Source organism: Rhizopus microsporus (genome assembly GCF_002708625.1).
Source record: "Rhizopus microsporus ATCC 52813 unplaced genomic scaffold scaffold_29, whole genome shotgun sequence".
NCBI lineage: Eukaryota > Fungi > Mucoromycota > Mucoromycetes > Mucorales > Rhizopodaceae > Rhizopus > Rhizopus microsporus.
In genome coordinates this window covers 1-114,727 of record NW_019671944.1, presented here as the reverse complement: position 1 = coordinate 114,727, position 114,727 = coordinate 1, and the positions used below count along the sequence as shown (strand labels likewise).

Below are 114,727 nucleotides of genomic sequence, written 5' to 3'. Positions count from 1 at the left end.
TACAGTATCTCCATGGATGTCAAGGCTGATACTACGAAAATATTCTTGACGACGACGAATTTACATTTCGCACAGCATGAATTTTATTCTCACCAATGGGTATATTTATTTTCGATCACAGGCGAATTTACTTTCCGGAAAGAGTGTATAGCGCTGCTGAGTGGCATGGAAAAGCATCAACTTAGTTTTTTTTTTTTTTCATGAGTGGGATAAAGGAACTTATTAATTGTTTCAAGTATTATCCATTCATCATCTTCATAATGTAGCGTTTGAGCTTCTTCTCCATTGTAGACATGGTGATCTCCCTCCAAGTCTGAAAGCATTGCTGCGGGAATTGCTATGAGTTCACCCTCTTTGTTCTCAACCTACTCGGTTCGAAAGTGAATTGCGAACTTGTTGGTAGAGCAGTTCTAACTGCTTGGGCGATAAGTCAAATTCTGTATTAACATTTCTATTATATGTGGTATGCTCCATAACAGCATCCCCAGTGCACAGATTAGAAAAGGATAAAGAAGTATGATGTTTGTATTTGTACTATTTCGAATAAATAAAGCGCGGCTCGAAGAGTTAGTACTACATCTGGAGTCCGACTTGAGTCAACTGGAATTGATTTATGCACGATCAACAATTTAATTCTATGCAGTGAATTCGCAATATTTATATAAACACCACCTTTTTACTCTTTTCTCTTTTCTCTTTAATATTTACATAATGTTGATGGAAGCTAATAATCAATTCGTTTTGGATCGTAGACAAGTCATTAGAAGAAAAGTTCTTGCTATTGGTAGAATGTCTAGAGCCTATCAAGTCTTGAAGACAAATCCTGACCTCGTCGATCAATTGAAGTCGGTGTCTATCGATGGTAAGCTGCCTTCTGGTATATTGTCAGGAGGAGAACAAGCAATGAAAGAAGGTATAGTACTGATATCTTGTGGACTCATTGTTTCTTAATTGACAATATTATATGTATATATAGCCATCTTGACATCCTCAACTACGAATCACAAGAAAGAAAAGGAACAAAAAGATCACCCTATAACATTCTATAACTGTCCTACTCCCAATTATAAAATCACATCGTCTAATAGACAAGGACATGTTTAAGCTTAATTTATTTATGTTTGAATAAAAAAAAAGAATATATCTTTGTTTGTTTATGTAAATCACGCATTATGGAAGCTGCCCTGTTTTCCAAAATAAACACTCCGACATCCCTTGAGCAAAAAAAAGCATGGCACACGGCAAATCAGCCGGAGTGAAGAATTCTCTATGGAATATTCCTAAGCAACGCCTGCTTAGCTCATGGTAACTATGATGAAACAGTGAATTCAGATGATTATGGTATGTAAACCCCTCTTTCTCTTACTAAATGGTAGATAGGTTGGCTGTCACAGGTACGTAATTCATACTATCGTCATCAGCAAAATTACTAGACCATTGATCTCTGTATTGACTATAATGAATGAAATATACCTTATGATTAATTGCTATCAAGCTGAAACATCGGCTATCAATGAAGCCTTTCCTAAAGTAAATGCTCCTAAGTCACTAGTACATTAAGTGTAGTGATTATCTGTAAGTAATACAGTTGAGATACCAATCTTGTCTTTCACTTTAAATATTTTGGTTGAACGACGATCTCAATGTGTTATGTTTGCTTTGGCCTTAATACTATTTGTATTTGTTTTATTTTAATAAAGGCAAGTTAATCTCAAGCCATATTGTCCAGAGCAGAGATACGTTACTTAATTATTTCCTTTCCGGTCTTCAGATCCTACAAAGAATATGTTCAAATGACTTTTAGCATAAACAATCTTTAAGGGTTATAGACTGAAGGAGACAAATGTTGGTCATCTGCCTTCCCCCTCCTGTAACTTGTTTTCTTTAGTTTCTTTTTAACGAATTATATGATGACACTAGTACTTTTTGTACATGTAACTGAACAAGATCAATAAGAGAAAGGATATCATCCCACTTTACTCTTGCTATATATTTTGAACTATATATCTTTAAATGTACTGTAGATTGTGTCATTAACTGAATACATGCAGCAGATCTTTCAAATCTTAAAATAACACATGTGTTACATGAATGCTTGCTACCATTGCTAATTCTTTTAATTTTATTAGTAAAATACATTTAGTTACATTTGGCTATTTCATACTTGGAAATTGGATGAAATGATATAATTCGGTTTTTTCCGTATAACTGCAGTGAGAGAGGAAGGAGAGAAAGAGGGAATGGCTTAATTTTTATATATTTTTGATCTCCTGCTACTGTCCTTCAAGTGTCAGAATTTCCTTGTACTACATTATATTTTTTCATTCCCAAATCAGAGGCAAACGAATCACTTACTATCAGATTAAAGTTGATCGTGATACTACCAACAGGTGGAAGCAGTTTATGGTCCAAAAGAATGCTTGACATGACCAATGCATTCGACGCTTGGGTTCCGATGACAAGCTTAGGTCCATCATTACGTGTCAAAGACACAGGCCAAACATCAGGATGTATAGTTTTGAGTGAAGGAGGAACCGACGTCGTATGGATCCCATCCTTGTGATTACCAAACGGTTCACGATACCCATCAACTATTTTCGTGCGACCGTACAATTCAACCGTATTTATCATGTCTGCTTAACTTTTATTTCTATTCTTTTGAATAGACTCGACCAGGATGATATTGTTCCTCAAATTTTGCGCTTCACGAGGAATGTTTTGAATTGTCAAACACATGATGCCAACGGGACACTGCGTACCTTTGTATGGTTGGAACCGGTCAACATTCGTAGTCAACATGAGATTGTAAACTGACTCCTTCACGAAAGAAAGAGCATCACCAACGTTGAGCTTGAATTCATTCCATACACGGCCATCGTAAACATCACGGAGAGAATAAGTAGAAGCACTTCTTGTTGTTCATTTTTTGATATTCTCCACAAAGCTCTTCCTCGAAAAGAAGCTCTTTAGGGTATTAATGACAGGGTTGTACATGTAAGTCTTGTGTGCAGTAGGAAATGCAGCAGTGAGATTCTTGTAAAGACTGACATTACATTCTCGACAGAAGGCAATGTTGGAAGAAGGCATTAAACTTCATACATGTCTGCAACCACTATTGTTGTAATTACTCCACAACTTAAAAGCTTTTCGCTGCTTTTACTCTTCAGCGGCAGAGGGAAAACTGAGCTAGACGCTCACGGAGATAAGGGTTTTGCTGCTGGAATCGAGCTATTTCAGCCTTGGCAGCAAAGAGTTTTGCTTGTAGTTGCTTCAACGTTGGTATAATATGGAAAGCGGAAAGAAAGGCATTATAGTTTTTTGTATTACGCGATATTACTTTTAGAAAAAACTGTAACATGCCTTATCAGCAGCCATAACATAAAGGGCTCATAAGAGATCTTATTTCTTTCATAAAAAATACAAAATCAGAGGGATATTCAAAATATTTACGCTAAATGAAAATGCTGTCAGCAATATTTGTCCATAATCTGTTAACATTGTTAATAATAGTGTTGCAAACACTATAGAGAATAAAATAGACAAAGTATCTTGTCTATGATTGACAGATAATAAAAAAAGAAAGACTGTGCTGACAATGAATTGTAAATGTTGATGAGTGCGGCATTGATTGATTCTTATGAAAGACAAGGATGGGGCAACTAACGATTGTTTATAAAACAAGTCTACTTTTCAACATGACTCATCCTTTTCAATATCAAAAGAACAAAGGGATCGACTGCGGATAATAGGTGTACAAGTGACGTTTATTTCCCGGTCATCAAAGTGATTGGTTCTGTTCAAAAAGTAAATTTTTTTTGACATTTTCAGGTCTCTCTTTCTCCTTTTTTTTCTTCTTTATTACAATGACTGAACAAGAGTGGCCAGTGAATAAAGTACGTTCGACCTTTATCAAGTTCTTTGAAGAGAACGGACATACGTTTGTGCCTTCTTCTTCTACCATTCCTCATGACGACCCTACTCTCTTGTTTGCTAATGCTGGTATGAACCAGGTAAGATATATATATATAAATATATATAAATATATACTTATTATTTAGTTTAAACCCATGTTCTTGGGAACACTCGATCCTAATTCACCCTTGGCCAACGTCAAACGCGCCTGTAACTCACAAAAATGTATTCGTGCAGGTAAATTATCTAAACAGACACTGTCAACAATAGAATAACATGATTTATACAAAAGGTGGTAAGCACAACGATTTAGATGATGTTGGTAAAGACACCTACCATCACACCTTTTTCGAAATGCTCGGTAATTGGTCGTTTGGTGATTATTTTAAGGTGAATAACAAACATAAAGATATATACAAAAAAAAATATTTATCAATTATTAAATAGAAAGAAGCCACCAAACTTGCCTGGGAATTTTTGACCAAGGTTATCAGTCTCCCTGAGGATCGCTTATATGTCACTTACTTTGGTGGTGATGAAAAGATGGGTCTTCCTGCTGACTTGGAAGCTAAGCAGCTATGGTTGGATCTTGGTGTTGACGAAAAGCGTCTGATTCCCGGTAATGTCAAGGATAACTTTTGGGGTAAGCTTAGATGTGTATTTATTCCAATAAAAAAACAAGCTGATAACACATGCTTTCAATTTAGAAATGGGTGAAACTGGTCCTTGTGGTCCATGCTCTGAGCTTCACTTTGACCGTATTGGTAACCGTGATGCTGCCAGTTTAGTCAATATGGATGATCCTAATGTGATCGAAATTTGGAACCTTGTGTTTATGCAGTTCAACAGAGAAGCCGACGGCACTCTTCGTCCTTTACCCAATCAACACATTGATACCGGTCTTGGTTTGGAACGTCTCGTCTCTATTCTTCAAAACAAATACTCCAACTATGATACAGATGTCTTCACACCCATGTTTGATAGAATCAAGGAATTCACAGGTGTTAGATCTTATACAGGCAAATTGGGCGACGAAGATGTCGACGGTATTGACACTGCTTACCGTGTGGTTGCCGATCATATCAGAACTTTGACCTTTGCCATCGCTGATGGCGGTGTGCCCAGTAATGAAGGTCGTGGTTACGTCTTGAGACGTATTCTCCGTCGTGGTGCTAGATATGTTCGCAAGTACTTTAATGCCCCCATCGGTTCCTTCTTTTCTTCTTTGGTCGATACCTTGATTGCTCAAATGCATGAAGGTTACCCTGAATTGGCCAAGAAGGCCAACGACATCAAGGCTATCCTTGATGAAGAAGAAGCTGCCTTCGCAAAGACATTGGATCGTGGTGAAAAATTATTCGAAGCATACATGAACAAGACGAAAGAGTCTGGATCCAACGTGATGTCTGGTGACGATGTCTGGCGTTTATACGATACCTATGGCTTCCCTGTCGATTTAACTCGCATCATGGCAGAAGAAAATGGATTGCAAGTAAACGAGGCTCAGTTTGAGGCTGCTCAGGAAGCTGCCAAGAACAAGTCTCGTAAGGCTAGAGGTGGTGCCCTTGGTCAAGACACTGTTGCCTTGGATGTCCATGATTTAGGTGCTTTGGATAATGACAGCAGTGTTCCCAAGACAGATGATAGTGCCAAATATTCACGAGGAAACATTCAAGCCAAAGTGAAGGCCATCTTCTTTGATCACAAGTTCCTCAAGAATACAAGCGAAATCCCCGATGAACGCAACTTTGGTCTCTTGCTCGACAAGACAAACTTTTATGCTGAATCAGGTGGACAAGAGTACGATATTGGTTCCATCATTACCTTGGATGGCAATACTGAATTCGTTGTCGAGGACTGCCAACTCTACGGTGGCTATGTCCTTCATGTAGGTCATCTCAAATATGGTCAATTATCTGTTGATGAGGATGTCGAAGTGTCCTATGACGAAGATCGTCGATCACCCCTAAGACACAACCACACAGCTACACACATCTTGAACTTTGCACTCCGTGAAGTGCTTAGTGAAGACATTGATCAAAAGGGTTCACTGGTTGCACCTGAAAAGTTCAGATTTGACTTTTCTTATAAATCACCTGTTAACGTGAAACAATTAGAACAGGTCGAAAACATTTGTAACGAATTTATTGCCAAGAATCAGCAAGTGTATTCCCAGGAAGTTCCATTGGCTGTTGCCAAGGCCATCCACGGTTTAAGAGCCGTATTTGGTGAAACTTACCCAGATCCCGTTCGCGTTGTGTCTATTGGTTTTGATATTGACGAAATTGTACAAGACGTGTCTAACCCTAGATGGAAAACATCCAGTGTCGAGTTCTGTGGTGGTACTCATGTTGCTAAAACAGGTGATATCAAACACTTTGTGATTATCGAAGAATCTGGTATTGCCAAGGGTATCCGTCGTATTGTTGCTCTTACGGGTGAAGCCGCTGTCCAGGCACAACGTGAAGCAGATACCTTTGTGACCAAGTTGGATAGATTAGAAAAATTAAGTGGTTCACAATTAGAAGCTGAGCTCAAGGTTGTTTCAAAGGAATTAGATATTGCCGTCATTTCTTCAGTCTCCAAGGCAGCCTTCCGTGAACGCTTTGCTCAAATCAAGAAAGCCTTTGATAACGCTGAAAAAGTACGCAAGGCAGAACAAGTGAAAGAAGCTACAGAAAAAGTCAAAAAGTACTTTGAAGAAAATCCTGATGCTCCTTATTATATTGCTGAATTGCACGTTGGCAATAACTCCAAGGCTTTGAGTGGTGCTATTAACTATGCCAAGACCAGTCTAAAAGATAAGGCTGTTTATGTGTTTAGTGCCGATAGAGATAGCGGTCGCGTTGCACACAACTGTATTGTGGGCAAAGTGTTTATCGAAAAGGGTCTCAAAGCTTCTGAATGGGCTAATATAGTATGCGAAAAGATTGGAGGCAAGAAGGGTGGTAAAGATGACGCTGCTCAAGGTTCAGGAGATAACATTGATGGATTACCTGATGCACTAAAGGCAGCTGAAGAATTTGCAAAGCTCAAGATTAATTAAATGGTTTAAGACTAAAAATAAAAATAATAATATTTGGCTAATAATGAAAAAGTCATTTCTTTTCGTAAAATGATGTGAATAAATTGTTCAATTGTTGAACAAATTCAGTCTTTGACTTTTCAATTATCGAAGCATATAGAATATCGACAAGATAGCACTTCTTTGCACTATAGAACAATTGTTGTCTCGTAATGGTTGAACAAATGACTTCTTGTGTAATATTTAGAAGTTATTCATACACTTTTAAACTTGAGTTAAGGGCAAAGAAGAAAGAGATAGAACGCCAACGAGACTCTTGTACCTATTTATTCAATCCAAAGACAATATACTGACAGCATTAATTATTTACAAATGTATGCGATAAAGTGTAGACTGGCTGCGATAAGTATAACGGAACAATCTTCACAATTTTTAACTTGCAAGGAAGGATAAATACGACAGCATGAATGTCAATCTTTTCATATTTATCGGCATTCTTTGCATTGAACGCATTCGCAGAAGCTGTGATCCGTTCGGGGCCATGCTTTGATCATCTTTTTTGTATTCCTAAATGCTTTTGCAGCAGCTGACGCGCTAAGTCAGTGTATGTGATGCATGTGCAGTGGACATCAGTATCGGTTAGCATATTGACATGCATAGCAAGATCTAAAATAGAGTGCATCTATCTTTATAATATATTAATGACGTATAGAAAAAAAAAAGATATATGGAGCGTAAGGCTATGATCAAGTTTATTGAAGTTTTATTATACTGACATTATAAACTTATTTAAGATGGTGGAGCTGGCTCTGTTGGACCTGCTGGACCTTCTGGTGCTTTTGGGCCTGTTGGAGCTGTTGGTGCTGGTGCTGGTCTTGGTCTTCTATAGGGCCTTCTAGAGGGTCTTCTAAAGGGCCTTCGCTTTTGAATTACTTCTGTGTCACCAGAATCATTAGCACCAGGAACAAGAAGACCTGTACCATTAGTGTCAGAAGCGAGGTTGCTGCCAGGAATAAGAGAATCCGGGTTTTGAGAAGCAGGAGAAGCAAAGCCAATAGCGGCAAGAGAAGCACAGATAGTAAGAATAACAATCTTGATTTGCATTTGAGTAAAAAAAATATAAATCCAAAAAACTGTTGTGTCCTCTTTTTTTTTTTTGCATAAAATATTGCCCTTCTTTTATATTAAACAGATTCATGTAGATACTACTGTCGTGGCAGTTTAGTATTGGGAATAAGCACATTTGACTGTTCTGGTTAGAAAGATGTGCCTGCCCCTCTTTATCTTGTTGATCATAAGCTGCAAGAAGTACGCTGGTTGTATACAAGGAACCTTTACTATTCTTGGTCAGATGGACGTATCTGTTTCTGTTCGTTTTGTTGATCATTTATTCGGAAATCCAAAAGATGCAGGAGGCATGTTCGCTGTATGCATATTTTTATTGACTTGGATTGACAAAACAGCTTTGGCTTAAGAGAGAAAAGTCTATGTAAACATGTTCTTGTACATTTTTTTTAAAACTTATTATTGTTCATTTCATTGATTAAATATTTATTTAATGATACAAATGAGCACAGAAAAAAAAAAAGATCAACCGTCTGTTCGAATCAGGGTAACTCTTTAGGAAGTTTATGCTAAAAACCCTCTCTAGGTTCAATAGTAGTGGAAGCGTATGCATAAGGAACAACAATCGACCTTTTACAGCTTCAGGCATAAACGGAAGTCGGTGCATATTATCGCAGCTAATAATATGGTTTATCGAAAGCGACCATGTGTAATGCTTACAGCATAGTCTACGTTTGATATTAAAGTCGATGTAAATCTTACAACTGTTGAAGTAAGTATGGTACCGGAAGACGTGACTATTGGAGATAAATCATCTGTCACTATAAGAAGGCTGAACTGCTTACGAGTCATCATATGGCAAGTGTTGTACAAGCAGTTTGGTCGCACTATGAGTGATCGGCGCTTAAGAACGTTCTTTCAGACATTACAGTAAAGAGACGCAAGCTTGTACTATAGTTTCTATTTTTTTTATGTCCTATTTCCCGCCTGCTACCGAACTATATTATGTCATTTATCAACTGCATTTTTTTCGATGGCCAATGATCGCCTACAGTGTTCTGGATACGCCAAATTCATGTTGAAGCTAGTCCCCTAATAAGCTACTTGCATTAAAAGTTGATGTAAAAATGCAGAAAAATTGAGATGTGTGACTTGATGGAACAGAAATTACATTGCGTTCACTTGCCAAAGGACATAAAGATGCTGTATTCAGCTCTTTTTTTATAATCTATAAAGCTATTATCCTTTGTAGAAGTTACAGTATGAAATTTGCTCACAATATGTATGTACTGCCGGGATTGAAGATGGTGAAGATTAAGATTACTTGTAAAATAAAACGCCCATCGGCACCGTTATGTCGCTACTTCAACAAAAAAATAGAAGGTGAAAGCGTGATGAATTTGCTACCAACATACGAAACAAATCCATCATGTATCAAACAGAAGTCGATGCACTTGTACGAGAATTAAGGAGCTTTAAGTTTCAGAGAGATGTTCATTTACTGACGATGACGCCTAAACGCACTTATTTCAAAGAGAGCTTCTACACTGAAGATTATAAGAAACTTCAACACCCAGGTAATATAATTTATGAACTTCAAAACGGCTTTCTAATGCACTTATATTTGTAGATTTTTGAATTGGAGAAGCATCTACCAACTGGACAGCCATAAATTATCTCATAAGACCTATCCAGTGCAATCCTGAAGCTGACAAAAGTAATGGAAACCGAAAGCTCACAGAAGATAGTAAACTTATCTTGAAGCATGTTATTCCGGGCGCTTTTGCCAATACTGCTATCAGCATGCTGATTAAAAATAAAGGGCCAACACTTCATGCACCAGAAAATAAGCTAATGCTAGCTTTGGTAAGAGGAGTCTTCGTAACAGCGGGCGTATTACGGATCGATCTATCATAAGTTGGTCTCATGTTGATATCAAACGCAGACTCATCAGTGAAAATGCAATTTCGCATATAGTCTATATCTGTGGTTGTCCATTTCAAAACCCACTCATATCTGATGTCAATTTGTGCTGCATCATTTCGAGCTACGAGCTGGCGAGAGAGCTTCTTCATTGAGAGATTACATTCATATAAAATAGAGTTGTTGACTGTGCTTCTCTTCAAGCTAAAGCTTTCAAGTGCTTTAGTTAAACTTTCGACAGCCTCGTCAGTTGTTACATAAGACTTTTCGTCATACAATTTAATAATGTGGCATTTTTGTTCCTCTTGAAGCTGGCTGCGAGGGTGATCAACCATACCTGTCTGCTTTTCGCAAATGCTCCATCCAATTTCAGTTTTTAGTTTTTTAGCCCAGGTTTGAGTAGTCCGTTCAGAAGTACCAGCCAGTCTTTATCTTCAAATTATATAAAAACAATGTCTTTTGGTCTTCCGTATAGTTTTTGTAGCTATTGTCTGCACGTATGTTTTCAGCCCTCACTTTTTCGACTCTTAAAATAACGACTGTTATTCTGTTTTCTAAGTTTTCATCTTCAGGGCCAGGCTCAATAGGGGTAGGATGAAGCTCCTTAATTCGTCAAATTGGTTAAGTTTTTCAAACTATATTCATTTTCTTCATCAACGATGTAATCCATAGCTTCATCAACATCCTCTGTGGTAATTTCTCCTCAACTGTTTTTCATTAAAAAGTGAATTTTGTTGCTCATGCTAAAAGTTAAAAGTCTAGAATCTAAAAGAAACACCAATTGACTAAATAAACCCGCTATTTGGCTTTTATAAAACCGCCAGTTGAATTTTTTGAGTGCGCTGATTGGTATTTTGCAGAGAGCTCTTGGTTTATGAAAGGTAAATCGCAATCCGCTATTTGGATTGTTTAAAGCCACCATTTGAGACCGTAAGTACTGTATGTGTGTGCGTACAACATTTAATTGACTCATAATTATATCATAGTAACGAACTTTATTTGGTAGCTAAAAATGACAGACATTTATTTTGTAAGAGTTTTAATGATATAATTGCTGTTCAAACAGGTATCAATCAAGGTTGCTATAGGAACGATCTCTCACGTCACATGGAATAACAAATCGGAAGAAGTAAAAGGGATTAGCAATACATTCATGAAATTCTGCCTATTTCCTTTTCTTGCTATTTTTCTGTTTTCTTCTTTTCAAACCAATCAAATACCCCTAAAAGTAAAAGTTACCACTGGCTTGGTTCGTCTGAGCTTTAAGCTATGGGCGACTTATGTACCATTGATGACGATCACGTCAATTAGATAACAACATCCCCCATGAGCGAACACGGTTGGGTCGATCACTTCATTAGGGGATTAATCTATCAATTTAACTTGTACTTTTTATTTTTATTTTTTCAAACAACGGGAGAAGTAACCGAATTAGAAGGATGCACAGAACTAGAGCAATGTAATACAATAAAACAATATTAAATGGCAAGATAGAGGTAAGGTTATATTCCATATACTTCTTCGCCAATTAAAGTTAGACTGAGTGTAATTGATTATAGTTCGAGCCCCATTTGATCTAATTATAATGTCTCGCAATGAGGTTTCTTACAGAATGGTTGCTGTGTCTCTGATTGATCTTTTTCTATTAAAGATAATGATCTGAAATAGAAGAAAAAAAGAATCTAATTATGGGTGTTATACAGCAATTTAAGTTAATGCCTAATGTCATCATGAAACTACTCGCATAAAACTGTTGAGTTTCCATTTTTAAAATAACCTTGATTTTTTAATCAGTTTTACTATAAAATAAAATAACGATTTGATATTTTCTTTTCTTTTTCTCTTTCTTCTGTTTTTGATGTTTAAAGGTAGCTGATTAAATAACAGAGACACCACGAGTTGTTCTTCTTATTTGCTGATGGACTTTAACACCTTAGATAGCAACTATACTGTCTTGACTCCTACAAGATTCCTAATGGATTCTACTACAGCACACGACTGGAATTTCTCAACAGCTTCAAATTTCTACATGAACACGCAAACCCCATTCCAAGATCCAAAGCAAGGCATATTGATTGCACCGCCTAGTCCAACCATGACTGATTTGTCTCCTATGAAAAGCTATGCACCAAATACTCCTCCCACTCCTCCCACACAAGCTAAATCACCTCCTCCACTTACTCCAAAGAAGACTGATATTAATGAAGAACGTAAACAATTATTAGAAAAGAATAGGCAAGCTGCTTACAGATGCAGACAAAAGAAAAAAAGATGGGTCCAAGAACTCGAAGAGAAATCAGAGATATCCGAAAAAAGAAACAGAGAGCTTCAAGAGCAAGTTGCTAGGCTTCGTGAGGAAAGCATATATTTGCGCAATTTACTGCTCACGCATGGTAACTGTGAGTGCAAAGTTGTTGTAAGTTGTTCATCATGTTTGTTACTCCAATTGAATTAATTTTCTCTTCTATATGTAGCAAGCTTATCTTCGTCGTACTTCAGCAAATCTCTCCAGTCGACCAAGCATGATCCCTTCTGATTCCTCATACAATCCTAATTGTCTATTCACTTCATCTTCTTCCCAAAAACACTATGTATAGCTAACTTATATGAGTCCAATATCCCCTCTTCCCCTTGTTATCTGTCTCTAATGGCAGTTGTGAATATTCTCTCGCTTTTCTTTATGTATTTATGTGTGACCTATGGATTATTCTTTTCTCTTTTTCTTTTCCCTAAGTACATACAAGCATTATAAATAAATTGTTGCTTTATCTTATTACCACGCTTTAAGTCAGATGATAAATGTGCAACACGTATCCCATTCACGCTAGATTTGAAGCAACTACGCATTCGTAAAGAATCCTTAGATATACAAGTGCTTATAGAATCAAAGTTGTATGGTTTGAAGACAAAGATAAAAGTCGTGTTTATTCAAATCCCCATGGGGGATGACAAATCAAATGTAAAATTTCATTCTATGGCTGCCAGTATCCCACGCGGAATACAGTCGCTGTATACAAATAATATTAAGCTGACTATTTGCCGAGGAGCCTAGATCATTCCTCATCTTATCTCCTTCTTTTCAAAGTTCACTGCTACTTTTCCTTGGTATACAACATAATCTTTCAATGTCTGAAGCCGCAATAGATTCTTTATCGTTCCTTTTAATATGCTGATCTTGACAATGACGGATTATACGTGCCATATTGTGCGATGAGGGTCAGTCACAGTACACCCTTATCAATTCCCACCATGTACCCGTCGTGGACAAAATTTCTTAAATGGGTTAATTAATTTCATTAGTTTTTCTTGGTGGTTTCACTTATTTCTTCCCTTTACGTGTTTGCTATTGCTTTCATAGGGGAGGTTTTCAAGAATTATATATGGACATGGGAGTTATCTCTGCGGTTATTTGCGTCGTGTAATAAAAAGTTACAACAGAACCCTGGATAAGGAATACTCGCATAACGAATAATTTCTAGTAAAGGGGGGCAACTGACGAGCCAGCCATTCGGCTTTATTTAAAACCAGCTTAAACAATACAAAAGAGGAAAGTGAAACTTTTGCAAAACCCTCGAATACATAGCAGTTCTTCCCAGCCAATTATTCTATTTTGGCCGTTGAAATAAAGAAAGAACTGGACGCATCAAGGTTATTTCAAGTGTTTATTTTTATCTACAAGAAAGGAGACACTACAGAAAAAGGTAATTAGGTCAAAAATCACTTATTTTAGATACCTATAATGAAGATATAAATAAATTGACAACATTTGATAAGATTGATTTGCATAAGTTGCTATTATTTTATTGTTTCGTATAAAAGTGTTGATTACACGTAATATGAAAAAAAAACACGTCGTTTTCACAAAAAGCACAAAGACATTTAGAATCCCATTAGTATTTATAGAGAAGCATCAATTTGTCTCTTTGTAGCTGATCAATTCATTCTTGATAACGCTATTCCGTTCTACTGCCATATCTTTAGTCAATAGTATCCAGCCACTGACTGATTACTTCTTAAGCTGTTTTCTTGTATATTATAAAATGTTGTGTTTTCAATAGATATTCAGTATTTCAGAACATCAAAAGAAGCTCAAATTGTTTGGCGATTAGAAGTAAATATCACAAGAATAAAACAAGAGGAAAAGATGCTTAAATATCACGTCGACTATGATATTGTTGGCCAACTTTTTGCGTCATATGGCCAACAAGGTGAAGTCTGCTACATATTTGGACACTTCTTATACAAGGGCCTACTACCAACGCAGTACTTGAGACTTATTCTCATAAGCGAGGTAATTGTTGCATGGACACATCTGCTGTTTGCCAGCGACTGTTTACTTAGTGTGTTACTTTTACAAGTTTGTTTGTATATCACAAATCGACGTCCAATGTTCATTTGGATAAAGTTGTACAAGTAATATTTTTGTAAAACCCGCTTTGTTTTCTCCCCTTTTCTTTCGCTTTGTTTTTTCTAAATATGCAGGTTGTTTATTGTGAGGATGAGTTGCTGCATAATCCACCTATGGAATTAACACGTGGTGAATGGAAACCTTACGTTGGTATAGTATTTCCTTTTTTGTTCAACTCATTTCTCATCGCTAGCCTTTAGAAAGTCCAAAAAGATTAGAGGCTATCAAACAAGTTATTGATCAGTATCCATCGGATTTTGAAGTCATTCAAGCCAATGATTATTCCTTAAAGCCAATCCTTGATGTTCATTCATCAGACTATATTCAGTTTTTAACAGACATTTATCACCAGTGGACACAGGCTGGTTATCCTCCCGATGCATGCGTAGCTGACACCTTTGCTTCGATCACAAGGACAGTCAATAGAGATGTTGTTAAGCAAACAGCGAATACGAGCCTAAGCGGAAAACTAGGATTTTATACTAGCGACCTATCTGTCATGTTTATGAAAGGTAAACGATTGATTATAAGAATTTTCATCTAATAACAATAACAGATACATGGAGAGCCGCTTATGCCTCTGCTCAAGTCGTCTTGACAGCTGTCCATCAGCTATTGCTTACCTCAGCTCCTGCTATATATGCTCTTTGTCGCCCACCAGGACATCATGCATCGGATTCGGTAGCTGCTGGCTATTGCTATATCAATAATGTTGCTGTTGCTGCACGTTTTATACAAAACAACACTCTTGAAGAAATGAACCAAATCAAAAAAATGTACAGTGACGATAATGATGTCAATCGAACCGAAAACACAAGCAAGAGCAATGGAAAGAAGAAAGTTCTCATTGTCGATATTGATTATCATCACGGTAATGGCACTCAAGAGATATTTTATGATGATCCAACCGTATTCTACATATCCCTTCATGGGTACCCTGATTACCCTTATTTCACTGGTTCAGCTCAAGAGACAGGTTCAGGACAAGGTCTCGGACACACCATGAATATTCCCCTTTTATCTACATCAACTACAGATACAATCTATTTGGATTCCTTAAATCGTGCGCTTCAGGATGAACAGGTAGTACGATTCAATGCAGATATAGTTATTGTCTCGCTGGGCTTAGATACGTGGCATGAGGATCCCGTTGGTGGCATGAAGGGCTTTCAAGATCCAAATACATATAAAGCAATCGGTGCACTGATCAAGTCATCGAATGGAACAAAGAATCGACCTGTTCTATTTGTTCAAGAAGGCGGATATACCATTGACAAACTAGGGCAGCTCGCAGTAAATGTATTAAAGGGCTTTATGGAACAATGATAATAAGCCCAGTGTTTTGCGGGTCATAAATGCTTCCAAAAAAAAAGTCATCCCATTCTTCTTTTTTTTTTTTTCATTCAATAATTAAACTCTCCTTTCCCTTACCTCTCTTTTTCTATTTCTATTACCATGACAATGTATAATACAATATTGCTACTTTTATTACTCATGGTTGGCTTGGTCTGTTTGGCAAAGCCAATCAATCTTACTAGCACAGTACGACAGTTTTATATCGCAGCAGAAGAACAGACTTGGGATTATACCCCTTTACACTGGAACAATTATCTCAATGAGTCCCTAGAAACATCAGCTCGATTTTTATTGCATACAGATACCCGAATCGGCAGTCTTTATCAAAAGGCGTTTTACCGTCAATACACTGATGACACATTCACCGTGCCCATTCCTCATGACGCTTCACTTGGCATACTAGGACCTATTCTTCGAGCAGAAGCAGGAGATAAGATACGCATTACATTTCTCAACCGTGCAAGATACACACACAGCCTATTTCCTCACACTACAATACCCAAAAACTCTCGACACAGACTACCAGGTCAGTTTGTGGCTACAGGCGAACGATACAATTATGAATGGAATATACCCGCTGATTACTCATTTCCACTTAATCAGTCCTCTGTTGTCTGGGCCTATTCATCCAAATCAGATCCTGTGAAGGATGTGAATGCAGGTCTCTTTGGACTTGTTGTCATTTACAAAAAGGGCATGCTTGAATGGCCATCGCCCGGTGCCATGTTTCAACATCCCAAAGGAATCGATCGAGAAGTATTTACGTTCATGTCCATTACAGATGAAAGTGAATCGAGATACTTTAAAGAATCAGCTGCACTGGCCGGTTTTAGTTGGGATCATGTCAAGAAGCTTCAAAGGACAGATTCCATGTTTAAGCATTCAACGCAAATGTTTCATATCAACGGATACCTTTTTAATAACAACAAGCCATTCACACTCGAATGGGGTACAACTGTGCGCTGGTATGTCGTCTCCTTTGGGGTCTCGTCTGAGGATCCACATACGGCACATTGGCATGGTGCTTCTGTCTTGTATCATGGTCACCGCGTTGACGTGGTCGATCTTACGCCAATCAGTTTTGAAGTAGCTGATATGGTGCCTGACAATGAAGGAACTTGGTTGTTCCACTGTCATGTTGCTTCTCACTTGAACATGGGAATGACATCTGTGTATAATGTAGAAAAAGTCATAATTACAGGCGATGAAGGCTGGGAATAAAAAAATAGTAATAATGCGATGTGTTTTTTTTCTGTTTTTTTTAAACAAGATTGACGATGAAGCGACAGGCAACTATAAGCTCCTATTTTCCTTTCAAGAAACCAAGACAGGAGGAAACAAGTAAAGAGAACCAAGCTCAGGTTGTAAACATGACAGAGAAGTCCACCGAGATGTCTACAGAGGACCGAAAGCGACTACACGAGCAGTTTGTCGAGCGTTTTGGCGCAATAGAAGAGAAGAGACAAAACAAACGTCAACGAGTCGGTGAACCGCCACAGCAAAAGCTGAGCCCTCTTGAAGTACAAGTGACAGAACTGAAGGCTCGATATCCTGACTGCCTCCTCCTAATCGAAGTAGGATACAAGTTTCGATTCTTTGGAGAGGATGCTAAAGTAAACAACGACGTAAAGTGGAAAAAGCATGAGACTAATCCCAATTTACTGATAGATTGCATCAAGAGTACTGCATATAGCAAACATGGTCGATCGTAACTTTTATGTGGCAAGTATACCTGTACATAGATTATCGGTGCATGTTCAAAAGTGAGTATGAACTATATGAAGCAGAACAGCTAATTGAGTACAGACAGACTAGTGGATGCAGGATATAAAGTGGGTATCGTCAGACAGACCGAGACAGCCGCCTTAAAGGCTATTGGATCCAACAAAAACCAAGTGTTTGAGCGCAAATTGACTCAGGTCGTAACAAAAGGAACCCTGGTAGACGAAATGTATGAGCCAGTAATGACCCATAGCTCAGGCTATTTGATGTGTCTAATTGAGGAAAAGCGAGGGGGTAGTGGTGCTGATGAGCTTGTACATATCGGCATGGTCGCCGTTCATCCATCGACAGGTGATATTGTCTATGACACCTTTGACGATGCCTTTATGCGGAACGAGCTCGAAACACGGTTGATCCATATTGAGCCTAGTGAAATCCTCGTACCTCAGATCATAAGTGTGCCTACTCAAAAACTGATTCGTCACTTCACAGTTGGCGAGGGTGCGGTGAGGATAGAAAAAATGCCGTCAAGTGACAATTTTTGCACAGACTATAATGCGGCAATGACATATGTCTCGGAATTCTATTCCGAAAGTGAGAGAGCTAAAGTGCTATCGACTGTCATGGAACTTCCTGGGATCATCATGTAAGACATGTTTACAATACAAGTACAACATTTAATATGAGCTTTCCTCATTAGTAAAGCACTTGCAGCCTTGATTCGTTACCTAAAAGAGTTTGGGCTATCCAGTATGTTCCACGTTGGTAAATACATTAAAAACTTTGTGTCTAGAAGTCATATGCTACTGAATGCCAACACCTTGGTCAACCTTGAAGTGTACCGCAACAGTACAAACTACAAAGAAGAAGGCTCTCTCTTTTCTGTTTTGAACCATACGCAAACAAAATTTGGTCAACGGTTGCTTAAAAGATGGGTGGGTCGTCCACTGATTGACGTTAAGTGAGTAAAGTGAGGTGCTACAGGGTGAAACGAACTAAACAGTCAACAGGAAATTGAATGAGCGAGTGGATACGATCGAAGAGTTAATGATGACAGATAATCCAAAGAAGAACAAGTTGGTAGGACTGTTAAAGAAATTACCCGATATAGAGAAGGGAGTCTGCCGCATTCATTATGGGAGGGTAAAGGATTAGTTACACGTTGGACAAAAAGAGGTTCTTATTCCTTCTATATAGTCATCTCCAACTGAGCTAGTACACGTATTGGACGCTTTGGGAGCTGTATCGACGCTTTTCAATAATGATATAGAACCTCGATTCCAATCCGAGATGCTGAACAGATTGTTTGATACATTATCAACTATTCGAGAAGACATTTTAGAGTATAAAGAGATGGTTCATCCTCAACATGCTTCTGACAAAACTAAGTTTTTGAAATCAGAGAAAAGATGGCCAGATATTCCTCGAGAAAAGAACAATATCAAGTTTGTGGAGAGCTTATTGCACGAACATCTTGAAGAGATGAAGGCTGCTACAGGCTTGAGTGATTTGCATTATGTTGAAGTGGCTGGAGTTGAGGTAATATCGAGAGATGTCTTAGTTTATAAAGACTAATAAGGTATAGTTTCTATTGGAAGTAGCCAATACAAAGACAAAGTATGTACCAGCAGATTGGATAAAGATAAGCGGTACAAAAGCAGTAAGCCGATTTCATTCACGTTATATCATTCAACAATTAAAGGAAAGAGAGCAACACAGGGAAAGGTTAGGTCTACTGGTAGATCAAGCCTATAAAGATCTTCTTGCGTATGTTTAAGGATATATATCATACAAGTGATTAACGCACTTTTTTTTTTGATTCCTGTAGAGATATTTCAGGAAAATATGAGTCATTTCGAGACGTTGTATCGTGTCTTGCTCAACTTGACTGCCTCTTGTCTTTATCTGTAGCATCCAGCCAGCCTGCTTATATTAAGCCTGTGTATAAAGAAGAGAAATCAATACATGTCAAGAATGGTCGACATCCTATTGTCGAAAAACTTACCACATATGTGCCCAATGACATTCATTTTGAAAATACCCAGACCACCATGATTTTGACAGGCCCAAACATGGGTGGCAAAAGCTCCTATATCCGCCAGGTTGCCCTTATCTGTATGATGGGCCAGATCGGCTTATATGTGCCTGCAGAGTCGGCTACTCTTTGCATGCTAGATGCAATCTATACCCGAATGGGCGCCTCTGACAATATGATAAAGGGTGAAAGCACCTTCATGGTTGAACTGCACGAGACGTCAGATATAATGAAGCATGCTACGTCAAGATCCTTGGTCATTTTGGACGAATTAGGTAGAGGCACGAGCACGCACGACGGACAGGCTATTGCCTATGCTACACTTCGATATTTTATAGAGCAGATACAATCGATTACCTTATTTGTCACGCATTATCCATCCATGAGCCAATTCGCTACCTTATATCCAAACCATGCAAATAATTACTATATGGACTATATCGAAGAAATGAACCAAGCTGGTACAGTTTATGATAAAGGATTGTAAGGGAGGGATATTAACCAATCCGTACAGATGATATTCCGAATATAGTGTTTTTATATAAACTGCGTCAAGGCGTCAACATGAAAAGTTACGGGTAAGATAGTATATTTAAGAAAAAAAAACGTTTGTAATGAAGGATGTATTAGGATGAATGTAGCTAAATTGGCGAATATACCAATTGACATAATCAAAAGAGCCAAAGAGATATCCAACAGTCTACAAGAGGATGTTGAACAGAGGCGACAAAGAAAAAGACACGTCAGTCTTTTGAAAAAACTCATGTCGAATGAAAACAGTTTTGCTATAAAATAAAACTTGTGTCTTTATATTTATTGTTTAGAAGAAAAATGAGTGTCAAAAGAAGGGAAAGGGAAAGGAGATGGGCATAAGGAGGGACATTAGATGAATAGACTTTCTTTTTTCATTATATTATGTAAAGTCATTTCTTGAGAATTGCTGTAATTGGTTGTTAAAATATACAATGGGGGGCATCCATAAACATATGACTGGATGTTCGTTCCCCCTTTGAGAAAAAAAAAATGAAAGAACAGCAAAAGCAAAGAAAATAATATACAAAAGAAAAGAAAGCGGATAAGGGAAGAAATATACAGTCGTGAATAAAGAAAGAGTGAGTGGATATAAACGTACTACCTTCACATTTTTAAAAGAGCTCGTAACTTGCTCTGTATTTCTGATAAATCAACATCAAATTCTCGAAGCGAAAATGATGGAGAAGCTGAAGCCGATAATATGCTTACAGGTTCTTGAACTATGGGTACAATAGGTGATGATGAAAAGGTGGGTATAGGTAATGTATCTGGTGCAGGAGAATTGCTAAACATTGGTCCAGCATACACTCTACCATCAATCGCATTGTTTGAATGATGACGCTTTCGTATAGTAGATGTGTCTTGTCTATATATTAAAAAATAGTAAGAATTTGAACTAAATGAGTCAATTCAAAACTGTATAGGTCCCACAAAAATAAAAGGAGTAAAGGGATATGAGTACCTCTTTGAGCCATTTATAAACATTGATATTCTGTTTGCTTTCTTTTTAGCAAGACTTGTATCAGAAGAGGATGAAGAGCTATCTAAGTCTGGAACTGGTTCTAATTCGGCATTTAATACTTCATATATCTCCTTTCTGCGTTCGTTTCGTTTAGTCTTTGAGGAAGTATATCTTCTCTGTAAGGGAGTGGTTGGTGCAGAAACAGAGGGTCTTCTTGCAATAGGCGTCTTTAATATTACACTATGTATTTGTTCCTCTCTCTTTTGTGGTTTTTTATCATTATTATTATTGTTATTATTACTCTTATAAAGTTTCTTGAGATGGGAAGGTTTATTATTGTTATTATTAGTGCCAGTATTAGTACTCTTGTTACTGTTACTACTACTACTACTGCTGTTGCTAATACTACTGCTAGTACTACTGCTGCTGTTACTACACCTACTGTTACTACTACTACTGCTGCTGCTGCTGCTGCTGCTATTATTATTATTGCTATTCCTGCCACGATGGCTAATGGGACTAATGTGAGACGAGCCACTTGTTTGAAGCTTGGATTGTTGTTGTTGTTGTTGTTGCTGTTCATGAGCAACAGCAGTGATCTTTATGGAAGGCCTATTTGTCATTGATATTTTATAGTGATAATATCATCAATTTAATATAGAAAGAAAAGAAAAAAAGAGTAATATAAATGCACAAGCGTTTTTTATGAAATTTCACAAATTTCAGCCCCCTTAGTCCAATTGTTATTAACCTGTATCACCTCTGCCTCCTTGCTACAGTTATAAGGGGAGCATACTCTTGCTTCCCATACATAGCAAAAGCAATAACAATGATGACAATGAACAAACTAAAATATAACTTATATTCTAAACCACAGTATACAAATACGAAGGGATAAAATACTATATGCTTTACTCGGTGAATACACTCCATTAAATCACAAAAATAGTTTGCAACTTGTTATGATACCAATTTTGTCACATGCATGACCAAAATGGCTGTGTTGGCTCCACTCCGATTCCTGATGTGATAGATGTTCTTTATTTGCATATAAAATACCGCCTTCTCTTTTTCTCATATCTTTTCAAGCTAGCAACGTGAATATTAAGACGGTTTTTTTAAAAAAAAATATCTCCAATACGACGCTGTCAGGGGCAGTGTATCTATCACATTATTCGTTCTTCGTTTGACTATTTGCTCCATCCAATTCCTAATCTGGTAGTGTTTTGCCGTTGAAAAGTTCAATTGTGACATAATCAGCTTGATCCAATCGGTGACTATGTTGAAACAGCCCCTATCTATTCTTTCCAATATACGCCAAGAACAACGTGTGGTTTACTGCTAATCTTGTTCGCAAATGTGTGAGTCTTGTTAATAAAAAGAATGTAATGTATCAACTGTATCTTCCATAGTACCCAATCATGACAGTCTTGACTTGAGTTTCTTTTGGCTTCCTGTCAGCGTATACTGTGATGTAGTCATAGCATCGCTGTCAAACACAGGGGTGTGAGGGTCTTTAGTTGTATAAGGATAGGCTTTTGGAACCGGTCCATCTTCGTTTTACAAAAGCTGTTATCGTGTCAGTTTCCCCAGGCTGAGCGTTATTGGCGAACGATTACTTTTTACGCCTAGATCTTGTCAGCCACTAATACCTACGTAATGCTCGAAATCGCCAAGTTAGAAATTCCCCAAATGCTTGGCGGGTTTACCAAATTTGATCATAAACACAGCAAGTTTATTATGGAGCTTGAACACATTCCATCGTATTTTGTGTGCAAAACCATCCCTCATTAATTTTTCGCAAAACATCATATATCAATCAAGTTGGTGCACTACAACAACATTTCCTCACTAACCGTTGGAAGTACAAACTCAAGAATGTGCTGCGATTTCAACATTATTCGCTCCAATACTTAAACGTCCTGAGACCCTCCACTGTACCAGTTTTCAGGATCATACACAAGGACAAAGAATCAATAGCAAATCAACAACTTATTAAAACACGTTAACAGCCAAGAAGAAATGTAAAGTCCAACTATCCTCTCAGCAAGGAACGTCCACTTGGGGTCTTGATACATTGTTGCAGTACTTTGTTATTTTCAACATAGTGACTCATTGTCCCTTAATCAACTACAAGACATATGTCGAAGAAAACTTTCATATTATGGCAGCTGAAGCAATGGTCACAATGGATAATAAGCTAATGAAAGAAAGGCCACTTCAAGAAGAGACACATTTGTATAATGAATGCAAGGTGCTTCTGCTACTTCGTATTGCAACAATGTTCCATCCACGCTTGGATATAGGCGCCTTACAACGTAGAGACACTTAATTTACTTTTGAAAATAACAGTAGCTCCAGCAATCAATCCGTGCTTTGTATGTTACTGTACGGTCAACAACCAAAGGAAGCCCAAACCAAGATAGAAAGGCTTGGACGATTAGACCTTGGATCAATGTGCCTCGTACGAACGACATGGCCTTTCATAGCCAAGACCGAACATCTTCGCTATGAACCCTCCGAGGACCATTCACTATTCCTGACAACTTGATGGAACCCGGAAATCTTCGGCCATCCAATCTAAATTCAGTAGCGAACATTGTTAAGAAGCAAATGAAAGCTGCAGGGATAAACACAATGGTGTATGGTCCCATGCTCAATATGTTCCGCAAAGCATCACAGTTTCCGTTAAAGTGAGCAACGAGATAAGATAAAGAAGCATACGAGTGGGAGTCTATCTCCTGATATATTCGAACGGCTCTACTGCAAAACATGCTGACAACAAGAAGGTGACAGATTCCATGTTTTCTTTTTGTTCTGAAAACCACATCATATTCGAAGTCCGACCAAAGTCAACTGGAATTGGGTTAGGCACGTTAAGCAATACTACTGTTGACAAAATGAGGATTGAGGATGTGGTCACTCCAGTCCAGATGGTATTTATATATCTTTAACTTATTCGTTCTTTTTAAAATAAAGAGAAGAAGAAAAATAAAATGATCAGGCAAAAGGGTTAAAGATAGAGAGAGTTTATTATTTTTCGTTTACAACAAAAGAGTTTATACCACGCCATCAATTGTCCATTTAGAAATAACAAAACGTCATTCTTTGTAACATACCTTTCATTGTTTTTTTCTCTCCAAGTCTACCAATTTAAACAAAGGGTACCTCTCTTTTTCTCACAAACTAAGCATCTGGGGCATCTATAAATTTCAAGCACAGAAACCAATCAACCCCTGACTGACTCTTTCTTATCAGCGCGATAATCAAAAAACAAAATTTATATACATGTATTTCTTTCCTCTTGAAATAACAAAGCATGAATTCAAATACAAGGGTATCTACTTATGACCTTTCCCCTCTTTTATTTGACAAACCTTATGAATTCCCGCGGCATTTATTGCCTACTGTCATGAAAGGTTTATATCAAATATCATCCTATCATTTGTCTAACCCCCTACCCCCATATATACAGACGACAGCAAGATTCCTCTTGTTCTCGTAGCTTGTGGTTCATTCTCTCCAATAACCTATCTTCACTTGAGAATGTTTGGTAAGTTGCTTAGATGACATTACACAAGGTTGATTAAACAATGGTAGAAATGGCACAAGATCACTTCAAAGAGAGGGATGAGTTTGAGTTACTAGCAGGATATTATTCCCCTGTATCTGATTACTATATGAAAGAAGGCTTAGCAAAGGCAGAACATCGTGTTAAAATGTGTCAATTGGCTGTTGAAACAACCTCAGACTGGTTAATGGTTGACTCTTGGGAAGCGCGCCAAACAACTTACCAGAGAACGGCTATTGTACTTGATCATTTTGAACATGAATTAAACAAAGTGGGTAATGGTATCTCTACAAGATCAGGTAACCCTTTAGTCATGCCTTAAAAAAAAGAAAAAGAAAGAAAGAGAAAGAGAGAGATTGACATATACATATTATTTAGGAGAGAGAAAGGAGATACGAATCATGTTATTGGCTGGTGGTGACCTGATTGCCTCTTTTGGTCATCCAGGGGTTTGGGCCACTAACGACGTAAGATGAAATACATACATGTGTAAAGGGGATATTTATGCAATATCGGTTATAGTTGCATCATATCGTAGGTCGATATGGCTGTGTGATCATTGAAAGGACAGGCACAGATGTGTATGGGTTTTTACTATCCCATGACATCCTTTATCAGCATAGAGTAAAATAATTACTGGAGCGTATTTACATGTTTCTTAACTCTCTTTATTATAGATGAATGTTACTGTTATTAAACAGTTAATTCATAATGATATCAGCTCAACAAAGATCAGGTATATCATCACTCGTATTACGTAATATACACAACCTAATCTTTTTATGAATGTATAGATTATTTGTCAAAAGAGGCATGTCTATCAAATATCTATTGCCAAATCCAGTGATTGATTACATTAAGCTTCATGGACTTTATCTGCCGCCCGCTGAAAACAAGGATCAAGTATAGAAATATACATCAAATACCATACATGTACAACACGACTGAATAATCACACACAAATACACACATACACCCACACACACACAATACAAAATCATGCACATATATTCATGCATTATTTAAAAAGAATTACGATAGACCCCAAAAATATATTTATATTTACAAAAAACTATATCATTTATTATGGTTTAAAGATGAGGTAAGGGCGTTCATTGGCGATCTTTAGTATGGCTTGCCCAAACAATCCATTGGCCCATGCAAACCATGATCTAGTGTATCCTGAATTGTTATCACCCCCTGAATTTGTATAAACATTTAGAGATTCATGTATTAATCCAGTATTGTCAGTTGAGGCTAAGATGGTATCCAATGCTTCTTTGATCTCATTATCATTACTTGATGTTAATATCTATGTTTCAAATACAAGTGAATAAGAAATTAAAGCATTTTAACTAAACATACTCGAACAATCTGTGACATAGGCCATGCATAGTTCAAACCAACCTAAAATAATGCATGTTAATCTCTCTGTTACTTTTGCTGTTGTTTGTCTTACATGTGGACCTCCGATGCCTGATCCTCTTGGACCTGAAAAGAAGTAGGGGTTATCCCTTGACCAGACCAATTTTCTAGTATTTTGATAAATTATGTCATTTTGGTCTAAAAATCCAATCAAGCTAAGGGATAACAAAGAGGGAACGTTGGCATCATCCATTATTAAACTTGATCCATAACCGTCTACTTCATCTAGAAACAAAATTAACACAAAAGGTTTATGGTTGGGCAAGAAGCAAAATAAAAAAATAAAAAACTTACATGCAAACACTTTTCCGTAGGTTGGATGATCTACAATCCCGTATTTATAGATAGCATCTCGGATCTGCTTCGATAGTCTGAGTGATTCACTAGTAAACTCTTGAATTTGACTGTTTGATCTTGAACTGCTACTGTTGAGTAGTTGTGCTAAGTGTCCTAGTTCAACCGAGAGCATAGCATTACCAGGTATAAAGAAAGGATATAGAGCTGCGTCATCTGAAGGTCGAAATAAACTTTTGACCATGCCTGTATATTTCACGGGTTGTCCACGGCCCAAGAGGAATTGCGTCTCTGTTGGCCTATCAGTTGTCTGAAAAAACCTGTAATCTGTCGGTAGGGGCTCTCCTTTTTTTATGAAAACAAAGTATTATTATTTCTAAATTTTGCTGTATAGATAAAATGATGTAGTTACCTGTTGTTTCATTAAAAGTAGGCTCTTGTTGTTTCTTTATGGTCGTCAAAATTGAATCGACTGCATCTATCCATACTGAATTGTTTACAAAGGAGTTATCGCCCGAGGCTTCCCAATAACGGTAAGATAAGTTGATGAATGATGCAAGTGAGTCTATCTCCCATTTTCTCTCGTACACTATGGAAATAATTAAGTATATATATATATATATATACATATATAAGGAGAGAACAACTTACCACCTTCACGCAATGGAACTTCTCTTTTAACAAGCGTCTTATTATACATAGAAGACGCAAGAACATCTATAGACGATGGCTCATTAAACGCATTGGCATAGTTATCTATATTAATAAAGTGGGCCTGCATATAAATGGCTCCCAAAAATAAGCGTTTAAGTTGAGAGTCATGCTTGATGTAGTCAATGTAGGGCATGATTTGATTAGCAGAATCTCTGAGCCACATGGCATTGATATCACCAGTAATAATAAATGAGAGTGGTAAGCAGTGGCTGGATGCCTTGAGGCAGGCAGTGCTCTGGATAGTGGTATCTAAAGTATTTGGATATGCATTTGTAAAGAGACGAGCGAGATCCAAATTGGACATCTATGTAACATGAGCTCAGATGATACTCAACCTATGCATGATGCTGATGATTGTTTTACCCTGGAAGTGACATTGCTGATGACAGATTCAATGACTTGACTTGTGAATTTTCTGCATGATTCAATGGGCCGCTGAAACGGCAGATTCAATAAACCACCACTTCCGGGACGATGAAATACTTTGGAATACCTGTAGAGCTCCAATATTTAGTAAGGTTATTCATTATATGTTATGATGAAAGTACTCTGAGTAGTCAGGACAAGAATTAGGCATAAGGATCAAATAGAAAAATAATAAAGAAAAGAAGAAGGAAAAAAAGAAGAAGGAAATAAGGAGAATGGTGGAAATTAAATACATGAAGGAAGAAAAAGAGAGGTACAACTTGCATATGATGATGTTATATATACGAATGACAGCTCACGTCGTCTTTCTTTCTCTTTTTGTCTCTTTGTCTCTCTCTCTCTTTTGCTCGCTCATTGTAAAGAATGCATCATATTACACACTAAAAAAAAACTAGGTTACCAAGTTTTTTAAGCACATAATGTCGCGTTTTTTCCTTTTTTGAAAGTACGGCACTCCATTTATTCTACTCTTGTCCAACGACAGCAAAAATATGCTCGAATTATAGCTATGCTTTCCTGCCTTCTTTTTCTTATTAGTTGCCAAGGAAATAGCAAGATATGTGTTGTGAAGGGGATGTATCGGGATAAGTTGTCGATATTGATTCTTTTTCTTTTTCTTTTTGCTTGTATCTGATGTTAACGTAATTTGAAGTAATTCTGTTTCCATGTCAAAAATGTGTAACGGTTGTACGTTCAGTAATTTCTGTCTCTTAGCACACAATTACGTAGTTAATAAACCTCAGGTTTAAAACAGTGGAGTATGGACGCTTTTCAAAGAAGACTCCCCTTAATTAAATACTAATGAGACAATTATATAACAAGATTATTTTTTTTTTGAAAAGGAAAAAGAAAGGAAAAAACAACCCCTATTTTTTTTTTTTTTTTTTTTTTTTTACCAGAAGGGCATACATCAGCTAGGTACACGGTCAAACCTTTTTTTTTTAGAAAGAAGGTCGGACATATTCTACTGTATTTTTTTCCATACACTTTCTTATTAACAAGATACAAAAAGTCATCAATTCTGTTGATATAAAGACAAAACCAAACCAAACAATGCATTGATTCAGTGATAAAATCATCTATGGTTCGGTAATCCATGTCATCATTTTATGATTATTATCAGCAGGTAGCCCAGATGCTCTTTCTTCTCCTTTTTTGTATACTATGACTTTAGCCAGTTTAAAGCCGGACACTTTCAAATACCTCACAACAAGTAGAGCTCATATCATGAAAGGCTAGGTTAGCATAAAATCTTTGGTTTAATAAAATGTATTTTCTTTTTCTGTAAACTCAGAATTTCTTGCATAAAAAAGGGCAGAGAACCCCATGACAAGTATCATCAAGTATTTTTTTAGAGTCATTCATCACGCAAAAAGTAACGATTAATACAGGAAATCATTGATTTTTAATGATCGATTCCCTTTGAGTTGTAAATAAGCCTTATAATCATTGGCAGTAATGGCGGAATCAAGACAGTTAATGATAGCCTTGCATTATCAATATTCTGCTGCTTATTAAAAAGTTAGACTTCACTAGCATTGAAGTTGTAAATGACTCTTCAAAATGAAAAAGTGTACATATCTCCTTTTTACTACCTCGAATAGAACACTGTGCTTAGTTATCTACCATAGTTGATCCCTAGGATAGCTTTAGTCATCAAAAGGGAAAAGAAATATCGCGTAGTCATACGTATTCCCACACGTAATGAATATATATACACATACTTTTGGCTGAACATTTAGCCTCTAAATAATATGATGATGATAATGATGAATATTTTTATTGTGTAAATATAAATATATATATCTTTATATTAAACAGTAACTTTCCAAAACACGACTCTGCGTACAACTTTGGTTACTATAGCATGAACAAAAGGCATGATGCGATCCAGAATCGCATAAGCAATAGGTGACTTTTTCTTCCAGAGAACAAGAAATAGCATAAACAAGATGGTAAAATCGGCTAGAGCATGTTTAAGCAAGGTCACGACTATCCTTTGCATTGTCCATCCTGCTTTCTGCTGATGTTGCCGATGTTGCTGTCGTAGTCTATCTATCTGCTCTGTCAATGCTGTTACCTCTGTCTGTAATTTCTCTAATGCGCGATTGCTTTCGTCCTTTTTCATTGTCTTTTTGCTTGAACGCTGACTACTACCACTGCTACTAATACTGGCACTGCCGGTCGAGCGATGGTGAGGTTGTTGGATGGCATAGGGGGAATGTTGTGGTGCCGTGATACTTAAACGAGCAGTGGCAGCAGCCACTTCACGATCCAGGGTATCTGCCTCTGACACTATATCGGACTGTTGTTTCAAATAGTCTGCGAGATATGTATAATTTTCATGTGATGAAGAGATGGCGCGTCCAGGAGAAGTAACAGGTGTCAATGGATAATCTTGGTCTGACGGTCGCCTATAGGGTTTGTGATAAAATGGTGGTGAGTCAATCTGGGTGACATATTGTGGGTCAATCTGGCTTAAAAAGTGATTTTTGGTTTCGAAGTCTGCAGGACCATAGGCGTCTTGAAATATCTCTAAGTGAATAGGGGGTTTGAGTTTTGATTCTTAAAAAAAATAATGATTTACCTTCTTCCTGTTGTTCTCCATCAATAGATTGTAAACTGTCCAATGACTTTTGAAGGAATTCATAATATTGATGATGAGGGTATCGATGCACAAGCTATGTGATAGTGATCAATCTATAACTCCTATTCTATCTTTTGTGTCGGTGTAACTTACTTCTGTTAGCAACTGTATAAGGGAATCAACGTACAATTTTTGGGCTTCAAGTGGACTCATTCCTTTCATTTTATACCATGCTTTCCTATAATACTCTTAATTGATGTTTTGTAAAGAATAATCTTTATTTACCATTTGGCGTATTCAACTGCTTGTTTTGATGATGGCCTTGGCATGTTAATATCCCCATGTACTGCTTGCTTATATAAACCATAAAACTGTAATTTATCAGCCACTGTCGGTTGTAGTTCAACCATCTCTGGTGGAATCGATCGTACAATCGATAAAGCACGAGAAAACTTTAATTGTATTGCAAATGTTGAAGAAGAGTTTATGGCAGACATGGATAATAATAAATAACAAAAAAAAGAGAAAAGAAATACGAAAAAAAGCTGAGTAAGACAATATTCCTATTTTTATTCAACTGTTACACACCCCGCATTTTATACATCAATTAAATCTTTTATTGCTTGTCTTCTGCTGTCTGCTTCAATTGCTTTATTGAACCCAGATTGACTTTGGGTGGTGTAGCAAAACCAAAGGCTTTGGCCACTTTTGCTAGATCCAAGTTGTTGATATCGAAAATCTTTTTTAAGCTGAATGAAGCATAAGCATGGAGATAGGATCGATAACCATCCTTGGCAGATTGGTTCAGATAATAATTCTTTTCTATCAGTTTTTCTAATTGTCCTTGTACATTGGCTATCTTGTTGGAAGGGAATTGGTACTCGTTTAATGGCACCTTGGCGTGTTTTAAATATCTTAAAAAGCCAAGTTCGCTTGGTAATAAAAATAATAAGCTCTTTCCCTGGCCTCCCGCACGGGCCGTACGACCTACACGATGAATGTAGTCACGAGGATCATCAGGTGGGTCAAACTGAATGATCCAGTCTACTGCTGGAATATCTAATCCTCTGGCTGCAACATCTGTACATAACAAAATACCCCTTTCCGCATTACAGAATTCAAAAAAGGTATTTGTTCGTTTCTGTTGCTTTTGCTTACCCTAAAGTGGAATGAGCATTTTTTTGTTGTTGTATAAAGAAAGAACTTACATGTAAAGCCAATACGGGCACATCAATGTAATTCAATAGTTCAGCATGATATTTCACAGAATTACAGCTTGAAAAGAACACAATCACTTTCTTCTTCAAATTCTTTCTTAAAAAGGTAAATAGCAGTAAAAATCGACGATCAGAATCACAGACAACGTATCCTTGCTCCAATCCATCGGCTGTTGAGGTATCTCGATTTTCATGGACGTTGATATACAATGGTCCCTTTTTTAATGAAATACGGGCCAAATCTTGAACCTTGGTTGTTTGAGTAGCAGAGAATAACATGGTCTGTCGTTCTGATGGCAATATATTGACAATCTGTCTCATTTCGTCTTCGAAACCAATTTCCAATATACGATCTGCTTCATCAATAATCAATGCCTTCAAATTCTTGTATACAAATCCACGGGTATTCTTTTGATATGTTAGATTTGATTATGTAACAACCTTATACCTTACTTGTAAATGATCTAACAGTCGACCTGGTGTAGCCACCAACAGGTTGACACCTTTTACCAACTTGTCTGCTTCTGCCTTTCTATTAGCACCACCAATGACAATACCAAAGGTCATTTGATGATACTTTAACAATTCCTTGGCAACACCAAAAATCTGCAATGCCAATTCTCTTGTGGGTGAAACGATGACTGCACCTGTACCGTTTCTAGGTTTGAACTTTAAACGATACAGGATCTCAACAGCTGGGATCAAGAATGCTAATGTCTTGCCTGATCCAGTCTTTGCAGCACCCAAGACGTCTCTACCTGCCATAAGAGGTGGAATAGTCCGTGCCTGAACTTCTGTCATCTTCTCGAATCCAAGATCTTTGATCCCGTTCTTTGTACGTTCACAGCAATCCAAGCTCTCAAAGTCATAGCTGACTGGTAATTCATCTTGCTTTGAAGATACTTCAATGTTGTCTTTTTGGTCCTTTTCTTGTTTTTGCTTCTTGGCTGTTGCGACTGAACGATCAGATGCTGCTTGTCTTTTTTCACCCATTATTTTTGATCTAGAAAAAAAAAAAAAAGGAAAAAAAAAGTTTCCATGTGTGTGACGATGTTTAAGCGGGTAAAAGTTTATTGGAATAAGAAATGACTGGGTTTTTGTGGTCGCTGTTGGTTCTCACAGAGAGCAAAAAGAAAAAAATAAAGATAACGGTGAATATCACTTGTAAGAATATGAATAAATGTCAAACTTTCATATACAAACATGGTTATAAGCGATTCCTTAGACAAGCCTTTTATCAGCGAACCCTGAGAAAGCCTCGGAGAATTGTTTATAGTGGTTACAAATCAATTGAAGTACAATTTTATTATGCAATAAAAAACGGAAGAGGGGGGAATGATTTGGGGGGTACTTGAAACGGGAGATCAATTTCTCTACAAAGATTCTTTGGGTTTATGAGCGGAAATAAAAGAAGAAGGCTTTTTCACAAGTGAAGCGCGAGGGGCGCGTAAAGGAAACGTCTTTTTTGGATTCTTCAAGTCGAGTAATAAGATACCTGAAGGAGACATGCTCGGTATCTCTTCTTTTACATTCTTTTGTTCCTTTTGTTGTTGAGTAGATCGTTGAAGTTTAGCTCTCAAGGCTTCAATGACCTTGTTGTGGTTCAAAGGTAGTGGCTCTTCTGGAGGAGTATCTTTATTGTTTTGCTGTTGTTCTTGTGGATGTACTTGAGATGAACGATTCTTTTTAGACAACACTTTTATCGATGGTTTCCTTGTTGATCTCGTTCTAGATAACGTTCTCTTACATGAAGCCCTTGCTTCTTGTTTCTCTTCATTTATCTCACACTTCTTTTCTTGCTGTAGTTGTTGTTGTTGTTCATCTTTATTGTTTTCATTAAAATTATTATTATTATTACTACTACTGCTATTATTATGAATGGTAGTCACCAGGCTTGAACTAGAGCTATTGTGTGGAAGTATATCTGGGGAAGAAGGAGCGGATAGATTCAAATCAGCAAATGGTACTTCAAACAGGGTATATGGTGACAATGGCTGTTGTAACTGAGGAGAAGGGGGCGTATTATTCAGAAAGGGTGATAGTAAATCGCTTTGAGGTGGATAAGATGACAGCCAATCATTTGATGATATACCTTGTGATCAAATGAATATTTATTATAAATATCTGAGTTTTCTCATGTTTACCTCCAAGTGAAGCATCATCAATAACAGATGATGCACGACGGTTTTGGTCCAACTGTAAATCAATAAACTTTGACTGTAGCCTGGCTTCCTCTGCTCTTCTCAGTTCTTCAGCACCTCTTCTCTATATATATTTAATCTATGTTAGTTTACTATTACTTGTATATACACACACATACTTTATCTTCTTCTGCTTTTGCTGTTAATATATGCTTTAATAAATCTGTATCATGTTTATATAATTCAAGTATCTCCCCAACTGTGATATCACCAATGGATTTTTTGGTTATTAAACCATTACTGTTATTATCAATCAACATTTATAAAAAAAAAAAAGATGATTTATTTTGACAGCTTTCAAGGGGAAAGAAGAGAGAGAAAGAAAGTAATAGAGAAAAGAAAAAATAGGGAAAAAAAGGATTCAAAGGACTCTTTATTTATACAAATCAAACTCCCCCTCTCATCTGTCTTTCTCTCTCTACCTTTCTGGAAAATCACCGCCCTTTAATGTGGAACATAACAAAGTCACTCTTTTTTTTTTTTTCTTTTTCATTAAGGGATCGGAATGACCAGTCAAGCATTAAGAGAACCATTAGCTTATCTGTCTCAATTGTTTGGTAGGATCACTCTCTTTTTTTACCTCTTTTTTTTGTTGATTATAAAAGAATAGAACAACATTTGAAAAATGACTCGGACGCAACTACATTTGATCCTTCAGCTTCATTTCTTGACATGTTGAATGAACATAAAGATCAAGTAAAGTTTTTTTATATCTTTACATATATAATTATCAGCTCATTCTTTGTTATTTTAAGATCATTTCTATAAATGATGTACCTGTGCAACAAGTACCTAAAAATACTTTGGTCCGCTTTCGTTGCATGATTCAAGATACGGGCCTAGGACAAGAGATGTTTCTTTCTGCGTACGAAGTAAGAAATCAAGATGGATCAACACGACTGGAATCTTCAAAGTATAATGATGAACCCATCTCTGTTGATGTAAGTTGTCATATTTAAATTACTTTGACCTTAATCATTTATACATTATTATAGATGAGTGAAGACCTTCTTTATAGTCAACATCTATCTGAGCGTACACTTGTCTATTGTGTCTCTCCCCCTGGTGAGACAGAGTGGTCAAGAGAAGCGCACGATATCTATAAAGGTAAGGATCATGTTTACTGAACACATGACCCCCCTTTTGTAATTCTTTGTTTTCTTTTAGGTTCTCTGGAAGATCAATTGAGCCGACTAGGTATCCATGAGAATAAGAGTAGCATAAAAGATAAATATCCTTTACCCGGAAAACAACATACATCAGCCATAGTCAAATTCTACAACGACATGAGCGAAACGTTACGCATCGGGCAGTTGGTCGAAGTCATTGGTATTCGAGGACAAAATATTCCAGAAATAGAGACAGACGAAAGTAGCTTTGGTCTTGCCTCTGTCCTGTCTGGATTTCCCAATACAGCTGTAATCCATGCCATTGCTTATAACAGCCTGGATCAAGCTACTCCTTTACATGAGGATCTGCCTGATGGATCAATTGAAACAATTCGTGCCGAACTGATAGACTATATCGCATCTGTCTTGGGTGGAGATAAACTAGCAGCTGAATTTGTCTTGCTTCAATTATTGTCTAGAGTGTAACACTAAATATTTATGTGACGCATTCATTACTTATATGTATATTACAATAGAACAATGAAGAACAGAGGATTAAAAATCGGCCATATCACGATCAACATCAATGGTCTACCATCTTATAGAACAATTCATGAGAATGAGTCACCTCTATTTGGTGTAAGCAATCCTGTGACTAAACCACTGTCAGATCTATTGAACAGCCTCAACATGCATTCAGTCACTTTACCCTTAACCATCGACGGACTCAATCAATCTAGATTCTCACCCAAGAGTATCAATGAAAACTTACAGTCTGGTGTACTCCAATTGGTTGATGGTACTGTGCTTTTGGTAGATGAAACCGTCTTGGACGAAGGTCAACTGAAGGATACAGGTGTTCGTAACTTCCAAGCCCTTCAGAATGTCATTCAAAATCAATTGTTGAGCTACGAGTTCCCTTACAGCCAATATAACTTTGATACAGATATTAGTCTGTTATCCATCTCTACAAACAATTCAATCTTATCTGTAAGTCAGCTTTATATATATATTTCTTGATTATTAACTCTATATAAATTTGTAGAACCATTGCTCTGTGCGAATCCAACCTCTTTATCCTCTAGAAGATTCTGAACAGAGTATGTTAAAGTTACCAAAGGACAAGCTGAACCAATTTAGGAAATTCATTCATTCTGCCAAATATGGTGACTATGATATTCCTGCTTCTGTATCTGAGGTAAGGAGTAGTAAAACAAAGTGTATATGAAAGCTAATAGAGAATGTAAGTATATTCAAAATGCATTTGTGGAAGAAAGAAAGAAGGCATCAGAAACAGGCGATGATATGCCCATGCAAGAAGATTTGATGCTACACATGAACTTGGCTAGACTTGTGACAGCCTCGTTTGGAGAGAATGAGCTTTCTAAGGAAAGATTTGAATATACTGTACAGTTGGATAAACAGCGTAAATCAAGAATGAAAAAGCAAGTCAATAAGGACACTATGTACATGAACAAGTAGATTATACATATCATTTTTATGTATTGCAATAAATATTAGAAATAAAATAATTACAAAAGAATCATTTTTAAAAAAGAGGAGGTTGATAAAGAAGAAGCGTAGTTATCCTTTAAATGAAAAAACCCAAGTTTTTGGGTTGTTGTTGTTGTTGTTGTTGTTGTCTGATTATACATGTATATAAATGATCCCCTTTATATGTATCTGCATGTTCCCTGTATTTATTACGCTGTTATTGTGCATGAATAAAAGTATAATGAAAACATAGTTATTTTTATCATTATTATTATTAAAATGAGAATATCAACCAACAGTTATCTTTTTCTTTTTCTTTTTCCTCTTTCTTTTTTATGAATCTATTGAAGCCTATAAAGACATTCAACAATACTTCTTCCACAAATGATATCAGCTATATTGAACGCGATGTAAACTATTTAAATCAACAGCAACGTATAATGAATCACTCTGGATTGATAAAGAAAAATAACAACCACCTTCTTGATAAACTCCTAAGTAAATAAATATTATTTATTTAAAGAAAATAAGAGTTGATATATGACTACGTAGAGCTTTTTAAAAACAAACAAAACAACGAGGACATGGTCATCTCTTGGCCATTTGATGCCATTCATAAAACACATTTTCATTTGGATACAGCCACAGGTGAACTATCTTTGGGAACAGCTGCTGATTGGAAAAGCAAGTGTTGGACCTTGCTTATGATAAATAATACTTACCTCCCCATTGCTTATATAGATAATCTTAATAGCGATCATTTGCTCTCAACATTCATAAAGCGAGCTTATGCCGAGTTTGAAAAGTGTAATGTGCTGATACCTCCTCCTATGCGACGTAAAAATTTGACAACTGCTGAAGCATCAGAGATACTCTGTAAGATCTGTAAACAAAAGGATCCATATCAATTATATAAAAGGATGGTCAAGATTGGTGAAGGGTACAACCTAAAAAGATCAATAATTATTTGCATCTAACATCTCATTATAAAGCGCATCTGGTAATGTCTATAAAGCAATATCAGTTCATGATGACCGTACAGTGGCAATAAAACATATCAAACTTCGACGTCAAGCCAGAAAGGACTTAATTATTGAGGAAGTGCGTATAGGTAAAGAAGAACCAACCCATGAAAACCTAGTGAAGCATATCGATACTTTCTTTTGGAGAAAGAATGTTTGGATTGTGATGGAATACATGGAAGGTGGCAGTCTGACAGATATAGTAACACACAACTATTTAACAGAGGCAGAAATTGCTGCCATCTGTCTTGAAGTGTTAAAAGCACTGGCATATTTACATTCAAAAGGTGTTATACACAGAGACATCAAGAGTGATAACATACTGATTGGCCTTCATGGCCAAGTGAAGCTTTGTAAGTTCCTCTTGTTTAGTGGTATATTTATTTATTTATTCTGTTAGCCGATTTTGGATATTGTGCTCATCTGGACAAGCCATATTCAAAACGAACAACGCTTGCTGGTACTTTATGCTGGGTAAGAGCCGCAGTTTGTGCTTTGGGCAGCTGATTCTTTTATATTAATAATGGCTTCTTCATAGATGGCACCCGAAATAGTTCAAAATAAAGAATATGGCCCTACAGTTGATATTTGGTCTTTGGGTATTACTGCTATTGAGATGATCGAGGGTTCTCCTCCTCATCTAGATGATCCTCAACAAGCCATCGAACTATTAAAAACAAAGAATGTTCCGCCTGCATTAAAGAATCCTGACCAGTTGTCTTCTACCTTTCGTGACTTTTTAAGCCAGTGTCTTCAGTTTAAAGCCGAGAATAGACCGACAGCTCATGATCTATTACAACATCCTTTCCTGTCAAAAGCCGCTCCTCTTGACTCGTTAAGGCCGCTCATAGAATCGACCAGAAAGCGTATTGTATCGAGTACTTTTTCTTTGTAACAAAGCATTAAAGTTTTTTTTCTTTTCTTTTAAATTTTCTCTCTTTTTCTTTGTCTTTATATTTATTTGACGCATATGCCAACTTCTAATGTTCAATCGGTAAATTAGTCTCTTTCTCTCTTTTTTCTCTCCCATTTAACAGATCTATATTTCTTTGTTTTACATAGTTTAACGATTTAGAACTTTCTCAAGGTTATCATCTCCTAACAGAATCTTCTCATCCCATCACTGTCAATACACCTACAGTATCACCTGATCGTACTCACCTTTACCCCAGGTTAGCAGGATCTAACTGGACAAGCTACTTGACACGATCAAGCGTCATCATTGGCCGTTCAGGCGCCAACGGAAAAACACGCCCAGATATTGATTTTGGTAATGCCACCAAGGCCGTATCGCGTAAACACTGTGAGATTCGATACAGCCACAGACGTGAGCGGTGGGAGCTTATCGTCTTTAGTCGGAATGGAGTAATTGTCAATCGATTGATGAAGAAACCAAAGGACAGACCGGTCGTTTTACAAACTGGCGCATTGATTGAGATAAACCATACACGATTTGTGTTTATTTTGCCAAATCAAGCATTGAAGCCTATTGATGAGAATACCCATAGTACACAAGAATCATCGCCTTCGATCAAGGCGGTCACACCGACAGCAGATGAGCTCTCAGAGGAAGGCGCAACGCCAGATGCAGCAGATGATACAGTAGCTGTACTAGACCAAGAACTGGAGTCTGCTGTGATTCAGCTATTTGAAAAATACAAGTCATTGTCGACAAAAGAAATTCTAAAAGAACTAGAATCTGTGTACACTAAAAAGCCCATAGAGAAGGTAGTTATGAACAATAAAAACCAAAAGTATAATAATAACCATACAATAGAATAATATCATGCATCTACTCGTACTCAGTCCTCGGTTTAGTCTAGCGCCGACATCCATCAATATGTCATCAAAGAATTCAGATTGTGCAAAGTGGGTACTTATACCTAATGATACCTCAACTACATCCACACCACCAACCCCTCATGCATGCATATCCAAATCTTTTGATGAAGACGATGATCATCTTGATTGGATGCCAAGCACTCCTCTTGACCATCAATCTCAACCAGAAATGATACAGTCAACACCGTCCATTGGAAGCGTTCCATTCAAGAGTATGCCTTTGGAACACATCTATTCCATCTGGACAAGGTCATCCTCTTTTCTACAAGAAGCTGAACATGAAGAAAGACCGAATAAACGACCCAAGAACAACCATGACCAAGGTATATATAAAAAAAAATAGTTCAAAGCTTGATATTTATTTTAAAATAATAGACATATTCAAGCAAGTTCGTACCAGCATCCTTTAATTTATTTATACATGTCCCATCACTACAGTAAATCTTAATGTTGATCCATTTTGACCATGATTGCTTGTTTTTTGAATATGAGTCGTGTTTATAGATTTGGTAGCCTTGATTTCAAATATACTGTTTTGTTGAGTTGAGGGTGACTGAGGTGGAGGTGGTACGAACGTTTTGCTGGTATCATTCAAATCTATCTCTGGAATATTTGACGAATCTTCTTCAGCGCATAATGTCGTACTTCTCCAACCCTAGCATAGAATCAATCACTGTGTCTGTAAAACGTTCTCAAACTTTACCCAACTTTGCAACACAGAAAAATTATCGGGACTACTTTGGAAAAGGGTGAGTGCGTGTTTTGGTCCTCTTGAAGGACAATAGATTTTGAACCAAGTCTTTACAACCTTTCTTTTATCAGAGTACCGAGAAAACGAGTAAGGCCCCTGTGGCTCTTCTTGGCTGGGTATAGACTGACGATGCAAATAAACACCGAGTTGAAGTACTCCTTTTCTTTGAGAGCGTGTCTTTTGAATGTACATGTTCCAATTAGACCTAACAAGTGGATTATTATTATTGTTATTATACGTTTTTTCTATCTTTTAATGACCATATCATTTTACCCAGCATAAAATATCGAGTCTGAATACACCCTCGTACCATGCTTTAAAGAGGTAACATCTGCAAATTCTACACTAAAGCGAAAAGGAGGATACATGGAATATTCTTGCTTGAGAGAAGTTGATTTTTTTGCAGTAGCAATTGCGCTAGGCTCACCGGTATAAGTTGTGGTATCATCAACGGGTATAGGGTAGTTGTTAATCGTTTGTTCTTCTTGATCCATGGTTGGAGACCGAGTCGTAATATTGATCCCAACATCTTTGTCATTAGCAGCCTCAATCTTTGAACGTAACTGAACTTGTAACCACAGAGCTTCCTTCAGGATGTGTTCATGCACGAGTGGATTTTTTGTGAATGGATGGATATCATGCCTTATAGCCTGAAGCTGCTCAAATGTCATGTGCATATAGTGGATTGATTTACGCAAGATATGGGATGGGTCATCAATGACAGTATCTGGATTCTTTTGTGATAATTCATATTGCGCTTGAATTATCTGTTGTATAAACTGGTATCTCTCGTACTCGCTGCATTACATCACATGAGGAAGGTACGATTAAATTATTGCATATATTAAAACTCACCTTGGGACCCAAAATGCATCACTCTCAACCACCTTCTCTAACCAATTTAACGGTAATATGGCTAGTATATGTCGATCCATATTGTAAGCTTCTCGACAAAGAAAAGTAAAAGCAGCATCAAAAATGCGATCAGCACCCTTGACCATGTGTTCATCTGCAAACAAGAGATAGTCGATCACATTTTGTTGATTCAAGATCTTTAATATGTACTCTACACAGAGATGACACACCTCCATCACCTGAAAATAAGAGCATGTCGCTAATATCTGCCGTACGTTGTCCTTGCTTATCTGTGGTTCTTCAATCTTTCCATACAAGTACTCGAGAACGAATTGAAATGACTGAGTATTAATAAAAGAATGCTCTTCAAGATACAATGTCACCTCGTTCGCATCAGATTCCCGAAACCCACCAGCCAGCAGCAGCTTAAAGTATGGATTTTGATCTAGAATAAGTCGATGAAGACGATAAGATCGGCCAAAAGCACGGATAGTCAAGTCACTGCCTATGCCCTCTTCCAGTCCTCGAGTGATGATATGTCGACATAGCAAAAGAGAATGTATACGCCAGTCGTATTTTGACATCTGCTTTGAGTACTCTGTGATCGTAGGTGCTGTAGTATCAAGCGAGGTATTTATGACTGACCAAGAGTGATCAGTTACCTTGGTTGTGGATCTAAAGGATCGCTCAAGCAAAATGTCATTTCGAAGTGAATCTCTTATAGGCAGCGACTGTACTATTCTTTCTTCATTTCTATCTTCCATATCTTTAGGATGACAAAGCAGAGAAAAAGAAAAACTGGAGAAAAGGTGATTAAAATCATGCTTAAAAATACACAGAGGGGCCACGTGATCGATATAGCATAGCAAAACAAAAGGGGGGAGATGATGAAACTTGTTGAATTTATTGCTTTTTCAATTCTTTCAATTCTTTTCTTAATTGTTCATTTTCTTTTAAAAGTTGTGCATTTTCACGTAATGTACATTGTATTAATTTCTCCAAGTGCTCCTATGATCAATAATGAGTCCCTTTAACGTAAAAATTCAGTAATAGCCCACAACTTACCACTGTTGAAGAAAGTTCTTCGGACATAGGCGTCTTTACATTACTGTTGCTGCTATAACTTTTTTGCACACAGTTAGTAAAGCATATACATGAGAATGTATAGATTTTTTACCTTGGCTCTGGTGCGATATTAATTGCTTTTCGATGCTGAAACGCTAAACTTAGATCTTGTAAAAGAGATCGCTGAGATTCATTGTATCGAAGTAGTTCCTCGATTTGTGATTGTATATGCATGACATCGTGTTCCATGACTGTATTATTAGAGGATACGCTTCCTCTTGGTGTCGTAGCAGCATCATTGCTTGAGGTCAATTCAAATCTACCAATCTTTCTTGAGGATTCAGTTAAAAGCGCAATGTTTTCCGAAGTCAATAAATCTTTAGGCTCGCTCGTAGGGTATCTGGTAATTAAGTTCGATCTAGAGTGGTTAGAGTTACCTGCTGATGAATAAGAACTGTCTCGTGAAAGTGGAACGGGCTGATAAATCATAGGCGAACCAGGTACACTGCTATGCTGGATTTCAAACCTAGATTTACGATCAGCAGCTAGAGAGGTAATGGGATGTGAGCAAAGCACAAGTAACCAAGATATTCTTACTCAAAAGATCTTGACTTGCGACTTTGTGAAGTGATTGAGAATCTTCAAATTGGGGCGATTCAGTCACAATGGTCGGAGCACTCTTGGGGTGATTCACATAGAATCGTCCCTTAACAATTTCACTATCCTAAACCAAAACGTTCTGTTATTGTTCAAGATAAACAAGATATCAACGTACTGAAGGATGGTCAGCATCTTTATCTTCAGGCATAGGGCTTGACGATCGAACAGATGAACTGTAAGTATCCGTATGATCTCGCACAGTTTCTTCTATCACAAAGCGAGATTTTCTTGGTGGGGTAGAAGATATGCTTGTGCTGCTTGATTCAGCTGGGTGAATATTGGTACTATTAGTGCGAATAACAACGTCACCAAATGATATATGTCGCTTGGGTGTACTCATCTTTTGTTTCTGGCTTTGAGTATTTGGCTGAGAAGACTCTGTATTATTTTGGTCTATTGCCTCGTTATCCTCATCGTGATGATTTTCATCCCCAAAATCCCACGCATCATCTATTTTTGTAATCGTGATCTGTTTTTGTGGTATCTTTTTACGTGGCCTTTGCTCCAGTGGTGGTAGCTCTGTTAATATAGCCTTGACAAGGTATTCTTTCTTTTTAGCTTGTTTAAAAAATGAATGTTGAATCAGTTTTTCAGCTGTGGGTCTCTTGTTGGGATCCTTCACAAGGCAGCTATCAATCATGTCCTTGAAGGCCTTGGAGTATTTGTGCATCGTTGTTTCTCTTTCTAACGTGGGAGGGTCATTGGAAAGAGTCATCATGAGAACCTATGCTTTGGGTCAGTCAATGTGATGAAGCACTTTATTTATTACCTTTAAAGGAGGATACTTTGCAAATGGAGCATGTCCCGTTGCCAATTCAATAGCCGTGATACCAAAGCTCCAGATGTCGGCCTTATAATCATACTCAGCCTGCTCCATCACTTCAGGGGCCATCCAACAAGGCGTACCTACAAATGTCTTTCGCATACCCTTCTCACCTGATTCCATAAGAGATGACGATACGCCAAAATCACCCAGCAAGACGGTACCGTCTTCGTCCATGAGCAGATTACCTGCCTTAACATCTCGATGGATGTGGCCATTTTTATGCAAGTAAATCAAGGCTTCTAATGCCTGTTTCAAGATGGTGGCAATGCTCAATTCATCTAGTCCTTCTGGAAATCGAGTTTTCATGATATCCAAACATGATCCACCTGACAGATAAGGTGTTACAATATACAGTTTTGAACCATGAACAAATGATCCATACACTCGTAACACATTTGGGTGTTTACATAGCGCCATCAAAGCTGTTTCACGCTATAAATACATGCTCATATGTAAACGTTATTTTATATCTGTGGTCTATTCTCTTACTCGAAGTTCGTCGATTTGGTTTCGTTCAAACTTGTCAAGATCAATCATTTTCAAAGCCATAGGTTTGTTTGAAGGTTTATAGATAGCTTTATAGACAATAGCAGATGACCCATAGCCTAACCGAAAAATAAAAAGTGTCAGGTACGACCTTATCTTTATTCTTGCAAGGACTGCTTTACCGATGGGTTCTTTAATATCAAAATCGTCAATCTGATCAGCAATGTGATGTTCAGTTACCGGTGTATGAGCCGAAGAAGGTATAGGTGAAGGTGGTATATCGTTGGTTGATGTGCTAGTGATGATCTTTAAACCATTTAGAAAATCTATGCCACTAATAGATTTCCTAGAGCTATGAGTGCCCAACAGTATCGGCTTAGAAGGTTTTTCATCAGTAGAAGAGGTATTTGTATCAACACGCTCCATGCTGTAAGATAGAATGACTAGAAGAAAAAGAAAAAACGCTTGCTCCCCCTTCTCAAAGTGACGTAATGAGGTGGTGTGCCACGAGGTAATATGAAAAAGTTTGATGAACTTTCTGCACCTGTTGTTATTTTTTTATATTTTTTTTGTGTGTTCGCGTCAATTTATTTCAAAGACACCGGTCATTCTCCGCTATCTTGATCAAAGTGAGTTGGCTTGTTCACATGGTATTTTATTCCTATTTTCAACTGATGACTGATATATGTCATGCTTTGAAGACTGTTTGGAAAAAAAAAGAAAGAAAGGGAAGATAAGCTTATGCGTGACTCATTAACAAACATATAAAAGACATTCAAGGGCTATTTTGTTTTTGTTTTTTTGCTTTGTTTTGAACATGCAACAGCCAATAAGAAAATAGTTCGCTTGCACATAAATAAACTTTTTCTTTTTTTTTCTCTTTTCTTCTTTTTCTTTTTCCTTTTTCCTTATTACGCCTACTCAACCAAAACAACGCTCGCTTCTATGTTCGGTCGCAAGTCAATTCACGGTATCCGGAAGGCGCACCACGCACTTTGCCCCACACTGTAACCTAGCACTTCCTTGTTGGTGATTCAAGAGGAAGCAGGATACTGGAGTTTGCCACGGAAGGGATGCCATGGATCTCCTAGTGATTAAAAAGCACGCTCTGTATTCTGTGGGGATCGTGCCCTCTAAGTGTGGCTACTTGAAAAAATGCTTATGCTGTTGCTAGGCGGTATCGAACCAAAAGCTATTTTGGGTAGTTTAATGCGTGCTGAAGCGCGAGTCGCGCGGCGGTTGTTTAGGGGTAAGGCTTAGGGGGACGGGATGGCCTTTTCTTTCTAGACTGGTTTGATCAGTTGTCTGGCCTGGATCACAGACGCTGCGAAACTGTCTCCCTTTGTAGATCAAATGAATATAAACGAAAAATGAAACGAAAATAATAACTTTAAAGTGCTGCTTGTTAATAATTTAGTGTACTTTCTCTTTTTTTCTTTTCTTTAATAAAGTTGGCATATTTTTTTTATTTTTATTTTTTCCCATGTGCTTATTTGTTTACTTAAAAAAAGCTAAGCCCAACTAATGCATGAAAAAAAAAAGTCAACATTCATTAAACGCATGCACTATGTAAAGCACTCCCACTGTGGTTATTTCTTTTATCACGCGAAATGACTGATATCGTTGGTAAGTTACAAAAGTCTTGTTTACGCATATTCAACAAGATTACGTCAGACATTATAAAACCAATGTGTTAGGAAAAGGGTAAAAGAGAAGGCTGTTTCTTAAATCTAGTTGACTGTGGAAGCACTTGTAATTATGCATGAGTCATTTGTTGACTTTACTTTCCCTTCTCTTAAAAAAAAATAAGCATGTTTGTCATTTGTGTGTACAACTTTTAAAAATGGGCTAGTGTCACTCAATGCCAAACTATCTTTCTCTTTGTAACACTAGCTTGAGGAATAAAGTTTTCACAGTGATAGAAATATTTTGTCAGAAGGCGTATTGAACGTAAGACATGAGGGCGTTTGATATTATTATTGCACTATCTTCTTCAAAATATATCATTTCGTTGGCTTTTGTTGATAAGGAAAATTGATACTATTACAGTAGATCAAGCTTAGAGTTTGTGTATCCACGTAGTTAATTAGCAACAGCCAGAGATGAGCAAAATGCTCATAACGTGTATATAAAGTACAAATCAAAGACATATAGATGATTCCTTTATTATAAAGAAGCTAGACCTAAGTATAACCAGACGTAGTCTAATAGCAGCACTTGGGGTTGTTAACGCATCCTGCACATCTACCACTGTCACGGGTAGGTTCGGGATTGGGAGCAGCAGAGGTGTATGTAGCCAAGGTGACAAGAACAGCAGCAATGAGGAGTTGGAACTTCATTAGAGTATGATTGACTTTAGTTTTGAATGACAAGTAGAAAAAAAAATGATCCAAGTATTTATACGAAGAGAAGATTGATGAAGCTTCTAGTAAATACTGATGGACACATGACGCATTACTACGTTTGTTGCATTTTTCCTTCAACTCCTTTTCTTAATCAAGAGAAAATCCCCTAGGATGGAAATCATGGAGAGTTTGCGAAGGACCGAGTGTGATACCAGGGTAGTGCATTTAAACATTCTGTACAATGGTAATCAACTCAAATGATAAAGTATTTTGCCAAATAGCTTTTAGCTCTTATTATATTCGTGACACATATATATTCAGAATGTTTTAGACAGATTGGCACTAAGAAACTATATGTAAAGTATTCATTAATCAAAGAAAGCTCCTTCAAAAAACAAAACATTACTGATCATTCACTTGTCTCTTTTATCTGTAACTACCTTCAATTTCTGTGTATAACGCGTCTATTGAGAAGAAAGTGCTGTATGTAGGCAGAATTTTGCTCCACTAGTGATGTAACCATGAAATTAGCTCAACATATTGACACCATATGATGAATGCCACAGTTCTACATGAAATCTAGCGTCAAAGTGTTCAGCTGGTCAAATTCATAAGACTTCATGAGTCTATAGCAAAACTGTTGCCTAAAAGAGCTTTCGTACTTGTAAGCTATATTTTTACGCGGTTTTATTACTGTTGTGGGTATTTTATATTTGAATGTAACAAAGAATCTGTTTTTTTTTTTTTTTATATTTTTACAAAGTCCCTAATTTCCAGAATTACCACTGTCTTCTTCATTCCCGGGCAGTTTTTAATGCGGGTACCAATGACCTTCACAGTAGACTCTCGATTGCGGAATACAGCAATACGTACTATTCGCGATATCGGAATACCATTTTCGAAGGACTTCACAGCCACTGCTTTAAATTTCCTGCGATATTCGCCTGGATTGTCAATACATAAACTTTATTGCGGAATATCTTGATTATGAAGTGTCATTTGTGCTTCCAATAGGTATTCCGTAATCGAGAGTCTACTGTAAGTTCCCACTGATTCGTGTTTTCTCTAAGAGAACGAAAGCAAGGCTTATGAACAATACAAATATGCATATCAAAGTTAAAGTCAATGTAGAATTATGCACGTACCTTTCTTATTTAGACATTTTGCTAAGATTTCCTATAGTACTATTGTTTGTAAAGAGACACCTATATAAGCAAAAGGCTACAAAACACATCTGAAAGCGGGACTCTTTGCATGGCGTTATGGTACACCTAGCATCTGAAATGATATCCCAAGCTTCTCCAAAGTCCAATTATCTGTAATGTAAAATAGGCTATTTGAGATTGATACTTGGAGAGTAAAATGTAACTATGGATCCCTTTTTTTGTGGTTTTTTGACTTTTTAGTGCGCTAGTGGTACTCTTTGAAAACATGTTCATGCTGTAAGACAATAGCTGCTTTGAAAGGCTCTGGCGTACGCTGCTTACAGAAAACAGCTATCATGGATATCATTGCTTTGTCTCTTCTGGTTCCAAAAGCGAGACGTACGCAGAAGAAGAAAAAGAAGAACTCGGTACATCCAAGCGCGTTTGAGCATTTTGAGCACTTTGATTATTCTGGTGCGATTTTTCGTGTAGAGCCGTGGCATTCGTCATATGTTGTCAAGAAGATGACCCAATGACATGATTATATTTATTAGAGAATTGCTCTTAATATAAAAAAACGCGTACCTTTCGTATTTTCTCTCTTCAATCAACCAGTTTACCTCAGATCAGATGAATACATAGCATAACACTATATATTGTCCGTATATACCACCACGTTCACAAGATATTAAGTAATCAAGAAAGCAAGGAAAACCAAACTATATGGCGCAATTATTCCCTTTTTGTTCCCTGAGGCCGTCATTTAAATGGTAATTTGTAACCATAACGCAAATATACTCTCATACTTTGCTGGTAAGCCTACACAAAACAGCCATGAAGCTAAGCTTAATATGCTCAATACCATCTTTGACTTGTCAAGTTTAAAGATAAACAGGTATTTATTAATGAGTCACATGCGCATGTATATATCTAAGGGCTAATAGTAGCTCATAGTGAATATAGCTTTGAAGATTTACGTGAACCAGCTAAAAAAAAAAAAAAAAAAAATATTCGCTAAACTTCCATGGCATCCTTTGTGAATGTGGGATTACTTTGACAACATAACACAAATGCTTCAAAAAACATATTCAAGATCGCCAATAGTATCTTTTGTGGATGTAGCAGACCACATACATTTCGTCGCGATATAAATTGCCATATGGAGAACACAGTTCTCTTCGTGGAATTTAGATATTTACGACTAGTACTTGGAATATATAAGTATTGGTTATGCTATTATCCCTTTTTTCTTCACTGTATTCCGAATAAAGATACACTCAGTCCCATCGTACTTTCTACTTTGTCTAAATCTACTACAAAACCAAATACAACAATTGCACCTAATGAAATATTGAATTAGACTTATAATAGCCTGACATCCTTGCAGCGCACCACTGCCAAGCTCCCTACCAAACCTTTTGCCAAATTTCAAACTATTCACAAAAGGATTAAAGCTCTCAAATATGTACACGTGCAGTATGAAGTAGAGCCTGTTATTACTCTTGGTAGATATGCAAAGTCAGCTTCAACCAATCCCGAAAAATATAGAGAAATTTGTTCAGAAAACGGAGAGAACAACGAGGAACAAGGAGACGGTGATGAACAAGTGATGAACAATGAACAGCAGAGTGATAAACAAGAACACGAAGAGAATAAGTAGGAGATGCACTATTTTTCAACTAGTTGCGTGTAATGGCCAAAAAAGGACCCTTGAAGGTACCATACCACTTTCTGACTCATTATACATGCCTAAAAGGGAAGGATTGTCATCCTTTCTGCTAAACAAGGCAGCTAGGTTACTACTCTAATAAAAAATGGACTGTGAAGACATGGAATTAGTGAAGCTGTGCTTGCCGCCCAACATCAATTTCATAAAGCGTATGCACCAGAAAATAAACTAAATAATGTAAATACGAATTTATAGTAATTACATGTGATTGATCGAACTGACAACATAAAGTTAAAATAAAGTAATGGCAACATTATCTTTTATATCCTTCTTCTTCTTGAAAAGAAATACAAGCCGATATGGCGACTATATAAAATCATGCTTAGCTGACGCGACACATTAAAAAGTATTGGTGATAACGTCATAGTTAGTAAGTAAAGGTAGCGCCCATAGTATTCGTCTAACTTCTGGTGCATGTAGTAACTACAGAGAGAAATGTGCAGATGAATTCGATATGACAGCATATAAAGAGATTATGGACGAATGCAAAAAACTTAGAACATTACTACCAAGCTCAATTACTGTAAAAATTGTCAGTCTTTTCGACGGCCTATTGGAATATCGTTTTGATAAAAATACTAATAAAATATTACAGCACTTTGACGATCAAAAAGCTGCTGAATTAGACAAATCCTCTGAACATTACAAATTGCTGCACACTGTGCAGCAAGCGGTTTTCAATTTTAAATTCTGGACGAAGGAGTCTGATGAAGTAATGGGTGCTGTTGAAGAGCAACAAAAATATACGGCGGCAGATATTTCTACTTCCCATTGCAATTAAATTGTCTATAACCCACCACGGTCACCAAAACCTATGCTTGCACCCTTTTTTCACGCCAGTAAGACCTAATAAAAGGAAAACACCTCATGAATATAACCGGGATGAAGACAAGAAGTAGGCGTTGCATCAGCCAAATGTAATTACATTATAATTCTTTTCTATTAGTCAAATAAAACGAGATATTTTTTTTTGGGTAAGAAAGTGAATCCCAAGATAATTCTGAAACCATATCAGATAATACATTTAGATATATGTATAAGCATTATATTCTAATTTTATATAAGAAAAGCTCTTGGAGATCAGATTATCCTTGACTGTGTGCTATAGCACAAAGCTCTTTTGGGTTAATGCAGCCGGGACAATGATGGCATGAATACTATACTGTATTTTTATTAATTATTGACGTTAATTTTATAAAATATTTTCGTAAAAAGACGACAAAGAAAAATACGTTTGAATAAAACAACATCATGTCAAAAAAGAGAGAGATAATGAGTATATGTAGAAGAAGAGAGAAAAAGTATGTTAGTATTAGAGCACATATCCTAATATTAGTTTTACTTACCACCAAGGTGCATTCTGGGGAGGGTGGCGATAACTACCCAGGAAAGTTTAAAAAAAAAAAAAAAAAGAACAGAGGACAGAGAGAACCCAGGGCGTCAGAAGAGACTAGTAGGGAACGTTCTAGATACACGCCAGAGAGCAAAGAGGGCGGGACAAGCGAGTCAGAGCAAGGACCATGAGAACAGGCTAGTTTTGATTTGTGAATCTTTGAACACTCAGAGGGACATTTGATAACTGCTGTAAAGAAGCAAAAAAAGGACTCGATTAAAATGGGTTTCTATATGTTTTTCTTTTTCAAACAAGCTTCAGGATCAGGTACCTGGAACAAAGAAATCATATCAAATAGGAGAAATCTACATGGTGATTATTCAAGGATATGCATTGCCAAATATGACTATATAGAAAAACCGAATAAAGAACTTAAACTTTTACAAAGAGACTAAAGAGGGGCTATTTCCAATATTAACTCCAAGACAGCTCACCTGCTAATATTACTGTCAAATGGGATAGTGAGCCATATTCTTTTTGTATTTGTTATTATTACAACGGTTTCAATACGACATCTAAATTTGGAAATATAGTATATCGATGAATGTCAAGGCTGATACTACAAAAATATTCTTGACGACGACGAATTTACATTTCGCACAGCATGAATTTTATTCTCACCATTGGGTATATTTATTTTCGATCACAGGCGAATTTACTTTCCGGAAAGAGTGTATAACACTTGGGACATAAGGGATATATATACGCTTAATATAATAATTATATTAAGCGTAACAAAACCTCTTCATTCTTTGCTTCTGTAATAATATCTACAGACCTGCAACATACTCACAATGAAGATTAAGACTAACAGCAATTCAATAAACGCAATCATGATATAAAAATTAATTTGTGGCATTAGTCAACCTGTACTCGGAATGGCGTTCATCCCACATAATGGGCATTAGATAAAGATATTAAACATGACGAATGCTTATCTGATAACGAAGTAGAACAAGGCCTTTTGTTAACCATCTAGTTTCTTTATATCCCACATATATATATACAACATATACCCTCCTTTTCTCTTTATATCTTTCATTCATTCACTTACTTTTGTACAGCATAAATACAAGCATAAACGTTATTGAAATATACCTTCTTTTTTTTATTTTTTGATCATCTTTTGCTCAGCAAGTGATCTCGGTTCATGACAGATAATAAATGTTCCCAAAACACCAGCATCCGCTAATGCTTTTTCCATCCACTGAATAGCCGTCAATGTGGTCATTTGATAATAGTGACCACTTCCAAACACGATAGCATGAAACTCGGAAAACCGAGTACGAATTTTTCTTCCATTATTTAATTTAGACTTTTGTGGAGGGAGTTCGAGTAACTGAAAGAATTCGGTTGAAGGCGCATCCTGGATGATGTGTACCTCAAGTGGCGGAAGCATGGTCCAAAGGTCTTGATCAAAAGGTGTGTCAGGATGACCTAATGAGTGCCTAAACAAATATTGAAACCTGGCTATTTCATTCGGTCCACCCACGACATCTATTATACTCTTCAATCGATCATATGCGGTTTGAACCATGTATAATTCTTTGCCTTCCACGATCCGCTTCAGCTGAGGCAAACACCTTACAGATGCCTCTCTCTCTGCTTGCACCTTGATTGGAATTGCAGATATATCATCTGGTGAACAAGAATGATGAGAAAGTTCAGAGATGAGAGCAAAGATACTGCTTACATCCAAGTTCAACTTTTCGGTCGATGGGTTGGTCACGTCGATTCCTTTTAACAAGGGCATATATGTCGCTTGTAGATCATTATCTGGTGTCTGTAGATGGACAACGATACCCATCTCTGTCAATCTGTCCATGATCCTTTGAACAAACACGTCTTCTTGAGGTCGAATGCGCATAAATGCAAATACGACTATAGGTGTATGGTAATGGACGTGACAGGCCTTTGCTGCCATCAGATAATTGCGAGCCTTCTGGAAGATGGGTAAGCTGTCAAAATCACTGGCTGATGATTCCTTTATATCATCATCATCACTACAATAATCATCGTCTCCTTCCTGTTCTAAGCCCATCACCTCATGTCTAAACGCTTTAGCATTGCGGGCAATCACCTTGATCCATACAAGGCCATTCTGAGCTATAATATCTACTTTTACACTCTTGCGTTTGATCAAGGCAACTTGAGACAACCACATGTCTTGATTGGGTAAAGGTACACCGATAATTTTCATCACTTCATTCTTACATTCAATAGATTCTAATGCTTCATAGACTGGTTCTAAATAACCGAGATTTGTACTCTGAACGTGTTCCTTTTTGATCAAGGTCGGCTCTTGTAATAACTAAAAATGGATAAATACAATAATAATAAACACGTAACAAGGGATACCTTTTCTATAAAGTGTTTTTCGGCAGTAAGTGAGTTTGTGTACCTGTATAAACCAAGGATGGGTCTCTGTTTATCCCATTGTTGACATTTCTCAAGAATAAAAGAATAACGATCGTGTAATGTCTTTATGGCTGAAATAAGAGACTCATCTTGGCTATTTGACATTTTAAAAAGGTAAAAAAAAAAAAGAGAGAAAATTAAACTCCTTTTATGATAATCATGAAGAAGAGGAAGAAGTTTTGTATGGTGTTTTTTATTGAAAAATGATCGGAAAATTATAATAGAAATATATAATAGAAAAAAGAACCATAGAAGAGAATGTTGTATTAATATTCTCTACCTCTTTTTTCTTTTTCTTTTTCTTTTTTCTCTTTATTATGGCCATACTCACGTCTTCCTTCATATCTCCTTCGACGATCAAACTTTTGTCGTTTATACAGAATAACAAGTTAAATGTATTTCATAATCAAAGTCAACCACAAGAATTAAAAAATGATGCACCGACTTGCATTACTATCATTATGCGTAAAGATGGCACTCCGACAACAAAATGCTTAAACCCGAAGACACCGACACGTCATTGTAATCAAAGTAAAAAGCATCGTCAAAAGCTGTCGACCTTGATCATACCTCGTTTGGTCACATCTACATCGAATCAATCCATCAGATTACAGCAATTGCCATTAGAGCTCATCATGAAGATATTGTCTCATCTAGATTACAAGACAGTACTTGACTTATCCAAAACAAGCAGACAGTTTTATACCCTTTGTCATGAAAACACATTATGGCAGATCATGTTTAAACATGACTTTATCATCAAAAAGCATTTAATCAGACACATACCATTTTATGAATTGTATAAAAATCACTTTGAATTAGAAAAAAGGTGGCGACGTGGCCATGTAAAGACAAGATACTTGGCAGGCCATGACGATAGCATCTATTGTATTGTTTGGTTAGGTAATCATCATATCATAAGTGGCAGTCGTGATAAATCAATTCAGCTCTGGGATCTAAATTCGCCCAGATCAACCTCCATCTTGTCCAAGACCGCTCATACTGGTAGTGTGCTCTGTCTTCGAGTATCCGATGACCACTCCTTTCTGGTCTCTGGCTCTTCAGATGCCACTTGCCTTATCTGGTCCCTTAATGACTTTGAACCAAGAAAACGGCTCTTGGGTCATACTGGTGGTGTTTTAGATATTTGTATAGTCCATCATTACATCGTTAGCTCGTCACGAGACAGCACCATCCGTGTATGGAATAAGGATACAGGCGATGAATTAAGGAGACTCGTCGGACATGTTGGACCTGTGAATGCCCTCGGATCACAGGGTACACAGGTAGTATCTGCCTCAGGGGATACGACGATTAAATTATGGGACGTTGAAACAGGTCAATGTCTAAAGACATTTAATGGTCATACCAGAGGACTCGCTTGTGTAAAGTTGGAAGGAAGCGTCATTTACAGTGGTGGTCAAGATAACAAGCTGAAAATATGGGATGTTCATACCGGTAAATGCATATCTTCTCTATCAGGTCATTCAGACCTCATCAGAACCATAGATAGCTTTGAAGTAAGATCATACTTTATGGCCGTTCTATTTCATATTAAACTTTTTTTTTCTGCCTTATGCAGGGTAGAGTGGTTACTGGAAGTTATGACAGGACGATTAAAGTATGGGATTCGAAAGAGAACAAATGTATTTTAAGTTTTCAAAGCGGGCATTCGAGTTGGATATTCAATTGCCTGTTAAACAATACCAAGATTATTAGGTATATTCATGCAATATATTTAAATTGACTTATAAACCATATCCATTAGTGCCGGACAAGATAAAAGGATCATGGTCCTTGATTTTGGTCATGATTTAAAGTTGCTTTAAAGCACTGTGAATAAAGACCAGTCTCTTTCTTGAGGCTCAAATGACTTTGACCTTCTTGATTGAATATCACCATTTAAACTAGCTTTGATAGAAACACCTTTGGAATTATCATGAGCATGTACATTTTCACATGGCCACGTTCACCCTGGTGCTTTCAAAAAAGGATATACTACCAGCATCCATGTCTGAGTTCATACTGTTGTTATGCCGCTTTCTATGGTAATGGTCCAGCGTTATGAGGTGCTCTTTCTCCTTTTCCCCAGAGTTAAAGAGAGTATCGTCATCTTATCCTGATAAGGAAAATTCTCAAATAAAAAAAAAAGAGGCGTAGAATGTCCTCTTTGTCTTTTTTTTTTCCTTATTTCTTTTTCTTTTACATCACTCTTTCAGAACACAAAACCTCTTTTTGTGAAATCCATTTTGATGACTGGATAAGTAGACATTGCGACTCAATGCTTGGACCACATTTGAATTTTTCATACTCTTTTATCTCCCAACATTGATTAATGGCTGAAAGAGAAACATGTGTGTTCTCTGACAAAACCGGTAAGCCTATGGAGGGAACTTTGGGAGATAGAAGCTTCCACGTCTTTTTAATCTTTATCACTCAGGGTCATCCCAGATTCGACAATAGCTTCTAAGCTAATAAGTTGTAAAATCTAATATTTGATTCAGAGACTTATAATGAATAAAGCTCTTGAGTAGACTTTTCCACATGAAGACTGCTGAAGCTTCTTTTTCAAGAAATTCACTTGAACGATGCTCATCAGAAAGAGTCCATCAAATAAATGACATGTTGATATACATATACTAACTTCTTCTGTGTAAGCTAATAGTATTATTTACAATCACGTCAAATAAATCGATAACAAACAAAGTGAAAAGAAAAGGGCTCAATATCACAATAATGTTTAAAGTTACTTATATGCAAATGCTGTCAGTATCATTGCACAATAAACAAAATGCTATTATAACGGTTTATTTCGATTGTAGAACTCTTGAACAAATGCGCCAGCAAGTTCTTTTATAGTGAAGTTTGTTTTATGAATCAAACTTTTCAGGCAATACTCTCTTGTTACTTCAGATTCAACCCTGTTACCCAGTTGGATAACATTGAGAATTCTCAAAGTGCAACAAAGATAAAGAGATAATACCACTATTAAACCTCCAAGGAGAAGATCATCCAAGTACAAAAACTGCCTATTATTGTAAAGCCAATAGAAGAGAAATAAAAAGCAGCAGACTAGCGCTTTTATAGGCAAGTGTGTTTAGAAAAAGGTAGGCTAGTAAAACTATGGCTAGAGCTACCGTTGATCATTGCAGATCATTTCCCAGAGTATATATTTTTGCCAGCCATTTACTTTTAATAGCATATACAGATATATCGAAAAACTGATAAAGCAACCATGTTTATGATGGATTTAAACATTCCCTAACTTAGGGAGTTTTTTTTTCCTTTGAACAAAGAATGTTAATTAATTCCGTTTTTCCTTTTTCTGCTTATTGCATTCACACGTTCTGTTTACACATCTCACTTGTTTCAATATCATGCCACCTACAAACAAACAACTGAGAAGGAGTTTATCATACATCATCAACTCATAAAAAGATGACGCTCTATATGATGTTTATCAAAGTAGCATGTTACAGGATAAACTGAGTGCACATGGAACCCAATCACTTGTGGCAAGTGAAATAATAAACAACACGAGTTTATAAGGGTTTTTTTTTGTTTAATGAAACACCCTTCATTTACCCTTGAACACAGGGAGAGTTTAATTCTTATAGAAAGCAGTAGTTACAACAAGTAATGACACCCTCCATAGACACAACTTGCATCAGATCCGAGGAAGATGATAAAATCCTTATCATATTTCAACGCTTGTATCGGTCTAAAACAAATGGTACTTTATCATTTAAGAAAAAAAGTCACCAAATAAGAAAAGTATGTGTTTTCATATCTTTGGGAATAAATAAAAACAAATCACAATTACAGCAAATGCTCGTTTTTGTAGTAAGGGTTATTGTCTTATGCAAGTCTATAAATATTTATTAAAACACACCTCCAAAGGAAACTCTCCTTTTTTTATTATTCAAAATTCAAGTCCGTCATTTCTGATATTTTGTGTTTTCGAAATATCTTTTTTTTTTTTTTTTCTTTTTCTTTCTTTTCAAAAAAAAAATGAAATTCTTTACCAAAGCAATATTTTTCTTACTAGGTACTCTTTTATATATATATTCTCTCAATGTGAATTTTTACTAAACTATTTTATATTGTAGCATACATACTGTTATCAACCACATCCATTCTTGCATCGCCACTTCGAGATGTATCCACTACATCCGTTGACTTGACAGAGAATCCAATCGACATAAACGGGGATGAGACACTTTATGTGACAGTGACAAGAGTAGATGATCTTCTTGATGATGATGGTTCTCTTTTGGCTGAAAGAGTGATGGCTGTGCGTGTGACCTTTGATGTCTTTGAGAATAGAGTAAAAAAAAAAAATATTTATTCGCATGAATACAGTCTAAAAAAACTATCCGTAGTTGATGTGTAACGGTCAGCCGGTAGAAATTGGTGTATCCAATATCCAAGTTGAGGCTCAGATGGTTTCAAATCCTGAAAAGTTGACTATCACAAGCGAAGAAGATGCTGCGATATTGGCTGATAGCTTTGATACTGGTCTTGTTACAGTCGAAATTACAGCAACTCTTTTAGACGAATTGAAGACGGATGATGGTATGGTCTTCCGTCGTCTGAGTGTCAAGGAGCTGATTACGGAAGTCAATGGCGCCAAAGTAGTCCAAACTGAGGCTGCTCAACAGATCTTGGATGTTTTTGATAATGGTTCCTTGGTCAAATGGACGGTTGATCCTTTGACTGGATTTATGCTTCCTGCTGATGATAATAGTGATGCTCCAGGTAAAAAAAAAAAAAAGACACACACACATGAATGAATGTAAATGTTGATCAATCATCTAAATATTTCATTGCTTAGCCTCATCAGAGTCAGCCCTCGATTCAGTCTCGACTTGGTGGCACAGCCAATCCTCTCTTAATCAAGAAGCTATCTGTACTGGTGCTGCGGCTTCTGGTTTCCTTCTTTTGACTCTTGCATTTGTGCTTATCCACAGATCATTAAAGAGAAAGCGTGAATATGAACTTGTTCAAGAAGAGCAACCCCCTGCCTATGATGAGCAGGAAGAGACAGCTGTTGAAGAAAAGAAACCTTTCTTGGCTTCCAACTAAGTCATGTGTACATCAAGCCTATCCATATTTGTTGCAATAAATAAAAACATTACGTTAACTAGTTCTGGATGAACGCAGTCTGTATACATATCTACATTGTGTCACCTCATTTTACGCCTCACCGCCCCCCTCTTTTTTACACAGACTGGGGCATTATAGTTGCACAACGAGTTCATTGTTAAAGTCTTTTTATTATGTGCATGAATATTGATATTTAAAACTCTAGAAAATGGTACAGTTTATTGGTTTTTTTTTTTTACAAAATTCAGAGATTTTTTTTGAAAAAAATGTATATAAATGATGATTGCTGTTGTTTTAATCAATGTCCATTTCGTCCTTCTTCTTGTTATCTGAAGCTTCTTCCATAGGGGTATCGGCATCTGCTGCAGGTGTAGTATTTTCACTCTTATTTTCTTCATTAGCAGCAGGTTCCTCTACCTTAGGAGCAGGCTTAGGCTTGTTCAAGATAGGGTTAGCAAAGTAGATGATAGCTTCTTCTTCCTTCTTGATATCGCGAGAGAACAAGACAGGTGTTTCGCACTTGGGAAGTTGAGCTTGCTTGGCATTTTGTTCATCCATCCATCTGCCAGCGCGTTCACAACGTTCGACAATGTCTTGCTTTTCATGAGCAGGGATGTGAGAGTATTTTTCGTCGGCGCTCATGGCTTCTTGAGTCAAACGTTGGATGGTCTCTCGGAGTGAGCGTTCGGCATGAGGACGCTCTTCGGCTTCACGATAACGTTCAACAACAGGGTTACCAATCTTCTTTAAAGCTTCAAGCTTTTCAACATAAACGCTCTTGGGAGCATCATAACCTTCGTCGTAGATCCAGTCGACAACGGCATTAAGATCATCAGCAAACTTGTCCTTGATGGAAGGATCAATGTATTCAGAAAGAGGACCAAGGATCTTGTCACGCATTTCGTAACCGTATTCTTCAAGAGAGTTCTTGGCTGCTTCAGTAGCGGCAATGAGCTTATCATTGGCATACATTTGGCTTTCCTTTTCGGTATATTCATTGATGAGTTCCTTGGAAAGAGAAGTGTTTCCAGAAATAACAGGGAGATCGCCAGTCTTGACGAGCTTCTTGACCTTCTTGACTTCCTTTTCACCGTCCTTGTTCTTGGTCTCTTCATCAACCATCTTTTCTTCAACAGTGTATGCTGATTCAACAGTCAAGATACCGTGAATATTGAGTCTGACCTTAACCTTGATCTGAGCAGGTTCGCCGTTCACAGGTTGAACATTCTTGATGTTGAATTGACCGATCCAAGGGTTGATACCACGAGGCAAGGCTTCAGGGTTAGCGTAAACAGCTTGTAAGGTGAAAGGTTCACGACGGTAGAAGGTCAAAATCTTGGTAGAAGGAATAGAGTTGTTGTTGTCGAAAACAACGATTTCAGTGTCTTCTTCTTCAGGTGTAGCATCCCAAGTGAGCTTGATGGGATAAGAGCAAACGTCATTCACACGGAAGTCACGAACCTTGAAGACAGGAGAGAGCATGGCACATTGAAGAGCAGCACCACGAGCCATGGCTTCATCCTGGTTCAAAGTGGTAGAAACGTCCTTACCGAAGAATTTGGAAATAGTGGTCTTGATGGCAGGGATACGGGTGGTACCACCGACAATTTCAACAGAGTGAATATCGTCAATAGTCATACCGGCATTTTCAAGAGCCTTGGCCAAGACGGATTCGGTACGAGAGAACAAGTGGGAGGCCCATTCTTCAAATTCCTCACGGTTCACCATAGCGTTGACATCCTTATCATCCATGATGGATTCAATGTTGACAGGGGCTTGAGGATTGGCAGAAAGGACTTTCTTGCAACGTTCAGCAGCGACACGAAGACGCAAGAGGGCCTTCTTGTTGCTATAGACGTCAATCTTGTACTTTTCCTTGAATTGTTCAGCAAGGTGGTCAACAATGACAGCATCAAATTCACGACCACCAAAGTGGGTATCGTAAGCATTGCCGCGGACAGTCAATTGTCCCTTGAGGAAAGAGACAATGGATACAGAGTAAGAAGAGTGACCAATATCGACAAAGGCAACGTTTCTAGGCTTATCTTCAGGTAAATCGAGCTTGGTAATACCATAACCAAGGGCAGCAGCAGTCAAATCATTGACAAGACGAAGACAGTTCAAACCAACCATTTCAGCAGCAGAGAGAACAGCACGGCGTTGAACTTCAGTGAACCAACCAGGAACAGTGATGACACAGTCAGAGACAGGACCCTTTAATTCAGCGGATGTGATATCCTTGAGCTTGTGAAGATACATGGCCAAAAGTTGAACATTGGAGAAAACAGTTTCTTCGCCAAGGTAGTTGACCTATAACAAAAAGTGTTATCCCTTGCTCGCACACGCACACACAATGTAAAAACTTACCTTGACACCAGCCTGTCCGTTGGCATCAGCTAATTCGGCCATAAGGTGGCTCTTTTCAATTTCTTGAACTTCAGGGTCGTTGAAGGTGCGACCGATGAGACGCTTCAAGCTGATGACAGTATTCTTTGCATTGCTGATTTCCTGAGTCTTTGCACCTTCACCAAGATATCTTTGCTTAGGACCGAAAGATACGATGGCACTATAAACATGAGTAAAAATAATAACAATAATAGTAAAAAAACAAGACTTACGGTGTAGCACGGTTGGAGACTTCGTTACAGATAACATCAATACCACGGTTACGAGCAACGGCAATGACAGCCTGAAGATTACCAAGATCAATACCCTATTAAGGCACATATTAGTACATGTACACACAAGCCTCAGTATATATCCTTCACTCGTTACTTACAACAACTGACATTCTATTCTTTCAAGTTATTTCGGTTTGAAAATAAAAAAGAGGACTAAAAACAATTTTTTCCCAATTTAAAAAAATTAGGTCCAAGTTTGAGAAAGAGTTTAGACTGTAAGCCAATCAAAAGACTCCAGATTAACTTTCTACAACTTTCTCGGAGATTCTAGAGAGAGAGTCACTCTGGACTATAAATAAGCCACGCTAAAGAACTACAAGTCTCAATGGCTTTACCTTCTTCTTCTTCTTTATGTTTTTGCAGCAATGATATGTTTAAATCCTATTGCTTTGTAGAAAGGATAGCAGTTTGTTTTTTGTTGCTAAGAGCGCTTAAAAGGAAGAAAATAGAATGGACAAAAAGGAATATTCCAAGCAATCGAAAGAGAAAACCTTATTTTTTTATGTATTATTAACGACACGGCTGTTATAAATGATGTTATATATTTTGAAAAAGGGAATGTTGCAGAAAATGAGGGTGTACACACAAAGTAGAAAATACAGCTACTACTTTTGACAATAAGAATATAAAAATTAGAAAAGATATACAGATTGAGTTAAGGGTAAAGACGACACAGGATCACAAACGCATTCTTGTCCATCAGCCATTACTTTGTATGTCTCGGGATCGACTGTAATCTTTGGCATGGCATCATTTAATTTCATGTCTGCCTTAGTCACAGTACGACATCCTTTGACGGCCTCTATACGTTTACGTAACCCATAAGCTTGCACAACACCTTCATCCAAAGAAAGCTGTGACACAAACACTAGACTCGAAAATGATATACTAGATGGGTAGGCTCCATACATGGGTCTTGAGATAGTAGGTTCCGTTGTAGGAATAGATCCATTGGCATCGCCTGTTTATGTATTTTCTTTAGCCTTTGTACAGGGAACATATAAAAATAAAAATAGCTTACCCATTTGACCCCAAACGATAATACCTGCCTTCAGGATAAGCTCAGGCTTGGATCCAAAGTATTCAGGAGTGAAGCAAACTAAATCTGCTACTTTGCCAACTTCAATGGACCCAACCAAGTGACTAATGCCGTGAGCCAAAGCACTGTAAACAAAAAGAATGAGACAGTGTAAGCGATTATCCTCTTGCGTTACTTACACATTAATGGTATATTTAGCGATATATCTTTTGATTCTATAATTATCTCCCTCTACACCTTCATCTTGCTGTAATTTACCACGCTGCTGTCTCATCTTACTAGCCGTCTTCCAGGTACGAAGGATGACTTCGCCTATTCTACCCATCGCTTGTGAATCAGAACTGATCATACTGATGGCGCCCATATCCTGGAGGACATCCTCTGCGGCAATTGTCTCGGCTCTGATTCGACTTTCTGCGAATGCAACATCCTCTGGTATAGATTTAGATAAATGATGGCATACCATTAACATATCAACGTGTTCATCTAATGTGTTTGCAGTGAATGGTCGTGTAGGATTAGTAGAGGATGGCAAGACGTTTGGCTGGCTACAGACAGTGATAACTATAGGAACATTAGTCCCACTTTTTACAACAGATTAATATGACTTATACTTTACTATCTGGAGCGTGACCTCCTCCAGCACCTTCACTATGATAGGTATGGATAGTTCTTCCTTTAAAAGCATCGACAGTTGATTCTACAAATCCAGCCTCATTCAAGGTATCTGTATGAATGGTAGCCTATATATAGAAAACAGTAAAGTTTACAAATTTCATCTTAGCCTTCATAAAAAAAATCAGACCTGAACATCGTACTTGTCGCACACTTGCAGACATGCATCAATGGCTGCTGGTGTCGTGCCCCAATCTTCATGTAGCTTTAATCCAAGACAGCCTGCTTTGATATGTTCAACCAGCTCTTCCTGTCGTGAGCAATTTCCTTTTCCAGTGAAACCAAAGTTTAAGGGAATATCATCTGTCGCCTTCATCATCATTTCAATATGATGGCTTCCTGGTGTACAAGTCGTTGCATTTGTACCTGTATTCGGACCCGTGCCTCCTCCAATCAGAGTTGTTACACCGCTTGATAGGGCCTCATAACATATTTGTGGACAAATATAATGAACGTGTGAATCAATAGCACCTGCCGTAAATATCTTTCCTTCTCCTGCCAGAGCTTCTGTACCTGCTCCGACAACCATTCCAGGAGTGACACCATCCATGACATCGGGATTACCTGCCTTACCGATACCGACAATAATACCCTTCTTAATACCAATGTCCGCCTTATAGATACCGGTATAATCAATAATCAATGCATTTGTAATCACCAAGTCAAGTACTTCATGATCTAATTTTCCGGTTGCTTGACCCATACCCTCGCGCAACACCTTACCACCACCAAACTTGCACTCATCACCATACACGGTATAATCTTTTTCGACGCGAGCCCAGAGCTCTGTATCTCCCAAACGAACCAGATCGCCTGTCGTGGGTCCAAAATGATCTGCATAATATTCTCGATCGAGTGTTGTTGATGATGCTGCAGTCAAGATAGGTGCATTCGCATCATGCTTAAATCCTCTTTCTGCGAGTTCTGATACAATGGTCGGCAAACGGATGAGATCTAGTGGCCCTGTAGCCAAATTGTTGCCACCCGTAATCACCTTGTTACCCCCAATCTCTACCAGTGTCACCGTTTTGAAATCGCCAGGTTCAAAACGAACGGCTGATCCAGCCGGAATATCTAGTCTCATGCCATAAGCCAAAGCTCGATTAAAATGAAGTGCCGCGTTGGCTTCAATAAAGTGAAAATGAGATCCAACCTGGCATTAAAGGTTAATCAAAGATGATTGTCAATCGCTGGTGATATTACCTGAATAGGTCTATCGCCGTAGTTTGTGACAGACAATGCTATCTTTCTTCTACCAGCGTTCAATTCGATCGTACCGGGCTTAACAACGATAGCACCTGGTGCAGATTTTGGGTCGAGGTTGTCAGGTAATGGAAATTTGTCTTGTGATGGCATAGGTAAGAAACTTCCATATAAGGCTATTTCAAGATTGCCATTATCAGTACAAATAGGGTCGTGTACAGTGACAAGATAGGTGCCATCTGGGAACGTGCCTTCTACTTGCACTTCATGAAGCGTATAAATCACATCTGGCATGACATGTCTTCTACCCAACATCTGTTTTCCAATATCCATCAGCTGAGCTACTGTATAGACACCGTCACGCATCATTTCGAGTAGTTGGGAGGCAATTAAGGCTGTTGCCTCTGTTCTGTTTAACTTGACGCCACGTGCCAAACGCTTTTGTGCAAGATATCCAACTATGACACATTATATTTAATAACGATACTATTGTCTGTTTTCGATTACCTTGATGTAATAATAGTTTATCTAACTCTCTTGGTACTAAACGCATATATGTATATAAAAAGAAGAGAGGAGAGAAATAAATAAATAGAGAAGGTAGACGTATTTTTCCCCTGTTTATCTATTGTGGTACAAGTCACTCGGGATATGATAAGCAGAAAGCGCCGGTTTATTCCAAGTAGTCTATATTTAAATTTCCAACGAACAAGAATCAAAATTATAACAAAGGAGCTATATGATTTACGTGTTCCATTGTTATTTAGGTAATAATGGCTACAATATGCAAGTGATAGTCAAAGTAAAGCGTACTACTATCTGATGTACACTTGTCACATTGATATCTGTTGTTAAAAAAAAAAAAGAGCCAAAATTGATTATAGTAGATGATGATTTATTGATTGACAAGTCAATATAAGATAACTATGCTTATTGAATCGTAAATGTTATCATTAAAGTATCTTTGGTGTCTCTAAAAAAAGAGAAAAAAAAAAAAGGGTAGACTACTTTTTAAAAGCGATCATTATCACTTTTGTCATACAATCTCTTTTTTACCATTTATGGAAAAATGATAACCAATAGAAACATGAATTATTGTTATAAATAAAAAATTTGATGGATGTGTCTGGACACATCAAAATAAAGCCACTCCAGGAGGCAAAGCATGAATTAGAATGTTAAGAAAGCTCCCCTATTTGATGATATCATAATCATATACCATTCTACTATGTAAATATGAATGCATTAATCAGCCTTCCTTTTAAGCACCAGATTGGCTTCATAGCCTATATAAAAGTAAATACAGCTCATAAGAACGTCAGTGCAAAGTAGCGTGTATGTGTTTGTGTTATGGTTAAAATACATTAACACACATAGTAAGTTTGTTGATTATAGACGCGACTTGGCTACAGCGTGTTTTATATTACTATATGACACATTTTTAGCATAACACTGTGCCGGAGCTGCTTATGTCCTTTTCTCCAAGGGATGTACACTATCAAATGAAGAAGAGTGCTTGACATGTTTGGTATAAATCATTATAATAACTCGAGTATAATCTTACAGTAGAGCATACATCCTACTTTATATTCCTCTATCATATCTCATAAGAATAAGAGTGCTGACAACAGTATCATAAGCATAAGTGAATATGCTAACGACGTTAATATAAATAGCAGTCATAGATTCTCTCCCCCTATAAAACGCACACACGTCTTATTTTAATAATATTTAGCTCTTCATTTAGAATTTAATCCGCAAGTTGTCGACTTGTGCAAATATGCCATTATGGTGACCAGTATCGAGCAGCGTTAATACCATCATCATACTTGAATGAGCATCTTTTACACTACCAGCTGTATCCTCTCGTGATAGAGCCAGTCGAAGAAGTCTCATCGGAGACAAAGTTTGGTGCATCTAGGGAGACAACCTCTGAGAGCCTCATTCTTTGTAAGTGCTGTTGTAAAAATACAATTCAATTCCAAAATTTTAACATTGCATTTCTAGATGGTGATTGTGACATTCTCTCTTTCTTCAACATGGCATTTACACCAAATTCACCTGCAAAAGATGATAAGAGGACGTTTTCTTTGGAAACTCTGAACTTGGAAGAAATATATAAGCTCACAAAAAATTATATTGAACGCTTTAGAAATGAAGAAGACAGTCTACAATCGTTCATTTCATGGATTAAGAAGTAAAACCCTGCGTTTATGTCGGTGGCTGCAAAAAGACTGCGCGTTAAGGATGATATAAAAAAAAAAAAAAGTAGTCCAAATCAGAATGCGAAGCATATATGTGCTAAGTGAGAAACACTGGAATGCGTTATTAAAAGAAATATAATAAAATACAATATACTCTAATGCTGTCTTTAAATAATTACAGAAATTGACAACATAATTAATCTGTTACCACATCATCTGGCGTAGATAGCCAATTAGAAGAAAGATAACCATACAGCAATCGGTTATGCTCGATTCTTCATTGAATGAATTCTCTGGAGAATTTTATGAGACGGTCGGACAGAACCAACAAGGAAGGATATATGCTGTGATATTCTTTTTATTTAAAATAGCAAAATATAAAATCAATAAAACCAATAAAAGAAATACAATGACAATAGCTATTATTTGATCTTGATGAGCGAGGTTTTGATAAGGAGTGAGTGGACAGGTGATGTCCTTCCTTGCTGGCCTATCCTCTGGTTTGTTGACAAAAAAAACAAACAAACATTAAGATACGCAAATTTAGTAAGCGTGTTCTAAACAGATGGACAAAAAATTGATCTCCGTTTGACAGTACGTTTGACAGTACGTTTACACAATTCTATACGTGTGACATGGGCAAAACTGACTTGAGACTTTAATGAACTGAGGGATTTACACATTTAAACACGGACTTACTGTAGGGCTATTATTTTAAAAGGCACGCTTTGAACTTGGCTGTAAGTGACAATTCTCGATGCAGTACATCTCATAAAAAAAAGAAAGGGCATTATACATCTTTTTATTAATCATGTCCTTTTTATAAGAACGTCTTTTGCTTGCATAGGCTAACCATGAACTTATTAGCCAGGACGTCTATAAGCCAGCCGATTAGAAAACACGCATTACCTAGTTCATGTCTATGAAAAGTTCTTAAATACTTCTTTACCAGTTGGCGATAAACCTTATCTAACCATCTTTGCTATATGTGTATTATTTCCCTCATATTTTCTCTCAAATAAGCCAAAAAGTTTATTGTTTAAGGGAGCTTATTTTGTATTTTGTTCTTAAAATAACGCGACTGCCAGCTGATTTCCAATAAGCTCTCCTCTCTTTCCCAGGTAAATGAAAGACCGTCATTATAATCATTTTTGTAAATCCAAGGAATGTTCAGAAGCAAGTGACATTGTGTTTGCTTTTATTACAAAAAAATGAAGAAAGGGTGTTACTTGAAGTGTAACACAGGTTTATGCAAAAGATAATTAATTTGTTTTTTTTTTTAGATATCTCGCTCAAATCAAGTCCGCTTCGAACAATTTCACATCGCCTTAATATAAAATCATTGCTGATCTAAAACCTGAAGCATCGCGTTTCTTTAAAATATCAATCTATCATACGATATTACGCACAAGGGGAATTTGTAATGACATAATCGTTTTCTCCCTTTTGTTAGATAAGCGATAGAATAAATATAGGATTTTTGAATAGAAAGAAAGAAAAAAGGAAGGGAAAGGAACCTATTTTAAATGAAATAAACTCATGGACATTATTTCATATTGACAACTATTTTATTTATACATAAATCACTCTTTTATTATGTAATATTGTAACATATAAAGCTTTTTGACATATACTTTGTATACACATAAAAACCCACTTAAGACATCATTCAGTAGTCCTATATTGGTCAAAATCCAGCTAATTCCAGACTGAGCATGATCTGTCAAGATTTTTAATTAAAAATTTAAAGTCAATTATCATCTCTTCCCTTTTTTTCCCAGTCGTTCAACAACGGGCAACAAGAGCAAAGAATATGCTTAGAGAAAGAAAGAGAGAGTGAAGGGGAGAGGCATGGGATTTATCGTAGGAGCATACGCTCCAAGCGAGTTAGACGAGTTCATACAGAATAAAGATAACAAAAGAGTCAAGTGCTCCCTTGAAAACAAACATGGAGATACAATTTATCCGAACGTAATCACACATTTCAAATACTAAAGACAATGTATTTTACAAGAAAACAAAGTCAATGATCTGCATCTTGCATGAATTTCGGAATATCAATCGATATAGTATACATACTCGCCTCTTTTTTTTTGCTTGTAGCAGTCTAACCTCTAAAATATCCACCATAAGAGATGTTTTGTGATTCATCACGTTTGGAAAGGAGAAGAAAAAAAAATAAAAAGTTCAAATTATTGTAGGACAAGGCATAATCATAAGAGTGCTACAGTAAAGATTTATTGTCACGTATCAATCAAAATATCTCCAAGTACAACAGAAGAACTACATGTGATACTTTCCGAATAGCCTTTCGCGATCTATAAACAAAACAAAAAAAAAAGGAATATATAGTACTAAGAAAGCTTTGGTATCTATTTAATTTGATGGAAGAGAGAAAATTAAATCAGAGTGAATGATAGATATTGTGTTCTTTGATTTTATCCTCGAGCATTATATTCTGGACCACTTTGGGAATAAAAAGATACAAGAACCTTACATAATAAGAGATAAAGGGAATTGTATATAAAAAACGTCATCACCTGTGACAAGAATCACTCGACCCATAGTTCGGGATTAAGTGCAAGTGTAACTGCATTATTATCCTTCTCTGAAAAAGAAAAGAAGAAAAAAAGTAAAGGGGAGCATATTACAAATGAAAAATAGCAAGACTCTTCTCATAAAGTTATAGGCTGATAAAAAGAATAACAGAAATATTTCAGTCAAAGGGTGTGGAACAGAAAACGGAAATGAAGTGACGCTTAGGTCAGATTCTGTTTCAGCTTTTAAGGAGTCAAAAAAAAAAAAAAAAATATTCAAAAGGAGCACACCAAATGTTGTGCTATGATAATGTAACTCCAACGCATAACGGTTTACTAAAAATAGATGTAAACAGATATCACGGACGTTGGTCGACACATGAAATGATCGACTAATAACATCTTGTACTTTTCTGCATTTAAAGTTGACAGCCCTATCTAAAAGCTGAGATATATGCAAGTGAAGCTTAAAGTGCGTAAAATATCTATTCTATTGTTAGTATTCAGTTGTGTATTTAAAATATTCAAGGAGGAAAACAAGTGTACAGTCTAAGCTTACTTGCCCGATATGATACTTTGCCTCACAGTTTTGATTGCTTTTTTGGGTCCCATAACTTTACTCCTTGCTACACAAAACAAACTTTATTCTCACGAAAGCTCTCTTTTGACCAGGGGGCGTCCACACGCGCACACATACACACTGTTACTAGTCGGTCGCTTGGATTATGCGCTGTTCTTTTCTGTATAAAAAATTTTTTTTTTGGAAAAAAGTACTCAGCAACTCAGTGTTGCATCTGCCGTTTCTTGACATCATATCCCAAGTGGGTTAGGTTGACGCTTATTTACTGGTAACTAACGCCACTCTCATGCTTACAAACTCTATTCTAATTATGATTTGATCAAATTAGTATATGCTTACAGGGAAAACCTTTTTTTTTCCTTCTTCTTGTGATTTTACATTCGTTTGCCACTGGTGACAACGATTTTTGTGTCAAATGAACCCAAAATGTCACATTATTTCTCCTGAGGCTTTACTCCTTTTATCTTATCGCCTACCCCCCCTCAGATGTTTGTGCTCTCGATTGAAATGAGACTAATGAACCGAAAGAAGAAGAGAGGGGGGAGGGACAAGCGATGAAATCTTGCATAAAATAAGCTTTTTTGTTTTGATCATCAAGTGAATAAAAGTGTTTGAACGTTTTATATGCAAAATGTACACAGCGTAAGAATACAGTCGTTTGCATTCCGAGTTAGTGTGACCTGGAAAATATATTCTCATCTTTATTCTTATGCGCTATATAAATGGTAAACGTTCATCCCCTTTTGTATAGAAAGTATCCCTGTAAGAAAGCGACAAAGGATATTTAACACATTTCTTTCTTAATTTTAAAACTAGACCTTGCTCTCTCTCTTTTTATTAATTTACATCTCCTCACTTTCTGTCATGTCATTTGGCCTATCACATTTGAGGCAACAAAGCCAAGAAGATTTCTGTTATGACATTATGCCTTTGGATGTTGGATTGAATGAAATAGAGAGGTAAAATGTCTTTAGAATATCAAAAAAGAGTGCGGAAAGAAGAAGGGGAAAAGGAGAGCAAAGAAGAGAGGAAGAGAGGAAGAGAGGAAGAGAGGAAGAAGAAGAGAGAGAAGAGAGAGAGAAGAGGAGGGAGTTAAGTTTTTACAAACCGGTTTACACAATATTACACTGCATAAACTTTAGTATTGATTTATTTAATGCAAATAACTAAACATTTATCTTTTTTTCTTCCTTTTTCTTTTCTTCTTTTAGTGCTCTGGATTATCGTGTAATGTCGAGGAATATGACTAATGATAGGAATACTACGTCGTCGTATCCTTCCATTCATCCTGATCTACCAGCATTTCACAATCCTACTTACTCTGATTGGCCAGTAAATAAATCACGACATTCTTTTATACTTGAATCAAACCCACCATTGTATCCATCTACACCCACTGCATATCCAATCTACAGTAACGCAAACACCCTGACTTCATCTACATCTCCATATCACAGTAATTTTTCCGAAGCGAGTCAATCATCTCCCACTTTATTCTGGACAGCCCCCACGACAAATAGTACTCTCTTTACTACGGACGTTGCATCTTCCGAGAATACGCCAACGTCTGCAAAAATATCTTGTTCTTCTTCATCCGAAGCCATCTTTGATTCTACAGAGGCCGAGATCGACGAAAGAGATTCTCATTCGCGGAATCCATCGTTTGATCAGCAGTTCATGAATGTCTATCGGTCACAACCTAAACCAACAGAGGATGCTTATTACAATAGCAGAATATCAAAAGTTCATTCTCGGTTTAAGAGCGCCAACGCTTGTCTATCATCTTATGGCGAAAAGCCCAAACAAGAAAAGTTCCAGCAGTTTTTATCACCACCGCTACCCTCGAGTTCTTTGATGCAATCAGGGCAATCCCTGGCAGAGAGTAATACACTGACAGTTGGCAGTAAAAGATTAAGTAAATCGTAAGTATAAATCTGGTAAATAAACACGCAATGCACGCACATACATTCCTAAACAAACCAAGGAGAGAGCATGCACATATAAATCGAGAGACAGTGAGGACAAAAAAAGAGAGCTTATACATAGGAGCAAAGGGGGAGGGAAGGAGACTGGACCCGACGAAGAATACAAAAAGTTCGTACAAAGAGTATGTTATTAAATAAAGGGAGACACATAAAAGGCAAAACCGTATTGACTGTTGTTACAATTGTCAATAACCCTTATACCATTTTTGTTCTCACTGTGCTCATCTCTCTCTCTCCTTTATATATATATATATCATGAAAGTAGTTCATTTACTAATTCATGTTATCACATAGGCCATTTCAATTCCATGCGGTCCTTCATTGTAGGTATAGCGAATAAAGAGACAAGAGGATATATAAGCTAATGTTTTTTCAATAGCTCCTACAGCCATGATGAAGAAAGAAGATCAGAGACCAATTACCTATCTGAACCGTGGACAGTCGTACCTTTTGGAACTTTCGGCATCAAATCAGCAACGTGGTACCTTGACGAGTACGATCTCGATTGCATTCCACGAATCCAGTCACCGACGTGTAGCGGCGAGCTATTGGAGATTTTGGATGAGTCAACAGATGAATCCTGAGTCAGCAAGAGCGATCGGTTTAGACGAAAATCAGACCACTGGTATCTATAATATCACCTATCCTTCTTTTGACAAGGTCACCTTTGACTGGCATGGTCGCTTTGGAGCCAAGGTCTATATTCGCTTTCATTGCCTGTCAACAGACTTTTCGAGAATTAAGGGAGTCAAAGGCATCCCCTTACGAGCTGTAGTCAAGACAGTGACGAGATACGACCATTTACCTGATAATACATCTTCTTATTCAGGCTCATTTTCTAAAATTCAACACAAAAGTAATGATTCAACAGAAGGAAGATATGAATATACTGAGAGATGTTATTGCCAAATCAAACTCTTTAGAGATAAGGTATATACACACTTTAACGTTCTGAAAGTCATTTGATACTGACTCTTTAAAACAGGGTGCAGAACGAAAGAATAAAGATGATAGCAAACAGATCAATAAACAAATGGAAAAAGCTATAGGTAAACGTTTGCTCAAAATACAAGACTTTGAATAACTTATCAAGGTTACCCTATAGCCCTTACACTAGGACACCCTGAACAGCACCCTCTGTGGCCAATTATCAATCAGCCTTACAAACCTGTGACAGTGTTGAATGAGGTGCCTACATCTCCTGATATCGAACTACATGACGATTTTCAACAGGATATAGCCAGCCCTTCCGTCTTATACCCATGCGCCATCATAGAAAACGCCTCCCCCGAACAAGAAGAACCTATGCCCAGTACTACAAGTAGCAGTAGCAGCAGCAGAAAAAAAAGAAAACAAATGGACGCACTTGAAAGCGTACAAGAAATGACTGTCGGCCTATCTTCGCCACAATTTATCGAACCCTCTTCACATTTGCTAAAAAAGCATCGAGCAGTAGCAGATACACTCAGCTTTTATGTATGGTCCAAGCGGCAATTTCCTTCAAGTGGACCCAATCGAGTAACTCTTGAATCTCTAACAGCAGAAGAACTAAAACTCAAGTTAGCCACCATTCTTTCCCTTCACCCATCAAGAGTCTCAGAAATACTATGGAAAAGAAAGAAGCCAGAGATACTTTGTGGAAGAGAAGAAAGCGAAAAGAAGGATAATGATATGCTTGTATTAGTAGAAGATAACTTTGTAGCAGAACATATATCTGATGAAGAGATCATTTGTGTAGACTGGGAAATTAAGTCTGATAGCTATGTCAGGCTCATACTTGAATTTTAAATCAGAGAAAAAAAAAGAAATGTTATACTTTTTATGGCCTTTTTTATATATAATTCTATTACTTTATATGTCACATTTTTATATTGTTCAAGTATTGTTGTTGCTCTTTCTTTACTTCCCATTTTATGCATTCACTTTTTTATTATGTAAATATTCTTTCTTTCTTACTTTTCTCTTCCAGCCTTTCAAAGTTTCTTCATTATTATCGTAAATTTTATTATAATAAACAGGGACAAAAAAAAGTGTACAATTGTATTTGAATGGGGAGAAAGTATTCACGTGACATTATCTCTCAAGACGTAGCATGTGAAATAATAAACTAAAATGCTAGCATACCAACTCATCAGGGTTGTGGTTTATGCCGTAAGATGCTGTGTGACCAAACTCAAGTTACAACAAGTGTGGGGTTGGGAAAAAAAAAAGGCACTTGAAAAGTATAAGAATGGGAGAGAATAATCAAGATGGAGAAATTGTTTATCTTTTTTTTTTTTTCCTATTCATCATTATTATGCCTTCGCATATCGGAAAAGGAATTCTCGCTACAGTTTCTTTGCTTGCATGTATCTATCACGATAGAGCCGTGTTTGATCCAAAGAGACCTGATATCAAGACACAGCCCGGATGGCCACTTGTAGGAAACCTGCCTATCTTGCTTCAATACTTGATGTATATCCATGATTTCTTGTTGGAGGGTTTCACAAGATTGGACGATATGACTTTGTATGTTCAGTTACGTTCATCTTGGTTTCAAAGCTAACACTCTAGTTAGAACGTTGTCGGCTTTGGGCATTCCTAGACATGTTGGCACTATTGATCCCCGAAATGTTGAGCATATTTTGAAAAGTAAAAAAAAAAAAAAAAAAAAAAATGCCCGTGATTTGCTTCTCAATTAACGCAAAATGATAGCCAATTTTGAAAACTACATCAAAGGACCTGAGTTCCATGGTTCGATGAATGATCTCTTTGGTAATGGAATCTTCAATGCCAATGGAGAAGAATGGAAATACCAGCGCAAGACTGCTAGTATTATTTTTAATGTAAAAAACTTTAGAGACCAATTCACAGAGTTAGTATATATACATGTATATAAAATCAATGACCTCAACTGCTATCTGTAGGGTCTTTATGAAGGAGCTTCAAGTGATGCAAACTAAGATATGGGATGTTGCTGCACAAAATTTTGAAGTTGTTGATTTCCATGAAGTCATGTACAAGTTTACGCTTGATTCCTTCATCATGCTTGGCTTTGGTGTCGAACTGAACTCCCTTTCTGCAAAAGAAAAGGTTCCCTTTGCTGTTGCCTTTGACGAGGCACAAAAGAATACCTTTTTAAGATTTGTTAACCCCGTTTGGTCCGTCACAGAACGTATAGCTGGTCTTCTGATGCCTTGGAAAACCAGCATGAACGAGCATCTGGCCGTCGTTGACGGATTCGCTCGAGAAGTAACTGAAAAACGAAGAGCTCAGCTGGCAGCAGGAGAGATTCATACTGATCTCTTGTCTCGTTTTATGGACGCTCGTAACAACAAGGGAAACCCACTGAGCAATGACGAATTACGCGATATCGTTCTTAATTTTGTTATTGCTGGTAGAGATACCACAGCTCAGGCACTTTCATGGACGTTCTATATGTTGATGTGTCATCCTCGTGTTGAAAAGAAGTTACTGGAAGAAATCAATGAACACATTACCGATGTTGATAATCTCGATGCTCCCACTCTTTATGAGAAAATCAAGAGCATGAATTACGCCCATGCTGTGTATGGATTCTATTTGTATAAATACAGAAAGAAAAAAAAAGATAAGCTAATACTATTTATAGCTTTTATGAGGTACTTCGACACTATCCTTCTGTTCCGCTCAATCAAAAGTACGCTCTGAATGATGACATTTGGCCAGACGGAACTCGTATCAAAAAGGGCGATTATGTCTTGTGGTGTCCCTATGTCCAAGGTCGCTCAGAAAAAGTGTGGGGTGCAGATGCCAAATTGTTTAAGCCTGAACGATGGATAACCCCAGAAGGAGAACTTCGTCGGGAATCGCAAGGCCAGTGGCCTGCGTTCCACGCAGGACCTCGTGTTTGTTTAGGTAACGATGCGCGATCGTTAAAGTTTTAAATTTTGCTAATCATCTCTTGAAATAGGTCAACACTTGGCCACTCTTGAAGCTCTGGTAGCCATCACCTTCCTTCTTAAGCGTTACAAGTTTAGTCTAGTCCCTGGCCAAGATATTAGATATCAAGTATCATTGACTTTGCCAATGAAATACGGCATGAAGGTCATGGTTGAAAGGCGTGAACAATAAAAATAAAGTTCAATTTCTGTTTTTGGACAAATTTCATTGACATATTGCTTATGCACCTTTAAAGATATTTTATTTATATGAACATTGTAGGCACGTGATGTTTTTATGAGGCTGAAAAGCATTATGCAAAAGCGAAAAAGACATTTAGGTAGTCACCGAACTGGATTAGATGGCGAAGATAGCTCCCTTTCCCATGACACAGATAATCTACTTCATATGAAGTAAAGATAACGCTCAAATAGTTATAGTATAAATAGCGCGTTGTACGCGTCAACAGTCATACCTCCCCCTTTCTTATTTACAGTGTTTCCATTTAAAAATGGAATTATTTAAGAAGATCAACACCACATGCACCAGAAAATAGGCTAATGCTACGGGTGCTGCCTGTAATTTCATTTTACAGCTTCACACTACCAAATTCTCTACCTAAACTGAGGCTGTTCAGTGGGATATCCTTTGATATAAAATATGCATTTATCATAATTACACTTAAATTATCTTGGTTGGTCAAACTGACAACATAGGATTAGAATAAAGAAATAACAGCATATCTTTTTTATCCCTTTCTTCTTGAAAAGAAATAAACAAAGATGGAAACTTTATAAATTGGTATTCTATATCAAAGAAAGTGGAAAGATATCTGCCTCTGAGTAAATTTAGCGTGGTACCATATAATGACGAGCTCTTTTGAAGACATCACGGCCTATTTTCTGGTGCATTTTCTGGTGCATGTTGTGTTCATCTTTAAGAAAGCCCTGAATCCCCAAAAGAAGCAAAGAGCGAAACGAGAAACAGTCATGTATCATGGCCTCTTGCGGTAATAATCATATTAATTCAAAATAACAATAATAAGTAAAGTATTGAGAGAGACAGGCACAAGACCAGCGCGATTTGAAAGATCAAAGGAAGGAAGCAGTACAATTTCTGTCATCAACGCTAAGGATATTTTATACAGGAAACATCTGTTTGTACAATCGTCCACAAATCTCTTAGTTCAGTACACGAAACAACAGTAGATGTTTATGTGTTCTTTTGTTACTTCAAGGTTTTTAGAGACTGTAAAAATACAAATCGTCCAGTTCAAAACCTGTATAATACAACAGTGATAAAATAAACTGTACGGTGTTTTAGGTTATTTATTGATGCGACATTTACAATAAAAGAATGATGATATGAAAAAAATGTATATACATATGCTTATCACGACAAAGGGTTGTAAGTCGATCCGATGACTTCTGGAGCTGTGAAAATGTCTTGTAGGTCATTGAGCCATTCTGTCTGTTGTAGAACTGTCTTTGGCATGACAGATATTCCCTCTGGTGTAGGAGCCGCGCTTGAAATTGAGCCTACGTCGCTTGTTAACAGACCTTCAATATCATTGATATCAAAGTTCATATCCAAGCATAGTTCTGGAATGCTTTTAGGGCTTGTTTGAGAAGATGTAGATGTAGTGGGAGATCTAGTAGGTGTCTGAGGCAATACCAAACCTGTACTAGAAGTATTGTTGAGATCAGCTCTAGGTTTGGCTTTAGGCATATAAATGGATGAAGTAGTGGATGTAGCGACTTTGGGTTTAGTCTTTGGTATATAGAGTGAAGTAGGAGCTCTAGGTACACTAGGTTTAGCCTTTGGCATAAAGATGGATGTCTTTGCAGAGGCCAATACAGGAGTCGTGGGTATGGCCTTGAGGGCAACAGTGGGAGATGGGTTGTCAGAGGAAGCAATATTTGAAGTACCAGCAAGTGTTTTAGTTGCAGTAGGCGCCAGTTGAGAATTAACGACTGGTTTGACTAGAGAAGCGACATCCAGTTGTGTGGTATTGAAGCCAATATCCTTGGAAGTAGTGACATTATTATGAGCAGAGTTAGGCTCTGTAGCTAGTTTTGAAATAGACTTGGGAGTGATAATAGGACGTGAAACGATACTTGAGTGTTCTAAAGAGACAACATTAGAAGAAAGTTAACGTAAGCAAAAAATGGAAATCTACCTTGAATATTTTGAGTATCATGAAGTACGCGTGTATGTGTAGCTTCTTTAGCAATAGGCAAAGCCTTTAATTGCAGTTGCTCTTTCTGCTTTAAGAGTGAATCACTAGGCTTGGTAGCAATCAAACCTTGTCTAGGATCCGTAGCAGATTGCTCACTATGTACAACTGAAGCTGCAGGTACGCCTGCGGTATTAGCAGCTGTAGAAGGTATGATGCGTTTTTTAATACTATACCCTTTGTATGTGTCAGGACCTTCAATAAGAAGATCGGTTATATCACTTTGAGTGAATGGGTATACGCACTAAGTAATATAGATTAGTGAATTTGCAAGTTGATCGACTATAGATTATACAACTTACTTTAAGATTTTCACACATAATAAATTGACAATCAAAGTTTATGGTATATGGCAACACTTCAGAATCACAAATAGGGCAAGATCTTTGTCTCTTTAGGCTTGACATTTAGATAAAAGTTTAAAACCTGTGCAAAAGACAAAGAGAAAGAGATTACAAGTTTAAAAAAAATACGCTCTTTCCCCCTTTTCTCATAAAAATAAATTCATTGGCTATTCATGTTATCTGAGCAAAAATACAAGCCACAATCAGTTTGTTTGTAAAGAACACATGCCGTGCTAAATTAATGAATGTACGCCGATGTACATAAAAAGCAGTAGATGTTGTCCTCTCTCTCTCGCTGTCTCCCTATTTTCTCTTGTATTAAAATTGAAGAAAGAAGGATGAATAATAGCCATGATTATTAGTCCAACGATGATCATACCAATGATGACCATTTCAAGGTACACAATATCGTCATCTTGATTCAAGAGAAAAACAAGGTCGTCTACCCTTGTAGTCTATTACTGCTTTAATTTTATCCATCAAGAGTAAACAGAGACATAGACAGCATGTATTCAAGCGTCAATCATTGCTGTCGATCTTGCATTGTTCTTGAAGGGTTTGCTTAAAAAAATATAAAAGTACTATTAGCCAATGAAAACTCAAGATTACCTGCATTAAAGATAATCCTAGTAACACAGACTAGTTATGCGATTGTTTTGCCAATAATTTCCCAAAAAAGTTGAAGTGCCCAAAGCAATAATGGGCAAAATGAAAACATTTACCAAAGATTGACATTTGTTTATATCCTTTATAATCATTTTTATTTTCACTATTCTTTGTCTTCTTTTTCTCCTTTTGACATTGTTCCCCTTGTTCATAAAGAGACAATGAAGTTGCTACTAATTTTACAATTGATATGCACCATTACTGTTGCCTATTCATTCATACTGCAGCCACTGCCAACAAAGACCGCAACTGTCCCGACTAATGGAAAGCATCTCGATTCACCAACACCTGCTCCACAAAAACGATTAGTGAAGCGTGATGTATCTGATACATTGAGCTTATACGAGATGTGGGCGGATGATTGCAATAACAACAATAAGAATAATGCAAAAGTGGCTATATCAGGCCTAAATGCTCTCTGGCAAACTGTAACAAGCACTGTATATTGCGGAAACGGCCGCGTTACTACTATTACAAAAACTGTAACAGCAACATCGACGGCAACTGCTACAAAAGGAACCGGAGGAAGTGGTAGTAGTGGTGGTAGTAAAGGAAACACCTGTGATGATCAATGCTGGAGCACTTATTTATGGCGTAAGATGTGTATAATGAATAATGAATGTCCCTTTTCTAACTACCTCTCATAGACACATATGGCTACGGTATTTCTGTTGCTCAAGGCATTACAGGCACGATCTTGATGATTCTTGGTATTTGTTTCTTAATCTTTGGCTTCAGCTCTTTCCGTGGAACTTTGGCTGCAACTGGTTTCGTCTTTTTTGGTAATACGGTTGATCTATATTTATCACTAAGACTCATAACATTCGATAGCCTGTATGACGTGGATTGGCCTAGTCAATAACGAACCCCAATATGGGTATCCAAACAACGATGCCGTTTATCTTTCAGTCTCATGTGGTCTTGGTCTCATCGGCGCCTTTCTCTTTATGTATATCTACAGTATAGCCGTGTACTTTATCGGCTGCGTCGGTGGATTCTTTCTCGCTGTCTTCATTCTCTCATGGAAGGATAGTCTTACTATTCAGATTGTAAGTTCATTATTTTTAATTCTCACACGTCTAACCTTTCACACGCTTTTAGCAAGTTGCACGTATTTGCTTTATTGTTGGCATGGGCATATTATTTGCCATATTTATTTGTTTAGCAGAAAGTTATTTTGTCATATTTTGCACTTCCTTTATTGGTGCATACATATTCATGCTTGGCCTTGATCTCTTTGCTCATACTGGTATGGTCAATGCTTTCCTTGTGATCTTTGATGGAAACCAATACCATCATAATGTGTATATTATGAGAACATCTGTTTATGTAATGCTGGCATTTGTTATATTCCTTACCATTATTTCTTTTATTTGGCAATATTATTGGAATATTGTCTGTAAAAAGAAGGGCTTTGGTATTAACCTTGAAGAAAGAGTCGAAGAAAAAGTAGTAGAAGCTTAAAGTGATATAAGTGTATTATTTACCCTCTCAGTATTTCAGTATCTCATACTGTATTCTTATTAATTATTGATGTAAAATAAAGAATTATTTACGTAAAAAGACGACAAAGAAAAATATGTTTGAATAAAACAACATCATGTCAAAAAAGAGAGAGATAATGAGTATATGTAGAAGAAGAGAGAAAAAGTATGTTAGTATTAGGGCATATATCCTAATGTTAGTTTTACTTACCACCAAGGTGCATTCTGGGGAGGGTGGCGATAACTACCCAGGAAAGTTTAAACAAAAAAAAAGGAACGGAGGACAGAGAGAACCCAGAGCGTCAGAAGAGACTAGTAGGGAACGTTCTAGATACACGCCAGAGAGCAAAGAGGGCGGGACAAGCGAGTCAGAGCAAGGACCATGAGGACAGGCTAGTTTTGATTTGTGAATCTTTGAACACTCAGAGGGACATTTGATAACTGCTGTAAAGAAGCAAAAAAAGGACTCGATTAAAATGGGTTTCTATATGTTTTTCTTTTTCAAACAAGCTTCAGGATCAGGTACCTGGAACAAAGAAATCATATCAAATAGGAGAAATCTACATGGTGATTATTCAAGGATATGCATTGCCAAATATGACTATATAGAAAAACCGAATAAAGAACTTAAACTTTTACAGAGAGACTAAAGAGGGCCATTTCTAATATTAAGTTAATCTCAACTCCAAGACAGCTCACCTGCTAATATTACTGTCAAATGGGATAGTGAGCCATGCTCTTTTTGTATTTGTTATTACTCTGATAACATTACAACGGTTTCAATACGTCATCTAAATTTGGAAAGCACGACATTCAGTCTCATTATTTTTTGGAAATGCAGTATAGCTTTGACACCTGATTTACTAATTATACATCTATTAAGAACGAAAAAGACATACTGATCTATAAAATAGTACAGAATTTGTTTATTAAATAAAACTTTTTATAAGGAGAGAAGCATCTGTTGGTATTCTAACATATTATTTGTTCTTATTGGCTTGTTCCTTCTTGTATTGTTGAATGAGTTCTTCTTGAACGTTTGTTTGAACGGGTTGATGATCTTTGTATTCCATAGTGAATTCACCTTTGCCCTGAGTAGCAGATCTTAATTCTGTAGAATAGCCAAACATATCATTAAGAGGAACATCTGCAGTCACTTGGAAGTAGTCTTCTTGAATTTCAGTATCTACAATAGTACCCTTACGCTTGTTGAGACCACCGATAACGGCGCCTTGGAATTCAGTAGGGGCTGTAATGGAAACATTCATGATGGGTTCCAAAATGGTAGGTCTAGCCTTAGCAAATGCTTCCGAGAAGGCGTTCTTAGTAGCAATACGGAAAGCTAATTCACTAGAATCAACAGAGTGAGCAGCACCATCTTCCAAGATCATACGAACACCATTCACAGGATGACCAATTAAAGGACCCTTTTCAAGGCCGTCAAGGAAACCCTTTTCACATGCAGGAATATAGTTAGTGGGAATGTTACCACCAACAACACGGTTTTCAAATTCAATATCCTTTCCAGTTTCTTCATCACGGGCCATAGGTTCGATCACACCCATGACACGACCGAATTGACCAGCACCACCAGATTGTTTCTTGTGAGTGTAGTTGAACTTGGCGGGTTGAGTGATGGTTTCACGGAAAGCAACACGAGGTTTACCAGTAACACATTCGACACCGTATTCACGCTTCATACGTTCAACGTAAATTTGCAAGTGAAGTTCACCCATACCAGAGATAATAGTCTCCTTGGATTCACTGTTAACATGAACACGGAAAGTAGGGTCTTCCTTTTGGAAACGGTTCAAGGCCTTGGAGAAGTTTGGGCTTTCCTTACCCTTGGGGTTGATAGAAAGAGAAATGACAGGTTCAGGGACGTACATGGAGGTCATGGTGTATTTGAGAGTGCCATCAGTAAAGGTGTCACCACTGGAACAGTCAACGCCAAAAATGGCGCCAATTTCACCAGCACCAAGTTCATCAACGTCTTCCATATCAGCAGCATGCATACGAACAAGTCTAGGAACCTTGATCTTCTTACCAGTCTTTACGTTGGTGATAAAGGATCCTTTCTTCAAAGTACCTTGGTAAATACGCATATAAGTCAATTGACCATAGCGACCTTCTTCCAACTTGAAAGCGAGACCAACGAATGGACTGTTGGAGTAGGGCTTGAGTTCGACCTTTTCTTCATCCTTATTGATGTCCAAAGCAACATTAGTAACTTCGGTAGGATTAGGCAAGTAGTTGACGACGGCATCCAAAAGGGGTTGTACAGCAGTATTCTTGAAGGCAGAGCCCATCAAGACAGGCGTAAACTTCAATGAGATGGTAGCACGACGAACAGCAGCAACGAGTTGTTCGGCAGTAGGAATTTCCTCAGCAAGATAAAGATCAGCGATTTCATCATCCACGTTAGCCAGTTGTTCAATCAGTTCATTACGTTTTTCGGTAGCGAGGGGCATCAACTCTTCAGGGATATCACTTTCGACCAAGTGTTCACCGTTATCACCTTTGTTATAGTATGCCTTCCATTTAATCAAGTCCACAACACCAGCAAATTGATCTTCTGCGCCAATAGGGATTTGAACAGCGGCAGCAGTCAACTTGAGCTTTTGACGAAGTTGATCAATAATACGGAATGGATTTGCACCAGCACGATCCATCTTGTTGATAAAGGAAATACGGGGGACATTGTAACGACGCATTTGACGATCGACAGTAATCGTCTGAGATTGAACACCAGAGACAGAACATAAAATCAAGACAGCACCATCAAGCACACGCAAGGCACGCTCTACTTCAATAGTGAAATCGACGTGACCTAAAAATGATCATTGTCAACAATGCTGAGTTGTATTTCATGTGTGACACTTTACCAGGAGTATCGATAATGTTAATATTGTGATCTCCCCAGCTTGCATAAGTAGCAGCTGATTGAATAGTAATACCCTTTTCTCTTTCCAAATCCATAGAATCCATTTTTGCACCAACACCATCACGTCCTCGGACGTCATGGATTTCCTTGATACGGCCAGTGTAATAAAGAATACGTTCTGTACATGTTGTCTTACCAGAATCAATATGAGCTGAAATACCAATGTTACGAAGCTTATTTAAGCGATCCTAAGATATATAAAGAATTAGTTATTTGTATATTTGATAAGTTTGTGTGCTGCGATCTTACAAGATCTTTGGCATCGGCTTCGGTTGATTGAAAGCGACGACCCATTCCAATAGGGAAAAGAGAAAAAGTCGAATGAGGGGTTACCTCCAGAAAGGAAGAAGCTGTTGCTCGGAAGCTAATCTTCCCCGGAAGCCCTCCAAGTAGAGAGCGTACGAAGGACATTCTACACTTTACAAAAGAAAAAAAAAGTTTTGGACCCTTGCCCTGACAAATTTATCGGAAGGACTGTGTGGCTGTTGCAGAATTAAATGCACCCCGATTTCAAAATTCCGCTTAAAATAATCTACAGCTGTGGACCAATCGAAATAAACTTTCAGGCAAGTTGAATAGAAGTTGGACATCTTTGCTGTAAAAATTCTAAATCTCTTGTGAAAGAGAAATCACTTTGGATATGGCGATATGAAAAAAAAAAGAGAGAATGAAGATGATATGGCCATGTTGCCTCCACTCCGACCTAGGATGTGTTACTGAGTTGGTTAGAGGTTACTATTGAATTCGTTTCGTATATCATAAAGAAAAAAAGAACACATTTCAATACCTTCTTCCTATCTCAGTTTTAGTCACGCAGAATCATGAAGTTAGTTTATTGAGAAAGAAAGTTAGCCATATAAAACAGAAATAGATGTAAGAAGGATATGCTAAAAATTAAAGAATTCGTAAAATGAACAAGTAGGTTGAGTCTGGTATAGGTCCAGGTGCATGTCTTCTTTACACTGAGGTGTGTGTTTTATAAAAGATGATCAGTTTTTTGCGAATCAATTGTGTGATGATGATGCAATTGAAGACAAAGACGATTTTCTTTTTAAAGGGAATGTTTTTTGGAATGTACCAAGTCAAATGGGAGTATTGGCGTCTTTGATACTTCGCTATCATTTTTCTCGATATCTTCATGAAACATTTGAGATTGTACAAATCATCAAGGTAGACATAAATGCCTTGAATATCATATAGGCTTTTGGGTATCTTGATTGTTGTAGCTTCCGTTAAAGTGATCATGCTACATTTCAATTGCATGGTATAAAAAGCGACAGAGTGACCAATTGCTTGAAAATGTAAAAGGGAAACATTATATGCACCAGAAGTTAGACTAATCATACGGGTTCTACCTCTATCCACTACTTATGATGAAGTCCAATAAAGCTACTCAATATACAGCGCCACGCTAAACATGACTTTATAAAGTTATCATCTTGGTTTGTGTTCTTTTCAAGAAGAAAGGGATAAAAAAGAAATTTCTCTATTCTAACCTTACGTTGTCAGTTCGATCAACAAAGACCATTTTTGATAAATTCGCATTTACATTATTTAACCTATTTTCTGGTGCACGTAATGTTGGCCTTGGTTGAGCCCAAGTGGAGACTACTCATCAAATCTAGCCGTGTAAAGAATTGTAGTCGCATGAATTTCCTTGGGGCTTTTTTTTTTTGGTATAGCTTGAATTGCCTTGTAATTCGTCAGTAGAGGAAATAGTATCAAGGAACTGAATGAGCTGTGAGTCACTTATTATAATCCAAATGTTAGGATAACATTATTGGAAAGTTGAACCTGGATTACTTACTCAGCTGGGTGCTTGCTCGTGTTTTATGTATAGTAGATGTACAGTCAAGGTAACGTTTAAATGTAAAAGGGTCACTGAAGATCCGTGTTTTTATTACAAGAACTGGCCAGGGTGGGCTTGTTTTGTAACAGATTTCAAGTCCTTCATAACTGTTCATTTTTTCCAAGCATTTTTTTTTTTCATTTTCTGGCATACGTATGGTATTTGTGCTTATAGAGTTGTAAAACAGTTAAGAGTCAATAGCTAACAATTACTATTTTACTATAAGTGTGAGAGAAAACTATTAAATGGGCGTACGACCCTGGTATATACGAGGGGTGGCGACTACAAATATCTGATGTTTTCTATTAGCTGAGAATGGATAAATAGAGAATTAAGAGATGTGTGATCTATGTAAACACGACACCGACTTCCTTGTAGAATTGGTCGATAAAAATCCATGTGTCACAGTGGACATGGCAAGAGAAGAGCTTTGCAGACTGTTTTGTGACCTTGAAATATCTGCAAGTGGGCTTAGTAAACATATAAAAGAGAGGGCTGGTCTCTCGCTAAAGGCTCCGCATACTTATACCATAGAAAGAGATGCACCAAGAACTATCAGGTTATGACATCAAATTATCACTGAGTGGAAAGCTGCTGGCGTTGATTTTCAGAAAAATTGTGTTTTTATAGATGAGGCGGGATTCAGCCCTCATCAAATTAGAAGTAGAGCTTGGTCTGTTAAAGGTACACCAGTGATTGTGAAAGTTCCAGCTCAGCGAGGTATTGATCTCAGTATCGTTGGGTGTATCTCACCATTTGGAACAATAAGCTTCTCAAAAGTTATACCTTTAAAGGATAGTGATGTCGCAAAAATTACGAAAGAATTCCCCGTAACTGAAGTAAAAAGAGAAAAGCTAAAACTGAAGAGATTCCCAGAACAAAGGTAAAGAAAGGTGCAACCGTCTACCATGTTGTACATTTTGTTCGAGGCGCTATGGATGTTCTGGATAAGTACGATAAAAAGAGCTTCTACATTGTCATGAACAACTGCAGGGTTCACCACTCTCATTAGCGGCAGAGGCTATCAAAAGCCGTGGCTATAAACCCTTGTTTATGCTTCGGTACTCTCCCCTTTTGAATCCTATTGAAGAACGCTGGTCCAAGATAAAAAAAATGTAAAAGAAATCCGCTTAGCGTTTTGGATAGTTTAACTTCTAGAATACAAGAAGCTTGTGGGCTTGTCTCCACGGAAGGTTGTCTTGAATGGATCAAACATTCAGAGTCGCTGTGGGACAGATGTCTTGAGAAAGAACATAGTCTTGTATAATGAGCTATTACCGTTTTACCTGTTATCATTTCCGAATATCTATATTATTTTGTCTGAGTACTTCTTTACTACTCGTCTGATTTTTTTTCATAAAGTGCAAATACTGTACATGCACCAGAAAATAAGCTAATGCTAGGCACGTTTCTTTGAGGTACTACATGTGACATCATTTTACAACCTCATATTATCAAAGTCTCTGTCTAACCTAAGGCTGTCCAGTTCTCTCTCTGATATAAAATACGATGTCATCATAGTTACACGTGAGCTAAGTTGCCTTTCTTGATCAAACTGGCAACATATAAAGAAATAACAATATTTCTTTATCTCTTTCTTCTTGAAAAGAACACAGACCAAGATGGTGACTTTATATAGTCATGTTTAGCTTGGCGCTACACATTGAAAAATTTTGTTAGGCGATATCACAGGTAGTGGGTAGAGGTAGCGCCCGTAGTATTTGTGTATTTTTGAGTGCACCAAGTGTTTGCCCCAAAACGCCCTGACCATGTCAAAAAATACCCTTGTCCATTCTGCTCTGAAATATTTGCAGACAAGAGTGATTTAGAGCAACACGCAAACATTCCCACATCGTAAGTAAAAGAGAAATGCATATGACGGCGAGAAGACCTGTTTTCTCAGTATTTTGTGTATTATAGGGAGTTTGCTCTGACACGAAAAAAAGAAAATGACTGGCTCGTTGGTAATGTTAATATGTCCCAACTTTTTGATGAATTCAAAAATGAATGCATTACGAACTGAAGCAATTCTAATGCGGTAGACAAGAATTTTTGCAATTGCTGAGAATATCATCGATTATGGTGATTCAAAAGCGTTGTGGATACAAGGATGGACCATATCAACAGCTAGACAAATGATGCATAAGGAAATCATTTGTGGTCTTCGATTCAATCTTCTCCTTGATCAAAATACAAGCAACACTATCAAAAGTATCCTCATGCAATACCGAGATATGCATATTAGTAAGGTGGTGGGCGCACATGAGCTTAATTGAACTAGCAATCAGAATACCTCCTGAAAAAAAGGTGGCTCTGTTTGTGGAAGCAGTAATCAAATATAGAAATGATTTTAACAGGGTAATCGAATCTGAAGTCGAGCCTGGGGCTGATGTAATACATCCCTTCATGCAAGCCCTGTTCGCTGGCGATGGCGAACAAAGACAAGCCAAATGTGCAGATACTGCAATTCTTGACGATGATTAACGCAAACGGCCTGATTACATTGTGGAAAAATATAATGGGTATGACGATCATCCAACCTGCGTGGGGGAAATAAAGAAATCCAACGCTTCAGAAAGCCTATTGGTTATGAATTTTTACCGAGTTGCTCTCTTCAGCAAGTTACAAATATAAAATCATGACTTGAAGAGGTTTTTACATTTTCAAGCAATTGGTCACTCTGTCGCTTTTTATACCATGCAATTGAAATGTAGCATGATCACTTTAACGGAAGCTACAACAATCAAGATACCCAAAAGCCTATATGATATTCAAGGCATTTATGTCTACCTTGATGATTTGTACAATCTCAAAATATTTCACGAACAAGCAAAAATAAAATTGTTTTCTATGCTACATTTTAGATACAAGTGCCATAGGATGAGGCCTACTTTATTTTTCATCTCGCCTCAAAAGAAAAGCGAAGCATCTCATTTGAAATAGTTAGTACATCATTCTCTTTCCTTCTTGTCAAGTTCATACAAGATTTATTATCATAATTTTGGTTAAATATTTATATATAAACTTGTTCATGCTGAGCTTTTCATTCGATCAAGTCTAGCTCTTGCTTCTTCTTCAGAAACGGGCAAATAGTAAAGATGAGGAAGTGTTTTAGTCTTTTGGAATAGATCATCCAAAGATAATCCCCGCTTCTCTTCCCGAACATGTTCAGGTTGGGCAGTTTTTGTCTTTTCTGGAGGTGATGCAGCTACAAGTTATGAGTATAATGTAAATATAAATGTCATTATTATTATTATTATTATTACCTTGGGCTAATTGTTTTGCGATTTGTCCGATACCAACCGAGCGAGTCTTTCTTGTGTCTGAAGCTGGAGAGGAAGGTATGGGTTCACCTGCCTTTACTTTCTGAATGATATCCTCCCAATTGACACGAAGACGCTGCTCAGCGGCGGATTGTTCATATTCAATTAGACTCTCAGCTTGTTCAGGTGTTAAACCCCCAACTATAAGTTTTCTTCCTGTGTCAGAAGGGAAAATAATACCATTTACCTGATTATATGCTTTCTTGGCCTCTTCTATTGTTTCATACTAGGAAAGATAGCTTAGTAATTTACGCATGATTTGTAATTTAAACTTACAATAACATAACAATGCGTCTTTATGGAATCCATCCAGAATCTTTTAATGTTGCCATATTTTGCAAACAAGTCTTGTGCTTGACGAATAATTAAGGGACGGACGAATCCTTTGACGATAATAGCAGAGCTGATGATTTCATTATCTTCTTCTCTTTTCATGCGCTTTTCTACTTCATATCAAGCATTAATACGCGCAAGATTTTTTTATGGATCTAATTCATACCTTCTGCATTCTCATTATATTCTCCTTTTCTTTTTGTTCTCCTTTCCGATTCAATTTCCATAGAGCTTGACTCCTTCTTTTCAACAGGTTCTTTCTTATCAACAAATTCCTTCTCTTCAGTAACAGGAGCTTCCTTGGGCTCTTGTGTTTCTTTTGTCTCCTGTGCTTTTTCATTCAGCTTTTCTTCAGCTAATTGCTGAACTTCTTTTTCATTTACTCTCTCTTTTGCTTCTTCTTGCTTATCGTTTTCTACAGATTGCTTTACTACTTCACCTTTCTTCTCTACCACTTCATTATCTTTTTTATCGTCTTTTTTATCACTTTCTTTATTGGGCTCCAAGACCTCTGTTTCATTTACTGATAGCTCTTCTGTTGGTTGTGCGTTTTCTTCTTTTTCTGTTTTATCAGCTTTTTCTTCTTCTTTACTCATAGCTTGTTCATTATTGCCAGTTCCATCATGAGTTGCGTGTTCTGCTTCCATCGCTTCAGTCAAACGAGCTACTAGTTCATTCTTTTTTCCTTTGGTAGACAAGTTGCGGTTGCTAAGTTCAGCACGTAATTCAACTACTTTCAAAGACGCAAGATCTGTCATGTTTAGAGAAAAGAAAAGAAAAAATTGAGCGTGATTCTTTCGGAGTTTATTTACTAGGTTTAAATTTTAGGCATTGAAATGGGGTGTCCAAGGTGACCTTCCTCCTCTTTTTTTATGGATGAATAATTTAATTTATCAAAATAAAGGGACTTGGCCAGAGTAAAACAAAGTATAGCCTTAGAAAGGCATTGAAGAATAACTTCGCAGCTTTAGCAAAGACTTGGCCATGTTGAAAATGGTCATTCCTATGGGTGACCCAAATTGCATGCATAATCGAGCCCAATATGTCAAAAATTGGTTGATCATCTGAGACAATGTGAAAATAAGTAAGAGTCAAGAAGAACATGCACATGTAAAGGGAGGAGGAGTCAGCTATCGACGAAGGCGTAAGATGATCAGCAAGCACGGAGCTCCAGACATCAGCCTTGTAATCACAGTTAAACAGCACATGCCCTGTTTTTTCGGAAATAAAACAGTACTGACAAAAGTCGTCCGGTACTTGCTGTGGAATTATACGTTAAAGTTTGGTTTTGCTGGACACCTTGTCAAAAATTAGTCTATACCAGAAGTTCCTAGCAGAGTACTGCATAGAAGTGGTATAAAACAAACTCCAGTTGCATCTAGAAATAGCGGGAAGCTGTGGTAGCCCCGAAGGGAATTCCAGTTTATTTTTGATGATCTGTCTTATGGCCTTGTTTTTTAAGGAGAGAATCGGCTTACTATCAAGATGGAAACATAAAGGGAATGGCCGAATATCTATCGAGCTTGGAATAGACGTATTTGCCTGGTGCGTGGATGCCAAGTGTATTTAGAAAAACCCATGATACAGTCTTTTCAAAAAGTAAAGTCGCATTTTTGCAATTTTTATAATACAATTTATACGAAAAGCGACAAGCCAGTGCGACATCTCTTTCTGGAAATGGTGTATAATAAAGATACTTGGTCAAAAATAAAAGTCAGCATTCAACAATGTGTGTGCTATGCTTCAAAATGCTGGCTTCAAACCCTAATATATACTCTTTGTCCTTTCTTCACCATATCTTTTAAGCTAGCAACATGTGGATATTCACTTTTTTTTTGGGAGAGGGATAGACTTAATAGTGTCCAACGCGACGATACCAGAGAGCGTCTATCACATTGTTCCCACCTTCCTTTCCCTCTCGATTTCTTCAAAAAAAATGTGTTTATTATAAGTATTTATTAATTAATGGGGGGAATAATATTAAAAGTTGTATATAAAAAGAGGGTCTATCTTACATGTTATTTCTTTCCAGAGATTAAAACAAGTCCATTTGTTAAGAATCTTGATGGTAATTTTAATAAGCCTTGAAGAATATGGTTGTTCATTACTTTATCAAGTCGTCGTAATTGAACAAACCCTTGTTGGTATCTGTATAGGTTATCCTCAGTTAGTTGATGCATTATGGATTTGATATGACCTTTGATGACATCCTGCTGAATAAAGAGCAATAAAAGTGACTTTAACTCAGTGTCTCTTAGTGGCTGTATAATATCACTGATCGTCTGCTTTATATTGTATTTATTGGCTGTGGGTGCAGTCAGTTCCTGAATTAGCTGAGACAAGTAATCTACCTGAATGGTGATCTCATCGATTCTTTCATCCATATATTGCTGACCATCTTCTTGGGAAGTGTCATCATTGTAAAATTCTCTAATGATATCCTTTCTCTCCTTTAGTAGCTCTTTTTGCTCTCTCATCAATTGAATCTTTTTCTGCTTCAAATCCTGTATTATTTCAGCACAAGCCGGATGGTTTTTGATATTGTCTATTGAAATAACCCTGACACAAGATGTTACTTTTTATAAAAGGAAAATAATGGAGATGAACTTACTTTAATATTTCATGATACACTGTATCAACTGGTTTTGGTGGATTAGAAAGACGCTTGGCCACGTCACCTGTCTTTTGCTTTATCAGCGTGTTGTGAATAACAATAGCCTTATTTAATACAGGCTTGATTTGCTGAATGGTAATGGTTGCATTATTCATCATACTAAATACTCTTTTCACAATCAATCCCATCTGCTTCATTTGAGCGGATATATTTTCGTTTTCAGTGACGAGTCGATCAATTTCAATCTGTAACTGCTTATGTTGACTGCTTGTCTTTTCACTTGACATTCTCTTCACCTGCTTTGGCTGAGGTAACGATGATCGCTTGATCTTTGTCTCTGGTACTTCATTTGTTGTCGTTGGATGATGACGCATAGTATGATGCTTCTCAATATAATACACAAGTTGCTTTTGTTCTTTCAAACTGCTTTGAAACAAACTGATCAATTTACCAACGTCCACCGTCTCTTTAACCAGCTACAATATTGTTATTAAGTTTTCAAAACAAAGGGCTAATCTCTCTTTTACCCTAGCTTGCTTCAGAAACATGCTTTCCTTCTTTATACGATGTTTATGCTTTTCAATAAACTCTAGTTTATCAGGTACGCCACTCGTGTTGGATGAACACTGAGAAGTTAACTTCTTCCTGTTCGAACTGTTGGAATGACTCGGCTTCTTTTTGCGCCTTGTTGAGCTGGAGGTACGAACTGGAATCTGAACAGATAGGCGATTGTTTGACTTTTCGTCACTAGATGAACCTACCAAGGTAACATCATCATCGTCCTTAGGGCTCTCTCTGATGCTATGCTGAGATATACCTAATGCAGCTTCCAACACTTGGTTTCTCTTTCGAAGCTCATCCAACTCGACATGAACCTCCTTAATAAAGGCGTCACTGATCTGGATCTCTTCTCGAAGACGGGCGATTTCCTCCTTTAAGGCATCTGTCTCGCTTTGTTCTTGATTGATAGTAATCTTGTTTGTGATGCGTTTGGCTCGATTCGCGTACTTTAACGTGCTCAGCGTTTCGTTTTGGTTGCTATCTGCTGGAGAGACACAGGCAAGCATCAGTGTCTGGCTGTTGCCACCCAAGCTGTCTTGCAGCAAACGTGTCAATTTGGAGTTTCGATAGGGTATGTACTGTCCGCCATCGCTAAGGGCTGAAATGACGTTCCCAAGAGCTAAAAGACCGGCGTTGATCGAGATACCTTCCTTGGCTCGATCTCCTACAGCATTTGTTTTCTTTAACTGTGTCATTTAAAAAATAAGGTAAGTTGCATGAGGTGGTTCACGTTTTTTTTTCTTTTTTTTTTTTTTGTTATACCCGTTCTGAGCCTGCAAGGTCAACAAAGTGGAATTTGGATGTGATTTCTTTTTTAGTCGAATGTATGCTTTGCACTAGTGTTACGCTAAAGATAGCATGCGATCGCGATGATTGACTGTTCATGTCTGTTGAAGCTGTTGTACGTGCTATAGATCCTTGGTATAAACAACTATACGAGCTGTAAGATAGAATTGTTTATCTAATATTTACTTACTTTAATAAGCCTTTAGTATCATGGACTACTTCTTCATGGACTCCGGACCAAGAAATATTTCCTAATGAATCTTCTCTGATCATTATACTGTTATTGTTGATATTCAGTAGGTCTATGAGATCCTCGTTATACAGCTCAAGAAATGATATTCTGACTTTATAAGATGTGTTGCTATTGTTCGTCTGAGTTTGAATCCAGTGAAATAGGTTTTCTGCAAAACGAGGTACAATTCCATAATGCTTTGGGTCCTGATGGTGATAAGATGTACCCATATTGTATGTTTTACCACTTCCCGTTTGCCTAAAGTAATACAAGTTTTATGTTATTTTATTTTCCTCGAGAAAAAAGAAATTAATATATTACCCATAAGCCAATACAGTAGCATTATATCTATTTTTCAAAAGGAGTGATCAGATGTCAAATTAAGAAATAAGAGTTGAGAAAGTTTACCCTTTTACAAACTGATCAAATAAAGGTTGAATACAAGAAAGATAGACTTCTTCCTGGGTAACAGATGGAGAATAGACATGATCGAACGTAAACTGTCTGTTTTGATCGACGATAACTTGTGGTTGGTTGGGTATAAAAGTAATACAGCTTTTTGTCTCTTCTTTTTCTAACAGTGGCCTTACTCTCAAAGCCACTCTGTATGCATGTTATTAAATGTCGAGGATATCATTTGGGCTTATATTACCTGACGGTGCAAACTGACATTGAATAAAGAAAAAATTAAAAAAAAAAGAGATGAAAAGGAGATGAAAAAGGGAAAAATAAGTGCAGACCAGCTGAACAACAAAAAAAGCGACAGATTACACAAAATCTACCTAGTTTCCCTGTTACCTTGGCAACAGGAAAGCAGTCCACGTAGGAAAATGAATTGTGGTGTCTGGATCAACCGCAGCAAATTCTATTTTAAATCAATGTTACGTGTTTATTTTTTTTATTTCTCTTTCTCTTTTTCTTTACACTTTTTGTCTGTCTCTTTCTCTGTTTCTCTACCCATTTTTGTATATAAACAATAGCAGGGCCAAGAAGAAACTAAAGTGGGGGGGATATTATCATACTTTATATAAGGATTATAACCATTTGACTATAAAAAGGCTCCTACTGCCTTTTTTCAATTCTTTTGCCTGCTCTTCTTTTCAACAAATCAGCGATAGCACCGTGTCTATGTAAACAAGTATACCAATGAAGAAGACAAAAAAGAAACAAGATGATAATAATAGTGCTTATTTTCCACCATCACCACCGCCTATTCATAGAAAACTTTCGTTAGAATCCGATGTGGGAAGACCACCGCCTGTGATTATTGATCATGAAGTACTCCAAGATTTAGCGGCCTTTATTTCAGCAAGAGAAAGTTCAATTGAACAAACCAGAACACCACCATCAACTCCTCCTGTTCCTCCACCTCATGCGTTTGTTGATACCACCTGTCAAATGGATTTTGATCTAGTCGATTTCTTAAATGATGATGAACTTTGTTACTCTGATTCTGAATTCTTTCCTGCTTTGCCTAAGCGTTAATACAGCCCTTTTTTATTTATTTTATATATTTATTATGTATATCTACAATCCCCCATTTGTTACTGCTTTTTTTTACATTTATTACCCTTTTACATACACATAAACACACAAATCATAACTCTTTACATTTCTTTTTTATAATTCTCATTTATTATTAAAAACCAATTCTATTTTTCCCCCTTTTTTTTTTTTTTTTCTCTTCAATTTATGAAATGATGCCCTGTTTTTCACAATAATTCATGATGTAAAAGGACAAGGATCTTTATTATCCGCAACCAGATGAGTCATCTTTAGAAAACTTGGCAACAACATTTTGTGTTTCCAGAAAACTGTCAGTTGCGTTGATACATTGTCAAAGCAGCGAGTTTTGAATACCCGACTTTTTTCAAAAACAGTGGCACACATCTTGGCATGGAGTGTAAAATACTCTTCTTTTTATTTCTCGGCAAAATAATAATAAAAACCACAGAGAGAGTTCCGATTTATCATTTGATGAACTACATATAAATAAATCACATCTGATCCCTCGTTTATCTGTGCGTCAGTTTATGCATTACTTAAAGAAACAAAGAGAGGGAGAGAGAGCGGTAAGTTCGGTGATTTAAACTATTTTGCATATTTTACATGTAGCACTTTTTCTTTTCCCTTTTCTTTTTTCCTTTTTATTTTGCATAATGTGCTCAGATAACGCAAAGGACTATCAAATTGAGCAGCTGTTACAACTATTTCCTGAAGGAGGTATCAAAACGAGAGCAGCCATTTGCCTTTAGATTATAATGACACTTGTTTAGATCCGGACTATTTCCGCTCTTGCCTTGATCATTACCAGCATAATGCCGTCGAACGAGTGACAGAAAAGATTGTAGAACTAGGCGGTTACTATCCCAAGATGCCCTTATTCGACACAGACCGTGATAATAGACTGAATGCCTGTCTGAAAGTCTTGGCCCTAGAGGTGTTTCCTGATTGCGACATTCAGTTCTTGAGAGAACGGGTCCTGAGGTACCCTTTTGCTCATATTGAGCAGGTCACAGATGAACTGCTTCGTTTAGGACATTGGCCAGAGAGACTTAATTATGGTCAAATGGAAGATGCGGACGGTATTCGTAGTGAACGATACAAGCATCAAGCCTTGAAACAGCTTGTCAAAGAATTCCCAGAGGCAAGAAAAAAAAACTTTTGAATGTGTGTGTCTCTGACTAGACTACTCTCCTAGATTTGGAAATCATCTGTTCAAGCTGTGCTCGCAGAGAACAATTGGGACTATCTCAAGAGTCGTGATCAGCTTCAACGTATGGGTTCTGGTGGATTTTGGAACTCAATCAAGAATTTTTTGATACACTGGAACAAAGGAGCAAGACGAGCACAGTATGCTCGACTTGACCCTCAGTTGGAGGAGCAGCTGACAAGTTTAGAAAGACAAAGGATGAATGTTCAAGCGAGTCAAGATCTGATATTGGCCAAGGAGATAAATCAAAAAGAGTATGGTGGTCAGAACCAGTCAATCACCTGTGATTGTTGCTTTGGAGATTATACATTCGAAGAACTCTTGTTTTGTAGTGAAGGAAAGCATGCGTTCTGTCATGAATGTGTCAGTCGATATATAACCGAAGGCCTCTTTGGTCAGGGCGCACTTAGAGCACGGTCATGGATTGATTGTATCGCTTCGTCCGACGCGTGTTCTGGTTGTCTTCCAGCAAGGACGCTCAAGCAAGTACTACCGTCTGATCTATGGATGGCCTATGAACAATCTCACCTAGACAACTGTGAGCAGAACAAAGTTCAATGCTGCTCATGTGCTTACTTTGAATATGATGACTCTGTCAAGCAGTTAGAGACAGTGCCTGTTGTGGACATGATACGAAGGATAATTGGATGGTTTATGGTACTTCTAATTGTGTTTCTGTACTGCAGAGTATTAAATTACTACACCTTTTTTATCATGACCATTCCATTCGCCTTGGGCTATCAGTGGAATATAGAGAGTGATCTCAATATAGCTTACGGTCGTATCAAGCGAGCGAGGCGTGGCCAAGTATTTAGGTGTAGGAATCCAAAATGCCAAGTGTGGACGTGTTTAGAATGTCAGCGGCCGTTTAGAGGATTACATCAGTGTTGGGAAAAAGAAAATGACGGATTAAGACTATATGTGGAAAGAGCCATGGCTGAAGCCGTGAAACGAACGGTACTGTTTTAATACGAGCATAGGCACGACCCACTGATGAAAAAAGATAGTGTCCTCAATGTTCACTTTCATTTCAAAAAGCGGATGGATGTAATAAGATTAAATGTCGATGTGGATATACCATGTGCTATGTTTGTAGAAAGGATATAGCAAGAGGTATTTATATTACCTATGTCAAGTCGATACTAATCTACGTCGTAGAATCATATAAACATTTCTGTGATCATTTTCGAGCGATACCTGGTAGTCGATGTACTAAATGTAACAAGTGTGATTTATATAAAACTGAACCTGAAGATCAAGTGATACGATCAGCAGCAGAGAAGGCCAAGACAGAGTATCTGAGGGCTCACCCAGAGCTTATGAATAAAGGTCTTGTGACAAGTGTCACTGGACCCAAGTCTAGGATAGATAAAATAGGCAAGTATAAAAAAAAATATTAAGAGACAAACAATTAAGAGACATAATAGTGGAATGGAGAGATAGCATAGTGATCAGTACACTTGAATCTATTTTAAACTGGGTTGTGTAAATATCATTGTGCATATACAACAACAACTCCTTTTTTTTTTTCTGTAATATATATATTCACGCGTCGTTTATAATTCTAAAACTTCCTATTTAGGATGAATACTTACAGTGATCAATTATTATTAAAAGAAGTATGTTTCCTATAGATAAACAAACCATTATTTTAAAACTCCACAATAGATTATACATCGATTAAAAACGCGATTGGCATTAGCCAATTTCAAGACACAGCATGGATATGAAAAGATGGATTTATATACACTAGAATCAAGTTTAATCATCAAAAAGAGACAATCAACCAAAAGGAAGGGCAAGAAGTATTCAATTCATATTACTGAAGAAGACGCTGCTAACGTATTAGTCATGCTTCACAACTCATCATTATGTACATAACCACATGCTTTCTCCCTATTTTTCTTCCTTTAAATAAAACTCCATCACTAAATCACGCACGCGTTTACGAATCAAGCTGTTTTCAGCAACCACACTCGTTGCCACGTAAGGTGGTTCAACACGTGCTGAACCTAGTAGGTGAATATGAGGTTCCTTATACTCAGTGGGTATACGATTCTGTTCATAATAATAATAAGAAAAGGGGAGAGAATAAGAAGTAGTAATAAAGCATATTACCATTTCAAAATACTTGATCAGTTCACGACATGTCTGCTCTAAATTAGCTGTTGTATCATGTTTGACTACAGCATTATCCAACTCAACACTATCCAACTGACGTTGTCTATCAACTTTATACTCATAAATATATATATAGATAGATAGATAGATATAATCATAAGCTTACAGTTGATAGTTTTTATGGTAGAATGAAATATAACTTGTAAATGATGATTATCATATAATACAACATGTCTTGTTTGAGGGTCTATTGTATAAAGGTATCCATTATACTCCTTGTCGTCGTCTGTTTTAATGTTGGTATAGCAACCAATCAATGAAACAATGTCTTGGAATGAATACTGATCAAGAGACATGGTGGAAAAAAAAAAAAGAAAAAAGAAAAAAAATTTTTTTTTTCAAGTAAACTATTATATAATAGTGTTTTATTTTATTTATGTGTGTGTGTATGTGTTTATATGTAGTAGCTACAGAGAAAAAATGATTAAGTGGTATAAGGTGTGAGAGGAGTTGTGTGTACGAGAGTAAGTGTTGTGATATATACAAATGTGAAAAAGGGTTGTTTTAATTCAACCAAGGAGAGGCCAGAACTTGTTGAATAGTATACCTTTGACGGGGGTCAAGGTCAAGTAGATGAGAGAGTAAATCTTGTAAGTCAGAAGATAGATGACGAGGCACTTCATATTGACCACTCAAGATCTTTTGTTGCAAGCGAAGGTCATAATCATCATGGAAAGGGAGCTTACCGATGACGAGAGCATAGAGGATAATACCTAAAGACCAGATGTCTGTGGAAGGACAACCAATAACCCCATTGGAAGATTTGAGCTGTTCTGGAGCCATATAAGCTAATGAGCCACCAACAGCAGTGCTCATCGGAGGTGACATGGGTAATTCGATCATCGGCTGCTGACAGATGGCCAAACCAAAATCACATAGCTTGACTTTGTTGTTTTCATCCAACAGAATGTTTTCCAACTTTAGATCCTTGTGGCATATTCTTGCGTCTTGATGCAAGTAGCGAACTGCTTCACATAGTTGACGAAAGATTGTTTTGGCTTCTTGTTCGCTCAAAGGGTTCTTGACATGATCGAGCAAATTACCATTTTCACAATAATCGCAAATGATAAAGGCAGCATTGTCCGTTTCGAGTACTTTTTCTAGACGAACAATATGTTCGTGATCGAGTGATTTCCAAATGTTGATTTCTCTTTCCAATCGTTCGTCTTCGTTGTCGTCGTCTCTTTTATGAACCTTGATGGCAACCTTTTTACCATCTGAAATGCGAAACCCTTTTCTGACAATGGAAAATCCACCATAGCCAATGATTTTATCAATCACATAATCGTCGATTTCATCACCTTCTTGTTCGTCGCCGTCTTTTTCAATGGGTGAGCAAGCAAAACTGGCCAGGAAAGAAGCTGCTGGGCTTTTCATGTTTTCCCATGATTTACTCGTTATTTTAGGTGAAGCAGAATTATTATTTCTTGTCAATTGACATTTACTACGCCAACAATCATTTTTTTTAATAGGTGAAGTGGAAGTAGATGGAGAAGGATAAGGATGTGTCTGTTTAAAGTAGATCCCAAGTGGATCGGTGTTTATATGAAGCTCTTTATTTAAAATGCTACATTTTCTTGTATAATTCATTATTTTTATATTTAAGCAGAAAAAAAGAGAATTCATTCCCTAGTTAATGTTCCTATTATATTTATAGGATCTTTCCGTCCAATCATATTTACCGGATACTCCTTATCTTTCATCTGTACGCTAATATATATTAAGTTTATCTTTAAAATATGTCCAATCAAATTATAGAATTTATAGATAAGAAAAAATAAACTAAAGATAAGATCGTTTTTTTTATTGATTCCTTGAAATCTATTGTTTGTTAAAGAAAAAAAAGGATAAAAGATAGCAAGGAGAGATAATAAATGCTGTTTGATTTACAGCATCAATAAACCTCAGCTTTTCTCTCTACTCTTTTGCTGCTTTTCTCTTCTCTTTCTGTCTCTTATTCTTATCCGAAATTTTCCGAAGAAGCCATTCCAAAAAATCTTCCCACTCAAAGCAAGTGAAAATACAAGACTTTTTGTTCACATGTCAGCTCATTACGCCACATTCATCAATGCAGTATTTTTATCTATTTTTGGTTGGTTAGCTGAGTTACCTTGTGGCAGATGATAACACAAACAAATACAGAAGGTGACATAGACTGCAAGTAAGAACTTGTCACTCCCCGCAAATTGTTTGTCAATGACGCAAATGATTCTGTCACACTTTCCAAAAAGAAATCAGAACAAATGCATCTTATCAATTGCAAAAATAATGAATGCTTCATTCTTTTAAACCGGGGGCAGGTACAGTCTTTTCAGAAAATAAAGTTGCATTTTTGCAGTTTTTATAATACAATCTATACGAAAAAGTGACAAGTCAGCGCGACATTTCTTTCTGGAAATGGTGTAATGTACCTTATAAAAAAAATGAAATAACGGAAAGTAATATTATATGTAACCATCCCGTTGTACTGTTACAATGTGTGGCCCCTTTTCAACGGGATTCCAAAATTAGTAGCTGGATTTTGGAAATTATGCAAAAAATCCCGTCTGGTTTTTTTTACATGAAAAGTTTATAAAAAGGAATCATTTCTAGTGTCATTGATGTCATAGTTTACTGCTAATTGCTTTTGTAGGAATGTTGACCACCAAACATGAAGAAATAAGCTTGTAACCATTGCATTATGTTTGGAGATTTCGTTGTGATTCTTTTTTTATCATTTTTACCAGTAATAACTATCCATCATTTGGTATCACCTTTCCCAACGGACGTGTATGTTTAAGTTGATTTCTGAAAAATACAGATTCGAATATATTTTTTAATGAGTAACTGATGTCCTTTAATCAAAATAAATAAAAAAGTAACACAAATAAAATGAAAAAGATATTACTAAACAAAGAGAGAGATACTATTACCACGCAAGGTCTCTGAAGGTCTACATAAGAATGCTGCTGAAGCAAACGATTATACAGTATTTGCACTTTAAATTCAGATAATATTAGTTTCTTTGGGCGAATCAAAATTAACTTTCAAATATTTAATTTACCTTTTTTGGATGAAATAAAAAGGAGATTCAGATACAAAAGGAAAATAAATTGCTCTTTTTACCTGTACTTTCTTACTTGATTTAACATGTTTTCGATGGTTTACACCTGCAAGAAACACTGCATTTCTGATGATTCTTATACTAATAGGATCAGCATAAAAAGTTACGGGATCATGCAGCAGAAATAGAAAGCACACACTCCTCGCACACTACATGAGAATGCAGCGTCACTAATTTCGAGACAAAAAAATGCTATGTCACTATTTTGAAAGCTGGGAATGTGTCAAGAAAAACTGTCGCTTTGATGGAAGATATCACGTAAGCTACAGTCAGTCATATGTAATGAGAGTAAAAGATTAAAATAAACAAGACAACTGGCAGTTTCTACAAAGACAGTTTTCATCTTTAGAAATCATAGACAATTTCACAAGACTAATAGGTGTCAGTGCAGGAATCGTAGCCAAAGAAAGCGATACGATCGTAGCCGTAAAGGTACATTTGGAAACAGCAACTGGGTCATTACTCTATCATACAGACAGTTTATCTGGTCTAGCCATTAGGTGTTTGCAGAGCAAGCAGGCAGAGAAGAGCAATACAATCATGGCCGTAAAGGTACACTCATACATACCAAGTAATCCTGTTGTCTTGTTTAAATAAAATACTTATCTCGCAAAAAGTGTTTGTCTTGATACCATCCATTCCGTTACAATATCAACAAAGGCGGGATCTTTTATACTATTGTAATAAGACATCCAGTTCCTTGATCCGGTTATCCTGTAGCATATGTGTTTACAAACAGATCATTCGATATTACTGATAGCCTATTTCTTAATGTTTGTAAGAGATCAAGTCGGTTCTGCCTTAAATGTAGTCATTTACAGAGCAATAATCACCCAATTGAAAGTATGATGTGGGAGAAAACAACAACAAACTTCATTTACGAAAGTAGCCATATTTCTGTACATGAAGAGCCTGTATCTAAAAGATCAACGCACTAGACATTGGTGCATATATGTGTATGTTTTTGATTGTTCTAATGATGTTGTATGTCACAAAAATGGAAACAAGCGATTAATTACATGGAAAGCCTGCACAACCAACTTAAAACTACTTACTTGGGAAGGAAGCGAAACCGAAGAGTTGACCACCTTGTGTGTATTCTGGTGAATGGTATTGAGTCAGGCTATATATAGAACATAGACAGAATTAGACTGAACATTGGCAGAATGGGTCTACAAGAAAGCCAACGACTAAAAAGAGAATTGAATCAAGCAGCTAAAGCAAGGATGTATGCGTACAGTCACGTTGAACTTGGCATAGATTTTCTTATGCAGCGGCAAGATGGAACTTTTAAAAATAAAATCGCTGCACTGCCAAGTTTCTTTTTTTTTTGATAGTTTCTGTTCTTAATTGTATTGATAAAATATCCTTCAACAAAGCATATTCGATGACAGAGATAACTGACGTAAATTTATTTGTTGAAGCCCGTAAATAATTGGTTGGAAATAAGAACACTTCAAAAAAAAAAATCAACGCGTTTCTAAAAATATTATAAAAGATGGCTCCGAGCTCTTTGAAATCTATAAGGTGTATCTGGATAACAATCACACAAAGGATTGGAAGGTACTCAAAACCTTTCAATACACCATACAGAAATTTTACTCCGATGACTATACACAAGCAATAATTAACTTCAAGAGATTTTTAAACGAATGTAGCTCAACAGACAAACGCCTCCAATTGGCAATCGAAAAAATGAGCAACTGTGTAGATGCGGTGTTAGCATCAAAGCCCGCCCAAGTTGCGTTTGAAAAGAGAAGGATTGGTGTAAGTAGCTTTTGATTTATCTTTTTCCTTCTTTCTAATAAGTTAAATAGGAACTTGAAGAGTTGTACGGTGCGTATACCAAAACTAGTGTATACCAGGATAAGATCACCCTCGTTGATTCAACCAATATTGAAAATAATACTGGGCCTTCAATCTCCAAGCCGCAGCCGGAACTTCTAAATAAGAAAAGAACAATTTCCAAGCTAAAGACACGCTCAAATAAAAAACCAGAGCGCTTAGAAGTCAAGGATGTTGAAGGCTTGTCATTCGATCAAAAGGTACATACCTTGGTTGGTGCTTTGTAAATAGTTTGTTTTATAAATAACGTTATCTAAAATCTCCTATTGGCTTATTTTTGTTTAAACAGTGGTTCGAATAACATCTTGAACTTTGCTAGCCCCGGATTGAATCCAGAAAGATTCCAAGTCGAAATACGGAAAATAATGAAAAGACAAAAGTTTGCGTTGTCATTAACTGCAAATGAGCAGGAGAGGCAGCTCCTTATCCGATTCTCCAATAGCAAATCACTCGAAGACATTGAGTCCCTTATCAAGAGCATACCCCCTGTCCCACAAACAGGTAGTTTTACATTTCTCTCAATAGCTCTGACAAAACTGTAAGTTGAATTAAATATACTATCGCACTAAGTTTTATTCTAACCTTTCGCCTTTATGTCGTATCCCACGTTGAATAAGAGTCAATAAGCAGTGTTTACATGTCAATAACAAAAGTTCAGTAACATAAACTGACCAATCATAATAATAATTACAATTCTATATAATATGTGTAACTATCAGTTTTAACACTTTTATCTTTATTCTTCCAAATAAAAGAAACATAAAGAGTCCCATTGTATTTCTGTCCATTACAACCATAACAACCACAACAACATCACACTTTATGACATACCATTTTTAATAGTATTGCCCTATGGCAAAGTGAGGTGCTATTCAATCATGATCATAAGGAAACATGGTACCAAATACATGTATATAATGACTCACTGGACTCTGCATTTCTTTTTGATAAAAACTATAATATCAAACGGTATATTGTATAAAAATGCAACGATAATAGACTGACAAGTGTTCAATAATAGATCTGAATGTCACGCCTCCACAATCAAGTATCTAAAGAAGATAAAGAAGATTGATGACAAGGAAAAAACTGCAAAGTGGATTTAATCTTGTTTAATCATGGCTGCGGAGACATGTTTACATGCGAGGATAAGTGTGAAAGCGTTTCGCCAGGTGTCGTACAGGATGATTTCGAAAAAGGCAACAAGCTCAGAGAAAAGCGACTATTATACCTGAAACCAATCATCCCTTACAAGTCCAACATGAATCATATCGAAGTATTAAGTGCGCAATTTCATGGACTGACACTGACAGTATACGGATCAAAGATGACTGAAATTGGTGACATCATTCATTACCAAAAGGCCAAAGCTACGATCCCCACCTCTCCCTTTAATCATCTGCCGCAAGCTGCCCATTATCTTCTTACTGTGCTTTCCTTACAAGTAAGAGTTGATATATTATGTTTGTGATTACATGATTTAACTTTTATTGGTCTATGATTAGAGGAATATTGCCATTAATCTGAAGAAGCTCGATATTATATTTGAAGCATGTTTGAAAGATGCTGTGGAGTATCTGGCCGCTTCAACTGGTGTTATCAATAGTAACCTCTTCTTCCGAAAAGATTCACCTGGTTCAGAATATTCGTATCAATCAAATAGCAGTGATGAATTGGACCTTGAAGAGCAAGAGCGTCGCATAACGGAGTGCATTGATCAACAAATTGAAAATTTGGATAATAATGAAGGCGTCTTGACCGTCCAATGATTGGGAGAGCTTCATTGCAAAATAAATCTCTTTTATTCATTTGTTTGATATGTAATTCAAATGATTCATAAACTTCATCATATAATACCATTAATATAAATAAAAACTATTGCCGAATCATAAAGATGCAAGATGCGTATTAAGTTCAAACAAAATAGTGGACTTTTCTTTCTATTCATATACACTTTTGTATTACTCATTATTTGTTTTTGAGCTCGTTTGAGTAGCTAAAGAAGTTGCACTCTAGATTCATAGACATTTAGATATGGTAAAACTTGATTGCAAAATGAAAATGAGTGTAAAAAAATGAGTTCAGAAACGAAAATAAAAACCTTTTTTAAGCCCTAAAAATGGCCCCCACTCTCTCTTGTAGATTTTATGCTTGGTAGAGGAATAGTCGCAATAGCACAAAGCTAAAAGATAAATACACTATTTCCGGAAAGTATTGGTGCATAAAAAGAAATAAATTTGCACAGGTCGTTCCAATCCATAAGAAGAGGCCTCCATCAGACCCAGGAAGCTACCGTCCAATCGGCTTAACCACAATTTTTAGAAAAATCCTGGAATGTTGTATACAACCCACATTGACAAGCGAAGGACCACCACAGTATATTGTGCAAGGGGGATTTCGTGAATCTCGTACTGCTTTGGACCAAGCTTTATACCTTTCTGAGATCTGTCAGATACTACGTTCACAATTCCGCATTACTCCGGTCTTAGCCTCCTTGGATATAAAATCCGCCTATTATACGGTTAACCGCAGCTTCGTTTGGGAAACTCTCAGTCAATATATCTCATCTTCTTTACTGGGCCTACTACGTAATCTTTTCGATTACGTCCAAATCGAAGTTTTACTTTCTAATACTACCTCTCGTCAATTTCTTCTAAAAACAGGCGTTTTACATGGTTCTATACTCTCATCGTATCTTTACTCGGTATATATTAACCAACTACATATACCCTTTACAATCAGCCATTACCAAGAGAAACAACTTTTGCATACCTTGGCGTCCCCTTTAAGCCGATTGGGCATCTCGATCCAGAAAAAACTAATTCAACGTAATACTCGTAAGGCTCTTGCAACGATGAACATGCTGTCATCTGTTGGTGTGAATCCTTCCGGTTTCTCCAAACTTCTTTGCACTAAGTTTTACGCTCACATCGTTCGACTTCAGCTTGAATACGGTCTAGCCATCAATCGCTTCACGATCTCTTAACTTCATACTCTAGAGGAAGCCCAGAATAGTTGCATCAAGAAAATCTACAGTGCTCGAGACAAAGCGTCCATTAAGATTATGCCAAGCTACCCCTCATGTCGGAACAAATCAGTATACTACAGGCATAGTTCCTCTTTCGTTCCTTATATTTGCCAGAAGATGCACTGCTTGCTTGTCTGTTACCTTATATCCGCAATACTGGAGGAAGCCAGTGGTACGCTCTCTCTCGTACACCGCTTTGGAAAACGGTGCTATCTACTACTGAGGAACCCGATACTTGCTCACTCAAGGCTGCTAAATAGCGCTTTTTGCAACAGAATTTAGAGATCCGCCAACGATATCGAAACTCCAAATTGCTTTCTAGCTGCCGTCGATCAATCTCTCTGGCTTCTATACTCTGGTTGCCCATGTCTAAGTCAGAGCGCAGTCGCTGTATACGCTGGAGATTAGGCTGGCTTCCTGGTGGCAAACCTCGATAATGTCTTAAGCACCCAACGCAACAGCTATCTAAGGATCACGCTATTAGCTGCCTTGATATGCATCGACGTCTGTTTATGCCTGAAACAATACGAGATCCATTGTCATTCCTTCTGAATATGCTTCCTTTACGCCCTTCGGTTCCTTCAAACCTAGCCCTCATCTGGTCTCAACGATAGCCGATTAAATGCTCCCTACTACATGAATTAGATCAGCTACACTATAACAAATTGATCTCTACTAAGCATCCTCATGGTCAAAAGCTTCTTGTGTGGTTAAAGCAATTCATTTAACTTTTCACCGATAACCCTACTCATTAATTTCCTTTTACTTTTTTTTACCCTTGTACCCATAAGGGGTTTTTTCGCTAACATTCACTTCCAAACGGATTGAACGGGTCCGAGCGAATGTTTATTTTATTATTTTATTTTTGCGCTCATCTGGACCATCAATAAAATATCATACTTAAAAGAAGTAAAGTGTCGGCCAATCAGGAATTTTTTTTTTGTGAAATGGTATATCATTAGGCATTACACTTCGTAAGGCGTGATCTTGGTTGTTGTTATCAGTCTTTTCTTTATTATTTCGAACTTGTACTACAATAAAAGACAATAAAATAATTGAAATAAAATTTTTTGATCTTCATCTTCTTTTCATTCGACCTTGTAACTACGCACCTGGGTATATTTCCGTCGTTCTTACTGTCAATGAATGAGTCATCAAACCAGCAAGCAAATGAGCAGCCTCCGGCATGGGCCATACAGCTCATGCAACGTCTTTCCGTTATGGAATCTACCATGGCTTCTAATCCTCTGTTCCAGGCAGACCCTAACACTACTATTCGTGCCCCTGATTCTGATTTCATCCCTTCAGAATCTATGTTTGAACAATGCCCCTACATTCAGGAAGACTTTTTCAAACGTCCACTTCCGGAAGCGGACCGTCGACGCTTTCTCTACGAGTGTCCTAAGAACTCTCTTCGTAATTATGACCCTCCGAAGCTTAATAAAGTTCGTTTGTCTTCTACTGCTAAACAGCATGACACGTAACTCTACAACATCCAGTATCGCCTGTCCGGTATCACTCGCCCTTTGGATTGGTACACCTACCAGCTTTTGCACGGGAATTGGGACCTTCCCACTCTTCAACAACAATCTTTGGATATAGTCCTTGCTATTCACGAACTTTTATCCGATCTTGCTTCCCACATTACAACTCAGCGTACAGATAACATGTTTCGCGGCATCTCAAGCCAACTTGACGCTCCTTCCACTGACAACAATTACCTGCTTGATCCCAAAGAAATGGTCGATCACATCAAGCTCCAGTAAAGCGTGCAGCAAGCCACCACGCGTAGACGCAACAACAATACGCCCCGACCTAAACGTAACGACAACCATGACACCAACAGTACAACATCTAATCAACCTGTTATCTCACATAACACGACCGATCTCCCAGCTCCCCAATCGTCCCAGATTCCCCAATCCAAGACGGTTTTTCAACAGCGCCAATTATCAAGGAAACAGAATTGAGATTAGTAGGTGGTCGCTTGTCCTCTTACTCCTCAATTTGGCCTTCCTCTCTCCAACAATCATTAAGCTTATGGTTCATCAATCTTATCCAACACGGTTACCGCATTCCTTTAACACCATATGCACCACTCGTTTCACCAACTCTTCAACATCAACCCAATCACCCTCAGTCAGCAATCACCGTTATAGACAACGAGATCCAAACGCTCCTACAGAAGCAGGCAATAGAACCTGCGCCGCTAGGATCAGCCGGCTTCCATTCTCAGCTCTTCGTCATCCCCAAAAAGGATGGAGGCTTGCACCCAGTACTCAACCTTCGACACCTCAACAGCTACTTACCACAACAACGTTTCAAGATGGAAACCATGTCAACCATTACTCGCCTCCTACAGCCACACGACTTCCTCACGTCTATCGACCTACAAGACGCCTTCCACCACATTTTGATCCATCCCTCTTCTCGACCCTTGTTGCGCTTCCGATGGAAACAGCAGACATACCAGTACCGCGTTCTGCCATTTAGGCTCAGCCTCTCGCCGCTGATATTCACGAAGGTCTTGAAGCCACTTCTATGTTGGGCTCGACGAAAGGGGATAAGGTTGTCAGCATACCTGGACGATCTGATCTTCATGGCCAAGTCGCGACAAGAATCCCTTCGACACACAGAACAGGTGTGTCAAAAAATGACCGAAATAGGCTGATTAATAAACTTCAAGTCATCACTAACTCCTTCTCAACAGATTACTCATCTGGGTTTCACCATCGAGAGCAACAAGATGTCACTCTCGCTACCCGGCAAGAAAGTTCGCTCGATTCGCAGGACAGCTTACAACCTCCTGAAGAAGACATCGGTCTCATGGACAGCCTTGGCCCGCTCTGCGGGGATAGCGCTCGCTATATCTCTAGGCAATCAACAAGCACGCTTTCGCACGAGGCATATGGTATCCCAGTTGAATCTCTTTTGGCGTCAACACCAATGTCCCTTGAATCCGAAGATCAAACAAGAACTCGTATGGTGGACTACACAGCTCGCGAAATGGAATGGACAGCATATCCTGACACATCAACCTACTACTCAAGTTTTTACGGATGCCTCAAATCAAGGCTGGGGCATCGTTTCCAACCAACATGGACATCGATGGAACGCCGCTTACATATCAACATCAAATAACTCTTAGTGGTTTGGAAGCTTCTGAAACACTTCTCTATACCACCGAACCATCATCTGCAGCTATGCATGGACAATACCTCTGCAATGGCTTACATCAACAAGTATGAGGGAACTCGATCTTCAGCACTGAATAATCTCGCGATGGATATTTGGAAATACTGCTTTCGCCACGCAATCAAACTATCGACTCTATATGCGCCTTCAGCATGCAACCCAGTCGATGTACCATCCCGACAACTACAGCAACAGATCGAATAGGCCGTGCCCCGCTCAATCTTCACCTGGATCGACCAACGCTGGGGCCCTCACTCGATAGATCTCTTTGCATCACCCAGCAACCATCAACTCCCAATCTTTGTCACTTGGAACTATCACCCACAGGCGGCATGGGCGAATGCCTTTTCACAGGAATGGCATCATCTACAAGGCCGACTATATCTTGCTCCACCGTGGAACATGATTCTCCCGACACTGCAACGACTGACGCAACGCCCGCAGCCAGCCACTCTCATCACGCCCAACTGGCCCTCAGCCCCTTGGTACCCGCTAGCTCTCCATCTAGCTCTCCATCTAGCTCAACAACCTCCGCTCCTTCTCTCGCAGCCTCTCTTGGTAAACGACGATCAATATCATCAGTTAATTCAGAAGAATACCAAATGGACGATGCTTGCTTGGAACCTCGGCCGAAACGTGCCCGCCAACTCACTATCAATGCAGCAGCCCGTACGTTACTAGACTCTTCTCATCTCGGCAGCAAACGCCAGTACGCCTTCCGACAACAAGCATATCGATTGTGGTGTGATGCCCAGGAGTATGATTATCTCGATCCTTCGCCCACATAACTGATTAATTACTTGGCGGACCAGCGTACTACGAAATACTTACAGTCTTCCACTTTGCTAACATACGCCACCGCCATTATTGCTATGTTTCCCACCGATACCCAGTCCAGCATCCGTAATTCCAGACTTTATCAAGGCTTCATCAAAGCACTACGCTCGAACACCATTCTCTCGCCAAAACATTGGTCCTACGATGTTACTCCTGCTATTCAATACCTCAAATCTTGGGCCCTAATTTAGCTCTCAACAAGGCCTAGTTGGCGGCGAAAACTTGTTGGCTCCTCGCTATGGCTGGTTTCCTACGACCTTCCGATTTGGAACGCGTGGATTTAGACGCGACTATGGTTTCCTCCGACAAGGTTCTCTTTCTAAATATCATAGCCCCCAAGGAGAAACGTCATGGTCAGCGTGTGACGAAAGTCATCACAATTCATCCACACACGGACCCTTTCCTATGTCCCGTGGCTGTTTTCGAGGAATACAAACAGCGAATCGCCTCGTCAGACTGTCGCACTGCTCACCCTTTGTTCCTAACAATAAAATTGAATAGGCTCCTCCGCTCCCTACAGAACCACAACACACCCATCGCTGTCAAACGTATCTCAAAGTACATCAAGCAGATAATGACCAAGGTTGGTAGACCCGCTCAAGCTCCTGTACCTAAGGCTCGTGGACTTGCTGCCACTCTTGCGGTACAAGCGGGCGTCTCCGTTGACAACATTATCGCCCATGGCTCCTGGTCTTCCCGCGATATCTTTGAACACTATTATCGCCTGTCCTCAGCTACTTCTACAAATTTTAGTGTATCTACTCTGGATCAACAACCAAGATCACGTCTTACGAAGTGTAATGTTATGTAAACACGAATATATGAAGTGTTGAACACATTACACGAGTAAGTGATCTTGGTTGTTCCCACCCTCCTCGTCCCTTTCTTGTCTCTGCTTTGTTTCCTGGTCTTACTCAAGAAGATGAAGATCAAAAAATTTTATTTCAATTATTTTATTGTCTTTTATTGTAGTACAAGTTCGAAATAATAAAGAAAAGACTGATAACAACAACCAAGAGCACTTACTCGTGTAATATGTTCAGCACTTCATACATTCGTGTTTACATAACATTTATATGCATGTAGTACCGGACATTAATGTTAGAACATATATATTGTGTTGGAGGCAGAGTGAAGATAATTTTATTCATTTACAAGCATAATACCCAGTTGTATTTTTGCGCTTCCTATTTTTCTTTTTTTCCAATATGAGCATAACGTCAGTTGCAAGCAGAGAATCACGACGCCAAGAAGAGAGATCAGCATTAGTATCTTCATATTTGCAAAAAGATTGGAAAACATGCAAAACGTTTTTCAAGTTGCTGAAGTTTGTAATATAGGCAGGGATTTCCGAAACAGACATAGGACATTGCACATGAGTCAATTCAGTCATGCAGTACAATCCATCAGCTATTAGTTGAATTAAATAAAACGTGATATATGGGCCTAAGAAATAGAGCTTATTCAATATACAATCGTTTCTACTTTTTTAACAAAGACTTACCAACTACATGTATACTCAAACTTCCTGACAACTCATTTTCATTAATTGTGTTTTTCCCAAGCGTTGCAAGCCGCACAAGATCCAAATTGACCAAATAGTGGTCTCCTGCCATTGACTGTCTCTTTCCCTCTCCATAGCCCACGTTCACAGCATTATCCGTTTGGTGTGGGAAAACACTAATAATACAATCTGGACAACCAGTAAAACTAACTTCTCGATTATGGTTGTCAGCGGTTTCAGTAAAAGTAAATTCCAGTCGTATATCTCGCTCATGATCGTCAAATAAAGGTTGCATCGCATGTAAAATATATCTTGTAATGAGCTTTGTTTCACATATGTCTGAATATGTTGGATCCATAGGCAGAAATTGGAGAAGCTGAGATGCGGATACAATGAGTTTTTTATCTATAGGATTATCCACGGTATCTGCTAGGCTGAGTAATGAAGCTGCTGCATTGATTCGATTATTGGTTTTATTGTATACGCTTTGTGCAGTTTCAATGATTCCAAGCAAAGTTTCTCCGGGAAATTTGTACGTCATATTTAGGGAGTCAAGGATGCTTTCGCGAACTTTTTGGTATATTTTATCGCCAAAAAACGGGATCATGTCTTTGTGGAGTCGATTGTTATTTTGTAATAAGAGAATTGAAGATAACGATAGAATGAAATGAACATCAGATTCCAAGGTTAAGTTATTGGCTTCCACAAAGTTAAAGACATATTGTTGCATGTTATAGAATCTCTCAGAGATATCAATATGATCAACGTAAAATCGATGTGGACCCGGTACATGTAATGTTAAAGACAGTGGTGTTGATGTCAATAATTCATTAGGGAATGATGCTTCATCAGAAATTGACATCGAATGCGGACTGCAAACTGGGCGGACCAATATGGGTGTTGCCGTATCGTTGTCCTCGTTAGCGTCACAATAAATATCGTTGTCGCCTTGTGTAGATTCATTTTCATCGCCATCAGGAGGAATGGGGCTGTTCGAGACATTATTATTCGTCGGAGTAATCAATTGGCGAACATAGGCAGCAGCAGGAGTAGCAGCCGTAGTCAGTGTGTCTATGGCTTCTTCATGATATACGTTGATTGCTTTTTTCTATTTAAGAAGTTAATATAAAGAAAGAAAGAAAGAAAGAAGCAAGGAGCTTACCCTGCGCATAAAGCTTGAGTAAATTTCGCTCCAAATAACAGTGTTGAATCGTTTCGATTTTGGTGGCCTAAATCCACATAAGTCAATTGATTTAATGAATATAAATACTTATTCCTATTGAATTTTCATTCTTCGCCCTTTTTTTGTTTTCTTAACTACCACGTATGCATCACTGTATCGGTTAAACCATGCACTATGTAGACCATTCATAGAATCGGCATGTATGTCCATGGACCAACCAGGTATTAATTCCTTGTGCTTTAACACGAGTGGAAAACCGTGAATTTTTGTTGTGTTTTATATATTCTTTGAGATCTATAAAAATCTCAAAGACTGTTGATTATTTATTTATTTATTCTTTAGCTTGTTTCCTACCTTCCAGCCCAGGGTGTTCCATGTTAAAAAAGCAGATATATCTTAGGAGAAAGCAGTTCTGATATAGATTGGTAGGTGGCATTGGCATAGGTCTTTGAAAATACCGGATTTTGAATTCAAGACTGTTGTAAATACACCATGTTCATCACATAATATCTGAAGAAGAAATATAATCATACCGCATTAACACAAAAAAGAAATATTACTCAATATAGATATTAGTAAGTAACTAGTGGTTGAAGCCTATCCTTTACTATGAACTGTGCATGTAACGATCATAAATAATATAACTGAGAAGTCTCTGCTACACCAACTGCTATCGCAGTTTAAATATCCATCTATGTTATTCCTCTTAGAAATGAGGCTGTATAATTTTATAGCTCAAAATAGATAGTATTACCCTTTCTTCAGTCGAATTTTATTTCACTACTTAACAGTAACAAACTTTACCTTAAGGGATTCTCGCATTTCATAAGTTCCTTATATCAATTTTATTACCGTTACAACAAAGATGGCAAAATGTTGTTTTCAATTTGGCAAAAGCTACTGATCAAAAAGGCTATAGCCAGATCAGCATATATGAAAAATTGACTTAAAACAACAGAAATACCCTTAATTAATAAATTTCTTTTTTATTCATACAATCCTTAAAGAATTCAATGCTATGTTCAACCCAGTCTTGGCAATTTTCTTCACAGATCTTGTAAGTACTCTCTTGAATGTGTTCAATCAACTTTCTTGTGTCTCTCAGATGGGGCTTTCTTCTTACCAAAGACTTCAGTTTAGAAAAACGTTCCTCAATAGGATCGAGGAATGGTGAATAGGGAGGTAACAAACACATGTGATGATTCGAGTACTTGAATAGATATCTTACTTCAGGTGTTTTATAGATAGAGGCATTGTCCATCACAAAAAAATGAGCGCCAGCATTTGTTTGATCTAACTTCTTCATGATCCCGGCTACAAAATCCTTGAAAATGGTCTCTGTGGTTCCACCTTTAACAAGCTTCACAGATGCGTCTTCAACACCCTTGTACGAGATACCGGCAAGAATTGACAAGTTTTCAGTTCGCTTTGCAGCGTTTACAACTATACTTGTTGAATAGTCTTGTCCGCGAATGAGGTTGGAATTAAAACCATACTCATCAACGAAAATACAATTTGCTTTATAAGAGATACCTCTTTCATTGAATCTCTCAGTAACATACTCGTATCGCTGTTGAATTGTCACAGGAGTATTGCGTCTCTCTACGACTGGTTTAGTACGTTTCAACGTAAAACCAATTCGATCTGTTAGGAGCTTCCATAATCCACTTGTCGATATGCCTTTTTCAGCAAGATCAGGAAATTTTGCTAGTAATTTCCTCTTTTATCATGTCAAGAGTTTTGGTGCAATCTTCATCAATGAGCTCTAACATATTCTCCATGAACATCCTCGAGCTTTAGGACTTCTTTTCTTCTACCCCTCTAGGCTTTTTATCTACGCGACCCTCACTATGCCAAGCATCCAAGATATTTCTTACGGTCGAGGTATGTTGCCCATACCTTCTAGCCGCCTCTGATTGAATGATAGCTCCTTCTAGGGCTACTTGTTCAATAATGAGCTGTCGAATATTAACTGGGATATTTCTGTACGATCTTTTTTTAGCTTTGTTGTTTTCAGTTGAAAGAATACGAGGCATTTTTAAAAAATTGCAATTATGAAATTGAAAAGAAAAGAATATTTTTGAGCGGTTTATCAATGTTTTGTTTCTAAATCACTACATAATTTGATTTACGTTATGATATCAGTATTATGGTTTTGCCTTTTCAATTGACTGTTTTTGTCAAATTGAAAACAACATTTTGCCATCTTGAATTCAAAATCCGGTAAAAAATAAGTGGTCACAAATATATTACATCACTTTTTCAGACGCATACCAGACGAATTTTTCTTCTACTTTCTTTTCAGATATATGGCAAAGGAATCTACTGGTATTCGAAAGGTACTTGTAGTAGCCACGCGTAGTTCAGTCTCCTGGCGCCCTAAGTGAAAGTGATTGGGACCCTGGTGTTGCTATGCATATTGGTTCTTAAAGTTCCGTTTGTATAGACCATCATGAGTAGCGTATGCCTTATATATGTTTTTATTTAGATGCTCAAAAGTAAGTTTACAAGCTAATTATTACCGAAATTTATTTGATTAAAGAACCAAAATTTCCTCATATACGAGATTCATCAACACTATTTAACGTTCAGATGTTGGCAGATTGGGTGAAGGAATCTACTGGTACTCGAAAGGTACTTGTAGTAGCCACGCGTAGTTCAGTCTCCTGGCGCCCTAAGTGAAAGTAATTGGGACCCTGGTGTTGCTATGCATATTGGTTCTTAAAGTTCCGTTTGTATAGACCATCATGAGTAGCGTATGCCTTGTCTGCCTTGCTTGTCCATTGTACTTTTGTGATAATTCCTTGTTTCGCTGGTCTTGACTGATTTCAAGATGCTGTACTACTGATGGACATTTTGTTTCAGTTAGCAATACGATTATAATTTTACACTTAATGCACACAAGCTTGACGACAAAGTCAATGCTTTGGTCCGAATATTTATTTTTCTCTTGGCGTCGTGATTCTCTGCTTGCAACTGACGTTATGCTCATATTGGAAAAAAAGAAAAATAGGAAGCGCAAAAATACAACTGGGCATTATGCTTGCAAATGAATAAAATTATCTTCACTCTGCCTCCAACACAATATATATGTTCTAACATTAATGTCTGGTACTACATGCATATAAATACATAAAAACTGCATTCTACTATCAAAATAATTTAATGTGTAAATTAGTTCTCCAAAAGAAAAATGGTTTTTTGGCCTGTTGAAGTTGTTTGTATGGTAGAGGAAACCCATTCGAAAAGAGATGCTTGACACCTTACATTACTCAAGTATGCATGATCCTTTGGGTTATACAGTCTTTCCGGAAAGTAATTTTTTTTTTTTTTTTTTTTT

At 37.4% G+C, this 114,727-nt stretch overlaps 42 protein-coding genes across 42 annotated transcripts; 21 read left to right on the top strand and 21 right to left on the bottom strand.

Moving 5' to 3' along the window:
• Positions 1-711: 711 nt before the first annotated feature.
• On the top strand, positions 712-1,104 carry RHIMIDRAFT_248254 (uncharacterized protein; the record flags this gene model as incomplete). The annotated part of the gene is made up of 2 exons (XM_023610493.1): positions 712-913; positions 977-1,104. The coding sequence occupies 2 exons, from the start codon at positions 712-714 to the stop codon at positions 1,102-1,104; spliced, it is 330 nt and encodes a 109-aa protein (XP_023461576.1).
• A 1,169-nt stretch (positions 1,105-2,273) lies between these two features.
• Positions 2,274-3,299, bottom strand: RHIMIDRAFT_295599 (uncharacterized protein; the record flags this gene model as incomplete). The annotated part of the gene is made up of 4 exons (XM_023614199.1): positions 2,993-3,299; positions 2,643-2,911; positions 2,356-2,591; positions 2,274-2,306 (listed from the first exon to the last, which is right to left on the bottom strand). The coding sequence occupies exons 1-4, from the start codon at positions 3,085-3,087 to the stop codon at positions 2,274-2,276; spliced, it is 633 nt and encodes a 210-aa protein (XP_023461575.1). The 5' UTR covers positions 3,088-3,299.
• A 183-nt stretch (positions 3,300-3,482) lies between these two features.
• RHIMIDRAFT_220335 (alanyl-tRNA synthetase) lies at positions 3,483-7,425 on the top strand. Its single transcript, XM_023607407.1, has 5 exons — positions 3,483-4,010; positions 4,059-4,149; positions 4,205-4,302; positions 4,360-4,555; positions 4,620-7,425. Exons 1-5 carry the CDS (start codon positions 3,864-3,866, stop codon positions 6,956-6,958), a joined length of 2,871 nt encoding a protein of 956 aa, XP_023461574.1. The 5' UTR covers positions 3,483-3,863; the 3' UTR covers positions 6,959-7,425.
• Positions 7,426-7,561: 136 nt separating this feature from the next.
• RHIMIDRAFT_271139 (uncharacterized protein) lies at positions 7,562-8,076 on the bottom strand. Its single transcript, XM_023612232.1, has one exon. The coding sequence runs from the start codon at positions 8,039-8,041 to the stop codon at positions 7,727-7,729; it is 315 nt and encodes a 104-aa protein (XP_023461573.1). The 5' UTR covers positions 8,042-8,076; the 3' UTR covers positions 7,562-7,726.
• A 1,758-nt stretch (positions 8,077-9,834) lies between these two features.
• RHIMIDRAFT_242215 (uncharacterized protein) lies at positions 9,835-10,260 on the bottom strand (the record flags this gene model as incomplete). Its single annotated transcript, XM_023609735.1, has 1 exon — positions 9,835-10,260. The coding sequence occupies one exon, from the start codon at positions 10,258-10,260 to the stop codon at positions 9,835-9,837; it is 426 nt and encodes a 141-aa protein (XP_023461572.1).
• Positions 10,261-11,795: 1,535 nt separating this feature from the next.
• On the top strand, positions 11,796-12,702 carry RHIMIDRAFT_271136 (uncharacterized protein). Its single transcript, XM_023612231.1, has 2 exons — positions 11,796-12,341; positions 12,400-12,702. The coding sequence occupies exons 1-2, from the start codon at positions 11,844-11,846 to the stop codon at positions 12,520-12,522; spliced, it is 621 nt and encodes a 206-aa protein (XP_023461571.1). The 5' UTR covers positions 11,796-11,843; the 3' UTR covers positions 12,523-12,702.
• A 1,699-nt stretch (positions 12,703-14,401) lies between these two features.
• On the top strand, positions 14,402-15,659 carry RHIMIDRAFT_242213 (Arginase/deacetylase; the record flags this gene model as incomplete). The annotated part of the gene is made up of 3 exons (XM_023609734.1): positions 14,402-14,483; positions 14,534-14,845; positions 14,890-15,659. The coding sequence occupies 3 exons, from the start codon at positions 14,402-14,404 to the stop codon at positions 15,657-15,659; spliced, it is 1,164 nt and encodes a 387-aa protein (XP_023461570.1).
• Positions 15,660-15,827: 168 nt separating this feature from the next.
• On the top strand, positions 15,828-16,910 carry RHIMIDRAFT_242212 (Cupredoxin; the record flags this gene model as incomplete). The annotated part of the gene is made up of 1 exon (XM_023609733.1): positions 15,828-16,910. One exon carries the CDS (start codon positions 15,828-15,830, stop codon positions 16,908-16,910), a length of 1,083 nt encoding a protein of 360 aa, XP_023461569.1.
• A 170-nt stretch (positions 16,911-17,080) lies between these two features.
• RHIMIDRAFT_208757 (uncharacterized protein) lies at positions 17,081-20,242 on the top strand (the record flags this gene model as incomplete). Its single annotated transcript, XM_023607084.1, has 10 exons — positions 17,081-17,302; positions 17,358-17,452; positions 17,500-18,057; positions 18,112-18,372; positions 18,422-18,554; positions 18,609-18,950; positions 18,997-19,178; positions 19,240-19,907; positions 19,961-20,024; positions 20,077-20,242. 10 exons carry the CDS (start codon positions 17,081-17,083, stop codon positions 20,240-20,242), a joined length of 2,691 nt encoding a protein of 896 aa, XP_023461568.1.
• A 647-nt stretch (positions 20,243-20,889) lies between these two features.
• Positions 20,890-21,564, bottom strand: RHIMIDRAFT_248247 (uncharacterized protein; the record flags this gene model as incomplete). The annotated part of the gene is made up of 1 exon (XM_023610492.1): positions 20,890-21,564. One exon carries the CDS (start codon positions 21,562-21,564, stop codon positions 20,890-20,892), a length of 675 nt encoding a protein of 224 aa, XP_023461567.1.
• A 2,366-nt stretch (positions 21,565-23,930) lies between these two features.
• On the top strand, positions 23,931-25,421 carry RHIMIDRAFT_231585 (Nucleotidylyl transferase; the record flags this gene model as incomplete). Its single annotated transcript, XM_023607700.1, has 7 exons — positions 23,931-24,360; positions 24,417-24,494; positions 24,542-24,811; positions 24,891-24,979; positions 25,035-25,136; positions 25,190-25,248; positions 25,307-25,421. Exons 1-7 carry the CDS (start codon positions 24,261-24,263, stop codon positions 25,419-25,421), a joined length of 813 nt encoding a protein of 270 aa, XP_023461566.1. The 5' UTR covers positions 23,931-24,260.
• Positions 25,422-25,596: 175 nt separating this feature from the next.
• Positions 25,597-27,522, bottom strand: RHIMIDRAFT_286583 (uncharacterized protein; the record flags this gene model as incomplete). The annotated part of the gene is made up of 8 exons (XM_023613391.1): positions 25,597-25,824; positions 25,878-25,919; positions 25,972-26,162; positions 26,232-26,576; positions 26,644-26,820; positions 26,883-27,249; positions 27,309-27,438; positions 27,494-27,522. The coding sequence occupies 8 exons, from the start codon at positions 27,520-27,522 to the stop codon at positions 25,597-25,599; spliced, it is 1,509 nt and encodes a 502-aa protein (XP_023461565.1).
• A 2,544-nt stretch (positions 27,523-30,066) lies between these two features.
• On the bottom strand, positions 30,067-30,455 carry RHIMIDRAFT_208816 (acyl-CoA binding protein; the record flags this gene model as incomplete). Its single annotated transcript, XM_023607089.1, has 2 exons — positions 30,067-30,196; positions 30,244-30,455. 2 exons carry the CDS (start codon positions 30,453-30,455, stop codon positions 30,067-30,069), a joined length of 342 nt encoding a protein of 113 aa, XP_023461564.1.
• Positions 30,456-30,574: 119 nt separating this feature from the next.
• On the bottom strand, positions 30,575-31,976 carry RHIMIDRAFT_208784 (DEAD-domain-containing protein; the record flags this gene model as incomplete). Its single annotated transcript, XM_023607085.1, has 3 exons — positions 30,575-31,117; positions 31,167-31,583; positions 31,629-31,976. The coding sequence occupies 3 exons, from the start codon at positions 31,974-31,976 to the stop codon at positions 30,575-30,577; spliced, it is 1,308 nt and encodes a 435-aa protein (XP_023461563.1).
• A 247-nt stretch (positions 31,977-32,223) lies between these two features.
• On the bottom strand, positions 32,224-33,860 carry RHIMIDRAFT_271111 (uncharacterized protein). Its single transcript, XM_023612230.1, has 3 exons — positions 33,496-33,860; positions 33,320-33,440; positions 32,224-33,267 (listed from the first exon to the last, which is right to left on the bottom strand). The coding sequence occupies exons 1-3, from the start codon at positions 33,634-33,636 to the stop codon at positions 32,549-32,551; spliced, it is 981 nt and encodes a 326-aa protein (XP_023461562.1). The 5' UTR covers positions 33,637-33,860; the 3' UTR covers positions 32,224-32,548.
• Positions 33,837-36,123, top strand: RHIMIDRAFT_271100 (uncharacterized protein). The gene is made up of 8 exons (XM_023612229.1): positions 33,837-33,933; positions 33,987-34,072; positions 34,132-34,317; positions 34,372-34,483; positions 34,544-34,967; positions 35,022-35,475; positions 35,531-35,683; positions 35,734-36,123. The coding sequence occupies exons 1-8, from the start codon at positions 33,882-33,884 to the stop codon at positions 35,965-35,967; spliced, it is 1,701 nt and encodes a 566-aa protein (XP_023461561.1). The 5' UTR covers positions 33,837-33,881; the 3' UTR covers positions 35,968-36,123.
• Positions 36,124-36,809: 686 nt separating this feature from the next.
• RHIMIDRAFT_208797 (Pkinase-domain-containing protein) lies at positions 36,810-37,896 on the top strand (the record flags this gene model as incomplete). The annotated part of the gene is made up of 4 exons (XM_023607088.1): positions 36,810-36,919; positions 36,972-37,354; positions 37,402-37,475; positions 37,540-37,896. 4 exons carry the CDS (start codon positions 36,810-36,812, stop codon positions 37,894-37,896), a joined length of 924 nt encoding a protein of 307 aa, XP_023461560.1.
• A 1,293-nt stretch (positions 37,897-39,189) lies between these two features.
• On the bottom strand, positions 39,190-41,519 carry RHIMIDRAFT_82857 (uncharacterized protein). The gene is made up of 5 exons (XM_023615756.1): positions 41,515-41,519; positions 40,450-41,457; positions 39,868-40,392; positions 39,547-39,799; positions 39,190-39,498 (listed from the first exon to the last, which is right to left on the bottom strand). Exons 2-5 carry the CDS (start codon positions 41,211-41,213, stop codon positions 39,259-39,261), a joined length of 1,782 nt encoding a protein of 593 aa, XP_023461559.1. The 5' UTR covers positions 41,214-41,457; positions 41,515-41,519; the 3' UTR covers positions 39,190-39,258.
• A 604-nt stretch (positions 41,520-42,123) lies between these two features.
• On the bottom strand, positions 42,124-43,986 carry RHIMIDRAFT_82869 (kinase-like protein). Its single transcript, XM_023615757.1, has 5 exons — positions 43,669-43,986; positions 43,490-43,605; positions 42,944-43,432; positions 42,290-42,898; positions 42,124-42,233 (listed from the first exon to the last, which is right to left on the bottom strand). The coding sequence occupies exons 1-5, from the start codon at positions 43,910-43,912 to the stop codon at positions 42,231-42,233; spliced, it is 1,461 nt and encodes a 486-aa protein (XP_023461558.1). The 5' UTR covers positions 43,913-43,986; the 3' UTR covers positions 42,124-42,230.
• A 5,003-nt stretch (positions 43,987-48,989) lies between these two features.
• On the top strand, positions 48,990-49,618 carry RHIMIDRAFT_82817 (uncharacterized protein). The gene is made up of 3 exons (XM_023615755.1): positions 48,990-49,075; positions 49,126-49,228; positions 49,301-49,618. Exons 2-3 carry the CDS (start codon positions 49,160-49,162, stop codon positions 49,484-49,486), a joined length of 255 nt encoding a protein of 84 aa, XP_023461557.1. The 5' UTR covers positions 48,990-49,075; positions 49,126-49,159; the 3' UTR covers positions 49,487-49,618.
• Positions 49,619-50,754: 1,136 nt separating this feature from the next.
• On the bottom strand, positions 50,755-52,823 carry RHIMIDRAFT_271046 (uncharacterized protein). The gene is made up of 3 exons (XM_023612228.1): positions 52,685-52,823; positions 52,459-52,630; positions 50,755-52,411 (listed from the first exon to the last, which is right to left on the bottom strand). The coding sequence occupies exons 2-3, from the start codon at positions 52,619-52,621 to the stop codon at positions 51,207-51,209; spliced, it is 1,368 nt and encodes a 455-aa protein (XP_023461556.1). The 5' UTR covers positions 52,622-52,630; positions 52,685-52,823; the 3' UTR covers positions 50,755-51,206.
• Positions 52,803-54,508, top strand: RHIMIDRAFT_271044 (WD40 repeat-like protein). Its single transcript, XM_023612227.1, has 3 exons — positions 52,803-54,036; positions 54,099-54,235; positions 54,285-54,508. The coding sequence occupies exons 1-3, from the start codon at positions 52,834-52,836 to the stop codon at positions 54,343-54,345; spliced, it is 1,401 nt and encodes a 466-aa protein (XP_023461555.1). The 5' UTR covers positions 52,803-52,833; the 3' UTR covers positions 54,346-54,508.
• A 2,027-nt stretch (positions 54,509-56,535) lies between these two features.
• RHIMIDRAFT_82764 (uncharacterized protein) lies at positions 56,536-57,752 on the top strand. The gene is made up of 3 exons (XM_023615754.1): positions 56,536-56,843; positions 56,899-57,274; positions 57,360-57,752. The coding sequence occupies exons 1-3, from the start codon at positions 56,805-56,807 to the stop codon at positions 57,599-57,601; spliced, it is 657 nt and encodes a 218-aa protein (XP_023461554.1). The 5' UTR covers positions 56,536-56,804; the 3' UTR covers positions 57,602-57,752.
• Positions 57,753-57,787: 35 nt separating this feature from the next.
• On the bottom strand, positions 57,788-60,451 carry RHIMIDRAFT_82752 (heat shock protein 70). Its single transcript, XM_023615753.1, has 4 exons — positions 60,402-60,451; positions 60,241-60,335; positions 59,990-60,188; positions 57,788-59,932 (listed from the first exon to the last, which is right to left on the bottom strand). The coding sequence occupies exons 1-4, from the start codon at positions 60,411-60,413 to the stop codon at positions 57,917-57,919; spliced, it is 2,322 nt and encodes a 773-aa protein (XP_023461553.1). The 5' UTR covers positions 60,414-60,451; the 3' UTR covers positions 57,788-57,916.
• A 205-nt stretch (positions 60,452-60,656) lies between these two features.
• On the bottom strand, positions 60,657-64,179 carry RHIMIDRAFT_231560 (urease). Its single transcript, XM_023607699.1, has 7 exons — positions 63,728-64,179; positions 63,221-63,678; positions 62,148-63,170; positions 61,962-62,085; positions 61,522-61,906; positions 61,325-61,467; positions 60,657-61,264 (listed from the first exon to the last, which is right to left on the bottom strand). The coding sequence occupies exons 1-7, from the start codon at positions 63,771-63,773 to the stop codon at positions 60,936-60,938; spliced, it is 2,508 nt and encodes an 835-aa protein (XP_023461552.1). The 5' UTR covers positions 63,774-64,179; the 3' UTR covers positions 60,657-60,935.
• Positions 64,180-69,214: 5,035 nt separating this feature from the next.
• On the top strand, positions 69,215-70,692 carry RHIMIDRAFT_82695 (uncharacterized protein). Its single transcript, XM_023615751.1, has 2 exons — positions 69,215-69,500; positions 69,753-70,692. The coding sequence occupies exons 1-2, from the start codon at positions 69,406-69,408 to the stop codon at positions 70,465-70,467; spliced, it is 810 nt and encodes a 269-aa protein (XP_023461551.1). The 5' UTR covers positions 69,215-69,405; the 3' UTR covers positions 70,468-70,692.
• On the top strand, positions 70,638-72,547 carry RHIMIDRAFT_82708 (uncharacterized protein). Its single transcript, XM_023615752.1, has 4 exons — positions 70,638-70,849; positions 70,906-71,456; positions 71,512-71,575; positions 71,632-72,547. The coding sequence occupies exons 1-4, from the start codon at positions 70,807-70,809 to the stop codon at positions 72,312-72,314; spliced, it is 1,341 nt and encodes a 446-aa protein (XP_023461550.1). The 5' UTR covers positions 70,638-70,806; the 3' UTR covers positions 72,315-72,547.
• A 216-nt stretch (positions 72,548-72,763) lies between these two features.
• Positions 72,764-74,653, top strand: RHIMIDRAFT_220301 (cytochrome P450). The gene is made up of 6 exons (XM_023607405.1): positions 72,764-73,034; positions 73,084-73,157; positions 73,221-73,380; positions 73,433-74,074; positions 74,137-74,402; positions 74,458-74,653. Exons 1-6 carry the CDS (start codon positions 72,823-72,825, stop codon positions 74,616-74,618), a joined length of 1,515 nt encoding a protein of 504 aa, XP_023461549.1. The 5' UTR covers positions 72,764-72,822; the 3' UTR covers positions 74,619-74,653.
• Positions 74,654-76,605: 1,952 nt separating this feature from the next.
• RHIMIDRAFT_271035 (uncharacterized protein) lies at positions 76,606-77,111 on the bottom strand. The gene is made up of 3 exons (XM_023612226.1): positions 76,965-77,111; positions 76,839-76,906; positions 76,606-76,776 (listed from the first exon to the last, which is right to left on the bottom strand). The coding sequence occupies exons 1-3, from the start codon at positions 77,067-77,069 to the stop codon at positions 76,761-76,763; spliced, it is 189 nt and encodes a 62-aa protein (XP_023461548.1). The 5' UTR covers positions 77,070-77,111; the 3' UTR covers positions 76,606-76,760.
• A 599-nt stretch (positions 77,112-77,710) lies between these two features.
• RHIMIDRAFT_295572 (uncharacterized protein) lies at positions 77,711-79,266 on the top strand. The gene is made up of 4 exons (XM_023614198.1): positions 77,711-78,266; positions 78,320-78,454; positions 78,504-78,721; positions 78,774-79,266. Exons 1-4 carry the CDS (start codon positions 77,834-77,836, stop codon positions 79,134-79,136), a joined length of 1,149 nt encoding a protein of 382 aa, XP_023461547.1. The 5' UTR covers positions 77,711-77,833; the 3' UTR covers positions 79,137-79,266.
• A 745-nt stretch (positions 79,267-80,011) lies between these two features.
• On the bottom strand, positions 80,012-82,515 carry RHIMIDRAFT_271033 (translation elongation factor G). Its single transcript, XM_023612225.1, has 3 exons — positions 82,350-82,515; positions 82,042-82,288; positions 80,012-81,986 (listed from the first exon to the last, which is right to left on the bottom strand). The coding sequence occupies exons 1-3, from the start codon at positions 82,392-82,394 to the stop codon at positions 80,137-80,139; spliced, it is 2,142 nt and encodes a 713-aa protein (XP_023461546.1). The 5' UTR covers positions 82,395-82,515; the 3' UTR covers positions 80,012-80,136.
• Positions 82,516-85,549: 3,034 nt separating this feature from the next.
• On the bottom strand, positions 85,550-85,858 carry RHIMIDRAFT_82659 (uncharacterized protein). Its single transcript, XM_023615750.1, has one exon. It carries the CDS (start codon positions 85,822-85,824, stop codon positions 85,636-85,638), a length of 189 nt encoding a protein of 62 aa, XP_023461545.1. The 5' UTR covers positions 85,825-85,858; the 3' UTR covers positions 85,550-85,635.
• Positions 85,859-86,978: 1,120 nt separating this feature from the next.
• On the bottom strand, positions 86,979-88,363 carry RHIMIDRAFT_242189 (uncharacterized protein; the record flags this gene model as incomplete). The annotated part of the gene is made up of 4 exons (XM_023609732.1): positions 86,979-87,157; positions 87,216-87,498; positions 87,549-87,715; positions 87,772-88,363. The coding sequence occupies 4 exons, from the start codon at positions 88,361-88,363 to the stop codon at positions 86,979-86,981; spliced, it is 1,221 nt and encodes a 406-aa protein (XP_023461544.1).
• Positions 88,364-89,267: 904 nt separating this feature from the next.
• On the bottom strand, positions 89,268-92,615 carry RHIMIDRAFT_271026 (kinesin-domain-containing protein). The gene is made up of 8 exons (XM_023612224.1): positions 92,451-92,615; positions 92,207-92,401; positions 92,120-92,146; positions 91,757-92,056; positions 91,543-91,711; positions 90,747-91,466; positions 90,217-90,695; positions 89,268-90,164 (listed from the first exon to the last, which is right to left on the bottom strand). The coding sequence occupies exons 1-8, from the start codon at positions 92,468-92,470 to the stop codon at positions 89,624-89,626; spliced, it is 2,451 nt and encodes an 816-aa protein (XP_023461543.1). The 5' UTR covers positions 92,471-92,615; the 3' UTR covers positions 89,268-89,623.
• Positions 92,616-93,933: 1,318 nt separating this feature from the next.
• RHIMIDRAFT_271012 (uncharacterized protein) lies at positions 93,934-96,081 on the top strand. Its single transcript, XM_023612223.1, has 5 exons — positions 93,934-94,021; positions 94,075-94,445; positions 94,500-95,468; positions 95,519-95,624; positions 95,670-96,081. Exons 1-5 carry the CDS (start codon positions 93,958-93,960, stop codon positions 95,909-95,911), a joined length of 1,752 nt encoding a protein of 583 aa, XP_023461542.1. The 5' UTR covers positions 93,934-93,957; the 3' UTR covers positions 95,912-96,081.
• Positions 96,082-96,407: 326 nt separating this feature from the next.
• On the bottom strand, positions 96,408-96,988 carry RHIMIDRAFT_242185 (uncharacterized protein; the record flags this gene model as incomplete). The annotated part of the gene is made up of 3 exons (XM_023609731.1): positions 96,408-96,569; positions 96,630-96,742; positions 96,799-96,988. The coding sequence occupies 3 exons, from the start codon at positions 96,986-96,988 to the stop codon at positions 96,408-96,410; spliced, it is 465 nt and encodes a 154-aa protein (XP_023461541.1).
• Positions 96,989-97,034: 46 nt separating this feature from the next.
• Positions 97,035-98,311, bottom strand: RHIMIDRAFT_270988 (kinase-like protein). Its single transcript, XM_023612222.1, has one exon. It carries the CDS (start codon positions 98,067-98,069, stop codon positions 97,197-97,199), a length of 873 nt encoding a protein of 290 aa, XP_023461540.1. The 5' UTR covers positions 98,070-98,311; the 3' UTR covers positions 97,035-97,196.
• A 4,090-nt stretch (positions 98,312-102,401) lies between these two features.
• RHIMIDRAFT_270984 (uncharacterized protein) lies at positions 102,402-103,524 on the top strand. Its single transcript, XM_023612221.1, has 2 exons — positions 102,402-103,084; positions 103,146-103,524. Exons 1-2 carry the CDS (start codon positions 102,773-102,775, stop codon positions 103,407-103,409), a joined length of 576 nt encoding a protein of 191 aa, XP_023461539.1. The 5' UTR covers positions 102,402-102,772; the 3' UTR covers positions 103,410-103,524.
• A 3,668-nt stretch (positions 103,525-107,192) lies between these two features.
• RHIMIDRAFT_295562 (uncharacterized protein) lies at positions 107,193-107,844 on the top strand. The gene is made up of 2 exons (XM_023614197.1): positions 107,193-107,309; positions 107,379-107,844. The coding sequence occupies exons 1-2, from the start codon at positions 107,210-107,212 to the stop codon at positions 107,807-107,809; spliced, it is 531 nt and encodes a 176-aa protein (XP_023461538.1). The 5' UTR covers positions 107,193-107,209; the 3' UTR covers positions 107,810-107,844.
• A 171-nt stretch (positions 107,845-108,015) lies between these two features.
• RHIMIDRAFT_295561 (uncharacterized protein) lies at positions 108,016-108,651 on the top strand (the record flags this gene model as incomplete). The annotated part of the gene is made up of 1 exon (XM_023614196.1): positions 108,016-108,651. The coding sequence occupies one exon, from the start codon at positions 108,016-108,018 to the stop codon at positions 108,649-108,651; it is 636 nt and encodes a 211-aa protein (XP_023461537.1).
• Positions 108,652-108,938: 287 nt separating this feature from the next.
• Positions 108,939-109,511, top strand: RHIMIDRAFT_242178 (uncharacterized protein; the record flags this gene model as incomplete). The annotated part of the gene is made up of 1 exon (XM_023609730.1): positions 108,939-109,511. The coding sequence occupies one exon, from the start codon at positions 108,939-108,941 to the stop codon at positions 109,509-109,511; it is 573 nt and encodes a 190-aa protein (XP_023461536.1).
• A 336-nt stretch (positions 109,512-109,847) lies between these two features.
• Positions 109,848-111,787, bottom strand: RHIMIDRAFT_316452 (uncharacterized protein; the record flags this gene model as incomplete). Its single annotated transcript, XM_023615054.1, has 5 exons — positions 111,742-111,787; positions 111,606-111,681; positions 111,367-111,433; positions 110,205-111,312; positions 109,848-110,146 (listed from the first exon to the last, which is right to left on the bottom strand). The coding sequence occupies exons 1-5, from the start codon at positions 111,761-111,763 to the stop codon at positions 109,848-109,850; spliced, it is 1,572 nt and encodes a 523-aa protein (XP_023461535.1). The 5' UTR covers positions 111,764-111,787.
• Between the last annotated feature and the right edge of the window lie 2,940 nt (positions 111,788-114,727).

Bases quoted from the DNA above. Each gene is read 5' to 3' on its own strand.
- RHIMIDRAFT_82817 (XM_023615755.1), top strand. From the start codon at position 49,160: ATGACAGCATATAAAGAGATTATGGACGAATGCAAAAAACTTAGAACA. The intron at 49,229-49,300 runs GTAAAAATTGTC...AAAATATTACAG, and splicing joins TACTACCAAGCTCAATTACT to CACTTTGACGATCAAAAAGC.
- RHIMIDRAFT_271139 (XM_023612232.1), bottom strand. From the start codon at position 8,041: ATGCAAATCAAGATTGTTATTCTTACTATCTGTGCTTCTCTTGCCGCT.
- RHIMIDRAFT_82695 (XM_023615751.1), top strand. From the start codon at position 69,406: ATGTCATTTGGCCTATCACATTTGAGGCAACAAAGCCAAGAAGATTTC. The intron at 69,501-69,752 runs GTAAAATGTCTT...TTCTTCTTTTAG, and splicing joins GGATTGAATGAAATAGAGAG to TGCTCTGGATTATCGTGTAA.
- RHIMIDRAFT_295562 (XM_023614197.1), top strand. From the start codon at position 107,210: ATGTTGGGCTCGACGAAAGGGGATAAGGTTGTCAGCATACCTGGACGA. The intron at 107,310-107,378 runs GTGTGTCAAAAA...CCTTCTCAACAG, and splicing joins CCCTTCGACACACAGAACAG to ATTACTCATCTGGGTTTCAC.
- RHIMIDRAFT_82764 (XM_023615754.1), top strand. From the start codon at position 56,805: ATGGCTGTGCGTGTGACCTTTGATGTCTTTGAGAATAGA. The intron at 56,844-56,898 runs GTAAAAAAAAAA...AACTATCCGTAG, and splicing joins TTGATGTCTTTGAGAATAGA to TTGATGTGTAACGGTCAGCC. The intron at 57,275-57,359 runs GTAAAAAAAAAA...TAGCCTCATCAG, and splicing joins TGATAATAGTGATGCTCCAG to AGTCAGCCCTCGATTCAGTC.
- RHIMIDRAFT_270988 (XM_023612222.1), bottom strand. From the start codon at position 98,069: ATGAAAAGCCCAGCAGCTTCTTTCCTGGCCAGTTTTGCTTGCTCACCC.
- RHIMIDRAFT_82708 (XM_023615752.1), top strand. From the start codon at position 70,807: ATGTTATCACATAGGCCATTTCAATTCCATGCGGTCCTTCATT. The intron at 71,457-71,511 runs GTATATACACAC...TCTTTAAAACAG, and splicing joins TCAAACTCTTTAGAGATAAG to GGTGCAGAACGAAAGAATAA. The intron at 71,576-71,631 runs GTAAACGTTTGC...GTTACCCTATAG, and splicing joins ACAAATGGAAAAAGCTATAG to CCCTTACACTAGGACACCCT.
- RHIMIDRAFT_82857 (XM_023615756.1), bottom strand. From the start codon at position 41,213: ATGGAAGATAGAAATGAAGAAAGAATAGTACAGTCGCTGCCTATAAGA. The intron at 39,800-39,867 runs GTAAAATGATAT...TCCACTTGTTAG, and splicing joins GACTCGATATTTTATGCTGG to GTCTAATTGGAACATGTACA. The intron at 39,499-39,546 runs GTAAAGTTTGAG...ATTCTATGCTAG, and splicing joins TTTCTGTGTTGCAAAGTTGG to GGTTGGAGAAGTACGACATT.
- RHIMIDRAFT_82659 (XM_023615750.1), bottom strand. From the start codon at position 85,824: ATGCATTTCTCTTTTACTTACGATGTGGGAATGTTTGCGTGTTGCTCT.
- RHIMIDRAFT_271026 (XM_023612224.1), bottom strand. From the start codon at position 92,470: ATGTCAGTTTGCACCGTCAG. The intron at 91,467-91,542 runs GTATAACAAAAA...TAAATGACACAG, and splicing joins ACCTTGCAGGCTCAGAACGG to TTAAAGAAAACAAATGCTGT. The intron at 90,696-90,746 runs GTAAAAGAGAGA...ACAATATTGTAG, and splicing joins TGTTTCTGAAGCAAGCTAGG to CTGGTTAAAGAGACGGTGGA.
- RHIMIDRAFT_82869 (XM_023615757.1), bottom strand. From the start codon at position 43,912: ATGGAGCGTGTTGATACAAATACCTCTTCTACTGATGAAAAACCTTCT. The intron at 43,606-43,668 runs GTAAAGCAGTCC...TTTTTCGGTTAG, and splicing joins TGATATTAAAGAACCCATCG to GCTATGGGTCATCTGCTATT. The intron at 43,433-43,489 runs GTAAGAGAATAG...ATGTATTTATAG, and splicing joins ACCAAATCGACGAACTTCGA to CGTGAAACAGCTTTGATGGC.
- RHIMIDRAFT_231560 (XM_023607699.1), bottom strand. From the start codon at position 63,773: ATGCGTTTAGTACCAAGAGAGTTAGATAAACTATTATTACATCAAG. The intron at 62,086-62,147 runs GTCTGATTTTTT...TTCTATATATAG, and splicing joins GCGACAAGTACGATGTTCAG to GCTACCATTCATACAGATAC. The intron at 61,265-61,324 runs GTAAGCTATTTT...ATACATAAACAG, and splicing joins TATCGTTTGGGGTCAAATGG to GCGATGCCAATGGATCTATT.
- RHIMIDRAFT_270984 (XM_023612221.1), top strand. From the start codon at position 102,773: ATGTTTACATGCGAGGATAAGTGTGAAAGCGTTTCGCCAGGTGTCGTA. The intron at 103,085-103,145 runs GTAAGAGTTGAT...GTCTATGATTAG, and splicing joins TTACTGTGCTTTCCTTACAA to AGGAATATTGCCATTAATCT.
- RHIMIDRAFT_271012 (XM_023612223.1), top strand. From the start codon at position 93,958: ATGTGCTCAGATAACGCAAAGGACTATCAAATTGAGCAGCTGTTACAA. The intron at 94,022-94,074 runs GTATCAAAACGA...ACACTTGTTTAG, and splicing joins ACAACTATTTCCTGAAGGAG to ATCCGGACTATTTCCGCTCT. The intron at 94,446-94,499 runs GCAAGAAAAAAA...CTACTCTCCTAG, and splicing joins TTGTCAAAGAATTCCCAGAG to ATTTGGAAATCATCTGTTCA.
- RHIMIDRAFT_271136 (XM_023612231.1), top strand. From the start codon at position 11,844: ATGGACTTTAACACCTTAGATAGCAACTATACTGTCTTGACTCCTACA. The intron at 12,342-12,399 runs GTAAGTTGTTCA...TTCTATATGTAG, and splicing joins ACTGTGAGTGCAAAGTTGTT to CAAGCTTATCTTCGTCGTAC.
- RHIMIDRAFT_220335 (XM_023607407.1), top strand. From the start codon at position 3,864: ATGACTGAACAAGAGTGGCCAGTGAATAAAGTACGTTCGACCTTTATC. The intron at 4,011-4,058 runs GTAAGATATATA...CTTATTATTTAG, and splicing joins CTAATGCTGGTATGAACCAG to TTTAAACCCATGTTCTTGGG. The intron at 4,303-4,359 runs GTGAATAACAAA...ATTATTAAATAG, and splicing joins CGTTTGGTGATTATTTTAAG to AAAGAAGCCACCAAACTTGC.
- RHIMIDRAFT_271035 (XM_023612226.1), bottom strand. From the start codon at position 77,069: ATGTCAAGCCTAAAGAGACAAAGATCTTGCCCTATTTGTGATTCTGAA. The intron at 76,907-76,964 runs GTAAGTTGTATA...TATATTACTTAG, and splicing joins TTATGTGTGAAAATCTTAAA to TGCGTATACCCATTCACTCA.
- RHIMIDRAFT_271100 (XM_023612229.1), top strand. From the start codon at position 33,882: ATGACCAGTCAAGCATTAAGAGAACCATTAGCTTATCTGTCTCAATTG. The intron at 34,073-34,131 runs GTAAAGTTTTTT...TGTTATTTTAAG, and splicing joins TGAATGAACATAAAGATCAA to ATCATTTCTATAAATGATGT. The intron at 34,968-35,021 runs GTAACACTAAAT...ATATTACAATAG, and splicing joins CTTCAATTATTGTCTAGAGT to AACAATGAAGAACAGAGGAT.
- RHIMIDRAFT_271111 (XM_023612230.1), bottom strand. From the start codon at position 33,636: ATGTTGATTGATAATAACAGTAATGGTTTAATAACCAAAAAATCCATT. The intron at 33,441-33,495 runs GTATGTGTGTGT...AAATATATATAG, and splicing joins CAAAAGCAGAAGAAGATAAA to AGAAGAGGTGCTGAAGAACT. The intron at 33,268-33,319 runs GTAAACATGAGA...TTTGATCACAAG, and splicing joins TGATGATGCTTCACTTGGAG to GTATATCATCAAATGATTGG.
- RHIMIDRAFT_271044 (XM_023612227.1), top strand. From the start codon at position 52,834: ATGGCCATACTCACGTCTTCCTTCATATCTCCTTCGACGATCAAACTT. The intron at 54,037-54,098 runs GTAAGATCATAC...TGCCTTATGCAG, and splicing joins GAACCATAGATAGCTTTGAA to GGTAGAGTGGTTACTGGAAG. The intron at 54,236-54,284 runs GTATATTCATGC...CATATCCATTAG, and splicing joins AACAATACCAAGATTATTAG to TGCCGGACAAGATAAAAGGA.
- RHIMIDRAFT_82752 (XM_023615753.1), bottom strand. The intron at 60,189-60,240 runs GTAAGTCTTGTT...TCATGTTTATAG, and splicing joins GTCTCCAACCGTGCTACACC to TGCCATCGTATCTTTCGGTC. The intron at 59,933-59,989 runs GTAAGTTTTTAC...TTTTTGTTATAG, and splicing joins ACGGACAGGCTGGTGTCAAG to GTCAACTACCTTGGCGAAGA.
- RHIMIDRAFT_271046 (XM_023612228.1), bottom strand. From the start codon at position 52,621: ATGTCAAATAGCCAAGATGAGTCTCTTATTTCAGCCATAAAGACATTA. The intron at 52,412-52,458 runs AGGTATCCCTTG...TTATCCATTTTT, and splicing joins CGAAAAACACTTTATAGAAA to AGTTATTACAAGAGCCGACC.
- RHIMIDRAFT_295572 (XM_023614198.1), top strand. From the start codon at position 77,834: ATGAAGTTGCTACTAATTTTACAATTGATATGCACCATTACTGTTGCC. The intron at 78,455-78,503 runs GTAATACGGTTG...AACATTCGATAG, and splicing joins AACTGGTTTCGTCTTTTTTG to CCTGTATGACGTGGATTGGC. The intron at 78,722-78,773 runs GTAAGTTCATTA...ACACGCTTTTAG, and splicing joins ATAGTCTTACTATTCAGATT to CAAGTTGCACGTATTTGCTT.
- RHIMIDRAFT_220301 (XM_023607405.1), top strand. From the start codon at position 72,823: ATGCCTTCGCATATCGGAAAAGGAATTCTCGCTACAGTTTCTTTGCTT. The intron at 73,158-73,220 runs GTAAAAAAAAAA...GCAAAATGATAG, and splicing joins TGTTGAGCATATTTTGAAAA to CCAATTTTGAAAACTACATC. The intron at 74,075-74,136 runs GTATGGATTCTA...TACTATTTATAG, and splicing joins ATGAATTACGCCCATGCTGT to CTTTTATGAGGTACTTCGAC.
- RHIMIDRAFT_271033 (XM_023612225.1), bottom strand. From the start codon at position 82,394: ATGGGTCGTCGCTTTCAATCAACCGAAGCCGATGCCAAAGATCTT. The intron at 82,289-82,349 runs GTAAGATCGCAG...TATATATCTTAG, and splicing joins AAGCCGATGCCAAAGATCTT to GATCGCTTAAATAAGCTTCG. The intron at 81,987-82,041 runs GTAAAGTGTCAC...GATCATTTTTAG, and splicing joins TAACATTATCGATACTCCTG to GTCACGTCGATTTCACTATT.